This window comes from Macrobrachium rosenbergii, chromosome 44 (assembly GCF_040412425.1).
Source record: "Macrobrachium rosenbergii isolate ZJJX-2024 chromosome 44, ASM4041242v1, whole genome shotgun sequence".
Classification (NCBI taxonomy): Eukaryota; Metazoa; Arthropoda; class Malacostraca; order Decapoda; family Palaemonidae; genus Macrobrachium; species Macrobrachium rosenbergii.
In genome coordinates, this window is record NC_089784.1 from 795,504 (window position 1) to 928,003 (window position 132,500).

The following is a 132,500-nucleotide window of genomic DNA, read 5'->3' on the forward strand; positions in this document are numbered from 1 at the left end:
TAACAGACACAAGGCTTTAATGCATTGAAGAGAAGATTACCGTTGGCATTATATGGTAACGTGGATGGGCATAAAAAATAGCTGGGTGTTGGTTATCGAGTAAAGCAAAGGATCTCAAATAAAGAGGTCTCTTCCACCGAGAAATGAATGAGTTTCCCACCTTCCTATATATATATATATATATATATATATATATATATATATATATATATATATATATATATATATATATATATATATATATATATATAATACATGCGGTTTTTAAAAAAATAGTTATTGATTTAATCTTTCTGCGCATGTGGTCAATTTAATATTTTCCGTATTCTATCTTTCAATGGATTATACTGACCAAATTAATTTTTTATTTGTTAACTTCTAAATTCATTTACCTACGATTCACTGGTAGTTCATTTTTAATGCAATTTAGTTTGGTTTTGCAAGTACCATGCTCAAAGAGTATACACATTCTCGTGTTACAAGTCAAAATCTAAGAACTCGCCCACCAGATTTCTGTGACCTGATCCCTTGCACGATCTTATGAATTAATTCTATTCGACAAGATCTTATTCACCGCGTAATGAGCACCAATCAGCTACTTCACGTGACCTCTTCAAAGTGAACCCATACACTGATTAGCATACGTGATCCCTCTCTCGTCTCATTCGACATTCAGTTTCTCTCTCTCTCTCTCTCTCTCTCTCTGTCTCTCTCTCTCTCTCTCTGTCTGAAATTCCAGGCAAAAGATTCGCCTTATCTTTCGCTTCACCTGACAGCTATGCCTTGCTTCTTTCCTACGTTTTCGTATTCTCTTGTTCGCCCTTTTTCTTTCATCCTTTTTTGTATTTTTGACTTTGTTTCCATTCTGTTTGTTCTTTTTTATGACTTTTTCCTTTTTCCCCTTTCATCGTTTTTTTTTTTTTTTTTTTTTTTTTTAGTTTGTTCGTTTCGGGCTTTTTAAAATTCTCCCTCTCTCCGTATCGTGTTAACCTTCGGTTTTTGATTAATGTAGCTTCACATTCCTGTACACGGAGGTTTTCCCCTCTCTCTCTCTCTCTCTCTCTCTCTCTCTCTCTCTCTCTCTCTCTCTCTCTCTCTCTCTCTCTATAAATCTAGTGGCAAAAGATGTAACGTTTTTACCTTTACTGACTCCTTTCAATTTTTCTTGCTATTTTTCTGAATTTTTTTTTTTTTCGTTTTTCCTCGGCGGATATCCATCACTCCCATTTTGTGTTCACTCGTTTTTTTAAAGAATGGTTACATTTCACGTTCGACCAAATATGTTCTAGTTTTTTTTTTGTATCTACCTATCTATCTATCAATCTATCTATCTATCTATCTATTTATTTATCAGCCTTTCTGTCTAGTGGTATATTCTACTGGTATGTCTTCCTATTTTTGATATTTGTAAGCCAAATTATCCATTCCACTTCTAAAATCGTACAATTTCCACCAATTAAGAATCAATGCCACTTGATATCTGAGCTAATTGAAGCTGAATTTGTGACACTGTCTCCATGAAGAATCTCTCTCTCTCTCTCTCTCTCTCTCTCTCTCTCTCTCTTTGTTTTGTTTGGTCGTCTCTCCCAGTCTACTTCCTAGATCTAATGAATTCTCCATTCTTCAAAATGTTTTAAGTTTGTTTGTTGAGTAATTCTTTAGGGCATTTATTCACCCTAAACTATATACATCACATTCACAAACATACTCTTGATCTGCTGTTATTTCCACGTCCCTAATACATTCATTTATCACGTCTGTTAATCTTACTCTTGCAAATCTACTCACTTTTTTACTTATTCGTCTTGTTCTCAGAGCACAGTTAGTCCTTTTTTGAGTGGTTGCTCTATTTCAGTCATATTTTTCGTTAATTTACCAAAGCATCCCATATGCTCAGTTACTGTACAGTCCTTCTTTAACCCCATGTACAGTATTTACCTAAAGAATACATTGATTACATTTCTACCTGCTTTGTCATTAACATTCTCACTCATCTTCGGGTATCAGTCGTTCTTCTTGATATTTATTCGCGTGTCTGCTTGCTCCTCGTGTCCTCTCTCTCTCTCTCTCTCTCTCTCTCTCTCTCTCTCTCTCTCTCATCTGACTGAGCCCCACTGAAGCTGGGCTTTAATTATCTGGGCATTTTCACTGATTCCTCCCGAACGCTGGACAGCCCCATTCACTCTTTCCCGTGCCTCATGTTTATTCATTTTCTTGCTTGATGAAATGCGAAGAGGAAATTTGAAGAAATTAGATATTGTAACTATTATCTCATCTTTGTCCTTCACGAGATCAGTAGCAATGCTTTAGCCTAACGGCTATAGCGTTTTGATCGGTGAAGTACATAAACATTGGGTCTGGTTCATTTATATATATACAGTATATATATATATATATATATAGCTTAATGATAAATAATATTGCCAAGACCAGGAAGAACATTCTTTATTGTACAAGCTCAGGTATAAAACCTCATCATCAGGCTGAAAAAACCGACAAGGATGAGAATCAATAAAATTACAATAAAATGAATTGTCATAATAAATCTTCAGCAAAAATACTAACGAAATATATAAAATGAACAAGTTTTAACGAAAAATTAAAAACACAAACATAAAAATATGAAAATAAAACTAAAGAAATGTAAACAAACTACCACTCACAAAAGTAAAATATTTAACGACCTAATTGAGTACCTACTATGAATTACACGATAGCTAGTTGAATACCAGACGAGTTGTTGTTCAATTCCAGCTTCATCTTTTAATAGTCATCTGAAATTAAAGGTCAGTCTATTTGAACAAAAGACTGTTCCCGAAAAATCAGGTCAGTGAAAGGATGGTCCTGTGTTAAACTGTGTTCTCTAATGGCAGAAAAGGGTTAGTTCTAATAGAAAGACCTCTGTGTTCCAAAATTCTGTGTCTGAGCCAGCGGGAACTAGATCCCACGGCTATAGACCACACTGCGAACAAGTGAACAAGTAAACGACACAGGAATTAAGGTCCACAGGCAGAGTAGGCTTCTCTCAAAAAGTGATCTTATTGTAAAAGGATTACAGAAAACAAACCGGAAACTGATTTGATGCTTAAGTATTTCTTGTAACTTTTTCGGACCATATATATATGACCAAGGTAAGGCAATTTAATGTACTTTACATCTTTACTAGCAGTACTGTATCTGGGACAAAACTATTTAAAAATTTTTCATATATAATTATATATATATATATATATATATATATATATATATATATATATATATATATATATATATATATATATAATATATATATATATATATATATATATATATATATATATATATATATATATATACATATATATATATATGTATATATATATATATATATATATATATATATATATATATATATATATATATATATATATATATATATATATATATATATATATGTGTGTGTGTGTGTGTGTGTGTGTGTGTGTATATATGAATATGAATAAATATAACTGGACACAGGTACATACCATTCCATTTATCACTTATAAATTCCCCTTCGGTGATAATTCCCCATCGGGGATATTCCCGAGGTAGCGTAAATTTGATATTGAGCGACATTTGTAGCTTCATGACTGTATATATGTAAAGTCTCCGCTGAGCACGTTTTCTATGGTGACATCCCATTTTCTACGCCTCTACAATTCGTCACACCTGGCGTGACGGGTCACGCAAATCCAATCATTTCAACTATGTATATAATTGTTTACCTGTCTCCGATTTGTTTATCATTTATTCTTCTTTCGCAGGCATCAAGATTGTATTCAACTTCAGTTCTGTCCATTTGCATAATTCGAAGTGTATTCGTTCACTGTATTTATTGTTAATTATCATCGACCTCAGGCCACCCTTGTTCTCCCCTATATAAACCGCCTGGGTCACCAATAAATTAGAAGTACTTGTTCCTGCTCGACTTATTTTGCACCTCTTAAATATAAATCAAGGTGTGATAAAAAAATTTCATATATATATATATATATATATATGTATATATATATATATATATATATATATATATATATATATATATATATATATATATATATATATATATATATATATATATATATATATATATATATATATATATATATATATATATAAATTTCATCTTTTCCGCGCCTTAATAATGAAACAGTTGGGGCATGAATAGGTGGTTTAATTTTTTATACATTTCAGCTCTAAAAAAGTTATTTGGCTTCAGAGCCCCTATCAAGTTAGCAACTCAAACACTGTACAAACTCCCACTTGAAATCAAGAAGACTGAAAATACTAAATCTTTTAAGAAAAATGAAAGACTTCAACATATGTATTAAAACAATAAACTTTAAAAGGCAAAGAAAAACGAACGGCAGAAATATCAAATCGATCTCTCGCGAACTTCGTCTCACATTTTGGTTCCAGCGCCTCCGGAGAATCCCCGGGACCCCCAGAGGAATTTCAGAGGAAATTGCCTCAAAATTTACCATATTCCAGACGTCCCTGAATCTCCCGGGAATCCCCAAGAATCCCCGAAGACAGCAGCGGCTTCAGCGAGGACAGAAATGGCTCCAGGATCCAGACGCTCATCCTGTGTCCGATTTAAAAACTAAGGATAAGTCAGAAAGAGTTAATCTGTACTAGACAATCATGTTGTTCAGTATTATTATGCTTGTGCTATCAAAGTGCTTTACAAACGGAGTCCATTTCCCCCGCCTGACTATGTTTCATGTGTCTTTAATGTTGCTTTGTATCGAAGTATTTACGCTTTATAGTTTTGCCAAAGCCATTGTTGAATTCTTTAAGGAATTTATGGCCCTGGACGACATTCAATCGGAGGCGGCTGCAATTCCGGTGGCCGACGATTACGAGGACTTGAATTCTGAAATCGAAGACGAAATGTTTGAAGCAGAAGAAGAAAATTTAGACAGTGAAGAGGAAATGACGTATGAAGAACTGATTACTCAACAGACCGACGAAGAAATTCAGGAAAACAAACATGTTTTAAAACTTGAGAAAGAGAATTTGGAGAAGGCTGAAATTATAGAAACATTGAGAAATAAACTAGATGCCCTGACTGAAGTACGAGACGAGATGGAACGAACTATTAGAGACCTGGAACGGCAGAATGAAGAAAAGGACAGAAAAATCAATTTGATGCCTGCAGAAATGGAAAGACTTAGTAACGAAATAGCGGAGAAGAATAAAGAGACCGAGAACCTGATCAAGGAGAAGGAAGATAGAGAATCGACCCTAATCATTTTGGAAAGTACAGTCTCAGTTCTCGAGATGGAGAGGGAGACCCTAAATTACGATTTGCAGAAAATGGAAAGTGACAGAAACGCAACGAAAGTCCAACTGAAAAAGCTGCATGAGGACCACCAGAGGCTTCGAGAGGAGAACAAAAGGAAACACACTCAATTTGAAAGTCTGCTGAAGGAGAATGAGGATAAGAGCTCAAGGATTAACTGCTTAGAACACGAATTGGAAGTTCTGACCATTGAGAAACAGAGGGCTGACGATAATTTGCAACAGCTCGAGGAATGCAGAAGAGAAATAGCAGAGAGAACAAAGGAAGTAGAGAAAACGAAAGACCTCAACCTGCAGAAGGATAGAGAGATCCTGCGACTGCAGAATGACTGCTCTCTTAAGCAAAAAGAAGTGATCGGTTTGTTAAAGGAAAGTAAAAGTGTTGTGGCAGACAAGGCACAAGGAAAGCTGACTGAAATGACGAGAAGGAAAGTCCAACTGGAATTTGAACTCGCTGAGATGAAGGAGGAGTTAGAAACGATGGAGTTTGAGAAGATGGAGAAGATAGTGGAACTTGAAAGCCTCCACGAAGAGAACTCAGCAAAGGATCAGAAGATCAGATCCTTAGAAACAGAAGTCAGAATTCTTCGAGAGGAAAACAGGAATAAAACAATGACGGAACTTGGTCTACTATGTAAGGAAAATGAGGTGCTCAAAATAAAGACGAATGTGGCCAAAATGGTGCCTGAAGAACAGCCTCGATCAGAAAAGAAAACTGATTTGGATAGAACTCGATGCTTGAGGAGGCCTCAGATCAATTGCAAAGACCTCTACCAACAACTGGACAGCATCGAGGAAGGAATCAACAGACTACGGGCATCGAAACAGCCTTCAGCTGGCACCAGAAAAGACACAAAAAAAGTGCTCACTAAAACTCCATCTTTGACGAAACCAAATCAGGAGCCAAAAATGAGCAAGAAAGAATTACACCAAAAAATGAGGCTAGAGTCAGCAGCCAGACTACAAAGATTGGAGCAAGAATCTCAAATGGTCAAAAATCTTTACAAGATAAACTCAGTCACTTGAAGACTCAGCGTTTTCAGGAAGACTGATGGTTTGATTGCAAGAGGAAGAAGGCGGGACATTTCAGATGCTGGAAACAGTTGTGAAACATCTCTGCGGATGTAAAGACTACAGCAGCAGGTAGGAATGGCGGCAAGTGCCCTAAGACTGGACTGATGAGCACCTCTCCAAGATTGGACTGATGAGCACCACCTCTCCAAGACTGGACTGTTGTGCACCCGCTCTCCTGCCACATGATGCCCTCGGGAATAGGGTATCAATGCCGAATCACATATGCTTAGTAGGCAACCACTGGCGCGGCGTAAGAACCCGTAAGTTTCATGCCTACTTCATATGTGAATTGGATTATGCATTGCACACTGGATCCCATTCTTGCATATACTCTAGTGGCAACCTCTGGCGTGGAGTAAAACCCCGTAAGTTCAATGCCTTTTATATATGCAAAATATGGGTTATGCAATGCATATTGGATCCCATTCTTGCATATACTCTAGTGGCAACCTCTGGCGCGGCGTAAAAACCCGTAAGTTCAATGCCTTATATATATGCAAAGTCTGGGCTATGCATTGCACATTGGACCCCATTCTTGCATATACTCTAGTGGCAACCTCTGGCGTGGAGTAAAACCCCGTAAGTTCAATGCCTTTTATATATGCAAAATATGGGTTATGCAATGCATATTGGATCCCATTCTTGCATATACTCTAGTGGCAACCTCTGGCGCGGCGTAAAAACCCGTAAGTTCAATGCCTTATATATATGCAAAGTCTGGGCTATGCATTGCACATTGGACCCCATTCTTGCATACACTCTAGTGGCAACCACTGGCGCGGCGTAAAAACCCGTAAGTTTCATGCCTTTTATGTATGCAAAATGTGGGTTAAGCAATGCATATTGGATCAAGTTCTTGCATATACTAAAATGGCAACCACTGGCGCGGCGTAAAAACCCGTAAGTTTCATGCCTTTTATGTATGCAAAATATTTGATCCCAGTGTGGCAGGGGCTCTAAGACACCAAAGGGTGCGAAGTCAGGAGTCTGGAGGTACTCCAGTGACTTGCAGGCGTCACATGATGTAGGGTCATAAGACTGAGGATTCCATCTCTCTTGGCTAGCTGATGGAGCTGAGAATGGGGAAGGGTCCACCCCTGGCAAAAATAAACCCCCATTCAGCGACGCTCCATTGGCAAGGATGCCCCAGGGGTGAGATCGCTTGCGATCGTTAAAGGCCCATATATATATATATATATATATATATATATATATATATATATATATATATATATATATATATATATATATATATATACTATATATATATATATAATATATATATATATATATATATATATATATATATATATATATATATATATATATATATATATATATATATATATATATATATATATATATATATATATATATATATATATATATATATATATATATATATATATTAACTGTTCTGTGCATTAGTAGAATTACTAAAAGGACCTCATTCAAACTGGATGGTATTTAATGGAGTTTTTATTCAAAAGTTACAAGCTTTCTTGGACAAACAGTCCACATTATCAAGTATCCGTGAAAACGATAGTCCGGCTGTATTTATATCTGTGTATTTCCTATAATCGCATCTTCATCAGTGTTCATCCCTGGTTCCAGATGTCCGTTTTTCCTGTTCTCTTGCGTTTTTTCTTCGTTTCCTTGCTACTGTGGAGTATATGATTTTTCTATTTGTCTTCATCATGTTCCCTGCCATTGTTGTTGGCAAGTTATGAAGGCGTTCTCTACAACCAGTCTAGATGTTTTGTTGGTGTTCCTGTATAATTTTCCCAGTCTAATCTGTGATCATTTTCCCAACAGTGTTTGGCAAACGTCTGATTATAATGCCTTATGTTCAATTGGGTCATTGCTGAGTTTCGCCATAGTACCGTTGGGAGAACGAAAAACGGACATCTGGAACCAGGGATCAGAGAAAGACCAAGGTCAAGGTGGAGGTGGAAGAGCTAGGCGATTATAGGATTAAAAGTACCAGCACACAGATAAAATTCAGCTTGACTATGGTTTGCAGTAATGTGGACTGTTTGTCAAGAAAGTTCCAAAAAAACTTAAATACCATCCAGTTTGAATGAGGTCCTTTTATATATATATATATATATATATATATATATATATATATATATATATATATATATATAAAGGGTGAAAAGAAAAGACGCTATGTATTTTTACATCTCATCAGTGTTCAGGTACACCTGTGTGTTGATTATTTCTATCATATTCACTCCAGAAGGGATACTTCCAATGAAATGCTGTCATTGCTGAGTCGGGAAGTTGGGGAAAACACGCTGGTATGGATTATAATTCCTTGGGTGCAGTTGCGCTAAACTATATATATATATATATATATATATATATATATATATATATATATATATATATATATATATATATATATATATATATATATATATATATACTGTATATATATATTATATATATAATATATATATATATATATATATATATATATATATATATATATATATATATATATATATATATATATATATATATATATATATATATATATATATATATATATACCATGAGTACCTCTGGAAAGCACGATCAAAATTTGTTCTACTATTAAGAATGTATAATAGAAATGTCAGATTTATCACTTAATCTCCCTCTGCAAATGAAAAAGGAATTATAAGATATTCCATCGATATATGCATATGACAGATTTTACTTATACTCTGCCGCAGCAAAGCTTCACAGATATTCGAGAGCCACATATCATCTCAAGAGAGGCTCTCTCTCTCTCTCTCTCTCTCTCATTTCTTTTTTAAGCCGCATAAATCATGAGCCTGAAGTCAAAAGCTCCTCAGAGCTAATCCTTTATACCTGACAATGCACAGCCTTACAAATTATCCTCCGTCAGATTTTTCTTTCCGGCTAATGAATTTATTGATTAACCGGGGCCATTCATTCTCCACTTTTTCCTCACACCACAAAAGATTATTACTTATGAATGTCTTTTAGCAGCATTGCTCGTTAAAGGGGAAGAAAGGGGATTATACATGGCGGTGGTAAACCGTTACCCTTACGTCCCTGTTAATAAATAATTCATTAGTTATTTTACCACGCTCTGTTAATAAATAATTCATTGGTTATTTTACTGCACCGCTTCGTTGCGCCTTTCCTCTCGTTTCAGTTATTTCGTTATTGCGTTGTCAATAACGAATCAGCGAAAGGTTAAAATGCTTGTTATGGAATTATGTATCAGGCTATAATTATTAGTTTCTTTCAATATTTATGTTTTATATGATTATTAAATTTTTGGTGCAGTGAGTCGACAAAATTGATGAATGACTACTGATATGCAGGAATTCATTTATGAATTTTTGTTGGGATTAAAATGTTTAGTGGGTATTATTATTATTATTATTATTATTATTATTATTATTATTATTATTATTATTATTATTATTATTATTATTATTATTACTCCTGCATCAGTTATCATAGTTTCGTATTTAGTTCCTCTAAATAAAGGGGTTATATCTCGAAGTCAGGAATTTTTAAATCAAAAAGGCAAATTCTATATTATCATCATGAAGGTGGAGTATTTTTGAAAGTGTCAAAGGCTTCTTCAACATTTCTAAAATATGCAGGTCTTCAGGTATATATATATATATATATATATATATATATATATATATATATATATATATATATATATATATATATATATATATATATATATATAAATATATATATATATATATATATATATATATGTATAAAACTGCCAGATTATCGACTATACCCTCATTAGCTTAAAACAGTCCAAGTTTCCAATATCTCATGCGCGTTGACATATGCGGTAATGAATGACAAATAACTCACAGGGCAATAAACAAGAGGGCTTATCATAACAGTCCACATGATATGCGCCGTAAATTATGTTCCGCAAATGTGAACGTGACCAACGTATGATCATGTACCGGATATTAGCGGCAAATTTATTTTCTGCTTGTAATGACAAGCACGTGAGAAATTGGTCTCATTTCTCATGCAATGCGCCTATAATTGATATGCGAAAAAATATCATTTTTCTTTTTCACTGTTGAACGTGCAATTATTTCACCTCACTAGCTCTTTTTTTTATTTCTGATGTTTCCGGAATAATGTGAGCTAATTTTTTTCTTTTTATTTGGCGCTCTCTCTCTCTCTCTCTCTCTCTCTCTCTCTCTCTCTCTCTCTCTCTCTCTCTCTCTCTACACAGAGGGCGTTAGACTTTGGGTTCTCAGAAAGACTTTTAAGATGAGGTAGCAACTCTACCCTGGTTGCAACCCGCCACGGTTGACTAACTACCAGTTATAGACTTCACTAATGCACAGTTTATATCAGCAGAGGTTCGATGCCCAAATCTTTCAGTCTCACCAAGGAACCGAACACGAGCCTTGTCTCTGGTGAAAAAAAATTCTTATCCTTCCGTGATCACCTCCGTCTTGGAAGACTGAACCAGTCTTAATTCTTCACAAAAATAAAGTTATTCTTGCTTTCGTGTTTTGCTATTTTTCTCGTCGATATTATCGACAGATATTAATTGCTGTGTTTACAACGAGTTCTTATACGGAAGAAGAAACTTTGTTGATGATAGTTTTTTTTTTTTTTTTTTAGATGTTACCGGCTGAATTCTTAGTTAGCGTTACAGGGAAGACACGCCTTTTATAAATGAGAATGCTATTCGAACTAAATGGTGTTGGATCTGTGCACAGTGAGCTGTCATAAATCGATCATTTTTCCGATACGTAACTCCAAAAGAAATTTCAGATATCAACTTTCTGAAGAAATACAAATTCTTTCCTTCCCTCTTTTTTCCTTTATCCTGTTGCAAACCTCTTCTTCTCTTTCTTTCTCTTCTTTTTATACTTCTTCTTTGCTATAAACTTTAGGTTTTTCTTATTTCAGCTCTTATTCTTCCTTCTGCTTATTAATCTTTCTTTCCTGCCTCTTATCCAAACCCTGCTTCTTTTTCTCCTCTTCTGGGTCGATAGATGGAAACTTCTGTCCTTATCCTTAACTTCTTTATCTCTCTCATCTCATTATTTATCTAATTTTTATATTATTTCTCAACTTTTTCATCGTTATCTTCCCGAGAGGCAAAGATGGCTTTGACATACGACTTCTGCGTCTTCCAACTCTTCTCCCTCTTCCTCCCGTTATCTCTCTTCTTCTTCTTCCTCTTCTCCCCATTCATCTCCTTCTCGCCCCCTCCCCCCTCCTCCCACAGACAGAGATGGCTCTGATGTACGGCGCGGTACACCTCTTGGCGAAGGCTCTGGGAGATCTGGACAGATCCCGCCCGATTGACGTGGCGAGACTCGACTGTGAGAAGGAGACGATTCCTGGACTTATGGAAACTCGCTCCTTAATTACGTGAAATGGGTGAGTGACGCAATCTCCTCACAAGGGATGGCTCGCTGACGAGAAATTGTCAGCTTCTCTCTTTTTTCAGACAGAAGAGAAATCTTGGTATGTGTGTTTAACCTGTTTCAATCCATTCTTCCATTCTATTATTCTCATCTTCAGTGAAGGCCCTCTAGCAGGACCTTAGCTTAAAAGGTTACATATTTTCATGTCAAAACTTCAGTATCCTGTAACTTTCATTATGACTGTTATTACTGCCTCTTTTATCATAAGATCTTGACTATTTTAAACAGAATGTGGTCCCTGTCAAACCTATGATACAGTATAGAGCAGATGAGTCTAGTCAACTTTAGTAAAATGAGTCTAGAGTTGGTAGACGTGTATATGCATAAGCTGAGCTGGACTCATATCTGCATCAGCACAGTGTGTGTCAAAGCATTCTCGTTGGCACCTCTCTGGGTGAGCACGATATTGTCACGAAAGGCGAAAGTTTCATTGTTCATTTCCGGGCCGGATATGGGCTAGCGGTGATGAAAAGTGCGTGGAAGTCGAGAAATTTGTCCTACTGGAAATATGCAGATATCTGGTAAAAGTTACCCGTGTCTCTCTCTCTCTCAAATATTTGTGTATATGAATATGTATGTATACACAAACACACATGCGCGCACACACACACATATATATATATGCATGTGTGTGTGTGCATGTGCAATGAATACCAATTTCCAGATCTGTTCCAGAGTTTTAAGGATTGTGAGCATCTAGAATCAGCGTAGGAATAACAGCAGCCGAGTTCGTTTAGGAATTCCTATCTCATTCAATTTACCACCAATCCAAGCACAAAATGTACAATAATATATGAAACGAGAATCCAAATCAATAACACTAGCTGGTAAGGCCTTCATCAGAATTCAGAATGTGTTACAGTTGTACCGAAAGAGAACTCACGAGTCTTTTTTCACTTCTGTCATTAATTATTTAGTGAATGAAATTATAATTTCTTAAAGGAGACTATACCCGTTATATACAGCATGATGAGTTCTAAAAGGCTGCCGTAATATAAAATCGGGCGACACACAGCGACACGCAGCGAAAATTTCAGGTTCCAATCTCTATAATATTCACAGTTGCTTTCAGACAGGCCATACACTAAGATGTATGATGATTATTAATAGCCCTGCATCTGAGAAAAATTATAGATTGTTAAGCTCTCATAATGGGACACGAGAACCTACAATATATTGAACAGTTATTTTAACAGAAAATGCAATTCCCCGCTTAGTTTTATTTCACAAAAGCATAAATTGCCAAGGAAGAGTAATAAGGAATAGATTCTATAAGGCAGTATTTACCATTTACAACTAAACCGTAAAAAACAAGGGACTCGCATCGATATAAATCTCAAAACAAAAAATGATTATTAAAAACGAAGGGTCAGCGAAAGAAAAATCTTATGAATTGATTATCTAAATGTAAACATTATTACATTAAATTCAACCTGCTCCCGGGTGGCAACGTAACGGAGCTGTAATTATTTCATGTCCCCGACCAAGTCTCTGACCTAACCCCAATTTCAGTGAAGTCTGTTACACATAACTTTCAAAGTCATTTCTGTCAATGGTTCCATTTTAAACGACCACTTCCCATTTTAAATGCTTGTTTAACAGGAGCACATCTTCCCCAATTAATGACGGGTCCATTGAAACATTCCTGGCAAAGAACGGAACCATCTCTATTAGACCCCAGTTTATAAACACACCAAAACACATGAGATGAATGTTAAATAATGTCGAAAAGAACAATCACTAGATAATCACTTACGAAAAAGGTTAGTAATTTCTCTAAGTTTCTACTTTTTCTCAAGCGAATGGGAATCTCGATTCCCAGCATCTCCAAGACGTCTTCTTCGTTTGGGTTAACACCAGGGAGTAAGTAATCTATCAAAAGCCCCTTCTCACCTAGCGATTTTGTAACAAACGTATGCACGTATATTTCCGTTTTACACACCCACGAATCCGATTATAACGAACCAAAAAGTTCCGTGGAATAATGATGGAAATTTCCATCACTGACAAGTGACGCTGTATCTGAGCGCCCTGTTGAACAATGCTCAGGTCATCGATCGATCAATTCCTGAATTAACTTCGGTTCCTTGTGGACGGAATCTCCCCCGTGGTTTCAAGCGCCTCCGGAAAGATTGACGCAGCTAAATCTCAAAAGTGACTGAACTCTCGGTGCTGAATAAACGCTTGAGAAATTTGCATAATCGCTGAACGCAGCAAATGTTCGTATGTTACAAAATATCTCCATATATATATATATATATATATATATATATATATATATATATATATATATATATATATAATATATATATATATATATATATAATAATATACTGTATATATATGAAATATAGGTTACAATGTTCTGAAACCATGATGGGTTTCATATGCACTGTGAATGTGACTCATGTTTGATTTTATAAGCAGCTGTTATTTCATCAGATAATTAGCCTAATGAAAATATGTTATCACTGCCTTTCAACAGAGGTAATGGAAAACAGTAGATCAATCGCAGAAATTTCGTATTTACTATTCTGTTATTGAAAAGACAGAGTGTTCAATAACGTGTCGAATTTATACCTGCATGCTAAGTGACATACTTTTATTACAGAGTGTTTTAAATTACTGAATATATATATATTTTTTATTTAAATTATTCTATCAATGATTTCGAAGTTCAACTCACTTTTTATTTGCTAATGTGTTCTAACCATTAAAATACTACCAAGTATTTTGAAAAAATATACATTGGAAATAGTTACTAATTAAAATACGGATGTCCACAATATATTAAAACATAGGGATTATATTTAGTACAAAATATTGTCATTCTATTTGCGTTTTCTATTCTTTGTATTTCTTTGTTCCATACACACACACACACACACCCACACACATGTATATACATATATATATACTGTATATATATACATATATATACTGTATATATATACATATATATACTGTATATATATACATATATAATATATATATATATATATATATATATATACATATACATATACAAATGTCAAATTTTGGAATCTCAATTTCCAGTTATTCCAATATTCTTCCATAAGTTTTTTTATTCTGAAACCCTTGGAAACCGAGTGGAAGAGAAATGGGAATGTTGTCCTAAAAAGGAAAACTTCGAGTTTAACGTTCACCTGCTAAATTATACTCAAAATTAAATATTTTCACCAAAACCCTCATCGTAAATAGTCTTATGCCAATATCAAACATTTTTTGTTTATTCCTACTCATAAACAGACTACTCATAACTCTGAAAAAAAAATCGAAGTGCAATTAAATTGTTCATGTGTATGAGACAATGCAATAAAATTGTTTATATTTGTAAGAATGCAAATAATTTGTTCATGTGGATAAAGAAACGCAATTAAATTGTTCATGTGGATAAGAAAACGCAATTAAATTGTTCATGTTTGAAAGCCGATGCAACTAAATTACTCTTGCTTTAATACAATGCTATTAAATTGTTCATGTGTACGAGACAACTCTGACGACCTAATTAGGCTACTACTCTCGGCTTCAACCCACTCACTGATTCCCTAAAGTGCTGAAATCAATTTTGAAATTAATTTTCCTCGTGTCAGACTCCCGTACAACGCAATAACTCATGTTTGATCAAAGCATTTACTGCTCGCTTACCTCCCCCAATTTCCTTTGAAAGTTTACTCTGTCGTTAATAATGCTAGGAGCAGGGACTTTGAAGTTGTGTGCATTTCCTTCACAATATTAAGTACAGCTGAGAACTGGTTTAAAGCAACTGTTTTGTAAAAAAAAGAAATAGAAAAAAAACACAGACCTTGAGAGTTTGGTGAGAAATGGCAACTAACTAATTACACTGCAGGGCTGGTCTCTAGATCAGAGAGGTTCGGTAACGCTGGGTTTCGTCAGTGCCTGGGCGGGTCCCCACTCATGAATGCCACCTGGCAGTTTCCTCAGCACGCTACTGATGCGTATGAGCTTGGATGGGGTACCGCCAATGAATGTCTCACACAGTTGACACCAAGGTCCTAAAGAAAGGTCTTTGGGTCTTTGCACCTTGGTTGGCACTTAAGTTCCCCAGACCATAACTGAAAACTGCAGCAGACCATATCCGCGTCTGATGACGACTGCAGTGGGTCACAAAGACCAGCATTGGGTCACAAAGAACAGCAGTGGGTCACAAAGACCAGCAGCTGAACTCAGCAGAGTGAGCGAAGTCAGCAGGGATGCATAACAGCCATCGTTGACAGGACAACGAAAAGGCTAAATAAAATCTGAAGCAAAGTCAGGTTATACAAATTCCATCTTCGTCCGCCATAAACTGAACGGTTCGCCATTGTCAGCTTTTATGTCAGACTACCAATCGTACGACCAGGAGAGAGAGAGAGGGACCATGGGTGGGAGGGTGATGGCTGAGAATGATTCGATGAATCTTCAGAGAGTTAATGGATTTTCTCTCCGCGGATATAAGGTACCTGTCATTCTCCGTGGAAATCGTCTAGGTTTGCGCGAAGAGGAATCAGTGTGATAGTTGTTATTTAGGAACATCGTGAGCAGTAACTGCAATATCATGAGTAGTAGTAATAAGAGCATGAAAGGTTCCTCATTCCACTCACTGTGACATGGACCTCATAACTTTAAAAGAGGTTGCAGTATTACTTTAAAGACCCATGCTCTTCTTACTTATTTTGGTTTTACGTACGAACTTTTTCGCATTTTTTACAATTTTTGTTTATTCATTCTCTTTGATCTGCGCCTCAGGATTTTTCCTTCTTTTATTTGGCAGATATTACTGCAAACTGCTTTAGGTTGGATTGTTTCATAACAATATTTACGTTGCATATTTTGAATAATGATAATGATAGTAAAAATAATAACGCATAAATATATGGTTAAGAGATTCTTTCACTATTTCATGGAAGCCTAATTTTAAAACTAGACCTAAAATTTGCAACTGATATCTCGATTGGAAATATTACTCAATTAGACTAAGTGCGATATATTTAACACACTAGTGGGAACTTGCGTTTCTCATAGCAGAGCCAAACGAAAGCCTTTCGTTCCACGGGGGATATACCGAAACGACACGCAAGCTTCCCAGCAGACATTATCCAACGGAAGGTTTTTCGAAAAGAATTTTTAGTGTGTTCTTTTATCTACACTCTCTTATAATCTACTTTGCAACCGGACTTGTCATTCCAGCTTGGCTTTTTTTCGTTCCGAACGGGGAGTGAAAATAACGTTATAATTCAATATCACTAAAGAAAATGCAATTTTTTGAGTCGACGCGGCTGGACGTGCCTTTTTCATTTCTAACTTTTGCAGGGAGCAGAATAATAACAAGAGTTTTATACTGTTGCATATCTGTTTAGTCATTACCTTACATGATGACCTCTTTTTAATTACATTTTCTATTAGAAAATAGGGAAATTTCTGTTTTTTTTGTCACTGTAAGTTGATCAATCTCGATAATTATAACTGGTGCTGAAATTGTTTTTGTTTTGTTATTTTCTATTAGTTATGAATCTTTAATTGTTTTTGTGTTACTTCTCTTTTTAATTTCATTCTTCTTCGTTTTTTCCTCTGAGAAATTTGCGTGAGTGTCCACGTCAAACTTCAAATGATTTAAATCTGTAGTAGAGATAATTCGCAACAAGAATTACCGTATCTTATGTAGATACAAAGGTATCCCTAACTACTGAATTAATCAGTGGGCTAAATTGTTGTTTCGACATATCCTCGGTGGAACGAAAGGCCTTTGTTTGACCCTGCTACGAGAAACGCAAGTTCTCACTTCTGACCAGTGTGTTAAATATACCGCACTTAGTATAATGAAGTAATATTTCCAATCGAGATACCAAATGCAAATTTTACATCTACTTTTAAAATTAGCCTTCCACGAAACAGCCTAAGACATCCCAGGAAGGTCATGTACCTTGAAAAGATCTTCATTTTTCTAAAACATCGAAAGAACTTCCTAAGGAATGACACCGAACGCACGCAGTCTCTCAGGTACAAGAGATTAATGCGTTCATTAAAAAAGTTAAATATATTCTGAACCTTACAATTACTCGGAGGAGAAATACGGCGACACTTGCTCGTTATTTTACCATTAGTGCTGATTAAAGAAATGCAATTAACTCAATTATACAGTGTCAAGTCGAGAGAGAGAGAGAGACTTGGCAGAAGGAAGTTGATGACATGCTCAAGAAATTTCAGGTCAGGGAAATTTTACATTTTAGTTCCCGGAGATTTGACCTGAAAATATATCTATAGATACTGAATTGGTGATTGGAAACAAATGAAGGAAGAAAGAAAGAAAGAGAGAAAAAAGAAAGAAAAAATAAAGAGAGGAAAAGAATTTATAGGTAGGAAAAGGAAGGCATTAGTGAGTTTACCTTCCGTGGTACAGTGGTTAACGTCACACTTTCCGATTGACACTTACCAAGAATACGCGCTAAAAGTTGTCAAAACACGATAAAAGTTGCCGGAAAGTGTTCTCAGTTTTTGAAAAACATTCTAAAAGTTGTCAGAATGCATGTTGAAATTTGTCAAAGCATGATAAAAATTAGAACTGTCCTTGAAGTTATCAAAGCATGAGAAAGAGTTGTCAGAAAGTGCTGAAATTTTATTATTATTGACCTAAGCAGCGGATTAGCAGGCAGAGCGACTGTGTCTACAAACAACGCCGGATAAGGCCATGAAGCCAGCAGACTCATCCCAAAAGTTTTTTTGAGAAAGGGAAAGTTAACTTATCTGATGCCACATTCTCGGGATGGAAAAAGAAATCAGTTTTAAAGAAATAGAACAAAGATATTAACAATTCCCGGAACTCGTAACTGATAAGTCAAACTCCAGCAAAGTATTTCCTATCGTTCTGGAATGATATTCAATTTCCCCGACGTTCAACAAAAAATGATAATTGGCATTTCATCCCGAAATGAAATTAACATCGCCAATGAACATCAGACATGATATCTCGCGCGGGTGGGGTGGGTGGGGTGGGGTGGGGTGGGGGGAGGGGAAGACGCATCTCGTCGGACAGATATAAAAATATCACCTCCCCGAACAGCATAAACATAGAAACGAGAACGCGATGAAATGCTGAAACATAAACAAATGCAGTTCTGTCTCGAAAACATCGTTAATTGTATACATCGTTATTTTCAGCTTTTAAGCCCGACGGAAATCAGACGACGAGGTAATATGCAAAGGAGTAATAAGAGAAGATGGATTTCAATTAAATGATGGGAGAAAGGAAGAACCCTGAGGATTTAATCATTCCCCGGAGCTTATAGGAATGATAATTTATGCTATGTAGATATCCTATGACAAAATTCCCTCTAAAACAAAGGCTGGGAACAGGTATCCTACTGCTCGAAGCTTGAAACCTAAAGGTGTTCGATAACAGATTTGTTTTGTTCTATTAATTTTGACAATACGACTCCAAGAGAATTTACTGTATTGTACGACCCCAAAACTATTTATCTACACTTATTTCCTACATTACGGCAGCAAGAACAATTTATTAGTACACATAACACAAAGGGAAAATATTAAATTCTATTTCTTCGTTACAACGCCAAAATAACACAGCCACGTTGATTCCAATATTACGAAAAAACAAGAGGCTTTTACAAACGAAATTATAATTTATTCTGGCGTATATGATGAGCAGAGCGCCGATGAGTTAAGCATTACAGCCAAAGTCATTATCACACACCAGCGAAATAAACAGGCTCACAGACGCAGGAAATTTGTCAGGCTTGCTGGTGACGATCAACAGTCATATTCAAGTCCAGAAACCTACTGAGTTTTTTCGCAAATTTTCCAGGTAACAAACGGAGGAGAAACATATTTCTTGGCAGAAAACGAAATATGTATATTATAGGGAAACATATTTCCAGTTTAGGAACAGAAGGAAAATACGCTTTTAAGGAGGAAATAGAAGAGAAATATTGAATTTTTTTTTGCAAATTTTCCAGGTAATAACAAAGAGAAGAGGAACATATTTCTTAGCAGAAAAACGATATATATAAATATATATATATATATATATATATATATATATAACGATATATATATATATATATATATATATATATATATATATATATATATATATATATATATATATATATATATATATATATATATATATATATATATATATATATATATATATATATATATATATATATATATATATATATATATATATATATATATATATATATATATATATATATATTCCAGTTTAGGAACAGAAGGAAAATACACTTTTAAGGAGGAAACAGAAGAGAAATACGCTTTAAGTGAAAAGTATAGGGAAAATACATTCTCAAAAAGAAACAAAAAGTGAAATCATTTTCAAAGTTTAAAAAAAATACGACAAACATTTCTTAGCAGAGAAGTAAGAGGAGAAATATATCTATGCTTGAAACAGGCGTATTTTTATGTGCTACATGTATTTGTATGTGAGGCACAGAAGGAAATATTCCCAAGTAAAAAGCAGATTTGCGGAAAATAAGTATAGAAAGGGCCTAGTACTATTCGTTGCCTAACCACCATTTAATTTAAGCATACTGCGTCCCCTGATTGTTAAACTGAGTTGCTATTTTAGTGTAAATAAATTTCGTTAATTGTCCCTCCTATCTGCTTGGCAACTATTAATTTTCCTCACTTGCTTATGAACGGGGTCATTGTATTCCAGGGCTTATATATAATCTATTTGCTTAAATGTTAAGTACTGCCTCCCACGACCCCCGTTTCATAACGATACACACTCACACATATATATATATATCAACACCACAATGGCTCCCTGGCATATAAATATACACAAGCGCTCGCAGGAAAGGCGAAAGGAAGATTTGGTAGACTGTGAGCTTTCGTCTATTTTTCAAGACATGATCACAGTGAAAGGATCTTGTCTTGAAAAATAGACAAAAACTTTCTGTCTCAGAATTTTCCTTTCAGCTTTCCTGCGGGCGCTTGTATATAAAAATGTGTATATATTTATATATACATACATATATATATGTATATATATAAATGGATGTATGGGGGGGAGGTAAGACTCCACTAGCACCAAAGGGGTGGGGAGTGGGAAGGGCTTCCCTGAAATAGGGCTGGTTCTGCCCACAGACTTAGTATCGAAATACACTCTACGAAGTTATCATATCTCATTTCGGTATACATATGACTTACTATCTGAAAAAGAATACTGTTGGGGTAAGACATCACTGGCACCAAAGGGGTGGGGGTGGGAAGGGGTGGCATGTAAAAATAACCGGAAAAAACAGATGTTAGTGTCTAATACGTATTTTTGAGGTCGCTGAGATGAATGGTGTCACTATCTGGAGAGAGAGAGAGAGAGAGAGAGAGAGAGAGAGAGAGAGAGAGAGAGCATTTATCTCTCTCAGAGTTTTCCCAGGCAGCTCTTAGTCAGCTAATATATATATATACATATATATATATATATAATATATATTTATATATATATATATATATATATATATATATATATATATATATATATAATATATATATATATATATATATATATATATATATATACTAGGTGAAAACTCCAGCTCTGCCTCTCTCTAAAAACTCTGAATGACAACCGATAAATGCTCTCTCTCCCTCTCTCTCTCTCTCCTTTCTCACGTGAAAGGAGAAGCTAAAGTTTTCAGATAACGACATAACGAAAAAAGACAGACTGCTCCCCATTATGGAGGCAACGGTTTTTTTCAAGTTCCTAATTATTTATTATTCATCCCCCACATAAAATACCACGATTATATTCGTTTGAAAGCTAAAGTCCTTCTCTAATGAGGAAGCAAAAACTTACTAGGGTTTACTGTAACTAGCTGCATAAGGATTACCTTCTAACTTTTGGTATAACTTAATCTCTTCATGGGGGGTCAGGTCAGAGAGGGTTGGGATGTATGACAAGAGAGATTAAGGTGTGACGAAGAGTTATATAAAACGACAAAAATTATGCACACACCCTGAACGCTCATGCTCGATGAAACCATAAATAGATAGACAGACAGATAGAGAGATATATAGCTCGTGCCCACGCCCACAGAAGATTCAGTGCGTCAGGCATTTTGTAACGCGTGAAATTCCGTCATCTAAAACGCCCGCTGCATTCTTTCCCACCTTGGCCCAGAAGTGAAATTCTAATCTTTGCACGGGACACTTTCAATAAGAGGGGGATAGGATACAACTTTGTAATTGGATATTGTTGGAGGAAATTAATATCTAAGCGTCGAAAACAGCTGTGAGCGTCTTATCCCGAGTCATTTTTCGTCAAGCCGGTGTTGCAAGCTTTGCATAATTTCCTCACTTGCAGTTGGGCATGTTTTCCTTTTCCAGTTAGACCAATAGATTGTTGATTATCATTATTGGTGAAAATTGGGAAATAACACTTTGAAGCAAGCCACAAAAATAAGTGATTCATGACAGAGGCTACTTAGAACAGAATGCCACCTATGAAAAACGAAAGAGAAAGGCAAATAATAATAATAATAATAATAATAATAATAATAATAATAATAATAATAACTGAATGAACTTCATTAGAAAAGGTAGGTAATCTCCTGACATTATTATGCATGCCAAAAGTACGCTTAGTACTCCGAAGAATTTGGGAGTTAGTGCAAAATAATCTCGCCTTTAAAAAGAGAGTTCAGTTGATTTGATTTGTGTGTGTGTGTGTGTGTGTGTGTGTGTGTATATATATATATATATATATATATATATATATATATATATATATATATATATATATATATATCAAATCATATATATATATATATATATATATATATATATATATATCAAATCACTAACTCTTTATATATATAGGAGAGCAAAGACAGATTTCGTTCCATTTTGAATGTCATATAAATTTACTTTAGCAAAAAATTTTTAAAAAGTAAGTATTAGCAAAAGTATCAGTAAAAGTTTTACTTTCTTCCATGAGGTGAGTATATAGGGAACTGAGATGTATATAACTCTGATTATTATTATTAATAATAATAATTATTATTATTATTAAACATAGGCAGACATCCATATCGAATATGCCTGAAGGATCAATATTTTTCAAGACAAGCTTCCACTGAACAGGATGAATATGTAAAATGAAAGTAGAAATTAAGATAGTGAGAATCAAAATGAGATCAACACATCCTCGCGTGAACAGGAATATAAATAAGATAACTCTGGAAATGTCGCATTCCAAGTAAAATTACACCTTTCTTGAATGTAACGGAGGAGAAGTAGACTAAATGTACTTTACCAAATCCAGCAATTGAAATACTATGGAAATAGAACTGTAACTCTGATTCTTAATATCTAAGCGATTCTCTGCGACTTGTGGGATTTCACAGGTAGTGTATAGTTTCTGAGGTCGAGACATGGACTGTTATATATGTTACCTTAATGTGAGTTAAGATATTGGGAAGCCTGGGTTCTCTCGGCAAAAGGATTACGTTCACCCTCCTTTTCGTTTTGAATCCCAACGGCCTTCGAGGTGGACAGTCAAATACTTTCTTTCTCAAGTCAAAATAAAACTGACGATAATGGGACGGGAAAACTTCCAGGGGAAACCGCCCAACAATACCTTTTATGATACAAAGGCTTTCGGAAGGGAAAGCCGAATGCCTCTATCTCATCCAGGACGGATTGAGGCAGGAAAAAGAAGGTTGGGGGAAAACGACTGGGATTTGTGAAACGGGAAACATTTCTCTGTCATTAATATAATAGCACATTCTACATCACAGAGCGTATGTGTCACACACAGCGTGGTCTTTTGGCAAAACTTTAATAGAGTGGAATTATTTTGGTGAAGGCAGTTAACGATGATGGAAGTTTGGCAAGTGCAATTTTAAACAATTTAAAGTTGAACAAGCCTTAGCATTTTTCCCGTTTTCCAGGCTCAGCCAACACATTTCTTTTTGATTTTATTTGACTCTTTCGAGTGAAGCCAACAAATAGCTATAAATTAGACTTAAAATTAGATGGAAAATTGACAGATTTACTATCGTAACCTTACGTTGCGCTAACAATGTTTAAAAAAAAAAATAACGAAAATATTATTATTGACCTTGTCTGAGAGAGATTGACAGAGAACGATAACAAATAAGCCAGAATGAAGAACCCGGAAATACCTGAACGAGACAAATTATCATTATTAATGTTATCAACGCTGCAATATGCCAACAGTGGCATGTTGCTTGATCTTTGCAAAACGTTTCAATGCCCGGGTCCTGCGTCAGCCTCACATTCTCACCAAAAATGTTACCTACCGATATATACTAGAAACTGTACATGACCACCGAAAAATTAGTTTAATTCTATGCTGAGTTCCTACTGGTATATAATTTTTTATTCCTTCCTTCAAACTGAAAAAAAAAATCTTTATTCTCCATGCAAAAGCCTATATACCTTAATTTTATTTGTGACTTTGGAAGCAAATAGATGTCTATCACTTACTCTAGGCCCTAGGATCAGGGTCGTGGGTCTTTCAAATCTAGTGACTTTTCTCTCTCTCTCTCTCTCTCTCTCTCTCTCTCTCTCTCTCTCTCTCTCTTGTTCCACTGTTCGACTCTCACAGAAGCAAGAGGCAATGGGTTTTAATGAGGTCCGAGAGCCGGTAGAATATGAAAAAAAAAAACAAAAATAGAGAATGTCACTAGATTTAAAAGTGGCGCTACCACAGGACCTAGATTAAGCGACGGACATCTATTTTCCTTAAAGGATGACACAAAACTCAACTTACTGAAACTCTGGGTAAAAACAAAAACTACTTGGACCATAAGAACTCTTGAATCATATTAAACTCGGAGTGAAAATTTCAATACCATATAAAGACTCACAGAAAAGTATCACTTCACAAGCAGTCTTCACCTTACACTAACCCCTATTTTATCAGAGCTTGGTATCGGCGTATAGGTGTACAGAAACTCACGTGAGCGACTGGAAATCCAGTCGCCGACTTGTCGAAAAGAATTCAATTCGCGGACAACCTCGCCTCAATGTGCCTTACATCCTCTCAGATTAATTGTGCGCTACGAAATCAACGAGAACGCGAAGACCCCGGGTATATATTTTGTTAACAAAGTCTTTCAGGCGTGATGGTGGAGAGTCTCATATTCCCTTCCACTTCAGATCGGATCCTCTTCTCTTGTATTGCAAACAGGATCAAAGACTTAAAGGGACAGGATCCACTCCTTCGACGCACGCTATTCAGCATGGCTGCCCAAGTCCCCACACCCCCCCTAGTTTAAAATGATTTTGAAATATTCCGCTGCGGACTCCGTTCCCGTGTACATGGGAATGTACAGGTGCATAGTACTTACACGTTATAGAGTTGTCTGCGTTACATTCTTATAAGAGCAACATTTTATCGTTTTCAGTTTTATGTCAGATGTTTTAAATGGAGTAGAGATCAAGCAATTCTGCATAGCTGAGATAACCTTTTCAGTATTCCCTGAGGTTTCTCAGAAGTTAATCTTCCAGCCTTCAACAAAATGCCGTGACTGAAGACACTTGCTCCCTGGTAATCAGTATATTAAAGGAATTAGTTATAATCTTTTTATGCCCCTTTAAACCCAATTGGTCAAAACCTGGGTATTCTTGTCGTGGAGAATGAGTCCAGACTTGTCCAAATTAATGTCAGTACAACTCAGCGTTGGAAAACGATAAATTTCTTAATTATAAAGTAAGTGCCGATATTAGATGCTATTATTAACGAAGGTTTTCATGAACCCAGACGTATGATGCTTGCTGTTCCTCATTTATCCGGGTGTATGTGCATTTGAGGTCATGTTAATATCTAGATCAGGAACTACTTCAAAAGCAATATACTACATTCCATCTACTTGGGGAATGCATAGAGTGGTTTCTGGTCTTTTCAGTGATTAAGATTTGATAGATCTGATTGCTAGATGGAACAGTCAGTGGGGCAAGAGGCTGAATTCATTACACCCGTGCTTCGTCACCATGGCTACCAGTCAATACAAAACACCAACGTTATTCTACATTTGATACCATAAATGGCGAACTTATTTTTCTGGTAACACTTGACAGACTTGTACATGATAATGTTCGGAAGCATTGTACTGTTCGAACGGCCTCATATACTTACTCAGCTGACTGCAATGATACCACATATTTTATATGTTCTGTTCTGGTATGTTGGTATGTTGTTTCGCCGCATGGTGAGTTTTTTCTAGTAATGGTGCTTATGATCTAATTCCACGCCAAAATGAATCCCACTTCATCTTCCTCTAGTTTATTTCAAAAGGAGTTTCTGATGTATCCTTTAGTATTGTGCTTCGAGAGTTAGCGCGTGCTACTTATCTCAGTAAACATCACCATCCATTTCCTGATGATGTGCTATCATGCCCTCTGCCCAACATCAGAAATCATTCGTTCCCTTTACTGCAAAAATTTAAGAATCTCTCTAGCTGTGGTGTAGAGGTTAATGTAACAACCGTCATTTCAAGAATGGCTCTAATCCTTCTCTACAGAGCCACGATACTTTACATTTATTCTTTATTCTAAACTTTTGCTTATAACTCTTACATATGTCAGTAGTTCTTTGTTCATTTTTTTCAATACTTTTCCACTAATTTACGTTCTCTTTGCAATTTCATGACTTTTTTGGCATCTTGTACCATCTCCTCCATGCCTTTCCCGTGCTTTCACTTCCGTAAATCTCCACTCACCTCTAGACTCACAGGTCTCATCCAGGTCTTCTGTGTCTTCTTCGTCATTATCTCAGCAACACGGAATTCCTCACTGGACGGGTGGGTATCGTTCTTAGCTAGCACTCTGCTGGTCCCGCGTTCGATTCTCCGACCGGCCAACGAAGAATTAGAGGAATTGATTTCGGGTGACAGGAATTCATTTCTCGTTATAATGTGGTTCGGGATTCCACAATAAGCTGTAGGTCCCGTTGCTAGGTAACCAACTGGTTCTTGGCCACGTAAAATAAATCTAATCGTTCGAGCCAGCCCTCTCTAGGAGAGCTGTTAATCAGCTCCCCAGTGGTTTGGTTAAACTAAGGTAATACTTTCACTCAGCAACACGGAAATTCTCTCATTCCCTTTAATCAACTTCCTTAAGAGTTTTATTTTCAAATTGACAAAACCTTCAAGCTATAGTTAAACGTCCGAATGAATAACAACAACGATACTGGTGGTAATTAGAGCAAAGTCGAAATTCCATTTCCACTCACACCGCAAGGCGAACTCTTGGCACAAACACGGGCAAAGCGTTTTGGGTAGAACTCGGGGCCAAATCAAACAGATGCTCAAAGTTGTTGGCCGATCGGGATTTCAATCTGGTTAGAGAGAGGGGGAAAAGTTTTACATATTTCCTTTGCACTCTGCTCAACCACCTCATTCCTTTCTGAAACGCCACTTCCCCCCCCCCCCCCCCCCCGAGCCTTGACTCTTGTGACGCAAGTTCGCTGAAGAACTTTCGCGGGACTTGAAATTGACTGCGGCAGACGAGAGAGAGAGAGAGAGAGAGAGAGAGAGAGAGAGAGAGAGAGAGATGAAAATTCAACTGAGTTTGAATCGCTTGCAGTCTTTTCCTCATTTCATTCGGTATCACTGCAGAGAGAGAGAGAGAGAGAGAGAGAGAGAGAGAGAGAGAGAGAGAGAGAGAGAGAGAGAGACTGAATCCCCATCAAAACTTAACTGAGATGGAGTCGCTTAGAATCCTTTCCATTTCTCTGTGTCAGTAGCTCAATCTTTTATTTATCTACGTATTTACTTATTTATATTTATTTACTGTTGTTGTTGTTTAAACAGACAATAACTCCAACTACATTAATGCAGTTGTAACGACGATCTCTTTCAATGTTACAGCATTTATAATTATCCTTATTACTCATCAAACTGTCCAATATCCGAATGCACACCTGATGATTAGGAGAATAGAACTGAGGGAAATTTATTGTAATGTCATCAAAATAACGCATAAATCGATGTAGCCTAAACAACTCCCCAAAAAAGTTTAGAAAAATAAAGTGTAAATATAAATTCTGACAATAAAGTCAGACCTCGATGTCAAATATAGACATCGTTCTTCGCTGATTACAATTACATATTCGTTTTATGAATCTGGTAGATGAAGAAAGGTCTTTAAGTGACTTTAAGTGTTCTCTGATGATTCGTTGAAAATATTCCTTTAGGTGTATATCTTTCACAAGAGATATATTCAGCAAATCATTAAATAACACTAGGATACACTGAAAGACCTTCCTTCATCTATCAAAGTTCATAAAACGAATATCATTACAATCAGCAATAAATGACGGGTGTATTTTACATCGATGTCTGACTTTTTGTCAGAATTTATATTTGCTTGTGGAACTATTAACATCTCATTTTCTTTGACTGTTACGGCATTTCAGTTACACTTCCAAAAACCTCTATATTCAATATTATCTCAATTACTATTTACTACACAACCAAAGATAGTAATATCGTCAAAATGTCAAATACTGTGTTCTTTCATACCGCACTTATAAAAAAAGATTATTTTTTGTAGATCAAAACAAAATTCAAAGGCAGCAACATAGGTATGTCCCTCGTTAAGCGAGATGCTTCACGTGGTTCGAAAAGCGGTTTTATTTCATTCAGGCGGAATTAGCTGACATTCTCCCTAGCAGTGGATTTTTCCGTTGCTTTTCAAAAAGAATAAAATCTGTTGGACAGAAGTCGCTTTTGAAATCTAACTAGCATACTCGCTTGTTAAGTTTCCGGAATCCTTTCATTTGACGGATGAAATTGCGCAAACCTTTGTCCTTGATTCTTCTGATAATGATGCGTCTCATGTACTCACCGTGGAGTGAAATGATTTCTTTTTAACGAAAAGTTCACTGATGGACTTTGGGAATGATTTATTTTAATGATAAACTTGAGATATTCGACATCCCTCCAAAGAAACGAACTTGTGGAATCAATATCAACAAAAATTGCAGGTCGTTTGCTTTGAGCTTTTCAAATAGCTCCCATTTCAAGGATAAACTTTTATGCCACACCGTCATGGACAAGATCTGCATTGAGTTCCTCCCGGGACTCTCAAAATGCTTCCTTTTTAGGGATAGAATCACACGCTTCGTTCAACGTGAAATAAAAATCGCATCATTTTTTCAACGTGAGCTTTTCAAAATGCAACCCTATACCGTCCCAGAATCAACTGCGCAGAGATTGCTCAGCTTGAAGTGGAGCCTCAGTGTTCATCTCCTCTGGAGATTTCACTTGGTCTGCAAAGTCGTTCGACCGCAAAGATTTAAGCGGCATATTCTCTTCCAATTCGGATCGGATCCTCCACGTCCCTACATTGTAAATAGGATCAAGGGCTTAAGCATTGGGAATCCAGTATTACTGGGAACATAACTCGCCGATGCTTTTTTCCGCAAATGCGTCAAGGGTTTCGCGTTAGGATTCCGAACATTCACCCATTTTTAATAAACTATAGATTACACCGTGAATTTCCTTATATATATAGTGTTTTGCTTGACAGCTTATAACAACCCTTATTCAGTTTCACGTGATATTCTTTCGAACAGCAAGAATTAAAATGGATTTAGTGAATAACGAATTCTGATTGGTTCCATTTCTATATTGTTTTGAATAGAAAAGTTAGCCTGGTAATTTCAGTGTTGCGTTAAGATAAATACATATTAATAGGATGCATGAAATGATATTCTAATTAGAATGCTTGCAGGATTCCATTTTTAGAGGCGTACTAGAACACACACACACATTATATATATATATATATATATATATATATATATATATATATATATATATATATATATATATAGAAATCATCAACACACAATCACGTGTGGAACAGAAATAAATTTCTGACTCACGTCGGGATCATCTCTCATGGAAAGCAAGGGCGTTACCCACTGGGCCATACAAGTCTAAAAGATTGGAACCTGAGAGCAACTGCACCCAAGGAATTACCTGGGCAAGCTAACTGCTTGCATACCAGCGAGTTTTCCCCAACTTTCCACCTGAGAGACCTGGGTTCGATCCCGACGTGAGTCAGAAATTTATTTCTGTTCCACACGTGATTGTGTGTTGATGATTTCTATCTTATTCACTCAGAAGGGATAATTCGAATGAAATGTTGTCTATTGGGTCATTGCTGAGTCGGGAAGTTGGGGAAAAACTCGCTGGTATGCAAGCAGTTAGAAATTCCTTGGGTGCAGTTGCTCTAAGACTTGTATGGCCCAGTGGGTAACGCCCTTGCTTTCCACCTGAGAGACCTGGGTTATCCCGACGTGAGTCAGAAATTTATTTCTGTTCCACACGTGATTGTGTGTTGATGATTTCTATCTTATTCACTCAGAAGGGATAATTCGAATGAAATGTTGTCTATTGGGTCATTGCTGAGTCGGGAAGTTGGGGAAAACTCGCTGGTATGCAAGCAGTTAGCTTGCCCAGGTAATTCCTTGGGTGCAGTTGCTCTCAGGTTCCAACTTCTTTTAGACTTGTATGGCCCAGTGGGTAACGCCCTTGCTTTCCACCTGAGAGACCTGGGTTCGATACCGACGTGAGTCAGAAATTTATATATATATATATTACTAAGTCCATGTCGGAATGTGAGCGGAAACCGGGATTTTGAACAAATGTAGAATAAACTACGAAAGTACTTGCTCAAAGTCCTGGTTTTCACTCACCACCTTCCGACGTGGAACTTAATTCTCAAACACGCGTTCCTTCGTGCTGTACAGATATATATATATATATATATATATATATATATATATATATATATATATATATATATATATATATATATATATATATATATATATATATATATATATATATATATATATATATATATATATATATATATATATATATATATATATATATATGTTTCAATATCTATATTTATTCGCATCTCTGCTAATTGTGAGGAGAATCGCAACTGCAAAATCATTTGACTGGTAAAGCATAAATTGCATGCCCAGGGTTCAGCTGATGATATATATCAGTCTTTCATACTGTAAAAGATCCGATTCTCTCTCTCTCTCTCTCTCTGCTTATTTGCATATTAGCACATCTCATATCTGTGGTATAAGACGACTGCTAAATTGCAAAACCATCTATGTAAAGGCTAGCATTTGCAACAACAGGTATCTCATGAAATATCGAAGATCATGTTATTAGAAATAATATTTTACTTACTGTATCCTTAGAAATTCAAAATTCCATATATACTCGCGTATCATGCGACTTTTGAAGACCTAATTTTGAAGCTGAATTTCAAGGGGTCGCATCATACACGAAATATAAAATTAGCGTACGTCATATTCACATATTAGTATCGTATTATAAAATACAAACATAACGAATATACATCTTTTCAATGGATCTTTTAACAAGTTATGCTTTACTTCATCGTATCCAGTAATATTGTATGTATTCGCCTATTACTAAATGTATTATAAAATACAAACATAACGATCATGCGCCATTTGCAATTGTTTAGGTTTTCCCGAACGTGGAGATTTTTGTTTCGGCATCAATTTCAGTTTAAAGATAACCGTGGGGGAAGGTTTTTTTAAAACAACTGTAAAATGTGTTCTTTCTTGCCCAGTAGTTCTGATTAAAATACTTTTCCCTCCAATATCGTTTACGGTCGAGTTTGATGGCATATTTAAGTTTAACGGTTTCATCCATGTTGCCGATGCACGATAATTTAGTCATTAGCGCTTGAACATTGTTTGTTTTCTCAGCTTCAGGTACAAATTGCAGCTTAAATTTAGCAATATATTTCCTTGCAATCTTCTCTCCATAACTAAAAAGGGTATAATGTAAAATATATATCAGTCCTGTTCTACTTAACGTCATTTGTAACATAATTACTGTACAGTAATTGTATACTATCGTACGATGGTTGAAATGCAAGCAAAACAGCCGTTGTTATCCGATTCGGTCGTTCATAGCCACGGCCTAGGCCGTGTTCATAGCAAACCAGTTGTTTCTCGTTCGGTTGTTTATGGCTGTGCTCGTTTACTCAACGAGTATAACGTAACTAACGATACTTTTACCATTCGCTTTTACTTTTTTAAACCAGAAGCTGGGACAAAGAGATGGAGTAAAGAGGTTAGTCCATAGTAATCTAGTCTCTCAAATAAGGAACTCGCATGATACACGAGACATGATAAAATCATTTTTTATGGGTGAAAATTTGGAAATTTGGGGGACGCACGATGCGCGAGATCGCGCGTTAACGAGTATAAACGGTAAAAGAAATTATAAAGTCGATTCTAAATATGTTTTCCCTAGACACTTCGCCTTTATCACCGCCAATCATAAGCAAACCCCTAACAACAATACGATAAAGTATGATAATTATCGTACATCATTATCGTTCGTATGACTGAGTTGTTCTAAACAGTTACAAACAGCCTGATTTTTAAATAAAAAATTAATATGTTATATCCTAAACGTTATTGCTGCCGTAATTACACTTACGTTGCTGTGAGCGCAACCATATCTCGATGTTTATATACATTTTGTCAGCTGGCTGGCCTCGCATAGATAAGAGTAGATTTCACTGATATGGAATTATTCCTTAAATAGGCTATTTATTATGAAGATATGCCGATAATATGTAAGGTAAAAATGGTTTTATTGCCTTTATTATCGCCTTATTTCATAATGCGAATCTTTTCATGTATGTCGGTGGCTATCGCACCTATGCCGAGGCTAGCCTACTGATAAACATCACTTAGAATTCAAAGTTTGATTTTTAGAATGGTAGTATAAGACGACTCCCAATTTTTAGGGGTGAATTTTATGATTTAAAGGTCGTCTTATACGCGAAAATAAACCGTGCATATATATATATATATATATATATATATATATATATATATATATATATATATATATATATATATATATATATATATATATATATATATATATATATATATATATATATATATATATATATATATATATATATATATCATACATTAAGATAAAAATAAGAAACGGGTGTAGGTCCTGGCCCATTTCCAAGATTGAACTGACTATTATATACTACAAGAACAGTTGCAACATACACAACCGTTAGAGGCTCCATCTTTCAGGCCGGTGTCGAGGTAGGAGTGGCCTTTAAAACTCATTTGGCTAAAAATCACAATAGACTCTCAGGGGACATTGCTGATAAACAGACCATATCCCACCAGATCCACACCTGACAGGTGTCATGGAGGCGGAGTTTGGAAACTCATTAACATTACTACCCTCGTACTGTGTTTACAAATATGATAATCCTATTTTCATACATCTCTACTGCCTATTAAAGTTTAAACAATTTACAAATTTCTTTTGATATTAAAGGATCAAGTTTATACATCCCTTGACTGATATTCATATTATGGTTGTAACTTTCTTTTATGAAGCTGGATTCAATGATGTTCCTTTCCAGTGCATTATTAACCTAACCTAACCTAACCTAACCTAACCTAACCTAACCTAACCTAACCTAACCTAACCTAACCTAACCTAACCTAACCATTGAATCCAGCTTCATAAAAGAAAGTTACAACCATAATATGAATATCAGTCAAGGGATGTATAAACTTGATCCTTTAATATCAAAAGAAATTTGTAAATTGTTTAAACTTTATATATATAAATATATTATCATATTTGTAAACACAGTATAGTAATGTTAATGAGTTTCCAAACTATGACACCTGTCAGGTGTGGATATGGGAATGGTTTTTATCAGCAATTACCTCTATTGATTTTTATGAAAACTCCTATGAGTGGGGAGATGGAGCCTCTAACGGTTGTGTATGTTTCATTAATATATTTGTGACTTCGCACACTCTGTATCAGTCCTTCGTCAATGGCTTGGAAATAAAGTAAAACCGTCAGACCTACACCCCGCTTTTATTTTTCACCTGTGGTAATGTGTGATAAATGAATCACGTTATAATAATCAAATATATATATATATATATATATAAATGCCCTAACCATATATTTCGAGCACTGTGGCCATGTTCACTGGTAAAATATGGACACATGATGTGTTACAAGAGTATATATACAACAAGGGCACAGAAGGAAGTGCTCATATGGTAATAGTGTTTTGTGGGCCTCTTCATATTAAACTATAGTATTACAGTAAAGAGAATATATATATATATATATATATATATATATATATATATATATATATATATATATATATATTTGCTATCAATATAATGTTTTCTCCATTACCTATAAAAAATATTATATGCTACCTATTAAAAATAGTAGGCTATATGCTATCAGTGAAAATTTTTTTCCATAATAATGAATTATAAAAATAAATGCCCTAATGAGGTTAGGCCAGGACATGGTATTCTAGGAAAGGTTTGTTTCCATCGTTTTACATTCACCCTAAAGTTTTTTTCATAACTTCTAAAAGGTAGAACTACGTAGTAGCTCCGTGGCGGCGATTTCTGCTAACTTTACTTTTTCAATAGTTTTTTGTTTGCTAATTATGGATTTACCTTCAATTTTTGTCGCACAATTGTAACTAACCTGTAATTAACCACATAACTTCATCCAACAAGCTAGGGCACCTGATGGGACAGCGGGGTTATGGGTGGGGTATACCGTTATTATCCTACAATTTATGGGACCCCTACAGAAAGTGGGGTTATGGGTGGGGTAGACCAGGGGGTTGAGAAGACAGTCAAATTTTACTGTATACAGCACTACAGAGATGAAAAACCCTTACACAAATGTAGAAGGAACAAAACAACCAGGGGAGCCATTACAAAGACAAACCCTTCCATTACTACTACTGTTTCAAATGTTGTCGCGCACGCGCACTCTAATAGGGGAGCTATTTATTGTAATTACCAAAAGTTTTCGTTTCCTACAAACGGGGATCCAGGGGGGCAAAGTCCCCCATCCAGGGAACTCGGCCAACTAGGTTAGATTAGGTTAGGTCAGGTTGGTTTAGTTGATGTAGTGACAAACAGTTTATGTACCCTACAAAGGGGGGTTCGCCCCTGGCCAGGGAACTCGGCCAACTGTTTTAGGTTAGGTTAGGTTGGTTCAGTTACTGTAGCGTACAAACAGGCGGGCAAACTCCCCCCCCCCCCAGATAGGGAATGCAGCCAGCTGTTTTAGGTTAGATTAGGTTGCCTTAGTTACTGTAGTGTATCAACACCCACATTTCATTAACACTGCCTGCTGTTTTAGGTTGGTTACATTACTGTCATAGTCCCCGCAAAACTTTTTCTTTAAACTGCTGTAATGTTTAGCAACGCTTACAACTTTCTGACTGTTCAGGCATTAAAGCCTCCCTGCGCATTACCTCCAGGAAACTTTCCTACTTTCCTACGAAGTTCCTCACACAAACCCCTTTCCCCCCCTACCCACTGACATCATTACCCCCCAACAAACCCCCTTCTCTCACCCCACTGCAAGCCTCATCTGCGACCTAGGCCTGCGTCTTAAAAAATTCAGTTTTGTCCGAGAAGTAATAGTGAATTGGTGCATACAGCAAAAAAGGAGGATTAGTGGCCCCAGCACAACTGTGGAAACAGATGAAGCCAAATTCGGCAAAAGAAAGTATAATGTAGGGAGGGTAACTGAAGGGCAGTGGGCATTTGGGGGTATTTGTAGGGAGACGCGGGACTTTTCGTTGTGCCCGTGGAAGACGGGACTGCCGGCACTTTGGTAACTTTAATTAAAGAAATACAGCCCAGTACGACTGTCATTTCAGACTGTTGGAAGGCCTACGACTGCCTGGAAAACGAAGGCTACAGGCACTTAAAGAGTCAACCACTCCCTGAACTTCGACCCAGAAACCGGGGCACACACCAACACCACTGAAAGGAGGTGGCAGGAAATGAGGGACAGTACCCCCAGATATGGCAGGAGGAAGTATAATTTTGTGGGCTACCGACACACTTTCAAGACCCGAACACCAGGTTCCACGCTTTTTTGGGGGCAGCGGCTGATCTGTACCCACCGAGTCCCTAAGGTAAGGCCTTTTCTCCTGTTCTGCTTCTCCCTGGCCCAACTTAAGCCGGTCCTCACCTTCCCCCGCTGTTGGGATACGTGAGGAACTTTCTCCCTGTCTTAAAGCGGCCCCCATATCCCCAGCTGACGCGGCTCGCTTCGTTGGCCACCCCACCTATACCATAATATAAGTTCTAAACCTTTGCCCACCCAAAAAAATATCTGAAATTACGCCACTGAGTTACTCACTGCAGTAAAATGAAGCTTTGTGGTGTTATATAATTATCATATTATGAAAAATAGTAATCACTAATTAGAATACCACTAATTTGGATATCACTAATACAGGAAAACAAATCACTTACATATGGGCGTTCTGGTGTTGTTGCTATCACAGGCAAGACAATTTCTCTTTTCTTCGTCCCTCTCTTGTAACGAACTTACGAGACCCAATCGTTCAAATTTCTTCCTCACAAGGGTGGAACTTCTCTTGTTTGTGGCAATGGAATTGCGTGAATGCACTACACGGTAAGAAAATCCGAAAAGGAAATGCGTCACAAAGCATTAGCATACTGCCTGAAGACACAAATCGAGATTGTTTACTAGTGAAACCCGACGCTCTGTTTGGAACTGTTACCTACTTATATAATTTCATATTTCCGAAAATACGCAGTAAAAATATGCCAAGAAGCATAAAATATTATATCTATACTAGTTGGCATGGTAAATCTGTGATGACGAGTTCAAAATATCGAGATACTTAGATATATATTTAGTTTTTTATATTTTTTTAGAGAACGAACAAGCTCTTATTGTAGAAAATGGGTAGTTTTAGTAGGACACTGAAGTAAATTTCTCACTTTCCACTCTCCAGAATTGGCAAGTCATACGGACATTGTACGACAATTTGTCGCTCAATGTCGCTCACAGGGCGATATCGAGATACATAGATACATATTTACTCTGATATTAAATTTTTTGAGAGAGAGAGAGAGAGATTCAGTTTTTATCGTAGATAATGTGTATTTTAGTAGGAAAGTAAAGTATATTTCACATTTCCACCTAAAAAGTCATAAAGAAATTTTGCGACAAATTTTCGCTCAATTGCGCTCAAATGCCGGTAAATGCGGTGAAAAAAAATGTAAAAAAACCAACTTAAAAATTTTTTTTAGCAACAATACTTCAGGGCATGTTTATTTAGACATATACCAGTGAAAAACTGTAAAATACTAAAAATACTAAAAATCGACAATTCCTCGAAAAAAACGCAGTCTAATCATACCATCCCTTTGTTCCGTATTTTCACAGCAACTAATTTGATTAACAGCTGACGGGAATTTTTCTCTTACCTTGTGATTAATTAGTTTAACTTTGCCATCTGACATTTTCCCATGTATCCCATTACATAAAGAGTGGCGTATTATCTTTTGTTATTTGGTCGTGCAAATGAACACCTTTGTATACATATACATACATACATAATATATACATATATTATATATATATATATATATATATATATATATATATATATATATATATATATATATATATACAGTATATATATATACATGTGTGTGTTTGTGAATATGTGTATGTGCGCCTACGTATGCGCGAGTGTTTTTGTATATTCATATACCTGTTTCTAATATTCCCTCATATCATAATTCTTCCACATAACAAGATCAGTACGAAGCGTAATAATTTCCTTCTTCTTTTCTTTGTCTTCCAGAAAGCAGATCTTGCTACCGGTGATCTAAACCGTCACTCACGAAAGGAATCAAGGTTTTGACTTCGCCGCTCCTTGGATGAACTCAGGCAAGTATCCAGGATTGATGGTATTGCCTAAAGTTGAATATGCAGGGTAAGCAAGCAACGAAATCTCTGAAATTGGTTCTTAAAAAACTTTCAAAAGACCTCAGGAGTGAGATGTTGGAGGCAATGGGTGGCAGTGGCGTTAGAGAAAAGAACGGAAAGAAAGTTTGTAGGTTATGCATCTTCGATTGAAGCTCAGAAATTTTATCGAGAAAATTACTAACATTTTACACGTCTCTCTACAATATAATATATCTATATGTGTGTGTGTTTGTAGTGTTTACGCATGTTTTTCCCATGTGTCTTTTTCCGCTCTGAAGAGAGTGTCGTCAGAAGGGCACAGCCTTGCAGTTTCTGGGTAAATTTTTAGGTTTCTGGTTGCCGGTAGGCTGAGAATTAGCCACACCTCCTACGAGACATGAATCGAAGGCTGTATATACACAATTGCTTGGTCTCAGTTCTGTATTCCTTCGTTAATTCATTTCTGCTTTCCATTCCTTCCCAGGCGTCAACATTCTGTACAGGAAATCGTCCAAAACGACGTCAGTCTTCTATGTTCTTGTCACCCATCTCAGCTGACGTCTGGCTCTCTGTAGCCTCGGCCTACGTGGTCGTCTCAGTAATACTCTTCACCATTGCAAGGTGTCATTGTATCATTGTTTGCTTTTACATCTATATTTTCTCCTTTCCTCAATCACTCTTTCCATCCTTTTATATATATCTGTTGTTTTTCTCTCTCTCTCTCTCTCTCTCTCTCTCTCTCTCTCTTTATAAATCCTCTATACCGCTCTGTAAAAGACCAAGTTAATATAAAAAATTGTTTGAAAGACTTGAATATGTAGTTATTAAACATAAATCCTTAAATGTAGGACTCTCCACCATCCTTAACTAAGGTTCCTTTCTCAAGGGACAAAATCCTTCAAGAGAAACTGTTAGAGTAGTTCTATTCACTTTCGAGACAGGCCACGTACTGGAAAATAAAATGATTAAAGCACTGATCAGAGAGGAACTAGGTGGGATAACTTCAGACAGAAGAATCCACATGTGTGTTTTGTGTGTGTGTGTGTGTCTATGGGTACACTTCTTATAAGGTCAGAGTTTAATTTCTCTGGAATCGTATACTGATAGGCGTTGCTGGAAACTCATAGGTATACCGTCACACAAGAAGTTTTCAGTGAACATTTCACCAGAAATCGTTACGTCATAACAACATCGTGAATGGAAATCAAATCCTTAATTTCTCCCAAGTATTTCCACACCACGAGAGTTAAGGCTGTTAAGACATGCTAAATGTAAGGTCGCATTTATGTACCATATAATTAGTTATTGTTTCATAACATACTGATGAAATTCTTTATATATCTGGAGCTATATTTACTAAACATGAAGACCTCTCATATAATATTATAAATACTCGTATAAAGACGAAATGAAAGTCTCAGAGTCCTTTATCATGGTATATAACTCCTCATACTTTAGAAAATTGTCTTGGATAAAAAAAAAAGTTCAACTAAAATAAGGATAAAACCATATTTTTTATAAAATCAATGAATAGTAATTTAAAAGAAATTACCATTTCAGTCAGTATACATTTGACTCGGTTTGAGAAAAAACTAAAAAATAAAACACTTCTAGACCTCGATACACTCGGTAAAAAAAAAAAAAATCTGGAAATGAATTCTATTCATTTTGAGTAAAGATTATTCCCAGTTGAAAAGAAAGTTTCCTTCAATTGAAGAACTAAGAAATAACTAAAAATATTAATGAATAATTTTTGTAAAATGTGCATACGCTAAAGAAATGAGAATGTTTTGAAAGCAGTTTGATAAATTCGGGGGAAAGAAGAGCAATTTCAGAGCTCAATATTCGCCGGGCCACTCAGCGTAACCTTTCAACCCCGGTGAAAGAAATCGCGTCTGATCGCTGTGGCTTTTCATCTCCCCAAAAAAGCAAATCAGCGCCATGCTTGGCTGATCCTGGAAAATGAGATTGACAAAATACGGCGGCCTCGGATGGCAACAGTGCGCTTGTTCAAAATTCAAGCGGAGGTACGGCTGATCTTGCATCCATCCGAGTAAACGACAGACACGTCTGAGATTTTAGGTTTTTTAGATGCAGAGGCTAATGTAATGTAGTGGCTTTATCTGACCTATATCTTAAATGTATTATCATGATACTGTCACGATACTAAATGATTTTCATGCTGTCTACAAGGGCGAATCGTTTCTGTCGTAAACGGGCGTTTTTCTCTTAATTCAAGAGCCTAACCTGTTCGCATTTGGGAGTGTAACACAAATCATTTCTGTAGTTTTCCGTAGAAATGGCCACTGCTCGGCAGCTCACTTCCACCAAACGAAAATTTCGTTCTTAGGATTTCATATGCAATTATGTAAAGTTAATCACAGAAGGATGATATCATTTGCATTGCTGTGTTAGTTTGGGGACGGTATTGGAAAACCTTTTCCCTTCATTTTTCAAGCCGAAATGAGGCTGCCGATCTTTGAGTGCAAGAATGACGAAAAGTACGAATTCAGTTTTTTTTTCCGCCAATGCTTTTTCCTTTGCCCGAAAATCCGAAGACAAGATGTCAAAAGATGCCAGATGGTGTGCCCATTTGACAGCACCTCCAGAAAATGAGAGAAAAAGAGTGGAGGGGGAGAAAGTTGCGCTTGAGGCCTAATGTAAGCGACAGACCTCCTCTCATGAGGTTTGGAGGACAGGCTGAAGAATCTTGAAAATGGAACCAGAGAGAGATTCAGTTGGCTACTGGCGGACATTTCCTTTTTTTTCTTTTTTTTTTTATAACTGGATATTATTGTATGTTCACGCATTACATTTTACTAAATCTGAATAATGGTTAAAAAGGGGTATGCTATTAAGAAACTGATAAACAAAATAGTTGGGCTTCAAATTCTATAAAAGTGTCGTAATGACATCATAGGCCTTAGTAGCAGTAACTGTATTTTATTTGAAAGTGTCCATTAGTTTATATGTAATGAAAGTGGTGTAAATTACGGCTGGAAATTTGTTGTCCTCAAGATTACGTGTTTTAAGAAAAGTATATAGCCTACATTAACAAAAATACTAATCATATACATTTCATTTTGAAGAAGGGACGTTTTACACAAATTGTTTCAGAAATGGGTACGTCTGAATGATTTTTTAAAAATTTTTCTTATATAGGTTTCAACCTTATTGTTAGATTTAAAATCTAGGTATGGTAGGAAAGTACAACATTTTTATATTTCATTCAGTGAGTTTTTATGTGCATTATTCTTCATTATAAAAGGGCAAAACACGGTAACTATAATTGGAGTCCGTTTTTCATTCAAATATCCTCACTAAGAGTGGACCGAAACATCAGTTTTGGCTACCTCGTCCAACAAGGAGGAAATACATTGCCTTAGTAAGAAGTTAGTCCACGGTATCACTGTAAAGCTAGTCTCAGTTATACGCTTTTCTATACCAACACAAAAACATATAGACCCCTTCCCATACTCTAAGATAGAGAGAGAGGTACACAGGAAGACTATAACATACTTCTGGTCAAGTGGTCCACTGAACTGGTCCGTTATTTAATCACAGTTCAAGTTTAAGAATTTGCATGTTCATTCACATAACGTTATTGAAAACTCACCCACTGTTAGCACTTGCACCCTTAGGGCTGCCCCTTAGAGCAAGAGGTCCTGCTGGTGAAACGCTAGCAAAAACCCTGGCAGCAAAAAAACTTTTGTACCAAATATTCTCTTACGATGGCAGAGCCAATTATCGACATTAATATCGAATAAAAACATATAAGGCAGTCTCCGGAGTTTCCGTTATTAAACTACTTATATCTCTTTCACTGTCCTATAAAACTGCTGCATCTTAGGATAGTTAAACTATTTTGCTTGTATGACAACTGCAATCTTTGAACGTGAAAGTTAAGTTTTCAAATAATTGTTTTGCTTATCAACCTTTGATCATTCTCATCTTGAAACTGTACAATGAAACCGGTTCTGCAAACGAATCTCGTTGACTCCGAAGCGAAATAATTATATTTGAAATCAAGAGGTTTCCCCCAGTTAAATTCCCCAGCAAACTGTCATATACAATTTGCTGTTTCACACGTTTCAATTCAATATTCATCAACAAAGCTTGTCCAAAACATATGGCAGGCATGTTAGTTTGGGCCGTAATTAATGTCACATCATTCTCACAAACTATGCACGATTCTAAACTCACACAGGAATCTATTTCGACCTGGAAACAACTTGTCGTCCATATCAACCACAAAATCAAATCGATGTTTTTAACAACACTTCCAGCAAATCTGCGGTTCCCTTCCGTTGGATTTGCCGCCTTATTTCGCAAACGCCCGTGGCGTAACGACATCCCTTTGCAGTCACAAAGGATAACTGAACGCAGCTAACAAAACTCGTGTCATTGCCCTTTGATTTACCGCCAAAACGCGCACTCAAAAGGAACCCCTCAGTAACTCCTGTGGTTCCTTAAAGCTCTCCTTTTCTCTCCTCTTTCTTAAATCCCTTTAATTATCCATTCAGAGGAATGTCACAAGCTCGGTTGTGGGTTTTGATTTTGCATTTGCTCTTTATATCATCTGCTTCGCGTGAATGGAAGACTTTTTGGTTGCTTGGCTGTGCTCCAGAATGAGTCCCCTCATTGGTACTCGTTCTCTAAGATCAATCGTATGATTCATGCTTATTGGATTTTTGGTCTCTTCAGTTGTATGTTAAAGGTACAATTAATTTCATTCTGCATTATTTGTACTTGATATTTGTACTTGATATTATTATTATTATTATTATTATTATTATTATTATTATTATTATTATTATTATTATTATTATTTATGGCACAACATACGCTTTTGGGGATAGTCCAAGTTCACACTGCTTACATTAATGTTTAGTATGAGATATGACAAATGTGTCCTGAAACTTGCTTTTAATCTTTAGGGAATTCTTCTTGCTTACCACGTTAGATAATTGAAGACCTATAGTGTTTTCTCTCATATAGTTTTTCCATAGTTTTCCCATAAATCGAATATATATATATATATATATATATATATATATATATATATATATATGTATATATATATATATATATATATATATATATATATATATATAAAAAAAAACTGTAAAATATGTCAATATGCAACCATCTGATGTGCAGTATATACTAAACAACAGGAAAACTGTTCCATGCTGAATTTTAATCGCATACTGTGGGGGTTACTATGATGAATGCACATGCATTAACTTCCTGCAGTGTTTGCTTAAATATTTGCAGATAAAATGAGAAGCTGTGGGATTCATTTCACTCCTGCTTCTCCATTTCTAACACAACATCTAAACCCTCTGTGCTGACAACTCGGCATTCGAGCCACCCTTTTGCTTAGCAATTTCGTTTTCCAACTGGATAAAGTTATTGGTTTGCCTGTTCCAGCACCTCTGCATCTTAACAATTAGTAATCCGTATTTACTCATTTTTGCAGGACGTCCAAACCGGCCATATACCAGAAGATGTTCAATTTCACGGAGTCCCAGACCCCTACGGTATACTCCACCTGTTGCGAAGGAGTGAGCAAGCATCGAGTATGTGACCGAGAGGCACTGCGACCTCATTCAAGTCGGAGGACTTCTGAATTCGAGGAGTTTCGGCAGTACCTTGCCTCCAGGTAAGATTGGCAGAGTATGACATCGCTTTTTATTTCTGTGAATAAAGGCTCATCCAGTGTAGATTCTCCTTAGGATTCTGATAATCTTGAGTGACTGAATTTTTTAGGTTTTCACAGAACACTGATGTAACCTTTTAAAGACTAATTTAACCTACCGTTAGCATCATTCCCGGGTTGGGAGTTTTACCCCAGAGAGTGCTCTTGCTGTTTAAATTCTCCTTAGAATTCTACACGTTTTGAGCAACTGATTTTTTTGAATTTCACTAAATACTGATATAACCTGTTATAGACTGAATTAACGTTATGTTAGCACCTTCCTGACTCCGGGGTTTCACCACCGAATCACCACGCACTAACGGAAGGTTTTGCGCCCGCAACCCCCATCAGATGGTAACCTCCAAAGTGGAGTCAGTCTACACATTCTCTCTCTCTAACGGAACGGAATATTTTTCTAGATATAATCATAAATCAAAGACTCATCAGATGGGATTGTAAGTCTTGCCACCGGCTGTCAGTTGTCAAGGAAAAAAGTTGGGTCGTGTGAGGATTAAGAGGTTTAGGTACGATTCTCATTGTTATATGAAGTTAAAATGTTGAAGAAAAGGTAATTAAGAAAATTTGCCAGCCAATAATATATATATATATATATATATATATATATATATATATATATATATATATATATATATATATATATATAAATTTTTGACTCAGGATCGAACCCAGGTCTTTCAATTGAAAGGCAAGGGCGCTGCCCACTAGGGTTCGATCTTGATGTGAGTCAGAAATTTATTTCTGTTCCAAGCGTGATTGTGTTATTGATTATTTCTATATATATATATATATATATATATATATATATATATATATATATATATATATATATATATATATATATATATATATATATATATATATATTATATATACATATATATATATATAAATATATATATATATATATATATATCATAAAGAAAAATCAAAATTTTGCCCCTACCATTAAAATCTTTTCCAAGGAACTAAGAGAAAATTAAATTATCTCTCTCTCTCTCTCTCTCTCTCTCTCTCTCTCTCTCTCTCTGCAGGCTCGCCTTACCGAACCCTTATTAACTCGGCCCTTCTGAAGTTACAAGAGACAGGAAGACTTCGCGACCTAAAACATAAGTGGCAGAAGGTGGAGAGAGGCGGTGGTGCTTGCCAGGTAAGTTTGCAAATAAATTCAACAGGTTGCCTGGAGAAAATCCACACCTTTTACGAATCAAATTTCTCTATATTTTTAGTAAATTTGGTACCTTAAAAACCAACATATTTTTCATGATTTGATATTATTTAAATAAGTTCAGCAACTTGAGCCTATTTTTAACTTTCCCGATCTGATATATTAAATTTATTTCATACATACAATGAATATCTTGATTTAATTTCAGTTTCAACCTAGAGTCTTAATTTCTTGGTCCTAAATCGTTTAAAAGATTAACTTTCATAAAGGTTTAATAGCTTTAGAGATTATAAAGGAGCTTTTGTCCATAAGAGGATTATAGTAAAATATTTGGTTGATTCTCCCGACGATCGTACTGGTATATTTCAATTCAAATTCCACTCTTACTTTTTTTTTTTTTTGTCTGCTTCGGATTTTGCTCATATAATCGCTCTAAAGTCTTTATATTTAGTCTAATAGGTTTCCAGTTCTAAAGCAATCAACGCTTTGAAAAACCTTCTGTTAAAATACTTACTGTTCTACTTTCCAAGGGTTTAGTGTCTAAATCTTCATCACTTTTTATCTTTTATCTTTATCTTTCTATCTTTAACTCTCACTTTCCTAAAATAATTTGTTCTGAGAAAAATTAATTTAAATTTTCGTTTCTTTTTCGCAGTAAAATTTGAATATTTCCCTAGAAGATACATCTTTAACCTCTTTAAATATTTCTGAATTAAGTCAAGTTTTCCAGACAGGCATACACTCACACATACATACACACCCACATACACACATATATACATATATTTATATTATATATATATATATATATATATATATATATATATATATATATATATATATATATATATATATATATATATATATATATATATTTATATATATATTTATATATATATATATACAGTATATATATATATATATATATATATATATATATATATATATATATATATATGTATGTATGTATGTATATATGTATGTATGTATGTATGTATGTATGTATGTATGTATGTATGTATGTATTTGATACCACGCGATGCTACTGTCCATTTCTTATCAAAATATATTTAACTTCTTCCGTACAGAGATTCTTAATCATTAATGTGAACACTGCCTCGTCACTTCTTTTCCACTCTCCGTTTATTCCTGGAATAGTTTGTTTTAAAAACCGCACGAAATTTCATATCTCCAGGAATTCGGAAATAACATAATTTTATTAAAAATTGTGGACATATATAATAATAATAATTATTCTCTACCCAGCACCACACAATTCTACTTTTCTGAATACTTTACAACTTGCAGTCACGCTGAAATTACGTTACGGACATAAATTAACATAATTAAACGTGTGTATAAATCAACTCGGTGAATACGTCTGATTTCATCCTTCCATGTGATTTAGCTTTGATCATATTCCATCTTCGCCTCTTTGCCTCTTACTCTTTAATCCTCTTATGATTTATGTTTGGGAGAACACATAATTCCGTTCCCCCTTCTCCGCTTAATTAGTTTCCAGTCGTTCCCCCTAACAGCTCTAAGGGAACTCTTCAGATCTCATATACCCGAAGTAATCGACGCTGTGAACGACAGTATATGCTGTGTATAAATTAACAGCACGACCGATAAGGGTCGTAAGTTCATCAAATATTCATGTTTCGTCCTTCATTTAAAATAGGTTCTGGATATTACCGCAAACATTTCCAGAGACAGGATATATATATATATATATATATATATATATATATATATATATATATATATATATATATATATATATATATATATATATATATATACAGTAAGATGGGTCCTCAGTTTTGCTGAAGTGAGTAAAGAGTTTTTCGTAAGATTGTTATTTTTATTTTACAGGTCCGAGTGAAATTGTGTTTCATATTTCTACCTGATTTTACGTTTTTCGTGCTCATTTATTTTTATGTGATTCCTTTCATTATCACTTTACTCATGTCATTTCAATCAACTTTTCTGGTTATTTATGGGATGCTTCTGACTTCGCAGTGACGAATCTGTGTGAACTCACGTCAATGGGCACAATGCCCTGGGTTGAAGGGCATGAGAGAATGGAGTGGTGACATGGTGTGGGAAGATTTGAACTAACGATTTTAGTTTAGTCCCCGTAAGGTAAGTGAAGATCCCGTTTTCTGTATTCGGGTTTGGATTTTGGAAGTCAGTGTGACTTATTCATTTAACCAATTAGTGCTTTGTAAGATTTTCAAAATAAGGTGTATTTTCGTAACTCGAGATTTAATTCAGTGGCCTTTAGTTGTTTATGAGTTATGACAGAGAGAGGGAGAGACAGAATATAAAGTATATATATATATATATATATATATATATATATATATATATATATATATATATATATATATATATATATATATATATTTATATATATGTATATATATATATATATATATATATAATGTATATATGTGTGTGTGCATGTAATGAAAAAAAGCGAGAAAGTGTAATGAAACTGGATAAAATAAAAATGAAAATTACTGTGAACCATCACGACTATAATTCGTTTCACTTCAAATAAAAATTCATGTACAGGCTCTAAAAACAAGCACAGGCCTTGCTTTCTTTCCTTCTTGAGCAGTTATCGTCACTTCCTCATCCTGTATTGAACTGAAATAAAAATCTTTCCCAAGCCGAAGCTATTATTGGTGCACTGTTTATGTCCGAACTGTTACAACGGTAGTTTGCACGAGGGGTAACTATCATTGCTTCCCAGTTAGAAATGACAAATTGCTGTTTATCACAGCCACGGCAGTAAACAAAAGGTGTCATTTTTGTGTGGTTCAGTTCAGTATGGCCAAGTGAAGGGTAAACTATTAAAAATTTCGTGTAAGTGTTTACAAAAGGACACAAAATAGTTCGTGTAAGTGAATTTCCAGAAGGACTTTTTAGTATATCAACATATTACAGTTTTGACGCCAGATAACCCACAGTTAATCAATCAACCAACATATTACAAAGGTAAGAAAATTGTTATTATACAGTATATTTGTGTGTATGCGTATGATGACAATTTTATATTTAAACACTTAAGTTACTTAGGGTGTGATTAATTATGTACATTATATTTACATATTGTAATTACGTCGTGTAACTACGTTATTACGTTAGTTTTAAATTCTGTTTCTTGTTCTTACGGGTCCCAATAAATTTATTGATTTCCTCTGAAGTATTTGGTTGGGGATTGTTTTGGCAGTGACCCTGACCTTGTGTCCTTTCCCCCGGGCGGTATGTGGGGAATCCTTGCCCCAGGGAGGTCAGATTTGGATGCCTTGTCCTAATCCTTCCGTCAGGACGTTCAGCGTCGGCTTCGTTGTTATACACACAGCCTCTGTTATTGTTAGAACCCGACGTGTGTAGCACTTGTGTTTTATTCTGGTATTGTCTGTCAGTCCTTGTAATGCTGGTTTCTTGTTTATCAGACTTCTTCATATTTTCTCACTTCTACATTCAGCCTTTTTAAAAAAAATTCTCGATAAAGAAAAACAATCTGGGCGTGATCATAATCCACATTGGTATTCATCTTCTTGTGGGTAGGTCCACCAGCTGTTAGCTTTCACCTCCCAGGGCATAAACCTCATTGGTATTAAATATGCAATAGTAAAATAGTAAAGAATTTATGGTGATTACGAGATCCATATATATATATATATATATATATATATATATATATATATATATATATATATATATATATATATATATATATATATAAATATAATTAGAATTAGAATATGAGCTTTCCCATATTTTCAAACATACTTCTTCAGATATACTATGAAATATTAAAATAGTCGAGATTAATTAAGCAGAAGCGAAAAGTCAATCTTAAAATGAACATTCAGTAGTTATAGGGTAATTCAAAGGTTGATTCTCTATGGACAGTTGTCTAACAAGTATAAATTTTGTGACGATCGATTCCACATCCTCAACGATCTCCGGTCAGTATAATTTGTATCGTCGTGATGATCTTGTTCAGTAGTTAGGAGAAGTCCTCTACTCGGTCAGCATCGGCGCGCTTCAAAAAAAAAAAAATAGTAGTCACATGAATATTTGTAGCTTTTATCAAAATTGACAAAAAAATATGAACTATAACTAATATCAAATCGTCTTCATCACATGCACATATGCAATTTCTCTTTTAAAATCATAGCAAATAAACAAGACATATTGTTCTGTTTTCAACAATGAATTTGTTAAAAGAAGACAGAATACTTAACTTTATCACGGAAGCTTCACTCGACGATGCACTGTCTTCATTATATATATATATATATATATATATATATATATATATATATATATATATATATATATATATATATATATATATATATATATATATATATATATATATATATATGTATATATATATATATATATATATATATATATATATAATATATATATATATATATATATATATATCACAAAAGTTCAACATAACGTTCCACTCTCGGCAACACAATTTTCAAATGAAGGCAGAATACTTACCTTAATCATAAGAGCTTCGTTCCTCACGCTGCAACGTCTGTTGCACGTGGGATAACTACCATTGCTTCAGCAACAAGTGATGCATGAATGAGAGTTGTAAACGAATGGGATACGGAGCATACAAGCGAATCTTCCTACTATTGTTGTTGTTACATCCGGCGAATGAGGTTATGTTTTTGTACCAGTGTGTTTGTTTATTTATTATCACAATTACGCAAAAAATGATTTGTGAGTTTTTGGGGACAGCCAAATTTGATTAAATTTTGAGAGACTTACAAATGTAAATTTTGGGGAGAAGAAACTTGTAGTTTGCTCATCGTTGGGAGAGACTGATTGTCTCTGAACGCCGATATTATTATTATATTATTTAGAAACGAAACCATTGTTTCGATGACTCTTCTTTATTGCTCTTACTTATCTTTATAACTTTCGGAATACGTCAGTTCCAGTGTGAAAGTGGCTACGTTTCATGCTCCGGAGAAGTCTGCTTCTCATTCATGAAGTGAACATTAATCTCCCTTTCCACAAGGCTAACGCCAAATGACTTTGGATCAAACGGTCATTTAAATGATTTATACTTCTGGACAATGCTTTCTAATTCTGCATCTTTAATGGCAATATGTTTTATTTACATGTAACTTGGGAACATATTTAAAAATTTTTTCCTTTTTTATAAAAATAAAAAAAATGGTACCTCCCGGCAAGGAACCTTCGACTAATTTCAGTTTTTGATGTCGCTACATTTGTACGTGGTATTCGGAAAGACCATTTAATGATATTCCCGCCGGCAACGTTCAACAACTAAGCCCCTCTTGTCATTTTGATGAACGGCCCTTCTGTTATCCCCTGTTCCCGTTCCCAAATCCTCGACCATTTTCCCGACATGGTAACTATTGCAGCTTTTGCAGAGCATAATGCGTTCTCCGGGAGCGAGTTTTTGATCCGTAGAGAAAGGTTACGTTTTATACGCGCAATGCTTTCTCCTATAAGTATCATTACGAACAACAACAGGCTTATGGCGACATCGGTTGTATTTTTGCAGATTTTATCCAGCTTTGCGGAATAAGGGAGATTGATATTTAAGCTTCCTTTTCGTCATCATAGATTAGAAATCTGAGTATGGTAATTTCTTAAAACGTCAGTGATTTAAAACCCCTTTTTACAACCAGCCTTGATGCGGCCCCTACCACAAAAATAAAAAAAAATAGGATAAACGGAATGATTTTTAAATACAAAGACCCTGTAAAATGCTGTCGTATACTTTTTCATTTGTTTGGCAAAACATATCGGACAGTTTATTTTCACTGGAGATAGGGATGAGAGTTCACAAACAGTTGTTAAATTGTGGGTCGAGCTTTCTCCCGTCATGAGAAATTACCGGTACACTTTAACAAATGCTGACTTTTTAACAAATGCTTATAAATTATGATTTTATTATATATATGAATTATAAATTAAAGTTGAGCATTGATGCTTATATATATATATATATATATATATATATATATATATATATATATATATATATATATATATATATATATATATATATATATATATAAGAGTGAGAGAGAGAGGTTATAATTTTGTAGGGATATATTCTAGATGCATGAATTCAATAGATGGGGTGAGGGAGTTTTGAATATTGAAAGTCTAACATATAATTGAAAGAAGCAATACTTATTTCGTTGGCTCTCGAATAATACTCTGCCCCATTGCTGCAAGTTCGACGCAAGCTTTCATTATCGGTCTCGGGTTTTATATGAAAGGTTCGTATTTTTTATTTTTTTTATTTTGATACTGTCCTATGGATTGCAATATTCAGTGTAAGCGTTGCTGCTAGAACTATACTCCTTAGATTTTGATGAAATTTTTTCCAAGTCATAACGCTATGACTACCTTTGCTTTTTTTTTTCTTGCGTCGCATTTTGATAGTTGCCGCTCGCACAGTACTCCTGAGGTCCTTTGCCGATTTTAATCCTTTGCTAAGTAACCAAATGGTTCTTAGCCACGTAAAATAAGTCTAATCCTTCGGGCGCCAGCCCTAGGAGAGCTGTTAATCAGCTCAGTGGTCTGGTAAAAACTAAGGTATACTTAACTTTTTAATGGTTGATTTTTTCCTTCAAGGGCGGAGTGCTGCTATACGCCCATACGCCTGCATAACTTCCAACCCCTCTTCATTTCATCCATGAAAACAAAATTGGTCACAGGTCCTTTTTATATGAACAAAAAAGGCGGGGACTTAACGAGAAAGCTCCGTGAAACATATTTTGCATCGCTCAGTCCCACCAGTCCCTACCTTTCATTTTCTCTGTTCTTTTTGATACGTGAATTTGTTTGATCAGAACTTGCAAGCCGCTTTCTTTCTTTTGTTCTCCACTTTCCCGTCAGCTGTGAGATGTGACCCTGTTTTCGTACTGCAGGTGGCAGGTGGTGAAATGGGAAATTCAAAAGTGTGAAGGGCGTGAAATATGCAGAAACACGTTGCCGCATTGGTCATGAAAAATGATGCCATTTTCTGACCTACTAAAACTACCTATCTAGCGCTATTAAATATTTCATGATGTTTCGCACGAAGTTCTAGGAGATACATCATAACTGTCTCAGTGTCGCTTTATATTTGATTCTCATTTTTTTCTAACCATATGTGCCACTTCCAGTCCGGATAAAAGAGGAGAGTATTTTGACACTTGGTACACACCTGGGAGAATTGGCGCTACTTAATCTTGCAACAGTAATAGTCCGTAGCGGTTGGCGAAGACTTATTGCCGTCACCTGACAAGAGGGCATCGTATTTTCCGTTTTTAGACCCTGTGCGGACCGAATTAGGAAGAGACTTTACTATCTAGTTGGAATTATGCATGAACAATAAAATGTTGATGTATAATGACGCTATACGTGGCGATATTCATTATAGGAATGAGTTAACTAACGGTCTTGTGTATAATGTACGTGCAGCATCCGAGTGCAGACATATATATATACATATACATTGCATGTGTGTTTATACATACATGCATTATCTCTCTCTCTCTCTCTCTCTCTCTCTCTCTCTCTCTCTTTTAAGCAAGAAATTCTACTTATTTAGATAAGATCAGTAATTTTTTATACAGTATATACTATATATATATATATATGAATATATATACACATATATATATATATATATATATATATATATATATATATATATATATATATATATATATATATATATTCATGTAGTGTATATATAAAAATTACTGATCTTATCTAAATAAGTAGAATTTCTTGCTTAAAGAGAGAGAGAGAGAGAGAGAGAGAGAGAGAGAGAGAGAGAAGAGAGAGAGAGAAACTGCAAGGCGAGAAAATTCCTTAATCTTTTGTCACATAACTTGAAATCTAATTCAGGCCAGTTAATGTGGAGATAAAACACTGGCAAATCAACACAAAGTTTTCTTGGTTTCGGGGGAGTTTTGTCTCTATCTGAAGACAAAAAGACTTTGGAGTTTTTTCACGCGTTTAAATCCTTCTACAACAATGCCAAACAAGGTAGAACAAAGAAGCTCTCTGGTTCTTCCATTAATATGGGGGTACACACACACACACACACACACACACACACACATATATATATATATATATATATATATATATATATATATATATATATATATATATATATATATATATATATATATATATGCAGTAATCTCTCAATTATGTGGATTCACCTTATCCAGACCTCGACATTTCCAGACAAAATCTAACTGGGGACCAAAGATACATAAAATTAAAAAAGTTAAAAAAATTTTTCTAAAAACTGCTTTCCGATGTCTGGCAACGTTGTGCTGCTTCAGGAAATGGTAATACTGCTTACACTCCCAAACAGGCTGAGAAAGGGTTTTTGGGGCGGTGGATGGGGGCTGTGGAAAAGTTTCCAAGCCACGGAGATGCGGTCAAATGGCTGGGAGCAACGGTTAGAGGCTGTTTACAAGAAGTCTTATCCAGAGAAAGGGCCGTTCTGGAAGATAGGTGGAGTGGGGAAGGAGTCCGCTTGGCTGGGAAGTAGTTGAGATTGCAGTGGAGTTGGATTGGTGTACAGGCGCTCGACTTCGTTAGAGCCTACTTTGTTCTACGTTTTTCATGGTTTATGCTTTTTTCAAATTTTGTAATCTGTGTACAGTACTGTTGTGTAACTTGTCACGAAATATATCCGGCATAAAGTATTAATGAAGAAGAAATTTTGTAATCTGTGTAGAAGTTGTGTAAGTCACGAATCGGGCATAAAATATTAATGAAGAAGAGAGAGAGAGAGAGAGAGAGAGAGAGAGAGAGAGAGAGAGAGAAACATCAACAACTCGGATATCGCATACGTTAAAGCCTATAACTCACACTTCTTCCCCTTTTGTTTTATTTTATGCTATTCACATTTTTATTTTTACTGCATTTTCTTATTTTTTATTTTATGTGTTGTCATAATTTTCATTGCATAAAAGTTGAAAAATCAATAAAATTTGCAATCTAAAAGAGACAAGCGTGTGCCTGTATAAAACATTCCACCCTTTTTTAAATTTTTGTTTCACACTGTTCTCATTTTTATTTCTACTGTATTTTTCTCTTTTTTTATTTTCATGTTTTTTTTTATAATTTTCATTGCATATAAGATGAAAAAAATAAAACTTACCACCCAAAAGAAATAAATGCACTCAGTATACCCTAGCATTTGCATATACACACACAATATATATTATATATATAAAATATGTATATATATATATATATATATATATATATATATGTATGTATATATATATATATATATATATATTGTATATATATATATATATATATATATATATATATATATATATATATATATATATATATTGTTGATTGTTGATGGGAGAGACAAGTTATAAATAGCTCAATGTGTTGCCAACATCTGCAAATTCGTATTCTAAACATTTTCAATTAGAGATGAAATATCCATAGTGATAAAATGTTCTCCTGTACACTGTCATATGTGCGATAATCATACAGCACTTAGAGTGAACTAAAATTGTATTGAATTACTGTACAGCAAATCGAGAAAATCGTAAAAAAAGGAAACGAGTTATATTGCGCTAAGAAACAAACGCAAGCACAAAATGAAAGAGTTATGCAGTGAGATTGTTATTGGCTTAAAACATGGTGTCACTTAAGAAGTCACGAAATGTCACTTTGTTCATCGAATTTCATTGACTGATACAGATACATCATCAGTTTAATATCATATGGTAGAAGGTGTGTGACCATTCTCTTGTTTGAACTGTTCGTGAATAGATTGCTTTTATTATGCTGTATTCTGAGCACATGGCTTTCACTGCAGTGCCTGCAGCACTGCAGGTCATGCTGGTGTTGTGTACGGTGCTGTGTATTTATTGACCCTTCAACAGAAACTAAAAATTGTAGGGAGAACCAAGACAGGATGGTCTAGGTCACATATCATGGAGGGGTATGGAATTGCCCAGTCAACCATACATAACATTAAGACTTCACAGGCCAACCTGAGGAAGTATGCTATGGACTCCAGGAAGGAGACGTGTAGGAGCCAGGCCTGTAAGGTCATTGCAGAAGGCCGTTATGAGGACATGGAGGAGTCGACGTTGATGTGGTTTCATCGACAAAGGGCTGCTGGTGTGAATGTACTTAGTGCTGAAGTGAAGGCTGCAGGTACGAAGTTTGCAGGTCTGCATAAGGTTGCGGACTTTAAGGTATCTGAAGGTTGGCTGTTTTGGTTCAGAATTTGATGTGTGATCACTAGCAAGAAGACTCATGGCAAAGCGTTGGATGTTTCCAAGGAGGGAATACTGGAATTTTGCCAGACGTTGTAAGGCTTGATGAGAAAAGAAGGGACTTTAGGATAAATGAACAATGCTGACAAAACTAGTTTATTCTCTTGCTCCTTGCTTTCCGAGCAGCATGTTTCTACTTTATGTACAAACGCTACTGGTGGCCATCATTGCAGACCAGTAGTAATTGGGTATGCAAAGCAACCATAAGTCCTGCATGGGTTGATGGGATAGGGTCCCAGTGATTTGGTATCATTTGGCGAAGGCTTGGTGCACCGAGAAAATTGCAACCTTTTGGTTCCATAACCACTTTCTTAAGGAGGTTATATATCTTCAGACAAAGGACCTTGGCATTGCCTGTCACCAGATGAGACTTTGCTTCTCGTGGTGAAGAAGGTCGTATTAGGGTCATGTATTTCCCTCCTAATACGACTGCACTCATTCAGCCAAAGGACCAAGGTGTTGTTTTTGCAACAAAATGGCTATATTGGAGGAAGTTCCTGGAGGTGATGGTAGTATTGGTTGACGAGGAGGAGGAGAAGGATTAAGGCTTGGATACACGGTGGGAAAGGACACTGGAAAATCTTCGAAAGTACTCATAGAACCTTGCATTCCACAAATTCACAGATGCTCGGGGAGACATCGCTGTAGCAAAGTTAAGTATACTGTAGTTTAACCAGACCAATGAGCTGATTAACAGTTCTCCTAGGGCTGGCCCGAAGGATTAGATTTATTTTACGTTCCTAAGAACCAACTGGTTACCTAGCAACGGGACCTACAACTTATTGTGGAATCCGAACCACATTAGAACGAGAAATGAATTTCTATCACCAGAAATAAATTCCTATTATTCTTGAACGCGGCGTCAGCAGAGTGCTAGCTGAGAACGGAACCCACCTGCCCAGTGAGGAATAACACTCAACCATGCCGGCAACGTATGCTGAGTGGAGAAAAGGGCTTGACGAATGGGTTTGAAGTTGATGACTTCCTTGCCTGGAGGTGACGACGTTCCCGAGGATGATGTACTGAAATGGATGGACGACGACGGAGGTGACCTTGGCTACCAACTTCTCTGCAACAATGAGATAATTGCTGCACTTGCTGGTCGTGACGAGGAAGCACCTCGTACAAGCAAAGTGCACATGGCACGTCGATACTGTTATCAAGGTGGTGTAGCTGAGCGTCAATTTTATTTTTTCATTTCTTTTTTAGAAATGTGGTATGGTTCACATAGGTTGTACTTATAAATAAGGTAAATAGGAGAGCAAATACTGCATTCGTATATTCTTTTATTAACAATTGTCCGTATAAAAAGTACAATAAATCTTATGAAATGTTCTCCCCCAAAATTACGTTTGTAAACGTATGCATTTTACTTCACATCTGACTCCATACCATTAGCAGAAGGTACTTTATAACGGCATTGAGCGTCGTGGTTATTCGCCAACGTCCTCGGATCAGTCTCTTTCTCATGAAGATTTAAGATCTGATTTTCTGTTTAGTGAAATCCTTCACCCGCAGATGAATCAACTTGTATATAAAAAAATGAAGAGCAGTTGATGATGTTTGAGAATTTATTGGCACCAGCTGAGTCTAATTCACTGGCCCACATGAATGAATTGCATTACACCGTTGGGGTAGATGAAGCTTGCCCTATGCCAGTAGGGACCCTTGCCCAAAGATGGCCCGGTAGTGTGGACTCTAGACGCTCGCTGCAACTAACCGACACCTACAACGGCGAGCCAAAACCTGAACGATCTGAAAGTGAGAAAATGACGAATCAAAATCAAGAATTATGGTGTGAATTCATTGCAATTATTATATTATTAGTATTGTGGTATCTCCTTTGATGTAACATTTTAGAAGTAAAGCAACAGCACTGAAGAGCTTTTGGAATTCACTGGAGACGTGAGATAAGCCGAAAAAAATTATGGAACAAAAAATCTTTTTGGGCTAAATACTCACCTTCAATGACTTTCCTCTCCAGAATTGGCAGCAAAGACCCTCGTTTTCTATAAGGCCTCGGGACGCGAATTTAGCTTAACGGACGATCATCATAGGTAGGACAAAGTAATGGTGCTTGACCAGTTTCTTAGACACCTGAAAAGAAATGTTAAGAAGTACGTTTTTATTTCATTTTTCATTAATTCGTTGTTTAAATGTGGGTACGAGTGGCTCCTCCAAATATGAAGGGGGTTGCGGTGGGTTGGAAAGAAAAATATAGGGGTTGAGCTCTAAAGAAAACGATATGTAATTCAGTTTTACCAATATTTTCCTCTTTTCTGTATTATTCTCTTTTCGTTTTCACTATATTTCGATATTCTCTGTGGAAACTTCCTGCTCAAGCCCTTTGGCCTTTCACACCTGTCCAAAAAATATTATCACTACTACTAATGATGATCATAACAATTATATTTGGTAATAATTTTATGGAATGAGATAAAGTGGAAATCAGTTTTTTTAAACAGACAAAAGATATCTCCCAACAACAACGCAAAAGGTTAAAAAAAAAAAGAATCAAAACGTGAATAATATAAATGTGTCAAGTCGAAAGTTATAAATTTTTAGCGTACGATAATCCTAAGAATTCAAACGACGCGAAATCCACTGCTAATGATGATCATAACAATTATATTTGGTAATAATTTTACGGAATGAGATAAAGTGGAAATCAGTTTTTTAAACAGACAATAGATATCTCCCAACAACAGTGCGAAAGGTTAAAAAAAAAAGAATCAAAACGTGAATAATATAAACGTGTCAAGTCGAAAGTTATAAATTTTTAGCGTATAATAATCCTAAGAATTCAAACGACGCGAAATCCACTGTTGTTTTCCATTTAAGAATCAGCTATGGTGCTTCAAACCACACCCCTTCTTCCTACACTTTTCGGCTTTCTAGTTCTAGTTTGGCCGAGATTCAAAGAGGGCAGAGACTGAACGTCTAATCGGGATTTGTTCTCGAAAAACACATTAAAATTTTTCCCCTCGGCTTTCTGTCTTCATTAAACTTTGTGACAGTGACAGAATCTTTTCCTTTTCCCTTCTGTCTCTCTTCGTTAATTTTTGTCAGGGAGATGACATCCAGTAAGAAGGGAAAGGATGATAAATTCACCGTCAGTAGACAGGAGGTGTGGGCGGCCTGAGTCTCATAATTGTTTGTGTTATGGGAAAACATAGATGGCATGTTGATGATGGATATTATATGCATTTTGTGAAATGCATTTGTCCAATATCTACCTATGTTTACTTTGTGCATGAACTCATATTCATACACATATATACAGTAAATATATATATATATATATATATATATATATATATATATATATATATATATATATATATATATATATATATATATATATATATATATTTCCTTCCTCCTACTCACCAGTTTTTGTCACGACAAAAGCTCCTTCTGCCTGAAGGAACAGGTTGTGGTGTAGGTCGAGCCGTAGGTCGTCTTGGTCAGAGCAGACACCTTCCGCCCCTCGGCGGACACTTTCCCGTCGGTTGTCGTGGAGGAAGTGCAGGAGAGGGTCAGGCCCAAATCTTTGCTCACGTCATTCCACCTGGAATCCTTCGGTTGACGGGAAGAAGAAGAAGAATAAGAAGGGGAAGCGAGTTTAGGACATTCTGAGAATTTCTGATGGCTACGTATCCAGACTTCTAATGAATTTCATAAATGGAAGCGAGTTCTGGTTTTGGCAGAGTTATAAAAGGTTTTTTCGTTCGTAATAATAATAATAATAATAATAATAATAATAATAATAATAATAATAATAATAATAAGATTTAGAATTGGAAAAGGATTTTGAGACTTCTTGACAATTTCACTTTATGGAGGACTGGCCGTGCTTGTCTTGTAGCCGAGAACCCGAGATAGGCCTTCATATGCCAATAATGATTGTCAGTGACTGGCTAAGACCCATTTCGTCTTTGACTGTTACAGCCAAGGTCTAGACTCTAGAGAGTATAGTCTCTAGACTTTGGTTACAGCATTGCCATCTCTGAGACACAGTGTTGGATGGCTAAAAACTGCTGTAATTTTGCAATGCCTGAGGAGTCCAATTAATCTTAAGGTATCTCCTCTGGCTTGCTAACGGGATCATAACCCAACCGTTCTTGGGTACTCATTGTGATTTGTTCACGAAACTTGAGCAATTGAAATTATTATAAAAATACCTCAATTGAACTTAACTGACGGCGTCACAAAACCTATGATCTCTGTATCGTCGCCCAACTACCATTAGTAACTGCATGGGAAATTTTAATTTCAGCCGTATTTATATCAATAAAATTTATCTAACTGTTTGGGGGATTGGAAAATTTATTTCGATGTGTGCTCGTGTTAGTTCAGTGAGGCTTTCGGTATCCTCATATGTATATATATATATATATATATATATATATATATATATATATATATATATATATATATATATATATATATATATATATATATATATATATATATATATATAAATGTATATACATATATATACACATATATATACATGTATATATATATATTAATTTGAGCATCTACTTTGTCTTTTATTACATTTCACCTCTCTGAATATTTTACTCGATAATTTAAAGTTTTATTTTGTTGATATGTGCATCCCTTTCTCCCTCTCTTTTCTCTCACGCCCCAAACTTTTTTTTTGAAGTGAGCATCTTGGAAGTGTTAAAACTACGTATAAGTCAAACCTTGGAACCCACAGCACAACGCTTGTGCATCTATGAACCTTGGAAAGTATCTGCAAGGCAGTTACCAGACGAACGCTTATGGAAAATTCAAGATTTTTGGATTTTTCCTTCTTTTCTCAAATCTCGATCGCGCTGTTCGGCTTACCGTTGTCTACGAGTCTTCGTTTTCTATGAGTCTTTTACAGACACGCCCCAGGAAGGTACAATTTTCATCACGACCCCACATTAATCATCAATCGCAATTTGAAGGGGACACGGTCGTAAGTTATGAGTAGGCGATATTTGGGGAAGGGAGCTGGGACTTGGCTTATCGGGAAATGGCTCATAAAAAACGCCTATTCCGTTAACAGAGAACCTAAGATCCAATTTGATAAACTCGTTCATAACTTAGGAAACTGAATCTAATGATGGCCCATTCGTTGATTGATCCGCTTACGTGATTTATCGCCGTGACGATTGTGGCCACCGGAATAACTCATCAGTAACGGATCCTTGCGATGGGATTTCAAAAATATTACTTGGAAAATCTAATCAAAGTTATGAGGAATAATGATTAAGTTCCATGAAAAATATGAATTTCAAGGAATGTTTTGAAATGAAAATTAAAAGTGTAACTTTAGAACTGAAGAAACTGCTGCGTGAATTGTTTGTTCTGCCAGTGTTGTTAACTCCTTAACTTCATTGGTAGTAGTACTAGCAATGAAAGCACAAATAGCATTAGTTATAGTCAGTTAGTATTAAAGCAATTTAACCAGACCACTGAGAGCATTAGTTATAACAATAGCATTAGTGGTATTACTGATAACGGTGATGATAATGTGAAAAACAGACTGTTATATTGATTATAGTCATTAAAGTCATAACAATCATGAAGATGATGATGATGACAATTTTGTTGGTGAAAATGACAGACGATGAAGACGAAGATGCAACAAAGCCAACTGGAGAAACAAAAGACTGCTCTTTGGAGATAGAGAGATAGAGAAAGAGAGAGAGAGAGAGAGAGAGAGAGAGCTCTTTCGTAGGCTGGAAAACTCACGCGCTCTTTGGCGGAGGAGGAGAGCCTTCTCGCCTTCCAAGCGAACTCGCAGACTGCGGTGATGGAAGCCAGACCCATTCCAGCGAGGAGCACTACGAAGACCCCTCCCACGCTGTTGAGGCCCAACTCCTTGGCCCTGGAAGCGGCCCCTGAGTCCCCCGAGCTCTGCATCAATGGAATATTTGGTGGAGAGTAGAGGCATATTGCTTAGATTGTTCTTGGTGTCACTTTCTCTCAAAGTACAGATTGTTTGGGGTTGGCGAATTTTATCGGTTAGGTTATATGTATGTATGTATGTATGTATGTATGTATGTATGTATGTATGTATGTATGTATGTATGTATGTATGTATGTATGTATGTATATTTATATATATAATATATATATATATATAATATATATATAATGTATATATATGGGTATGAGAGTGTGTCTGCATCAACACAAACGTTCACTCAAAACACAGGTCACATCAGATACCTGAAACACCATAGAACAGCTTGTTGGAATACCCAGAACCTAATTGAAATGAAGAACAAAACATGAACATTTGAATGAACTTGTGACACTCATCGGTTGTGTTGTTAATTTATACACAGCATATACTGTCGTTCAGAGCATCGATTCCTTCAGGTATATCAGATCTGAAGAGTTTCCTTAGAACTGTTAGGGGGAACGACTGGAAACTAATTAAGTGAAGAAGGGGGAACGGAATTGTGTCTTTCTCTAAACAGAAATTATATAAGGAGTGAAGGACAAAAGGCGAAGAGGCGAAGATGGACTGTGATCAGAGTCAAATTACATGGAAATGCGAAATTGGAAATACTCGCCGAGTTACGTAATACACTTTTAATCATGTTGATTTATGTTCATAACGTAATTTCAGAGTGACTGCAAGTTGTAGAGTGGTAAGGAGAGTAGAATATTTGTGATACTGATTAGAGAATCATTAGTATTTTATATATATCCATAATTTTTAATAAAATTATATTACGATTATTTCTGGATTGCTGGAGAAATGAAATATCATGCGGTCTTTAAAACAAACTGATCTAGGTATAAAGGGAGAGTGGAATAGAAATTAAGAGGCAGTTTTCACATGCATGATAAAGAATCTCTGTACGGAAGAAGGTTAAATATATTTTAATAAGAAATGGACAGTATGCTCACGGGGTATCATATACATACATGCATACATACATACATACATACAAACACACATATATAATACAGTATATATATGTATATGAGACTATATATATATATATATATATATATATATATATTATAATTATATATACATGTATATGAGACCATATATATATATATATATATATATATATATATATATATATATATATATATATATATATATATATATATATATATATATATGAGAATGTGTTTGTGTATGTATGTGTGTATAAATCTATCTGCAGATCTGAATTAATTCAGAAATATTTAAAGAGATTAAAAACGCATCTTCTGGGGAAACATTTAGAATATACTGCGGAAGAAGTGAAAAATCAATTCATTTTCTTTTTCAGAAAAATTACTGGAGAAACTGAGAGTGAGAGTTAGAGTTAAAAAGATACGGATAACAGATTTAAAGTGACAAAGAGCCTTGAAAAGAAAAAAGGGCAAAATTGAATTAAAAGGAGACTAAAAAAGCAAGTAGAACAGTAAGTAATTGAATAGGCGTTTTTTCAAACCGTTGATTGTTTTGGAATTGGAAACCTAATTAGATTAAATGTAAAGACTCTAGAGTAATTATCTGAGCAAAATCCGAAGTGGACAAAATGAAAAATAATAGTAGTCATTAAATTGAAATATACCTGTACGATAGTCAAGAGAATCAGCTTTATATTTTACCACATAATCCTCTTATGGACAAAAGTCCCCTTAATCTTTGAAGTAAATCAGCGGATAAATTAAAACGACAATCGTTTGGAAGTCTTAGACTACTTAGATTAATAAAAACTATTCCTCCCAACCCTCCCCCCCCCAAAAAAAACACAAAAAATGTCTATCTGTCTGTTGGCAAGAAATCTCAAGAATGGAGGACTACAATTACTTCCGAGGTCTTCTCAAGAAGATTCACATTTGGATAAAGTAATTTGTAAACTAGGATCCAGAAAATTAAATAAATACATTGATAAAATAAAAAAAAACCGTTGTTAAAGAATTTGCTTAATTTATTACAGAAATATGTCAACATCAACTTACTAAAAATATAGAAAAATTTTGTTCGTGAAAGGTATGAATTTTCTCGAGGCAATCTGTTGAATTTATTTGCAAACTTACCTGGCAAGCACCACCGCCTCTCTCCACCTTCCACCACTTGTGTTTTAGGTCGCGAAGCTTTCCTGTCTCTTGTAACTTCAGCAGGGCCGAGTTAATAAGGGTTCGGTAAGGCGAGCCTGCAGGGAGAGAGAGAGAGAGAGAGAGAGAGAGAGAGAGAGAGAGAGAGATTAAATTTTCTCTTAGTTTTTATGGAAAAGATTTTAATGGTGAGCACAAAATTTTGATTTCTGGAAACTAATTGTGTTTTATATATATTATATATATATATATATATATATATATATATATATATATATATATATATATATATATATATATATATATTATCATATATTATATATTGTCATGAATCTTGTGCATAATAAGAAACTGAAATATTTCAGTCTTTAAAGAACTAAATAACTTTGAGGAGTCAGAGGGAACTTTTAGGGGCTCAGGGTCAGAGTTCATCGCCTCCCCTTTCTTAATATCTCCCCAGAGAGAACACCTGGCTGTACCCTTCCCAAATTCTAGCTTTCTGCTGCCTTCTGCTGGTGACTTCTCTTTGTGGTCTGGGCTGTGCGAGGCGAGATATTGCCACAGGGCATCCTGTTGGTGAGAAGGAAACTGCTGTCTGGAGACAAGAAAGTCAGTTAGTCAGTACCCAGAGAGCCACCGTCGAAGGAAGACTCTCTTCCAAAGAATGTAACAGGGCTCCCCAACGGTGGTTCAATCTCTCCAGTGGCTGCCGAAGATTAAGCAACCACTGTTTCAGGCTACAGTAATTTGTGAAGTCCTAAAGAATTCACTCATTCCAAATGAGTAAAACTCTATGAGGAGAGTTCATACTGGATGAGCATTTATTTAAAGTACGCTGTCTTATTCTGCCAATCTTACCTGGAGGCAAGGCAATGCTGTAACTCCTCGAATTCAGAAGTCCTCCGACTTGAATGAGGTCGCAGTGCCTCTCGGTCACGTACTCGATGCTTGGAGACTCCATGATGTAGGCATACTTGCCATCTCCTTTCAGCACTTTGCTCACTCCTTCTTCGTTAGAGGTGGAGTATACCGTAGGGGTCTGGGACTCCATGAAATTGAACATCTTCTGGTATATGGCCAGTTTGGACGTCCTGCAAAAATTGGGAGAAAATGGATTTCTAGTTGTTGACATGCAGAAGGTACTGGAACAGGCTAAGCTATGACTTTATCCAGCCAGGCAACTAAAAAACAGGAAAACATAATTCCTAAGCAAAAGGATGAGATTAAAATGCTGGGTTGTCAGCACAGCTGGTTTAGATGTTGTGTTAGAAATGAAGATAATGTAAATGAGTGAAATTATGAATCCCACAACTTCTATTTTTTATGCAAACAGTTAAGCACACACACTACAGGAAATTAATACATGTGCAGTCAACATACTAACCCCACAGTATGCGATTCTGGAGCACAACCAAAAAGTCTTTCATTCACGTAACGCAAATGATATAAAGAGCAAATGTAAAATAAAAACCCACAACTGGACCTGTGGCTTTCCTCTGAATGGAAAATCAAAGAGATATAAGAAAGAGAGAGGAGAGAAAGAGAGACCTTTATGGGATTAAGAAATAACAGGAGTTACTGAGGGTTCCTTTTGAGTGAGCGTTTTGGCAGTAAATCAAAGGTTAATGACGTGAAATTCGTCAGCAAGGTCTGTCATTACATCAAGGGCATTTGCGAAATAAGTCAGCAAATCCATCGGAAGGCACAGGCGGATTTGCGGGAAACAGCGTGAAAAACATCGACTTAATTTTGTGGTTGATATGGACGAATGAGTGTAATAAATTCGGGAAACAAGTTGTTTTCCAGATAGAACCAGGTTACTGTCTGACTTTAGAATCGTACACAGTTAATCTGTGAGAATGAAATGACATTAATTACGGCCAAGCTAACATGACTGCCATATGTTTTGGACGAGCTTTGTAGATGTATATTGAAATGAAACGTGTGAAATAACAAAGTGTGTATGATTTCTTGCCTGGAAGTTCAGCAATAGAGTAAATGCTGTTAATTTCTCAATAATGACATCTAAATACTACATAAAATACTATGAAAACTTCTTAATTTCAAATATAACTCTTTCGCTTGGGAGTCAAAGAATTTCTAGATGAGGCTGATCAAAACTTTATAAGCAAAAAAGATTATTTGAAAAGTAAACTGACATGGTAATTATGTTCAAAAGATTGCAGCTGTCAAACAAGCAAAACACTTTAGCTGTCCTGAGATGCATCAATTTATAGATCAGGAAAAGAGATATAAGTGGTTTAGTAATGGAAACTCTGGGGACTATACTTTATATTTCATAACTTATTTATGACCATCAACTTACAGTATCCCTAGAATGCAAACCAAATATAGCCCTATTCTGGTAATAAATACGTCTTTTCCCCGTCTACGCCGATGGTGCCAGGTATTATAAAGTATTGCAGACATTCAGTAGAAGAATCTATGAATATATTCGCAGATCCTCAAAATTATGGGTTTCTTTAGCGTCATTTTTCTTGGGAGTTTGGCAAAGTCATGGAAAGCTTCGAGTGCAAGCTTAGGGAACTGTTTATCAATATCCTGTCAGCGCCTCAAATTTATGGATGAATCACATCGCAATACTACCCTGAAAATTTTGAAAGTAAGCTGATGATGTGAGCCAGAAGGGAAATTCTTCCAAAGGTCTTTCTCTTTCCTTACCTGAAGAAGTTCCAAGTAGACCCTCCGTTCAAGGTGCCATATTGGATTTGGCTCTTGGCTAAATCGTCCACTGATTCCACTAATGTTTCCAGGCGTTCAGCCATCAAGAAGGCAGTTAAGTTTGCCGTGTAAGAGGAGATCATGATGAGGGTGAAGAACCACCAGACACCCGCGATGATCCTCGTAGATATGGCCCTAAGAAATTGAGGGAAAATACAAGCTGAACTGGCTTTCTTTATTAAGCGTTATACTTGATAAACTCTTTGATGTGGATATAAGAATTCCCATGGCAGATGAACTCAAAATATGGCATTTCTGAATGTTAAATGGGCTAGTCTAAGGTGATAACAGTATCTAGGAATTAATTAAAATGTTTTGCAAGCCTCCTGGCTACATTTGACAAAGTCAAGATTTTTACAGAAAATTTTTCTGGCTTAATGAATGATACATTTTTGGTATTTTTGCACTATGGAAGGGATTCAAAAGGACTACTTCATATTATACAAAAGTATATGTATATGTGTATCAAATAAATTTTATCACAATTGTGAGCATGAGCTGCAAGTTACTGTCACTAGCACTTGAAGAGGTTGGGAGGGAAACACTTATTTTCCTCCAGGGGAAATATTTCTTTATTATACTGGGGATGTTTAAGATAGATAAAAAAAATTACTGTTTTCACAATACTGATTTCTCACTGGTCCCACATCTCATTTATAATCTGGTTGTAAGTTTGACGAGGTTAGCACTTCTTAAATATCTAAGGAGCAGCCTCATGCTAGCGTCAGGGCTACATATATGGGCGAGATAAAGGGGATGGAGTCTTAGAGGTAGGCTTGGCTTTGGGTACTCATCGCACATCTTTTGTTTTTTGGGCAGATGTCGTGTTCAGTGTTCTTGTGGAGGTTAGAGAAAAAATAGCATTTTTCATTATTAGGAAATTGAGGTACTCTCACAACTTTAGCAGTCTGGAGGCATTGGGAATTGTATTACTTGTGAATAAAGTCTGTGTCTTCTTTAGTAACTCTGGTATGGTCTGACAGATGGCATCTACTTAATGCTGAAAAGTAGTTTTGAGATTACAATGATCCTTTGCGCACCACCTCTGTGTCTTAGTGACATGTACAGTGTGGTAGCTGTTGAGGGCTTGACATATTTTTTGGAACATCTTAATTCACATGTGACATTGGTAAATCTCTGGCATCTCTGTGAGATGTACTGTTTTCTTCATCACAAAAGCACTGACCAGTTATTAATTGTGACATTTGGGTGGGCATGCGGATTCTTAAACTTGAATTGTGATTAGTTGACAGACCGGCTCAGTGAACCGCTTGACCAGAAGTGTCTTTGGGTCAGTGCACCGCTTGACCATAAGTGTCCTTGGCTCAGTGAACCGATTGACCAGAAGTGCCTTAGGCTCAGTGAACTGCTTGACCAGAAGTGTCTTCGGCTCAGCGAACCGCTTGACCAGAAGTGTCTTCAGCTCAGTTGAACCGCCTGACCAGAAGTGTCTTCTGCTCAGTGAACCGCTTGACCAGAAGTGTCTTCGGCTCAGTGAACCGCCTGACCAGAAGTGTCTTCAGCTCAGTGAACCGCCTGACCAGAAGTGTCTTCGGCTCAGTGCACCGGCTGACCAGAAGTGTCTTTGGCTCAGTGAACTGCTTGACCAGAAGTGTCTTCAGCTTAGTGAACCGCTTGACCAGAAGTGTCTTCGGCTCAGTGAACCGCTTGACCAGAAGTGTCTTCGGCTCAGTGAACCGCTTGACCAGAAGTGTCTTCCTCCTCCTTCGTCTCTCTCAATATCCTGGAGTGTGGGAAAGGACCTGTGTGTTGTTTGTGTTAGTATACAAAAGTGTAGTACTGAGACTAGCTCTACAGTGATACCGTGGGACAGCTTCTTACCTAGGCAATGCATTTCCTCCTTGTTGGACGAGGGAACCGAAACAAAACCAAAAAGAGCCAAGCAGCGAGAACTCATTTATTCTTCCCTCGCTCGTATCACACTGATGCGTATCGGTCCACTCGTAGGGAGAAAATCTGAATAGAAAGTTAATTCCAGTTATAGTTGCAGCGTTTTTGTCATCATGTAGCATGGAAAACGTAAGTAAAAGTCACTGAATGATATATAAAAAAGAAATGATTTCTTATAATACTTAGATTTTAAATCTAGCAATAAGGCTGAAACCTGAGGGCACTAAGATTCCCATCACACCAGTCGCTGCATCTGAAAAAGCAAATCAAATCTCAGACATGTCTGTCGTTTACTCGGATGGATGCAAGTTCAGCTGCACCTCCGCTTGAATTTTGAACAAGCGCACACTGTTGCCATCCGAGGCCGCCGTATTTTGTCAATCTCATTTTCCAGGATCAGCCATGCATGGCGCTGATTTGCTTTTTTGGGGAGATGAAAAGCCACAGCGATCAAACGCGATTTCTTTCACGGCGTTGAAAGGTTACGCTGAGTGGCCCGGCGAATATTGAGCTCTGAAATTGCTCTTCTTTTCCCCGAATTTATCAAACTGCTCTCAAAACATTCCCATTTCTTTAGCATATGCACATTTTACAAAATGATTCATTAATATTTTTAGTTATCTCTTAATTCTTCACCTGGGAATATTCTTTACTTAAAATGTATAGAATTAATATCCGCGAGACTACTTTCTTTTTTCGTTGGCAATTGAATCTTTCACAATATAATTCTTCGATAATTAAAATGTTAGTTACATATTATTTCTAGGATTTTTTTTTTTACCGAGAGTATCGACATCTGAAAGTGTTTTATTTGTTTATTTTTCTTTTTAGTCAATTTTATACCGACAGAAATGATCATATTCTTTGAGATTACTATTCTTAGATTTTGTAAAAATATGATTTTCGTCTTTATTCTAGTGGGACTTTTTTTTATCCAAGAATTTTCTAAAATAAGAGGAGGTACTACGTGATTAATGGACAGACTTTCAACTCGCCTATCTAAGTATTTCGATGGATATATAAGGGGTCTTCATATTTAGTATAGCTTCGAATGTATAAAGAATGTCACTTACAATCATGAAACAATGGAACAATAATGAATTATATGGTATATCAAAAAAACTTACATTTCACATGCCGTAACATTCTTAGCTCACATGGGCTGGGAATAACTGGGAGAAATAAAGAATTTGATTTCCATACGTGACATTACGTAGCATATCTATGAGTTCCCAGTAAAGCCAATAAACAATTCTTCCAGAGAAATCAAACTGTGACCTTATAAGCAATATGTCTGGGAGACTGTAATAGGAGACTCAAAAGTGAATAGCACTACACTAACAGTCTCACTTGAATTATTTTTTGTCCTTAGAGAAAGGAACCTGATTTAAAGGTGGTGAATGGTCTTATATATGTCAGCAAGAATTTGAAGGTTTATGTTACTATAGTTGAGATTCAGTCTCAAACTTTGTTTTCATATTATTTTTTGGCATAAAGGAATCTTAGATAGATAGGCAGAGAGAGGAAAGTGTCCTAGATGAGAAAGGAATAGGATTAAACTGGATTTAAAGCAGACAAATATACAGAGAGAGAGAGAGAGAGAGAGAGAGAGAGAGAGAGAGAGAGAGAGAGAGAGAGAGAGAGAGAGAGAGCCAGCAAGTATGACAGAGCACTTACCTTGCAATGGTGAAGAGCATTACCGAGACGACCAAATAGGCCGAGGCTACAGAGAGCCAGACGTCAGCTGAGATGGGTGACAAGAACCTGTAGAAGACTGACGTCTTTTTGGACGATTTCCTGTACAGAATGCTGACGCCTGGGAAGGAATGGAAAGGAGAAATGAATTAACGAAGGAATACAGAACTGAGACCGAGCAATTGTGTGTATTCAGCCTTCGATTCATGTCTCGTAGATCTGTGGCTTATTCTCAACCTACCGATAACCAGTCCACCCTGGTCGGTAGGCCTAGGCCTCACACCTAAAGATTTGCTGAGAAACTGCAAGGCTGTACCCTTCTGACGACATTCTCTTCAAAGCGGAAAAAGACACATGGGAAAAATATGCGGAAACATCACAAACATACATGTATATATATACGTATATATAATACTAAAGAGATGTGTAAAATATTAGTAATTTTCTCGTTGAAATTTCTGAGCTTCAATCAAAGTTGCATGACCAACAAACTTTCTTTCCGTTGATTTATCGCAACCACTGTCACCCATTGCCCCCAATATCTCACTTCTGAGGTCTTTTTAAAGTTTTTGAAGAACCAGTGTTTGAGATTTCGTTGCTTGCTTACTCTGCATATTCAACTTTAGACAATATCATCAATCCTAAATACTTGCCTAAGTTCATCCAAGGAACGGTGAAGTCTACAACTTGCTTTCTTTCGTTAGTGATGGTTAGATCACCGATGGCGAGGTCTGCTTTCTGGAAAGCAAAGAGAAAAAGAAAGAAAATATTGCGCTTCATACTGCTCTTACTACATGGAAAAATTATATATGAGGTAATATTAGAAAGAAGTATATGAATATACAAAAACACTCGCGCATATATAGGCACACATGCACATCTACAAACACACACATATATAGGCCTATATGTTTGTGCGTGTGTGTGTTTATGGATGTATGTGTCCACACACACACACACACACACACACACACACACACACACACACACACACACATATATATATATATATATATATATATATATATATAAAGTACAAACTTTCCAGCAAGCATATTCCTATGCAGTAAAGTGACCTGACTTCAACTGACCTAACCTCACCTGTTCCAGCAACTCGCCAATCATTCCGTTCCATCTTCCGGAGTCAGCGTCGAACCTTCCATAGGTGCCGTCGTCTGCCAATTCCACGGTGTAATTGAAGACGAGTATCTGCGATATCTCCCTTATGAGGTCAATGCAGAAGCCCTCGAGGCGTTGGCTGCCCTTTTCTCCATCGGGGGTTTCTGGTAGCATGACATAGGGCGGTTCCTTGGGCCAAAAAAAAAAAAGTAAGAGTTTTTAGCAGTCTCATCCGCGAGGATATTCAAATACATTCATATTCCTTGCTGCGTGTTGCTGTCAACCGTTTCATCACTTGCCAAGTGTCGTTAACTTGTTCGGAAAGTCAATTACTCCAAGGGAGAGAACGAGAACACCGCCAGTGTTGCTGCTGCAAATATTCGAGTCACAGGATTCGTGATCTGCATAGTAATACAGTAAAGTACGCTGTTTCGGTTACAACAGCAATTTCGTATACTTGGGCATCAAGTGGCTGCAGATTGCATTTTGAACATAAATACAAATTTTCCGTGGTATATATATACTTATACATAGAGAGAGATAGAGAGAGAGAGAGAGAGAGAGAGATTTAATCATATGCTTTGATGATTAGAATTTTAGACAACCAGGAGCGCGTTCGAAATTAATACTCTACAATTCGTGCACTTGTACAGCCGCTCTGGAGAGATCTGGCGAACTTTTCAGTGAATTTCGTTCACCAAAAGATGTTTTTTTCCTTTTTAAAATCACATAGAAACCAAACTTTACAGTAAAACAATATTAATTTGCATACAAACAATGTATATATAATATATAAAATTGGCGGGAAATAACATAAATTAACAAAAGTTAATGAAACATTTTGAAAACCAAAACTATCGTTCGGTGAAATTAGAGAACTGAAGTACAGATCGCGCTGATCTTCAAATTCTCAATAACTGTGAGCATTTACTTCTACTGTTACATTCTAATATTTCATGTATAAGATTCAAGTAATTAAATGAATGTCATCTAGAAATATTCGTTCCAATCTGAAAAAGAAGAAATTATCATTTCCTTCATATGTGAGTGACACTGTTCGTTAAGACATCGCTTATGTGGGCCGGAAAACAAGCCATTTAACATAAATCAGTGAACTGTCAACTTTATGGCGACGAACCTTCACAAGAAAACAGATAAGTTTTAATGTTATTCGTAAGAATGAAGGCTTTATTGTTATAACGTCTGTCATAAGAATTGGGCATTTATGATATAGGTCAGTTATAAAGATTAGGCCTCTATACTTCTCTTTGTAGGCCTATTATAAAAATGGTACTATATCATTATAGGTCTATAATTAGGATTTGATCTTTATATCACTGTAGACCTATCGTATGAGTTGGATAGTAAATATTACAATAAACACTGACAAATTTAGAAATTACTAGTGTCATTTCTTTTAGAATTAGTATGGAGCTCACAGTTTAGAGCCTAAAAAACTAGGAACAATATATACGAGTATATGCATATATATGTATATGTATAAATACAATATATATAATGTAATTTTCTATGTCTAGACAAAGGTGTTCATTTGCACGACCAAATAACAAAAGATAATACACCACTCTTCATGCAGTGGGATACATGAGAAATGTCAGATGGCAACAATGTTAAACAAATTAATCACGCGGTAAGAGAAAAAATTCCCGTCAGCTGTTAATCAAATTAGTCTCTGTGAAAATACGGAACAAAGGGATGGCATGATTAGATTGTGTTTTTTTCAAGTCTCTTACATAGTGCTATTATTAGTTATATGTTATTAGGAACTACACGACTGTGCTTTAATTCCTTTTAATCGTATCACTGGAGAATCATATCCACGAGCAATTCAAATGCCAGATTTTAAAGGGTACATTGGAAATTTCGAAAGCGCGCTTAGCTACCCTCTCCAACAAGGAGTCTGTGATGTGTAAAGGTATTACTTTGAACGGTTGTTGAAGTTTGTTGATAGATGAAGGATGAAAAGGGACACGGTAATTGGTCATGAATGGTACGTATGTCTGGTGACTAAGGAAGACTCTTGAATATTATATTTACATTTTCCTTTGGGGTTACAAGTTTCAGAGAATTTTTATTTAGGTAAAACTGATCCAGTGTGGCGGTGGGCGTTCTGATGATAATCGATGGGGATCTTTTACGTATGACTAGAGATATCCACAAAGGTTCCTAGATTATCTTTGCGTTAAGTAAATATAAACTACAGTTCTTTAACGGGTCTTTGACAATAACATGAAACTAAAAATCATGTTTACAGATTACAGTGCTGAGTGCCGTACTATGTCTTATATGGTTAGAGTTTGAAGAATATGGCAAAGATAAACACACTTCTTTCATTAAGAACATAAAACGACACTGTCTTAGATTTAAAAAATTCAAAGTTCCTTCACATAACAAGGACGAATAATGATTTCTACTGAATAGTTATGCAAAATCTGCAGCTGTTCATGCTATCTAACCTAATTTCGTAATATATGATAGGCCATAATGAATGAAAGTTGACAGGTATTGGATTTAAACACCAAATAGATAAACTCAAGAAATTCGTTCCAAAAATAGTGAAAGTCCTCTTTTTAACAACAATACCCGAGAAATGGTTAAGCGTGAAATGTGATTTGGGAACCTATGTTGGAACTCCAGTTGTCTGTTGAAGGCTCGCATTGATTAACATCGGGCTGCCAATCATTTGGCCGGATGAGTCTCATCTTCTCGAGTTTTCTCGGTCTAAACATGACTCTAGATTTGACTCGATTCTCCCTCGGTCTAAATATGACTCTAGATTTGACTCGAGTCTTCCTCGGTCTAAATATGACTCTAGATTTGGCTCGAGTCTCCCTCGGTCTAAATATGACTCTAGATTTGACTCGAGTGTCCCTCGGTCTAAATATGACTCTAGATTTGACTCGAGTCTCCCTCGGTCTAAATATGGCTCTAGATTTAACTCGAGTCTCCCTCGGTCTGAATATGACTCTAGATTTGACTAGAGTCTGCCTCGGTCTAAATATGACTCTAGATTTGACTCGAGTGTCCCTCGGTCTAAATATGACTCTAGATTTGACTCGAGTCTCCCTCGGTCTAAATATGGCTCTAGATTTAACTCGAGTCTCCCTCGGTCTAAATATGACTCTAGATTTGACTCGAGTCTCCCTCGGTCTAAACATGACTCTAGATTTGACTCGAGTCTCCTCGGTCTAAACATGACTCTAGATTTGACTCGAGTCTCCTCGGTCTAAACATGACTCTAGATTTGACTCGAGTCTCGTTACACATCTACCACAACTATTAAAAATCATGATCATTATTGCTATTTCATGGGGATAAAACGAAGTATATTATAGCAGTAATTACCTAGAGGAAACATCTTGAATAAAGACTCACCAACACAGACGAAATAACTAAGTTCTTTCTCCGCAAATCCTCTACAATGCCCTGCTCCACCTCTCGGTAGGATTTGGTGTAGTTGGCGCCGCTTGTCCGGCTCCACCTGAACCACAGAAGTAGAAGTTATAATTGCTAATATGCAAATAAGCACAGAGAGAGAGAGAGAGAGAGAGAGAGAGAGAGAGAGAGAGAGAGAGAGAGAGAGAGAGAGAGAGAGAGAGAGAGAGAGAGAGAGAGAGAGTGTGGAAAGTTCAGATGAAAAACTAATTTTCGTCATGCATTGATAATTCATGGCCTGTTCATAAACTTGTCTGTTGGCAAAAATTATTACATTATAGATATTATTAATGGTATTGCAAATAATTGGATGGCTGTGAACATGGTAAAAATTGCTCATGATTACAAGGGAAAATAATGCTGGGGGAGAGAGAGAGAGAGAGAGAGAGAGAGAGAGAGAGAGAGAGAGAGAGAGAGAGAGAGAGAGAGAGAGAATTTTTACATTATGAAATCCTATGTATTTAAATTAGCTGAAACCTGGTTAAGTCATTTCTGCCTTGTCAAGAAAAAATTCTCCTCACAGGCAGCAAAAATGTAAATAGATATAGATATAGATTTTTAATATATATATATATATATATATATATATATATATATATATATATATATATATATATTTGATGTAATCATGTATCATTGTAAATATGGAATCCTGTAAACATTCTAATTAGAATATTATAATATGTCATGCATCCTCTTAATATGCATTTATTTAGATTCAATACTGAACTTAACATTTTCTACTCTAAACAATATAAAATTGGAACCAACCAGAACGGGTTATTCATTAAAGCTTTTATTAATTCTTTCTGTTGTAAGAAATGTATAAGTACTAGTAAATCTATAGTTATAATCAAATAAAAATGTCACGTGAAACTGAATAAGGACTGTTATAAGCTGTCAAGCAAACACAATATATAAGGAAATTTACGATGTAATCTACAGTTTATTAAAAATGGGTGAATGTTCGGAATCCCAACGCGAAACCCTTGACGCATTTGCGGAAAAAAGCATCGGCGAGTTATGTTCCCAGTAATACTGGATTCCCAATGCTTAAGCCTTTGATCCTATTTACAATATAGGGACGGGGATCCGATCCGAATTGGAAGAGAATATGCCGCTTAAATCTTTGCGGTCGAACGACTTTGCAGACCAAGTGAAATCTCTGGAGAAGATGAACACTGAGGCTCCACTTCAAGCTGAGCAATCTCTGTGCAGGTGATTCTGGGACGATATAGGGTTGCATTTTGAAAAGCTCACGTTGAAAAAATGATGCCACTTTTATTTCACGTTGAACGAAGCGTGTAATTCTATCCTTAAAAAGGAAGCATTTTGAGAGTCCCGAGAGAAACTCAATGCAGATCTTGTCCATGACGGTGTGGCATGTAAGTTTATCCTTAAAATGGGAGCTATTTGAAAAGCTCAAGGGAAACGACATGCAATTCTTGTTTATATTGATTGCACAAGTTCGTTTCTTTGGAGGGATGTCGAATATCTGAAGTTTATCATTGAAATAAATCATTCCCAAAGCCCTTCAGTGAATTTTAAAAAGAATGCATTTCACTCAACGGTGAGTAGGCCTACATGAGACGCAGCATTTAAGAATCAAGGACAAAGGTTTGCGCAATTTAATCCGTAAAATGAAAGGATTCCGGATCCTTAAAAAGCGAGTATGCTAGTTAGATTTCAAAAGCAACTTCTGTCCAACAGAGTTTATTCTTTTTGAAAAGCAACGGAAAAATCCACTGGTAGGGAGAATGTCAGCTAATTCCGCCTGAATGAAATAAAACCGCTTTTCGAACCACGTGAAGCATCTCGCTTAACGAGGGACATACCTATGTTTCTGCCTTTGAATTTTGTTTTGATCTACAAAAAATAATCCTTTTTATAAGTGCGCTATGAAAGAACACATGTTACTATCTTTAATCTTACAGTAAATAATAATAAAGATGATAATGAATATGGATGTTTTTGGAGGTGTAACAGGAATGCTGTAACAGTCAAAGACCCACAAGCAAATATAAATTCTGACAAAAAGTCAGAAATCGAATTTCGAAGAATTATCGATTTTTAGTTTTTTTTTTTTTTTTTTTTACAGTTTTAGACTGGTATATGTCTAAATAAGCATGTCCTGAAATATTACTAAAAACAATTTTAATTGTTTTTTTTTTTACATTTTATATACACCGCATGTACCGGCATTTGAGCGTCATTGAGTGAAAAATTGTCGCAAAACTTCAGTATGACTTTTGAGGTGGAAGTGAGAAATATACTTTAGCTTTCCTACTAAAATACACATTACCTACGATAAAAACTGGCTCTCTCTCTCTCAAAAAATATAATATCAGAGTAAATATGTATCTATGTATCTCGATATCAACCTGCGATATCGTCCTGTGAGCCACATTGAATGACAAATTGCCGTACAATGTTTGTATGACTTGCCAATTCTGAATAGAAGAAAGCGAGAAATTTACTTCAGTATCCTACTAAAACTACCCATTTTCTAAGATAGGAGCTTGTTCGTTCTCTACAAAAATATTAAACAAAATGTAAAAAAAATAAATATATATCTATGTATCTCGATATTTTGAACTCGTTATCACAGATATACTATACCAACTAGTACACATATAATATTTTATACTTATTGGCATACTTTTACTGCGTATTTTCGGAAATATGAAATTATATAAGTAGGTAACAGTTCCAAACAGAGCGTCGGGTTTTATGTAAACAATCTCGATTTGTGTGTTAAGCAATATACCAGTTCTCTGTGACGCATTTCCTTTTCGGATTTTCGTACCGTGTAGTGTATTCACGCAATTCCATTGCCATAAGCAAGAGAAGTACCATCCTGGTGAGGAGAAATTTGAACGATTGGATGTCGTAAGTTTGTTACGAGAGAGGGTCGAAGCAAACGGGAATTGTCTCGCCTGGGATAGCAACACCTCCAGAACGCCCATATCAAAGTAAGGGATTTGTTTTCCTGTATTAGTGATATTCAAGTTAGTGATTACTATTTTTCACAATATTATAATATTTATATAACACCACAAAGCTTTATTTTACAGCAGTGTGTAACGTTGTTGTCTGAATCGTGACTTGTGTAGGCTTGGTTGTTCAGCGTTTGTTTACTTTATCCTCGCAGTTGTTTGTTTATTTGCCTCTCCAATATCCGAACGGAAAACATGTACAGGGGTAGCGTATATAGGTTATTTATTAAATTTATATTGATAGCATACACTTTTATAGGTTATGAAGAAAACTTTAGGGTGAGTGTAAACGATGGGAACATACCTTTCCTGGAATACCATGTCGTGGCCTAACCTCATTAGGGCATTTATTTTTATAATTTATTATTACGAAAAAAAAATCGCACTGGTAGCATATAGCCTACTAGTTTTTATAGAGAGCATATACTATTTTTTATAGGTTATGGAGAAAACATTATATTGATAGCATATATTAATGAATTTTTGTTAAAAAATATATTTATGTATATTTATATAAATATGGTACTTCTAAGTATTTGCTCCGCACCTGTTTTTACCTTGGAAATTGGTTATTCCTACACTTTTAGGGCTGCTTAGCGGGGCTTCCCCCCCCTCCCCCCTGGACCCCCCTTTGTAGGGTACATAAACTATTTGTCACTAAACCAACTAAACCAACCTGACCTAACCTAACGTAGTTGACCGCGTTCCCTGGCTGGGAGGGCTTCGCCCCCCTGGACACCCCTTTGTAGGAAACGAAAACTTTTGGTTATTACAATAACTAAACCAACCTAACCTAACCTAGTTGGCTGCATTACCTGGCTGGGGGCTTTGCCCCCCTCCCCCCTGACCCCCCACTTTAGAGGCAACCTAAATTAAAGAGGTGCAGTTAAAGCGCATTAACAAACTGTTGCAGTTGTCGGATGGGTTATGAACCGTTCCAGGGCAAACAGACAGATCCAAGGGTTGGAAAGGGGAAGGTGTAACTTGTGATGATCGTGTATGGAAACCCCACACCCCCAGCGCCGGGAGAATCTTCTCCATCCCCTCTCTGAAACCCCCTTTCCTCTAACTTCGTGTAGGGTGCAGCCCAATTTTCGGGGCCTATTTTCAACTGTAAAGCCGTGTTATAACGTTTATATGGGTAAACTCCATATGCAGGGAGTGCGTTAACATACATGAGCATTAACAATTGTGAGTTAGGAACTCAAAATCAAGGTGAGCAGAAAGGAAAGCGGGTTATGAAAAAAGTAAACAGAAAGGAATGTTGGCAACTCTGAGTGTGAAACCCCCCAGTGTTCCCCATGTGCAACCATCTGTTCAGTCTGCAGTACAAAGAATTAGGAGGTTTTTCCTCAACACAGAGGTAACGGCGTAATGCGATTGGTTGGGTAAGTATCAGACCCCCCGGGCCCTGTTTCCTGAGCAAGGAGCCGGGCTGTGAACCAAAAGCTCCCCTATGAGAGTGCAGGTGCGTGAAAACGTTCGTAACAGTAGTAGTAATGGAAGGGTTTGTCTTTGTAACAGCTCCCCTGGTCATCTTGTTCCTTCTGTGTTTGTGTGAGGGTTTGTCATCTCTGTAGTGCCGTATGCAGTAAAATTTGACCGTCTTCTCACCCCCCGTGGTCTACCCCACCCATAACCCCACTTTCCCTAGGGGTCCCCTAAATTTTAGGATAATAACAAAGGGGGGAGCAAATCACCCTGTCCTGGCGGTATACCCCACCCATAACCCCACTTTCCCATTGGGTCCCCTAGCTTGTTGGATGAAGTTCTGTGGTTAATTACAGGTTAATTACAATCGTGCGACAAAAATTAAAGGTAAATCCATACTTAGCAACCCAAACACTGTAGAAAAAGTTAAGTTAGAAGGAAATCACTGCTGCAGAGCTAATACTTTGTTCTACCATATATATATATATATATATATATATATATATATATATATATATATATATATATATATATATTATATCTATATTATATATATTATAAGCTATATATTTATATATTTATTGTATATAATATATATATAGGCTATATATTTATATATATATATATATATAATATATATATATATATATATGATATATACAGTATATACATACAAAAATGCTCGAGGGGAAGGTGAAAGGAAAATTCTGCGACACCGAGCCTTCGTCAATTTTTCAAGAAAAGATCCTTTCATTGTGATCAAGTCTTGAAAAATTGACAAAAGCTCAGTGTCTCAGAATTTTCCTCCCACCATTCCCGTGAGCTCTTGTATATATTTATATGCCAGAGAGCCATTGTGGTGTTGGATATATGTATATAGATATGATGTGTGTATGTATGTGTGTGTATATGTTTGAAATCATTTGGGAGTATGATGTACGTTTAATGAGGTACTACCGGGAAAATTAAACACTGAGTATAAATCCTGTTTCTTCTTTGGTTTTCTAAGATATATTCAAGGGGACTAATGCATAGTGGTAGCAAGTTACAAAAGGAAGTGATAATACAAACGAACACACCTACGCGTGTGGAAAATTATTCATACTTAATATATACTGCAAATTTTTACCACCATGTGTAAGTACTTTTGAAAATGCCATGGAAAACTAAATACGAAACTGGTCAGGATTTATGCCCACTGTTTAATTTTTTTTATGTGTTACATTTGTGTATATATATATATATATATATATATATATATATATATATATATATATATATATATATATATATATATATACATATATACATATATACATATATTTATTCTTCGGAGATCTGTTTTCTACTTGTGTTCCTCACATCAAGAAATATGCATCATCTGCTTTCAACTTGGGAATATTCCTCCTGTTAGTTCTCTGTGAAGAAATGCACTATATCATATCTTTTTAAAACGGGAAAATCATTTCAATCTTCTGTTTCGTTTTGGAGAATGTTTTTCTCCTGATGCTTTTCCCGTAAAGTATATTTCTTTTCTGTTTCCCACATAAAAATTTATTTTTCTTTTTTTCCCAAACTGGAAAGATGTTTCCCTATATATATTTTGCTCCTCTCTAGGAAATATATTTGTTATCTGTTTATTGCTGAGAAATCTGTAAAAAAAAATTCATTAGGTTTCTAGATTTAGGCCTAAGATAAACTTTTAACACTCATCAGCGTAGATTAAGAAAAACAAGTTTCATCAATTCCTCAGTTACTTTTTAAAATTTTCTGGTGAATATGAACCGATGCATTTCGATGACGTGTGATAATGACTGGCTATAATGTGCAACTCATTGTCCCTCCGCTCATCATACGCCAGAATGAATTATAATTTCTTTTGTAAAAGCCTCTTGCTTTGTGTAAAAACGAAACAAACGTGGCTGTGTTATTCTGGTGTTGTAACGAAGGAATAAACTTGAATATATTCCCTTTGCGTTATAAATATTATTAAATTGTCTTGGTGCCGTAATGTAGGAAATAAGCTCAGATAAGAAGTCTTGGTGTCGTAAAATATAAAATGTTCATGTGTAAATTCTTTTGGAGTCGCAATGCAAGAAATAAACACAGCTAAACAAAGCCATTATCGAACACCTTTAGTTTCCAGGAATCGATCGCTATGATACCTGTTCTCAGTATTTGGTATAGAAGGGATTTTGTCATAGGATATTGACATGTAGATTATCATTCCTATAAGCTCCGGGGAATAATAAAATGCTCAGGTTTCTTAATTTTTTCCCTTCGTTATTTGAAATCCATCTTCTCTTATTACCCCTTTGCATATTACTTCGTCGTCTGATTTCCGTTGGCAATAAAAGCTGAAAATAACGATTTATACAATTAACGATGTTTTCGAGATAGAACTGAACCTGTTTATATTTCAGCGTTTCATCGAGTTCCCGTTTATCTGTTTGTGCTATTCAGAGAGGTGGTATTTTTATATCTGTTCCGACGAGATTAGTCCATCCTCCCCCGCGCGAGATGTCATGTCTGATAGGCACTGGCGATGTTAATTTCATTTCGGGATGAAATGCGAATTTATCATTTTTTATTGAACGTCGGGGAAACTGAACAGTTTTCCAGAGAGATAGGAAACACTTCGCCGACGCTCAGCTTATTAACTGACGAGTTAAGGGAATTGTTTTAACTTGATTCTGTTTCCTTAAAGTTACGTACTTTTTCCCCTGCGAGAATGTGGCTTCAGAAGAGGGTAACTTTCCTGTTATCAAAAATGATTTTGGGGGTGCTGCTGCTGGCCTCATGCCCTTTCTAGCTTTGCTTGTAGACACAGTCGCTCTGCCTGCTAATCCACTACTTAGACCAACAACAACAACAATAATAATAATAATAATAATAATAATAATAATAATAATAATAATAATAATAATAATAATAATAATAATAATAATAATAATAATTATTATTATTATTATTATTATTATTATTATTATTATTATTATTATTATTATTATTATTATTATTATTATTATTATTATTACTACTTCTTGAGGACAGTATTGTCTCTAGAATTCCACTAAATGAGTAAATTTATTAACTTTCCCAGGCTTAATTTATTTCATCAAGTATCACCAAGACAGACAGGTATATATATGCATGTACAATCTCCATTCTGTCTATCGTGTCTGTCAGTCGAATAAGTGGATAAATGAGAAGAGAACGGGCTACCTAAAATAAATCTTTAATAATTAGAAAATTTTTAAAAATAAAAGAATTTTGTAAAAATGCGATTGCGTGTGTCCCAACTCTTCACTATCCCCAATAACTTCCTTTCGTTGGGCGAATGATCAAGAACGTCAAAGAACAGCTAAACAAACTTACCTAGAGACATTTTGATACTGCCCTCATTTATAATCTATACTTTAGAAATACAAAGAATAGAAAAATGCAGATGGAAAGACAATATTTTGTAGTAAATATATTCCCTTTGTTTTGATATATTGTGGGGATCAGTGTCATAGTTAGTAACTTTCTCTGGTGCATATTTTTTCAAACTTTGCGTTACGGTATTTTAATGGCCAGCACACATTAGCAAATAAACAGCGAGGTGAACTTTGAAACAATTCATAAAATAATTTCAATAAAAAAAATATTATATATATTGAGTAATATAAAACACCCGGTCGTAAAGGTGTATCACTCAGCATGCAGGTATAAATTCGATACGATATTAAATACTCGGTCTTTTTAATGACAAAATGGTAAATACGAGGTTTTTACGACTGATTTACTGTTTTTCCTTCATTTTTACTGAATGGCAATGAAAACGTGTTTTATTAATTATATGACTAAATAATAACTGCTTACAAAATTAAACATAAATCACGTTCACAGTACTTATGAAATCCATCTTGGATTCAGAATGGTGTAGGCTGTATATATTATATATGTATTATATATACATATATATATATATGTATATGTATATGTTTATATATGTATTATATATACATATATATATGTATATGTATATGTTTATATATGTATATGTATATATATATATGTATATGTATATGCATGTGTGTGTGTGTAAGACATATCATTACACATTTACAAAGTAATTTTCCTATTATTTTACCCACGTTCATTTCTTATTTTTGCTTTTAGTGTTACCATGAAACATTATAAATAAGAGTTACATACCAGTCCAATCACATCACTAACGGAAAAAAATTAATAGTAATTTGGTATGAAATGATCGCTTTAATATAATGTTACCCCTCTTGTTTAAAAAAAAAAAACAGCAGTTGCTGTTGACGAATGTTAACTCTGAAGCAAAAGCGAGAGAGTGTCTTGACTTCACTTGGGAGAAGGTTATTCTTAGCGCAAATGTTCGTAATGACCTCGGAGAGGCCGTCGAAACAGAGGCAATTTAGGATGCCACTTTCCTTCTTTTGTTGTGAAAGTAGGAGTATTTACCGAGACGCTCACACCTGCCTTATCTCCCTCACTTGAGACCAGACATTTGCGGCGCAGTTAATTGAAGAAGTTCTCTCCTCATGCACCGGAAAGTCTGTCCCACTACGAAGCCTACCTAATATCTGTTATCTCCTGGGAAAGGGTCAGACCCTCCCGTGGGCTTCTCCGGTAGAAGGCAAGGAAAGTCTTGATAAGATCAGAAACAGTTAGTTCAGTCAAATCGCTCAGATCCAAGACTGCGCCGTCTCCAATAGGGCAGTTCTGTACAACCGTCCCAGTAAGAACGTTCGTAATGCACTGATGACTCTACTGTTTACTTGCCAGCTAGAATTCGCTTGTCATCGTGAATAGTTTGCAGTTTTGTCATGGGGAAAGTGCGCTCCTGTAGGCAGAGGGCAGCCTTAGACCGCCTCGTGTAAGGTCACAGAGGGGAAAGAAATAGATTGTTGTGCTCTCGTTGGGGGAAAGAAATAGGAAAGTCTAGTTTGTGTGCTTGAAATTCACATAATATAATAGATAAAGTCTCTGATGTGTTAAAAGTTTTTATCGGTTAATGTCACAGCCTTGCCTTCCTTGTGTTACTTTGGTCGAGTATAAAAATTGGTCGTGAAATTAACTGATCAATTGTCTGCCATTTCACTTCTCAGTCCTACAATTCTCTTTAGCTTCTCTGTGTCATGAGTTGAAGTTTCTTTGAGCAAGTTAGGTTTTTATTAACCAAACAGAAAGTTTTTATCACTAAAGGGTAGCATATTGATGTAGGTCCTTTGTTTCTTACGGTTTAGTTATAGGTGATAGAGACCGCGTTCTAGTACCTCTTGCTTATTACTTTTCCTTGGACTGTTATGCTTTTGTGTCCTGACAGAACTAAGTGGAGAATTGCATCTCCTATTCAAATAACTTTTCAGTGTAATCAAGGTTTCTCGTGCCCCATTATGAGAGCTTACCAATCTGTAATCTCTGTCAGATGCCAACTCTTGTTAGATGGAATTTTTTAAAGCTGGTGTATACATACACACACACACACACACCACAAAATACGTAAATAGCTAAATAAATGAATAATATATAAGGAAGAGAAAAAATTAAGGATCGACTCACATGAATAATGAAATAGGAAGAAAAAACTCACCTGCCAACTTTGACAAGTCCCGTCTTTGTCAATTCGACGATGTCCAATGTGACATCTCGGCGGAATCCTTTGGCATCGAATTTGATGAGTCCCGTCAGACCCCTGACCTGAACCTGGTGGGGAGAGAGACGGGGGAGGGAGGGAGGGGAGACAAATAAACAAATGAGAATAATGTATATATATATACATATGTATATATACATATGTATATATATATATATATATATATATATATATATATATATATATATATATATATATATATATATATATATATATATATATATATATATATATATATATATATATATGGAGAGAGAGAGAGAGAGAGAGAGAGAGAGAGAGAGAGAGAGAGAGAGAGAGAGAGAGAGAGAGAGAGAGAGAAAGTGTTATTCAGAAAAATTTACTCTTAAAGAAAGAAATAGTCTTTTTTTTTCTTTTCTACTTGACGGTCTTAAATAGTTATAATTTTCTATTTTTGCTTTGGATAATTTATCTGCTCTGGATATTGTTGGTAACTTTTTCGGTTTTGTATCGAGATGTAATTGGATACTTTCTTATTTTTCTCATATTCTTCTTGAAATGTTCCTGTACCTATTAGCATGACCATTATTGATAATATTGTCATAATCTTCATGTAGAAAATGCTTTACAGTGGCTGAAATAAATGGGTAAATAGAGCCTTCAATTGCATAGTTGTATGCAGGACACAGGTCTGAATTACGAATTACACATCCGGCTGCCTGCGAGAACACCATGGCTGTGTAATTGATGTAATTAAGACCTTTATCTTGCATTACAAGGACCCAGTTATAAGCTTCGATAGCATTTGTATCAGCGCTGGAATTGAAATTGTTACAGCTTTTGCTCAATGATTTTTTTCCGATTTGCAAGCGATATTCTATTAATCCTTTATTTAGGAACAAATAAAAATTGAAGGAGGCTTAACCAGATGTTAAATCTTCTGGGTCACCAATTTCCCGAAGTCCACAGTCAACCAAAGACAACCAAACAAGATTGCGGGGAAGGTTCTCTACTTAGAATGAGTCGGAAGCCGATTTATCATTAAAGGTCACTGTCGATTATCCAGACACTCCTCTTGCCAATAATTCGTTGACCATAGTTGCTGTAACGCTAATTTTTCCGTTTAATAAACCATTCCGTCAAGTGATCTATCAACCAATCAGTTATCCATGCAACTGTTCAAGTTGTAATTTATTCAGGATGTCAATATTCAACGTATTTCACGAAATCCAATTATCAGTGGCGCAGAACCAAATCAACATGGCCACGAACTCGCACATAAATCAATGGCTGACTGATATTGAATAAACTGGGCTCAGAGTATAGACAAGCGCTCTGAAGATCGCCCGGAAGACAAAGGCGAAATTCAACGTTGTTGATACGGGATGTCCGCTTCTACGTCACGCTCGCTGTCAGTGCAAGAGAGTGTTGTGGATTCCGATGTCTCGGGTTATTAAAATCTCGGAAGAGGGGTCTCCAATAAGATACAAAAAGTTATACGTTCTTTGGTCTTCAGTTAATTTTGAGCTTGCCAGAAAAAATGATAAGTAGATAATAAATAAATAAATAATAAAAAGAGAAGAAAGTAAAATCTATTAATATTAAAGTAAAAAAAAACTTCGGACTTAATATTGATTTTGAAAATTAAGCCAGGGATCAAATGAGGAGGTTTGTCAGTGGTCATAATCTGTTTAGAATAGTCGAAGATATTTTGATAAAAGAGGCAGTAATAACAATATTGATCAAAGCTAAAGGATACTGAAGTTCTGAGATGAAAATATGTAACATTTTAAGGTCCTGCTAGAAGGCCTCCACCGAAGATGAGAATAATAGAATGGAAGACTGGATTGAAACAGGTTAAACACACATACCAAGATTTCTCTTCTTCTATCAGAAAAAAAGAGAGACCTGACAATTTCTCGTCACCGAGCCATCCCTTGTGAGGAGATTGCGTCACTCACCCATTTCATGTAATTAACGAGAGAATTCCCATAAATCCAGGTCTCGTCTCCCTCGCAGTCGAGTCTCGCCACTTCAATCGGGCGGGATCTGTCCAGATCTCCCAGAGCCTTCGCGAAGAGGTGCACCGCGTCGTACATCAGAGCCATCTCTGTCTGTAGGGGGAGGAGGGGGAGAAGGAGATGAATGATGGGAACGGGAAGAAGAAGAAGAAGAAGAAGAAGATAGCGGGAGGAAGAGGGAGGGGAAGAATGAGAGGAGTTGGAAGATGCAGAAGTCGTATATCAGAGCCATCTTTGCCTCTCGGGAAGATAACGATGAAAAAGTTGAGAAATAAATAAAAAAAAAAACAAATGAGGTGATAAAGAATGAGAAGAGAGAGATGAAGAAGTTAAGTAAGTAGATGAATCTATCTGTCGACCCAGAAGAGGAGAAAAGAAGCAGTTTGGGTTAGAAATAAGAAAGAAAGATTGATAAAGTAGAAGGGAAAAAAAGATGAAGAAAAATAAGAAAAACCAAATATAAAGCAAAGAAGAAGTATAAAAAGGAGAGAAAGAAAGAGAAGAAGTGGTGTTGCAACAGGACAAAGAAAAAAAAGAGGGAAGAACAGAATTTGTATTTATTCTGAAAGTTGATATTTGAAATTTCTTTTCGAGTTGCTTATCGGACAAATGATTGATTTATGAGAGCTCACTGTACACAGACCCAATACCATTTAGCGGGAATACCGTTCTCATTTATGAAAGGCGTGTCTTCCCTGTAACGCTAACGAAAAAATAATTTGTTATTCTGTATTGTTTATCAGTTTTTTTATCTTTCATTTTAGTCTCGGAACTTCGCAGTAAGAATAAAGTGATTTACGTTTCATGCTGACTTCTCCCGTGCCTTCTGATTTTGTACGGCTGAGGAGTAGCCTTACCGTCATGTTGAATTATATATATATATATATATATATATATATATATATATATATATATATATATATATATATATATATATATATATATATATATATATATATATATATATATATATATGTATACATATATATATGTATATATACAGTGTAAATAAATTAACATTTACTTAATCAGAGTATCTCTCTGGCGACCCTCAACCTCCTTATATATTTTGAAAAATGAATTGTAGGTAACAATGTCAATTTTCATCCAAATCATTTACTCACTAACAAGCTTTTCAAGGCTACTGCCGGTCCCTTCCCTCGCTTCCGATTCCTACGGTCGGTTGAGACTTTTTTATATATATTTTTTTGCATGATTTTCCTAACCTGATGTTGTAGAATTCAAGATTAAAACAATGATACTGATTAAATTATAATTATTGCAGATAACCGTACCGGTTATTTTCCTCGGGGGACGAATGAATTAAAATGCAATTTTGTAGTGTTTACTTTGACTCTTCACAGCATAATTTAACATTAATGCGAGTCAACCATTCGGCGAAGTACTCTTATAGCTTTTTATGAAGTTTTGTGAAAAAGTTATTTCAAATTCCATTAAGCTGAGCAGCAACGTTTGAATATTTATGTCGAAACCTTTTAATGTTTTGGAATTGAATTTTTGGGTCTAAATTTCTTTCTTTCGCCTAAAGTAAACAAAGTTGCATCATACTTTAATTTAAAATGATAAGTTTTTCGTATTTAGTCATTACTAAAGTTATTCATTATGGAATTATTTTTCTCCAGCTACAGTATACTCAGTTTTAATTAAAATCTGGTTGTAAAAGTAAAAATATTCTTTATGCTTTAACATTTTCATTTTAGGGATCTTATTCAAAATTCTCAATGATTTTTCACCACATACAATAATTTTTTCCCCTGTCGTGTTCATGGAAGCATTCAAAGGCGAAGAGTAAATATCTTGTTCTTTCCTAAAATTTTGCAAAACTAATTAAGGTATAGACTGTAAGTCTTTCGTATTTGTCATAGATTGTGCGGTTGAAACTCATCTGAGAACAGGACAAATTAAATATACGAAAGAGTTTGAGGTATATTATGAGACTTATCTTCACTTGGATTAAATAAATGAAGGGTGGTTGTGATGTGTGTTATGAATGCAAAAGTAAATTATAGGCATAGCAGTTAAGTCTGATCTGCTTGTTGTGAATAAAAACACAGAATCTTCTGGAGGGTTGTTTTTCTGGGGTACTGGTTGTTAGAAATATTGTTATATAAAGAAAAGTACCCAAGAGTGTACTTGAGAAAGAAAAAAAAAAGACAGGGCGTTAGAAATATATCTGATACTTTGGTGAAAAAACAGTGAGAATGGAAGACTTCTTCGACCCGAAAGTTTTCAGGAACAGGTTTACAAATATTTAATGCAGATAAAAAAAATCAGTATAATTAAAGGTATGGGTGTTGTCGGATGTGATGGGGATTGAGGGAAGTGTTTGTTTATATAGGTAATGGGGAGGAGGAAGAAAAGAAGTGGTAAGGGTAAAATAGTCAATTGACGGATGTAGAGAAGAACAGAAAAAGACGATTTTTAGAGCTACAAGGCAAAAGATAGAGACCCAAGTAACAGAATGAAGAAACAACAATAAAAGTAATTAAGTTGTAAGATACAAGGAATAAGTAGAAATTCACGTATATAAATGGAAAAGAGAGAGAACAGTGAAACATAAAAACAAGTGATGAATGCCCGTAATAAAAAGCTTAGCCAGAAAGAACGTTGTTTCAGAGGCGAGTCAGCACACGCAGAATAGTAATGTTAATGAATGAAAGGGACTCGGAATAAAAGATGCAATCAAAATCTCTTCAGAGGCAAAAAGGTCGAGGAATCGAGTTGGAAAGAATCGCGTCTCATGAAAAGGTGGTGCTGCATTTTCCCACAACACAGCCTTTCGGCAGCGCCGATGATCGCTGCAAATGAACTCGCGTCACGAAATGTGAAGTGCTGTTGAAATGGTTAGACAGATCTTTCGCCTGGGAAGTGTACGCCGACAGAATTTAGCCCAGAAAAATCAGATAAACTCGCGTGGCGTGTTTTTGTGTTTCTCCTTCTCATATTTTGTGCACGGGTAAACACATGCAGATATATAAACACTGAAATTATATATCTTTGCAGAGAAATGTATTGGAATACACGCATCCACTTCTGTTTTTCGTGAAAGCTAAAATATTCCGCAAACCGTTAGTGGTATGATGGAAGGAAGCTAGTGACACGAGTCAAAAACAGAGGGCAGTAAGAGGCTTTGAAATAAATGCACGCCCTAATTGCATCAAAGTGAGTGAATTCTAATTAAGTGCCACTCCTGTGTTGCTAAATGCTCTCATTTCATTTCGGCCAAAAAATACGATTATGAGCGAGTGCTCTAATGCAATGAGTTAGTCGCCAGTATCACAGGCAGAAATTTGTTTGTATCGGTCAAAACGCGGACGCGGGCATATGCGCGCGTACACACACACACGCACACATAATCTATCTATCTATCTATCTATTATACACACACACACACACAAAAATTGTAACTTGTTTCTTCATTATCCTGGATCGAGGCTCAGTGTTGAACGAGAGATACCGCACATTATTTCTATTTTATTTCCAGTTAAGGCTCCAAGGACCTCATTGTGGAAAAATTGTCTAAAAATATAAAGAAGGTTGGACGTTAATAGTTCGCTGTGGTCTTTTTATTTACGTAATTCTGGCAAGCGTTTCCAGTAAATGAAAGTCCAGTAAATACCTACAGAAAGTATCTTAATTATTTATTGTGTTGTGTAATTATCAGACGAATAATAATAATGATTATATATTCGATGCCTTTGTTATTAATTGCGTCTTATCGTATTTTATTCATTGGTTTGCTTTCCATATCAGGTATTTTTTATTTTATTGTCCATTAAACTGTTTGTTGTCTGTGACAGAAACATGGGCGATTTCCCATTAATATCGATATTTTATATTGCATTCCTGAATGAGAGTTACAATGGTTGCGTGTTATCAGAATTAAAGAATAATGAACGGTACATCACTGTATGATGAATGTAACTGAATCCTTATCAGTGAGGGATATGATCGTGCCTACATTTGAACTAAGGGATGCAGCGTCGTCTATAATATCAAATTTGAAATACAATTTTTCACAATAAATGAGGGCTGTAACTATAATAGATTATCATACGAAGGCTACAGCAGTTATTACAGTGGATAATATGAAACGACAGTTCACATGCATAATTAGCTGTCACGAAAATAACTGACCTATTTTGTTGCACAAAAAAGAAAATTAATGTTCACTCTTTACGAATGATACGGCCCACGAATGTTAATAGAAAGTTTGTTAAATCATGATGTTTTATTAATTTTTCAATGCACATTTGAAAGTGTATTTTTCATAAATGGACATTATGTTTCATCTTTAATAAATAAAACCATATTAATTTATTATTATTATTATTATTATTATTATTATTATTATTATTATTATTATTATTATTATTATTATTATTATTATTATTATTAGGTAATAGGGTATACAGAAAGAAAATATCTCTTATTAGAAAAGAAAAAATATAAATGATCAAATTCCGTAAATAAATTGTTAGGAATAAGAATAGATTATAAATATACAAGGTCAATTGTTGTTCTAGGGTAGTAATATATTGCATCTTGGCGAATACCAACATTAAGAAATTACCAAGCAAATATTCTCTTCAACACTTATTTGGCGTATATAAAAAATGCTTTTTTTTCATTTTTGTTGAACATGAAAGTTCCAAAACAAACTTGACAGAACTTGGTGTTCTAAAATGAACTTAACTATTTGATAGGGCTTCAAAAATAATTTCTTATGCTTGAGAAATAAAGACATTATACTTTCGTAATAATGTAATAATAGAAATACCCGAATTACGCTTTGCATATGAGCATTTACCAATGGATAAATATTGCTTACTGTCCTCGTAATACTTACTAAGCAATCTCCTCCCAAAGTTACTGAAGAAAGTATTTACCCACTAAGAACAGTATAATGCTGTGCTTTGGAAAGCTGTTTTTGCTTTTGCTTTTCCAGACCCCTACAAAATCTGAGCTAATAAAAAGCAGGTTTATTGTTTCTGTTTATGGAGTGAAAGCCTCTTTCTTATTGAGTATGGGTTAGAAGAGGTCATTGACCTTATAGAATAGGTCCGTTATGTATGTGCCATTTTAGTCAGCTTGAAAAGTTAGCCTTGATGTTGATAAAATGAGAAAGACAGGGATTCATATTTTCCATGTATTCAAAAGGTAATCTTATGACATCGATTCAGAGGCTATTGCGTTGAATTTTCGTTAGAAATTATGAAAATTAAATATATTGATCATTGGCTCTAATATAAAAACGGAATATGAAATTGGGAAACCGCTGAGAAATTACGATATGACTGCGTATTTACGACTCTCGTAAACCATTGTGATATCTTAAATTGCATTTGAGATTCCGAGGGTAAATTCCATTTGTTTTCTAACATAAAACTGATTTATAACAGGTTTTTATTCTTATAAGAGAATATGCAATTTTTTAGTGACAATGTTAACGGCCAAATTCATTTTTCAACTGAAGGTATTATTTCGAAATGAAATATATATATATATATATATATATATATGTATATATAAATATATATGTATATATGTATGTGGATATATGTACAGTATATATATACTGTATATATGTATATATATTTGTATATGTACAGTATATATATGTATATATTTGTATATGTATACTGTATATATATATACATATGTATATGTATATATTTGTATATGTACAGTATATATATGTATATATTTGTATATGTATATTATATATATATACATATGTACATATATATGTATATGTATATTATATATTTGTATATATATATATATATATGTATATTATATATTTATATATATATATATATATATATATATATATATATATATATATATATTGTCTCATATTCATGTGTTCAAGTGTACTTTGTAGCCTAAGGTAGGGTTAAGAGAGTATATTCTTAATAGCAAATGTTATGTGCATGGAAGGAAAAGCATCAGAGATTTTTCCCCTCAAAATACTCTTAAACGAGTACCATGTATTCGTCATCATTCCGCCCCTTCGACCAAATCTTGTCCCAGCTTTGTCGACCTTTGTACACGTTTTCATTCAACTTGACGGCTGCGTCTGTTTGGGTCAAAACTTGTAACTCAATTTTCGACCTGTTTCCTTCGTCCGATGGACTTGAAATTTTGCATGGTTACTCAGTCTTGATGACATTACAACCTTACATGATCTGTAGGTCAGCAGTAACCTCTAGTGACCCTACAGTGACCTCTCCCAGTATCTCAGGACTTGTATGAAAATCTTTAGATTTTTCATACCTTCTTTAGCTCGACAGGATATCACGTTCAATTTTTTATTTATAGTCATAAATCGGTTACAATTTCTGTCAAAACTGAAAAGTATAAAATAAAAAAAATTAAAACACGCTTTTGTTAAAATGCACTACAAAGTAAAAAAATCATTTTTTGAGACACACCAGGATTTTCGTAGAATTAATCATGTCTGCAAAAATAAAAGCGTGGGCGTCAAACATGTAAGGAAATTCTACAGGAAATAAAAAAAATATATTTTTTGTAGCATTTCCTTCCATGTATGGCGCCCCACGCTTTTATTTTTGTAAACTTGATTAACTGTAAGAAAATCTTGCTGCGTCTCAAAAAAATATTTTTTACTTTTTAGTGCATTTTAATAAAAGCATTTGTATAAATTTTCTATTATATTTTTTGTTCTCCTTCTTCGTAGAGAACACACGCTCCCGTTTTCTGTAGAAGTCGGTGATTTATGCGCGTTTCGTGAATGCGTATCGGCGATTTCATAAACAGGTGATTTATATTCAGTTCGGCGATTGCCGCGTTAAAGTAACCATATAACCCATTTATCGGGACATAAAGGTTCATCAGGGGACGATAAACGACAAAACTACTTGGCAAAGGAGGAGGGGGCTGTGTTTGGGGGGAGGGGTAGATGTGGTTGTGAAGAGATTCATTTAACTATTTATGTCCTCGTTTCCTCTCACACTCAATTTCTCGATTTTGTGTTTTCGGTTTTGGAAATTCCGTTGTGAGCCCCATTCCGGTCTATATTGTGGATGCTTGGGCCACTTCAAAGTGTCGGGAAGAGGTCACACACACACACACACACACACACACACACACACACACACAAATCAGGCGTCTTGCTGTTCTTCTACCTAGTTATGCCTGACACAACGCCTCGCTTAAGCAAGACGATCTGAAGGAGAGGAAAGTTGTTTACTTATTCTAGTGTCATGTCAGTTGCTGCCCTGGTGACTGAATCGACAGTACCTCATTGCTTTTCCAAAGAAAGATACCGCCGCCTCCGCATCCCCGAAATACCATATATCCTTAGGCTGGGGCCGTCTCTTGATGTTACTTCAGAAGGATTTTTATTATCGTATCCATGCTTACGGATGGGTAGTTTACTACGGACCGCACCTACCTGCAATAACAGTTCTGAATCCGACCACGCCTCACAAAAGAACAGCACCCCAAGAATCAAGGCCGCAGAATGCCCAGCCTGCCACCAACAGGTCACTACGGTTGTTGCAGCAAAACCCCGACCTTCTGGTCAACTCGATCGTCAGTTACAAAAGACCCATTAACGCCAAACAGTTAAAACACCTTACCGCCCGCTGACGGCGTATGATATGATTCACATCCTTACGGGTTGCTCCACGAGCAAGATCCCGTGCTGGCATAAAGCCAGGTTAATCATAAACGACAACAGCTCACATCCGTTTTTCAGTCTGGAGTAAGCCTAACTTCCGCTGTCATTATCATAATTCAGTTTATTCGGCATTCTAAGTGTCTCGCTGCGTTTCGTGTAACTAAACATATATTCTCCTTAACAAATGTCAGGAATAAATTACCTGTTCGAACAGAAACAACGGCAATTATACAAGCCGTAATTACTTACGAAAGCCGTAACATTAATCTTTTGATATTGGCCATTTTTTTGGACGTTGACATAATTACCACTTTTTACTTTAAAAACACAGAATGCAGAATGTAAAAACGAACGATCGCAGTCATATCCACGAAAACATAATGAACGACTAAAGACCTGATATCAAGAGGTAATAGAAGAATAAAGAAGGGTATATTCTGCTGAACTCTTTATTAAAATCATACGCCAGGAATGGACGCTAAATGAAGAAGGAATATTAAACTAAACGTTTCTTTCGCGCTCATTCCAGGATTACGGTTTCGGCACGTTCCTGATTCCAAGTGGAATCCAGGATTGAAAATCTGTCACGGTTGTCATTTAGCGCTGAGTCAGGGAGGCGTCGGTGGCATGTTTCGCAAATCACTCTGAATACAAGATTATGTTTTTGTTGCTCGTTCATTCGTTGCAATGTCCAGGATTCGTCTTGATCATCGCGTGTGTTCCTTCTCGGAAGTTATGATTGTCAATATATATATATATATATATATATATATATATATATATATATATATATATATATATATATATATATATATATATATATATATACCAGACCAGACCCAGTTTATGTACTTCACTGATTCAAAACTCTAGCCGTTGGGCTAAAGCATTGCTCTTAATTTCGTGACGGGCAAAGATGAGATAATGGCTATATCATCTCATTTCTTCAAATTTCCACTTCGAATTTCATAAAGCAAGAAAATGAATAAACACGAGGCACGAGAAAGAATGAATGCTGTTGTCCAGCGTTCTGGAGGAATCATTGGAAATGTCCAGATAATTAAAGCCCAGCTTCAGTGGGCCTCAGTCAGACGAGAGAGAGAGAGAGAGAGAGAGAGAGAGAGAGAGAGAGAGAGAGAGAGAGAGAGAGAGAGAGAAGTTTGATCACTCAAAAACCGACGGTTAACACGATGCGGAGAGTAAGAAAACTTTAAAAAGACCGAAACGAACAAACTAAAGAAAAAAAGAAGATGAAAGAGAAAAGAGAAAAAGTCATAAAAAAGGATAAACAAAAGCGAAACAAAATCAAGAACACAAAAAGGATGAAAGAGAATGGGTGAACAAGGGAGCATAAAAAAAAAAAAAGTATAAAAAAAGCCAAGGCATTGCTATCAGCCGTCAGATGAAGCGAAAGATAAGGCGAATCTTTTGCATGGAATTTCAAAGAGAGAGAGAGAGAGAGAGAGAGAGAGAGAGAGAGAGAGAGAGAGAGAGAGAGAGAGAGAGACTGAATATCTAACGAGACGAGAGGAGGATCAAATATGCTAATCAACGTATGGGTTCATCACTTTGAAGAAGTCACGTGAATAATTTTACAGAAATTTGGGTGCCATGTTCATAAATTCTGACTTGCTCCACGAGAATGAATACGCTTTGATAATGGTGATTGCAAAATCAAACTAAATTGTGTAAACAACGAGCTACCAGTAAGTGAATTTAGACGTTATACAAAAAACATATATTTCATCAGCATAATTAAATACTAGACAGAATACGGAAAGTCTTAAATTAATCGCATTCACTGTAAAATTAAATCAAAAACTGAATTTTGTTTTGAAAAATTTATTACGCAATTTTATGATTCTTTTGGTTATTAGTGAAAATCCAAAGCTCAAATCGTGAAAGCATACTTATCAGTAAGTTGAAAAACATATAAAAAGAGTAGAAATATTTTTCCGAAACCTTATTTAGTTAATTTTCAAATTCCCCTCGAAAACCTGTATTTGTATTGTTGAAAGAACGCTTAGTGATAAAGTAATGAAAAAATAACATTATACCATCTTAGCGTTTTGGGAATCTTGACAAAATCGTAAATTTTCTGTTTACATGAAGTTTTAAAATGCCCATCAAATTTGCAAGTTGAAGTAGTGAAAGAGAAATCTAATAAGGAAATAAAAATTCGGAAAAACTGAAAAATAAATGGATAGTCTTGAGTTATAATAAGTTACTTTTACTCAGATTAGATGACTATGAATTAACTACATATGATGGAAGGGATGGAGTCCCTGGAATAAATGAGAAAATAAGTATATTTAGGAAAGAGAAAATGGCGAACAAAGCAATTAGCTAGACTGCGCTTTGGTACAGAGTAGATGGACGTAATGATTAAAATTGGAGTGGATGGAAGTCCATGTGACCATTATCATGTGGCAGCAAAATCTGAGATAAATATCATTTGGAGTTGAACGGATGACATTGTGGCTGTAAGTGTAATCAAGATAAATGAGCTGGATAAGATGGAAGTGAGAATAAAATAAAAGAGTGAGGAAATAACCCGTTAAGTGAAAAGATTACTTGAGGTGGAATTGCATGACAAAAGTGAGTATCACGTGCATGCGTGAAAGAGGACAGGTAAATTAGATAAGAGAGGAAAAGAATGCCAGTAAATTAATGGTATGGAAATGGAGAACAAGAAGTTTTGGGGAGAATTACATTTTCTAAAGGGAAGGGAATTCAGAGGAAGGTTATTGAACAAACGGACACCAGAATGTAAGATGCAAATGGAGCGATGTTGTCTGAAGTGAATGAACTCCTGGACCGGTAGACTGTTGAATACAGCAACTAGGAAAGAGAAACAGTTGAATGACACACCAGTGGAAAGGGTTAGTGTAGGATTGTCAATGCTTCTGGGAGTACTCGTTGAGAAAGGAAATACATCGAGAGCGGGTGGGATTAAAGTAGTGAGATTCTGTGGTGTGGTGGTAAAAGAACGGGTAAGTTGGTGATCGGGGATTTATTTTAAAATAAGGCAACTATTGGCGTATTTCGCAGCTAAAGAAGTTTTATTTTTTTTATAGTCACATTTGCAAAAACTTACCTTTACATCGGCGCGGCTTACCTTTAAGAACGTCATGTTATTTCTCTGAAAAAAAAAGAAATTTCTTATTATAAATAATTACAGTGACATTCGTAATTTATAGATCGTAGTATAATATGGTCTCGGCATGATAAACACACACGCACATATATGTATGTATGCATATATATATGTATAATGGTCTCAGCATGATAAAAACACACATATGTATGTATGCATATATACAGTATATATATATATATATATATATATATATATATATATATATATATATATATATATATAGGCTAGCTATATATATGTAATAAGTATATCTTAGTTTAACCAGACCACTGAGCTGATTAACAGCTCTCCTAGGGCTGGCCCGAAGGATTTGATTTATTTTACGTGGCTAAGAACCAATTGGTTACCTAGCAACGGGACCTACAGCTTATTGTGGAATCCGAACCACATTATAGCGAGAAATGAATTACCATCACCAGAAACAAATTTCTTTTGTTCTTCACTGGCCGGTCGGAGATTCGAACTCGCGACCATGAGCGTGGTAGCTGAGAACGGAACCCGCTCACCCAGCGAAGAACTATATATAAAAATAAAATCTAGTGTAAATGGTATGATGTTTGAAGACCACTCACATATATATATATATATATATATATATATATATATATATATATATATATATATATATATATATATATATATATATATATATATATATATATATATATATATATATATATATATATATATATATATATATATATATATATATATATATATATATATATATATATATATATATATATATATATATATGTGTGTGTGTGTGTGTGTGTGTTTCTCTATCTATATGTGTGTGTAAGCATTCTTCAAACATCATACCATTTACACTAAATTTTATTACACAACATGCAAATCCTTTTCAACTTTCCAGTCTTCCAGGCACTCCGTTAATCTGTTCTTCAAATCTAATTTAAGTTTTCGTGACCAACGTTGGTTTATTTAGTATTAGGTTTCCCCCGTCCATTGACAGATCCCTTACTGTCAGTGGACAGGGAAAATATATATATATATGAGAATGGAGTCTGCCGGATATTCCTTCGGGGAGATTCTCTCCCCGAAGAAAGTTAAACTTTTGTGTGTGTTCTGCAAATAGGTTTCTGACATGCTCTCTCTCTCTCTCTCTCTCTCTCTCTCTCTCTCTCTCTCTCTCTCTCTCTCTCTCTCTCTCTCTGAGTTCTTGTTTCTTTTCTAATTACTTGGTGTCTCAGTGTCCTTTGATGTTACGTTGGCCTAATATTAAGCAGGATGGAATAATTGTATTAAAGGGACAATGCACTGATGATGATACATGCGTTTGCGATTGAATCACATGTTTAGTGAGATTTGTTCCTTTCTTTAATGTCGGTGTTGTATGCATTTTCATAATTAATATATATATACAGTATATATATTATAGTTATATATATACATATATAAATATATATATATATATATATATATATATATATATATATATATATATATATATATATATATATATATATATATATATTTATGTGTATATATGTGTGTATATATACAGTACATATACGCACAGAAATTACCCTTACCTATAGAACTGATAATTGCCTATTCAGTTACCTACTGTTTACTACGGTCTGAAAGAAAAAAAAAAAAACTGAATTCGAAAATTCTAGAAAAAAAACACTCAATTTTAAAGCAGTTCCGGAGTGAGCAGAGACTGTAACAAGCGAAATCTCCCTTGTTTTCATATACCGTTCCTAACGGAACTCCCATCCAGCCTCAAGAGTTCCTATAGATCACATTCTAAAGTATTGTAACGACTCGGCCCAAAAAAACTTTATTTCTTATGATGTCCCCACAGTACAATAGTATTGATGTGGTAGTGGTCCTTAACCCATGAGAAAGAATGAAATGCCACTCATGACTAAAAAAATAAAAAAATTTGAAAGTAGAGAAAAGGAGATGATGATAATGCACCAACCGTCAGGCTGCTCGGTAAGAGTGCATTTGGAATTCATGAAGTGATGAGACTCACAGATAAACCTGCGCTGCTTTTTCCCGTCGCATTTTAATAAGCAAAAGTTACTTCTGCCGTCTGTGGAAAGTTCAGAAAGGTGGAAGACTAATTCGTTTCTGGGTGGCAGATACGAATAGCCAAAGAATACACTGTGCTTAGTTTTTGCTGCTATGGAGTAGGATGATGGTGTAGACGTTGTGATATTGTATGTATGTATGTATGTATATACATGTATATTTAAATATGTATATATTTCTAAGAAATCACAAAAAGGTAGAGCTCTCTTGCTCATTCGTTTTGTGCTCTGCATTACTTTGTGCCCCGAAGATGTATTAAAATATTTTGTAATTAATACAATATGCAGGGCCGCAGCCTGGTTGTGTTGTTGGGGGGTGGAAGGATTTGTTGTCAGTCGCCACAACCCCCTCCCCCCCCCATCAGCTGGAAGGTCCATTATCTGAAAAGGGCAAAAGCGAGATATATCTGAGGTTTTGCTCGATCTTTTTAGACAACTATGAAAAAGTTTTTTTTTTTTTTATTTTTTCTTAATATAATACTGAAGTGCAATTACTATGAGAGACTTTGATGAGTTAATGTTGAGAATAAGCTCTCGATAACTTCCCCCTTTCCTACCACCCCACCCCTCTCCCACTCCCATTCTATAACATGCCTGTGGGCCTCCATGAAGCAGTGGAAATTTAGGCAAGGACCCGCCTGAGAAAACTCGAATTGGAAAGAGTATTGGCGTACAAATGTCCACCCGTTTCTTCAGTACAGATGATGGTGATTTGTTGAACCTCAGTTAATTATTAAGATAAAGGCATCATAATAGTAGTCACTATTATGATCTCGTTTCCTCTCTATCTCATTTTTCCGTTTGGCTATGTTACTGAATGTTGATAAAAACAGATTTACACACTACGAATGATTGTGTTCGTACTTGTTTGGTGTCTTTTTCTCATCCGGGAATTTAAAAGGTTATCAGTTCGAATCAGTTAGTTGCCAGTGTGTAATTATGAGGCCTTCATACTTCTTGGAATCGGCTGTAAGCTAACTATACCCTACATAACATACAACGGAAACACATCGAGCCTCTTTATTCGTTTCTAATCACAAAACTTAATTCTTTTTGCCTGGACCAACATGAAATCACGTATAGAATAAACCTTTTTTTTTTTGATAAGTGACATCTTTGATAAAATTGTAATTAATATAAATCACACACTTAGCAAGAGAGACATGATTAAAAAAAAATTATCACCATTCAGTAACAAAACCTTCCAAAAAACCAATGACATTCAGTAAGGGATGCTCGTTTCAAAAGTCAGTAACATTCAGTAATGGAATCTTGTTTCAAAACCAATAACATGCAGTAACGGAATCTTGTTTCAAAAACCGATAACATTAAGTAACGGAATCTCGTTTCAAAAACAAATAACATTAAGTAATGGAATCTCGCTTCAAAAACCAATAACATTAAGTAACGGAATCTCGTTTCAAAAACCAATAACATTCAGTAATGGAGTCTCATTTCAAAAACCAATAACATTCAGCAATGTAATCTCGTTTCAAAAGCCAATAACATTAAGTAACGGAATCTCGTTTCAAAAGTCAATAACATTCAGTAATGGAATCTCGTTTCAAAAGCCAATAATATTCAGGAATGGAATCTCGTTTCAAAAGCCAATAAATTTCAGTAATGGAATCTCGTTTCAAAAGCCAATAACATTAAGTAACGGAATCTCGTTTCAAAAACCAATATCATTCAGTAATGGAATCTCGTTTCAATAACCAATAACATTAAGTAATGGAATCTCGTTTCAAAAACCAATAACATTAAGTAATGGAATCTCGTTTCAAAAGCCAGTAACATTCAGTAATGGAAGCTTGTTTCAAAAACCAATAACATTCAGTAATGGAATCTTGTTTCAAAAACCAATATCATTCAGTAAGGGATGCTCGTTTCAAAAACCAATAACATTCAGTAATGGAATCTCATTTCAAAAGCCAATAACATTCAGTAATGGAATCTCGTTTCAAAAGTCAAGAACATTCAATAAGGGATGCTTGTTTCAAAAACCAATAACATTCAGTAACGGCTTCTCGTTTCAAAAGCCGATAACATTCAGTAACGGAATCTCGTTTCAAAAACCAATAACATTCAGTAACGGCATCTTGTTTCAAAAGCCAATAACCTCAGTTGACAAACCCCCAAAAGAGACTGTGTAACACTGAGCAAACCTACCTTGGCTTCTCTCACTGCTGGCAGGTGAGCTCTCTCCATAGCGCAGTTCGCCAAAGAACCAATCCCTTATGGCTCGCTGCACCAGCGGGTTTTCGGGGTCTATGATCCTCAGGGATGTCATATTGGCCCCTCGGTGGCGGAAGTCCTCGATGCCGACCGTGTGCAGGTCCTTTGTGGGTCAGAGATAGAGACCTTTTCACGCACAAAAAGTGATATGGGTGTGGATTCAATAAACAAGAGAGAGGTTGTTTTTTTTTTTTTTAGCAACAGAGAGACTTGTTATCGTATTCATGCACTTACACACACACAGACATATTCCTATCTATCTATCTATCTATCTATCTATCTGTCTGTCTGTCTATCTATCTATATGTGTGTCTGTGCGTGATGACAAAATGGGTGAACATGGGAGTCACAGAATAGTGGTAGCAAGTAAGAAAATTGTGTTTGTAAAATATATTGCGAAAAGGTGGTAATATACGAGGCCAGTGTGTAGGCAACCCTCCTTTCTGAAAGTGAAGTGCAATTGTTGATTGTGCATAAGAGAAAATAGGCTGAAGGTGTTGAGATGAATCATCTGCATAGTAAATGTGGTGCACAAAGGATAACAAGAGAGAGAAATGTGTAGATATGTAGACGTGGCATAGAGGTTACCCCACTTAGAAAGATTGATCAGAACGTTTTGAGATGGTCTGGAAATGTATTTCTTCTAAAAAAAGAAATTCTTGACAAATGACTGGGATAAAGATCTGGTGGTCTGCAAAATTTTTGGACTTTTTGAGGAAAAACCAGGAGGGAAAAATACTAAAGTCAAAGAGAGTAAGTGTAAAAGGACCTATATAACCAAATCATGCAAAAGTACGTGACAATATATATTCAAGATAAGAAAATATCTATAATTTATATTTATATTATATATCGGTAAGAAACTTTAATCAGTCAAAGGTCCATTCATTCAGTTCTAGTGTACAAATGGTCTTGATAGAACGAAATCAACCCCAAACCTCCTGATAATATCTTGAGGAATGAGGAGAAAATTTTCTCTTTTCAGTCGTCAACAATAAGTGGGTTATTTTATATCTTCTTCACGAAATTCAGTCGAAAATCAATGAAAAAAACAATATGATTATTAAATCTGGTCTAATGTTATGCAAACTGGTTTCAAAATTTCCTCATGAGACAATAAACAAAAACATATTTAAAAAAAAATAGAACCAGTGAGCCCCAACCATTCTCAAAAGTACCTAGGTTAAGCGTGAATTTATTTGGACATGTAATCAATAAAATCTTATGGTTGTACAATAAAATCTTATGGTTGGATTTGTATTCTGTCATTTCTTCTGAAAAAAAAATAAAAAATGAGACCCGCAGTTCACTTTAATAGGATAGGGTTAATTGTGAATTTATTGGAACTATCTGTAATCTGAGACCAATTAGCCTACTACTGTAGCGTCCTCTAGACCTTGTAATTTTGTATGGCGCGAACGAAAATGAGTCACAGTTATTCTTAAAAGTTACCTCTCTTTTCTTTTCCATTTCTTCTCTGGCCTGGGATGGAAATGGGCATTGAGTGGCCTGTCCTGTTCTTTTGATAACTGACTGTTCGGAGGCCTTTCGATTAATCTCGGTAATTTTTTCTCGTGCATGAAAACGTTCGTCCTCGTTCTCTTTTCATATTATACTGGGTTTCTCTCCTTCACCCTGTTTTTCTTTTATCTTTCTCTTTGTATAGTCAGATCTTTAACAAACTGACTGCTTTATTTGGCTTGGTGCATATGACCGAGTGGTCCTGTTAGATAATATTTTAATGGAAATAAATAACAAATACAGAGGTTCTGATGCTCCTGAGTTTTCTGCTCAGAGTTGTTCAAGTTGATTGAGTTGTCAAGAAATATTTTAGGATTATGTTGAAAGTGTTTCATTACGAACAAGGAAAAGATTGAAACTGTTGACATTAATTGAAGCTTGCGGTAAAAGAATAAACAAATGCAAATTCTCACCTGCTTAAATAAGGCAAAACTAAACCTTCGTTAATCTAAAACCTGTGAATTAATTCATTGGAATCGCCATAAATAAAACCTCTCATGTCAAAAATCAGCAGAAGAACTAATATAAAATGGCAAAAATGAAATTTCTCATGTCAAAGAAAACTACAAATGAATTACCAAAACCAATAAAAAAAAACTAAGACTTCACCTGTAATCACGGGACGCAGGTAACTGCCTCAGCGTGGAGGTGAACGACTGATCTTTGAGTAGTTCCTGGACGCGAATGAGGCCGTAAGTGTCGTCATAAATGACGCAGAACTTCTTCCAGCCGAGTCTTTTCAGGACGTCTATGTAGGCCTGTGGGCAGAGAGAAAGTTGGTGGGAAGTCAGAAGGGTGAGAATACAAAAATGGATGTATATAACTACCTAGAAGGGAAAAATAATGTTGTGATTGCTGAAAGGTGAGAATATAAAAGGACGTAATTACCTCAAATAAAAGTGAGTGTAATTGTTGGGAGGTGAAGAGATGCAAAGGGTTTACTGTCCAGGAGAGGAAGGAAAAGTTACCATGACAGGACTCTGAGAATTTGAAACGAATGTAATTAATTCAGGAGTGGATAAAGGGTTGTAACTAACGGGAGACGATAAAATAAGATAAAAAGGCTGCTAACAACTGTAAATTTTAAGACAGAAAGAGCGAGATTATTCAAAAGGTGAGATCATTAAAAATGGCTACAGCTTCTGGTATGATAAAATATTAACGTATGTTATTGACGAAAGTTCAGAGGACAAGTGACTGTGACTACCTTGTTGTCAAGTATTAAAAAAACCTGCAATTGCTTTTAAACAACGATGCAAAAAGTAATAACGATTCAACTGGAAGTTACATTTGGTCTCTTAAAAAATATGTCCAATCCAGGTGAAAAGCCCGCTAAAGTCATCAGCCATTATTTAACAGCGAGTGCTCGTGGCTTGAATTTAACTGTACTTTGCTCTGTTTCTGAGTACAGTAAATCAATTTTTCTTTATTTGATTTCCACTTCAAATTAATTATTATTATTATTATTATTATTATTATTATTATTATTATTATTATTATTATTATTATTATTATTATTATTACTTTGTTCTGGTTCTGAGTACAGTAAATCAATTTTTCTGTATTTGATTTCCACTTCAAATTAATTATTATTATTATTATTATTATTATTATTATTATTATTATTATTATTATTATTATTATTATTATTATTACTTTGTTCTGGTTCTGAGTACAGTAAATCAGCATTTCTTTATTTGATTTCCCTTTCAAATTAATTATTATTATTATTATTATTATTATTATTATTATTATTATTATTATTATTATTATTATTATTCAAAGTGCCTGCAGAAAATAGCTCTAACTTAGCAGACGAACACAAATATACAACAGTCGGCCTCGTCAAATCCCATGGAAGTAAGGATTTATATCAAAATAATTGCGGAACGTGTGCCCGAATTAAAGCTTTATGTTTAATCCAGCGCTAGCAAATCCCATACGCTCTCAATTTTATATATAAATTCTCATTTTAACTATTACGAATTTTGCGCCGGGGAAAAAAATATATATATGGATTACCGAGGATTACATATTTGAGAGAGGGAACTTGAGGTTTGAGAAACGTCGAGAGGTAAAGCGGCTTTAACTACGAAACCTTATGAAAACGTATGAAACCAATAACCAAAATCTTCTATCCACATTCAGGGTCGAATACATCTCAGAATCGCTTTCCAATCGTTGACGTATTCTCTAGAATCTGCTTCTCTAGTTATTGGCAATATAGGCTTTGTTCCACGGGAATGTTGCTTATTTCAAACCATATTTAAATAAAAACTAACGACAAAATCGGTAATCCAGTGATAAAAACACATCGTGTTTGTCTTAATTAATTAAAACAAAGGCTACTGTAGAAAACCAAGTTTGTGAATGATTATAAAAACAGGAGGTTTCTACCTTCCATAATGATCTCTTCAGATGAAGAATCCCCTAGAGAAGGTGGAAAACTAATGTTTTTTATATTTATTCACGTAAACTTGGCTTTGTACAGTAGCCTCTCTTCTTAACGACAATCGATAACATCTGCATAAGCCTGCAGACAGTGGAATCGTATTGAATAATGCGGGGGCGAAGGACCCACTAAATTTAATTCCGAAAGAAGAAGAACTGTTTCATCAGTCATATTTTCATAATATACTTTTGCATTACGATACGTTCCTTTAACAATCCAAAGAGAGAGAGAGAGAGAGAGAGAGAGAGAGAGAGAGAGAGAGAGAGAGAGAGAGAGAGAGAGAGAGAGCGCAGTTATTATCCAATTTATTTGATTTCCCAAAGTTACAGAAAATTCAGTTCAGGGAGAGGGTTTACGGTGCTCAGCTAAAGGCAGGAAAAAAGTTAAATAGCGATAATTCCTTAGAGCAGCCACCAAAATGGTTGTCTGTGTTTAAGGATATTATTATTATTATTATTATTATTATTATTATTATTATTATTATTATTATTATTATTATATAATGAGTCTCAACGTTGAATAAATGTACGTCATATTCGGCCAAAGTTATGCGATTTGGAAAATATAAAATTCCATTTGCAAGTCTGGATTCTAACTTAGGCCAGTTTGTGATATTACAGTGAAACGTTGTTTAACGCATGGTAAAATCTCTTTCTCCTAACATCATCATGTTGGTTTAGATATAGTTTTACTATTATTTTAACCTAACCTCTTCTCGTAACTCAGAAAAGAAACGAAGGAACCTTAAATTCCTCATGAATTATCAGTATTTTTTTTTCTCCTTGAGATTCTGGGAAGTTGTTGTGACGTTAATCACATGTAACGTTTGTAATACGATTGACATACACAACTAAGCTATCAGGGTATTTTAATATGAAGTCTTCATATTCATATCCCTACAATAACCTAACTTGCATAGCTATCTATTGTAAACTAAAGTATTAGCATAATTACTTTCTGTACATGAAATTAGTAGTTGAACATACATAAACAACTTTATATATATATATATATATATATATATATATATATATATATATATATATATATATATATATATATATATATATATATATATGTAAATTTCTGTTTCTGACTCACATCAGGATCGAACCTTTCAATTGAAAGGCAAGGGCGCTGCCCACGTCATAAAAGAAGTTGGAACCTGAGGGCAACTGCACCCAAGGAATTGCTGAAAGACCTGGGTTCGATCCTGATGTGAGTCAGAAATTTATTTCTGTTCCACACGTGATTGTGTTGATTATTTCTATATATATATATATATATATATATATATATATATATATATATATATATATATATATATGTATAAACACCTGAAATCTCTACTGAAACAGTCAGTTACCGCGGCTTCATCTGCGATTCCCACTACATTGCTACAGCTATCACCAAGTTATCACATTTCATGCTGCGAATTGACGGATGCGTCAAGTGTTCTGTCTTAATCAAAGCGATGACAGCGTTTGGTAACGATGAAGTTTAGGAGTGACTTCCGTAAGCAATTTCATGTTGGAAAATACTTTTGATGTCAAGACGGTCACTCTCGCCTTGTCTCGGGTAGTCTCGCTTATGCATAGATAAACATGGATAATCTTATGTTAGGCGTTTCCGTATAAAATCAGACCGCATACGTATACATACCATTACGATTATCCGTTTTCACATGTATATTCCAAGTATACTGTACGCGTGTGCTTCTTTTCAATTTAGATAATACCGAAGACTTCGCAACCAAATTTAATGGCATAGTTGCCAACTGATATCGTTTTGAATCGTTACGTATTGTGCATCACTGATAAGGACATTCGCCTTCGCGGAGGATAATTGAACGGGCGGAATGGCAATAATGTATTGAGGGATTGAGCAAACACTATAGACGACCCGACTTGGATGCTTCAAGATGCCGTTCCACAAATTAGCAATATTCAGGCGTCAAATAAACCCATCAAGGGGAAAATAGTAGTAACAATATATAATCAAAATATAGCTGTTTCAGTTGCACTGAAATGATTTTGTTTTTTGTTCGTCTTTTACTCGTACTTTTCATGTTGGGGCAAATTAAAAAAAAATACTGTCTAAAATTCATTTCATTTGCAAGATCGTTTCGAATAGTTTATACCTCTCTTCGTCTGATTTGCAAGGTTGTTGCTGACTGAGATGAAGCTGGCCTTATGCCAGCACGGGCTCTTGCTCGGAAAGCAGCGCCGAGGACGGCATAATACTGTAGGCGCAGTTATCATTTGTCACCATTACAACCCAGTGTACCATATCTTAGATTCATGAATGGGAGAATGACAGCAACAGTTATATTCCCATTCCCAGATTTTACACTTACGGGATGTCGGTTGTAAAATCTGTATGCACAGAGCCTCTAAGAGTCGTTGCTGGGGCGGTCGGGAGTGGCATCTAAGACTACGATAGATTTCAGTAATGAAAGGTGGTGGTCCAGGTGTTTTGAGGTTTTTCCCCGCGAGGTTGTTTCCCGATTTCAATGGGCCAGCTTAGCCTAAGGCTGATGTTAGTTGTTTATCTATTTACGTACGTGTTATACGCACACACACACACACACACACACACACACACATATATATATATATATATATATATATATATATATATATATATATATATATATATATGTATGTATATATACACATATATATTTATATATAAATAAATATATATATATTATATACATATATACATAAATATACACGTATGCATGTATGTTTGTATACCATATACGCGTGTTGTTGCTACTCGGCCAACGCTAACCTTTTATTTACCGATATTTATGCGCAGGTGAACAATAATTTAATAAAAAAAAAAACTCTCCAGAACTCGCGTCTGAACACAGCGCATTTTAGCAAACGTTCCAAGCGCTTTGCAGTCTTCTTCTTCTTCTTTCCTCGCTAGTTTTCGCGGAGTCGTCATTCCCTTAATTTTATTTTTCGGGCAAATTTTTATTCAGCCGTCTCTTAGTGCCACGTTCTCTCTTTCTCCCGCGTTTGCCTCCGCGTCCAGTGGGTGTTTTCGTACGGAAGGGGAAATTAAAGGGGAAACGGAATGAACGCATATTTTCAGTCTCTGATTATTTATGGACGTCGTATGGTCTGGGATGTGATATGAAATGCAGACGTATAGAATTTTGGTTTTTTATTCAAATGTATATTCAGAGAAGAGGTATGCATTTATATATATATATGTATATGTATATGTATAATATATATATATTATATGTATATATATACATATAATATATATGTATATATATATATATATATATATATATATATATATATATATATATATATATATATATATATATGTATATATATGTATGTATGTATTTATAAATTTTGGGATTGTATGATAATTATATATACATATATATATACACACATTTGTATATACATAAATAAATATGTATATATAAATAAAAAAAAATATATTTATCATATAATATATGATATAAATGCAGACGTACAAATGTATATATATATATATTTATATATATATATATATATATATATATATATATATATATATATATGTATATTTATATACAGTATATATGTATATATAAATTTTGGATTGTATACATATACACATATCACTTTGTCTAAAAAATAAGTATAATATGCAAGAAATAATACTATATGCGATTCAATCAAGCGGAAAGGTTTTCAAACCTAGCTCAAATGTTTAATGGCCGGAAAATCGCTCGAAGTTTCATCGCACGCAAACAGTGGACTCGTGATTCGTTCTGCCCACGGTAAACAACGGTTGCAGACGTCCGGCATGCGGTTAATTACAGTAAAAAGGGGTTATTGTCGTTTAAAATTTCCAAACAACGGTTGCAGATGCCGGCATGCATAATACCTCTGGTGTTATTGTTTTTTTTATATTGTGACCATCCACAGATAGATAATAATACCTCTTATGTTTTTTTTTTTTTATATTGTGACCATCCACTGAGATACGATTTAAGTTTCAGTAATTTTCACACCGGCGCTTATTTGCCAGACGCGTCTGACAGTCACTTGCGGTCACCCATCCAGTTACTGACCATAGATGGCGTTGTTGCATTTGCATCACCGTACTAGATTTTTCCATTATTTAACTTCTGCAAAATCATCACGGTATTACATTACTGACACCAGACGCATTAGACCTGATTATGATAATTATGCTGGAAATTTTAATTTGGTAGCCAATCGTCATAATTGTCAGTAGGTAAACATTTCTCTCATCTCTGACCAGCTCAGTTAAAAAAAAAAATGTTACTTTTTGTGCGGGGGTGAGGGGGTGGGGGGAGATAATGTTAAGTTTATCATAACGGAGCTTGTAACAAAATACAGGTAAAAATCCATCGTTCTATTGGATTTTGTAAACATACCTCAAAGCCACTTGGAAACTCCATTAATTAAAAACATCTCGATATTTTCATTAGGTATTTAGTTTAGGATTTAGTTTGATGCAAAAGTTCACATTGTTCCATTAGATATAATGTCTACGAGACTCTTATATGTAGAAACAAAACACAGTACCGAGAAAATGAATGATGAAAAAATTACCATGAAATCCAGTTACGTGTCAAACAGATCTGACTGTATGGAGAATAATAATAATAATAATAATAATAATAATAATAATAATAATAATAATAATAATAAGAAGAAGAAGAAGAAGAAGAAGAAGAAGAAGAAGAAGAAGAAGAAGAAGAAGAAGAAGAAGAAGAAGAAGAAGAAGATTTTAGAATCAAGAAGAAGAAGAAGAAGATTTTAGAATCAAGAAGAAGAATATAATATTAGAATCAAGAAGAAGAAGAAGAAGAAAATTTTAGAATTTAGAAGAAGAAGAAGAAGAAGAAGAAGAAGAAGAAGAAGAAGAAGGGTGAAAAATGAGAGAGAAATTACAGTCACCTTCAGCTTTAAACCCCACCAGGGGTTCAGACGAGAATATCAGATGTCTATTAAAAAAAAATAAGAAGGAAATCAAACTCAGTCACAAGAACGGGTACCGGAGACTCCCAGAGGGAACACAGGTGTCAGCCGCTTTCCTACCTTGGCCAAGGTGGATGGATGAGGGTAGAGATTGATGGAGTAGGAGTCCCCAGACAAGCGGAAATCCCACAGGTTCTCGATGTGTGGGATTTGGAGGGCATCGCACATCGACTGCACATGCGCAGAGGTCTGGTCGGACTGGGGACCCAAGATGGCTGCTACGCCGGATCTCACGAGCGAACAGACTAAGACGGATGAAATTCGTTTTAGTCATACGTCTTTTATGTCTACACTCACACAAACACACAACACATATATATAATATATATATGTCTGTGCGTGCATATATGTGTATTTATTCAAACATCAACCCATTTCCATAAACAAGGGGTAACTACAGAGAAACAAACAAACAACACAACAGTTACTGACACATATATATACAGTTGAATCGTGGATGAGCCCCTTGTGCAGTAGAACCTCTTCAAGTTTACATACCTAGACGGAAGGCCCACCAACAGCCCATCGAACACTCATCGCATCATTCATCCACATCTTGAATGCATGCTAACTCTTGTTGTATATTGAGACACTCTTTTTACGATATATTTTTCACACCATCTATCCAAACCCTTTTTAGTTTTCTCTCCTCCTCCATTTTGAAACTTCTGAGATGTCGGTTTTTTTTTTTTACCAACCTATCTTTGTCATTTTCTCCATTTGACCGAACCATCTGAGAACACCACGATCCATCCTTTTTCACATTCTAAACTTTGTACCACCTCTTCATATCTCAATATTTCTCACCCTGTCAGTTTTTCCACTGAAAATATAGCACAAACATTTCATCTAAATGGTTTTAACTTTTTTCAGTCACATTTATCATCCATATTTCACTTCTCATAAAGGAGAGCAGACTCAATAACCCCTTCATACATTTCTAAATTGGCTTCCATAAAGAATTCAAATCTATTCCATATTTTCCACACACGCACGACTGCCTCTCTTGTTTTGCTTCCTGTCCACCTTCCCCGTCTCTCATTCTACCATCACCCGTTACATTTAACTTTTATTACCCCGTTTTCCTGGTTTCCACTTACCCCTCATACATTTGTTCCCGCTCACGCTGACTCTCAACTTTCTCTTCCTGCAAACACTATCAAACTCGTCTAATAACTTTTGCAGATTCTTTTTGCTCTCCCTGATTACCTTCCCATCGTCAGCAAACATCAGTAATTATTTCACACCTTGTTAACGGCTTGTTTCTTATACTACAACGTAGCACCTATTCCTACTGCCTTTTTTTTGCCCTCTCTTTAAATATAGGCCTCTTCAATAGTCACAGAGGCAAAACACATTCTTGTCTCAGACCAACTTGTATGCCAAACCAGCCACTCTTCTGTGTCCATATTCAATTACAAGCTTCAGTTCCATCATAAAAGCATATAACTGTGCAGTCAATAAATTCTGTACCTTATATACTCATCATAGTCCAGACTGTCTCTTTACTGATTCTGTTCAACGTAATGCCGTCAGTGCACCTCGCGCTGTGCACAGTAGGCATTATTAGTGTTTGTGGCATCCCTTGGACTCAAAACTACACCAGTTTTTTTACTTTTTCATTATGCTCCTAGTTAGAGGTTGAGGTCCGACTTTAGATCTTAGTACCCATCTCTTCTATTTTGTGGCTCTGTTTATCTTGCTGTACAATGCCTTCCTTTCTGTTATGTTTCTTTTTATACTTTTATGTAGAATTTCTTTTTTCTCATTTTTAAAATCTGGGGCTACTTTTAATACTGTTGTCTTTTTAATTTATAGCTTTGACAATGGGACACATTGTCCTGAAACGTCAGGATGATAAAGCACATTGAAAGGAAATACAAGGAACTCTTCTCCCCTAACTCGATATAATATATATATATATATATATATATATATATATATATTGTTCAACAAGATAAGGATATATATATATATATATATATATATATATATATATATTGTATATATTTATATATAATATATATATATATATATATATATATATATATATATATATATATATATATATATATATATATATATATATATTGTTCATATATATATATATATATAAAATAAATTACTATATATAAATTACTCAGTAAATACTTTTTTTCTAGCGCCGCGGAAAGAGTCTCCGAAGGGGACGTTGCTGACCAGGGCAGCTAACCGAACGTGGCCCAGCACAGTGCGGTCGCTGTTCACGGAATTGACTGCGTACTTGAACGCAGCCTCTTGTCCGTCGTCTGCTAAGTCGAACAGGCCACCTATAAAAGGAAATAGTTTTTTTAGGTTATTTTTCGGCGTGAAGACTTGCACCTAGTAAGAACATGTAAATGCAAATATAAATAAAAATAATAGTTTTCTAAATTTGTAGTCTATCTTGAAAGTAAGAAAGAATATAAATAAAAAAATATAATATAAATAAGTAAATATATAATATAAATAAATAAAAAATGTATATATTATGAAAGTAAGAAAGATGATAATACGCACACCTGCCGTGATGTAAGAATAAACTAAAATACCGATGTATTTTGGAAACATTAAAAACTCTGAAATTCAACACAGTTTCAAGACCAAGCATCCCATTTACCAGAATATTCAACACTTTCCAACCCTCCCCAGTACTTCCTCATTTGCAGCGACGTTCCTAGGAACTGTCAATGCTATGGATTGTCCGAGTTTCCACACAGCTGGAACGAAACTCGTGTGATGGCGACACCTGCGGTCTGATGAAGTCTGGTCCTTTCCTCGTGGTTCTTCAGGAGCCGTGACTTCGGGATTCATGTTCGCTTAGATTTATATTCTCTCTTTAGTGTCTGTGGTTTTTAGTTTTCTGTAGAAGTAAACTATTGTGCAGGCTTTGTGTGTCCTTCCGCATTATATTCTGTACACAGTTTTTCTGACCTCATTTTTTCTGTCCCCACTTTTTCTGTTCCCACTTTTTCTGACCCCATTTTTTCTGTTCCCACTTTTTCTGACCCCATTTTTTCTGACCCCACTTTTTCTGACCCCATTTTTTCTGTTCCCACTTTTTCTGACCCCATTTTTTCTGACCACACTTTTTCTGTCCCCACTTTTTCTGTCCCCACTTTTTCTGACCCCACTTTTTCTGACCCCACTTTTTCTGTCCCCACTTTATCTGTCCCCACTTTTTCTGACCCCACTTTTTCTGACCCCATTTTTTCTGTCCCCACTTTTTCTGACCCCATTTTTTCTGTCCCCACTTTTTCTGACCCATTTTTTCTGACCCAGTTTTTTCTGACCCCACTTTTTGTCCCCACTTTTTGTCCCCACTTTTTCTGACCCCACTTGTTCTGTCCCCACTTTTTCTGTCCCCACTTTTTCTGTCCCCACTTTTGCTGTCCGCCCTCAGATCTTAAAAACTACTGAGGCTACAGGGCTGCAAATTGGAATGTTGATCATCCACCCTCCAATCATCGAACATACCAAATTGCAGCCCTCTGACCTCAGTAGTTGGCCATATTCTTGCTTCTGGCAACGTTATAGGATAGGCTACCACCGGGTCTTGGTTAAAGTTTCATGGGCCGCGGCTCATACAACATTATACCGAGACCACCGAAAGATAGATTTATTTCCGGTGGCCTTGATTATACGCTGTAGCGGCTGTACAGAAAACTCGATTGCGCCGAAGAAAATTCGGCGCATTTTTTGCTTGTCCTTTCGTGTAATAGTATCTCTCTCTCTCTCTCTCTCTCTCTCTCTCTCTCTCTCTCTCGTGCATATGATACCAAATGTTTCCTGACGCGGCATTGAAAAAATCCCTCTTGAAAAGAGGCAGGTTTAACCGCAATGAGAATTTTGAGGTTCCTTGTTGGCCTTCCCATATTCACGCATTGCACAGAGGAAATTAGAACTCCATTTTTACGAGAATGTTTGCTTTCCCTACGCCTTTAACAGACACAGACACTCATTATATATATATATATACAGTATACACATATATGTTTATATATTTATACATATATATATATATATATATATATATATATATATATATATATATATATATATATATATATATATATATATATATATATTTTAGTTCCTCATTGGACGGGTCGATATCGTTCTCGGATAGCACTGTGCTGGGCCCATGTTCGATTCACCGGTCGGCCAATGAAGAATTAGAGAAATTTATTTCTGGTGATAGAAATTCATTTCTCGTTGTAATGTGGTTCGGATTCCACAATACGCTGTAGGTCCCGTTGCTAGGTAGCCAGTTGGTTCTTGGCCACGTAAAACAAATCTAATCCTTCGGGCCAGCCCTAGGAGAGCTGTTAATCAGCTCCTCAGTGGTCTGGTTAAACTAAGGTATACTTAAGGACGTCCAAATGTTAATGAATGAGAACTGAACGTTGATGGGAGGACGCAATTCTGAAATGCTTTTAGGTTTCACAGCTTATCTCTACCTGCTACAAATTTTACACGAAATGCGGAAGGGCGGTGCATTAGTGCTTTCCATTTTTTAAATGCGTTTAAAAGCATCAAGAATAACATACCGCACATTTTTTAGTTTTCTGTAAAATGAGTTAAGTATACCTTAGTTTAACCAGACCACTGAGCTGATTAACAGCTCTCCTAGGGCTGGCCCGAAGGATTGGATTTATTTTACGTGGCTAAGAACCAACTGGTTACCTAGCAACGGGACCTACAGCTTATTGTGGAATCCGAAGAAAACTATTGAGATGGTTATTTGTCTGTTCGCCCGCTGATCTTAAAAACTACTGAGGCTAGAGGGCTGCAAATTGGTATGTTGATCATCCACCCTCCAATCATCAAACATACCAAATTGCAGCCCTCTATCCTCAGTAGTTTTTATTCTAATTAAGGTTAAATTTAACCATGATCGTGCGTCTGGCACCGCCATTGGTGGCAACAACACAGGCCACCACAGGGCCGTGGCTGAAAGTTTCATGGGCTGCGGCTGAGGGTGTCATGGGCCATGGCTGAGAGTTTCAAACAGTGTTATACGTTGTACAGAAAACTCGATTGTATAAAGTTAAAACAACCATATATCGCAGTGTTCAAAAACTTTTAGAACCAGGAAGAGATAATTATTACTCATATTGGATATAACAAAGTTTAATGGTATTTGAAAACTTTCTTTCCATTTTGACTTTGTATTCTGTCTGTATCAAAACATGCTGCTGAAATTGCTCAAAAGTTCAAAAAAAAAGATTAAAATTCAGGACTTATCACTGTCTGTTCCACAGTCATACAGGTTAAGTAATGGCTTCCCTATCCAGCGTATTTGAAAGTAAAGGGAAAACTGTATGTTAATGGATGGCCGATTGAAAATAAATAAAACTTTATGTTGATTAACACCCGAAAACGTACAAGTCTTGTAGCTATGGAACGTGTAAGACATGAACATACGGACACACAGACCTGCTGGAGAGAGAGAGAGAGAGAGAGAGAGAGAGAGAGAGAGAGAGAGAGCACGCCACCATGCTTTGATGGCTCTATGCAACGGTATCAGGTGCAAAATGTGACGCTCTCAACTTTGGCGAAAACGGATTTGGCTCAACTTCCGAATAGCTAAACAAGGATTTCCAGCTGCCGCCACCAGATATTAAGTTGCCCAGGAAAGATAATCTTGCTCGCGTGCTCCGAACTTCAGTGCTTGGCGCCCAGGAAAGATAATCTTGCTCGCGTGCTCCGAACTTCAGTGCTTGGCGACTGCAGGACCGAAGCCTTCCATCTGGGATGCAAATACCGGCTGCGTTTGTCTCAATTATCATCTGGACGGCTTCATTCCTTGAGCCACACCCATCTCAGAAGCTAAGTGGGGTGACACTCTTTGCTTGCTTGCTTTACTGACTTCGGGACCTCCTCTGACCCTTTCCCGCTTGCACCAGACTGCTCAAGTTTGATGAAAATTTATTCTTACTCTGTTCATTGAGGAGCTTCGCTTCAATTCATCGTGCTGGCACCAGATTACTCAAAGTGTTTTAGAGGCACTTCCTGCTTCTTTGACCTTCCTACCACGTGATGGGATATTGTCGCTTGCACCAGACTGTTAACGTCTGTTGCTGTTTGCAGAAATACTTCCCATTTTTCAGAGCAGGGAGCTGGTACTATCTCTGTATGTTTGTCCCACTTTGAACAAGACAGTTCAGACGGTTACTGATGAATTTTGGTATTTGTTCTTGAACAGATCAACAGAAATGGAATAGCTGATTAGTTCTTAGAAGTATGCGGATCTGAATTTGGATATTCTTTTTTTTCAGTATACATTTTTAACATTTTCAAATTTAAATCTCATACGCCTGGCCAGTAGAGATCTCTGCATTTTAGTTTTTTTACATAATTCTTTTCTGTGGAAGAATTCACCCTGTGTAGTCAGCATTGAATATAATAATCATCATCATCATCAAAATCGTGGAAAAACGAGTATCAACTGACGGATGGACTATACGTTGAGGCATGCTGAAAGAATTGGCAAGTAATCGGGCCTTTTGCCTGTTAAGAAACTGAACATTTTCAGTTTCAAAGAAACAAATCGAATTTTAGAGAAAAGTGGTACATTCAGGGGGTGGTAAGTCGAGCCCAAGTTCCCCCCCTGTACTTAATTAGTCCCCGGAGGGAACACCTGCAGAAGCCCTTCTCTCTCTCTCTCTCTCTCTCTCTCTCTGCCAGAGAAATCCATGAAGTGGGTTTAGAGGAACCCGAGCACAGAATTTGTTTGGTATTGTTTCTCGTTTTGTAGGACAGGGCGGAGCAGTAACATAGATGGTGCTTTGGGACTTTCATTTCCCATTATGATCATGTCGAAGTTAGACAGTACTAAAATTTTTTTAGAAGAATAAGAATAATATATGAACAGTATAAACACGCTTATTGATATAAAGCATTGATAACTGTTGAAATCCATCGAGACGATTTTCTTTTCCGAAAATCTGACATAACAAATTTTTGGGAACAAGAAAAAATTACTTCATTTCAGTTTTCGCTTTCTCTGGCTATCATTTTCCTCTCTCTCTCTCTCTCTCTCTCTCTCTCTCTCTCTCTCTCTCTCTCTCTCTCTCTCTCTCTCTCTCTCTCTCTCTCTTCCCCTCCTTACGCTGACATTTAGCTTCACTGATTCCCGGTCATTAATCACCTTACGAGAGAAAATGCGATCATAAGAATTAAGGGGACTTACTGTATAATTACCCTATTCGTTATAAAGCTAATGTTAATTAAACTCCGTAGCCGGGCTTGATAAGCAGAGAGGATAAAGTGTGTATGAATTTTATAAATCGTCCGGGATAATGCTGACCACCCACTAAAGGAGAGGTCTTTCCTTTGGAAGAATACTGCCTCATCTACAAGAGAATGAAAACTCGCTCGTGTGGTCGCTAAAAGTATTGAAATTATTTAGTATTCATCAATTTACTACTCCCAGTACTCCTAACACTACCACAACAACAACAACAATAATAATAATAATAATAATAATAATAATAATAATAATAATAATAATAATAATAATAATAATAATAATTTTTTGTCACAGTCATCCTATTCGACTGGGTGGTTTTTACAGTGTGGGGTTCCAGGTTGCATCCTGCCTCCTTAGGAGGCCATCACTTTTCTCACTATGTACTGTTTCTAGTAGCACACTCTTCTGCATGAGTCCTGGAGCTACTTGGGCTTCTAGTTTTTCCAGGTTCCTTTTCAGGGATCTTGGGATCGTGCCTAGCGTTCCTATGATTATTGGTACAATTTCCACTGGCATATTCCATATCATTCTTATTTCTACTCTGGTGTCCCATGGTACTGCGACATCAGTGAGTGGTACTTTCTTCTTGATTTTGTCAATCAGCGTCACGTCTGGTCTAGTGACACGTATCACTCTATCTGTTCTGATACCATAGTCCCAGAAGATCTTTGCCTGATCGTTTTCTATCACTCCCTCAGGTTGGTGTTCGTACCACTTATTACTGCAAGCTAGCTGGTGTTTCTTGCACAGGCTCCAGTGGAGGGCTTTTGCCACTGAATCATGCCTCTTTTTGTACTGGCTCTGTGCAAGCGCCGGACATTCGCTTGCTATGTGGTTTATGGTCTCGTCTTTCATATTGCACTTCCTGCATGTGGGTGAGATGTTATTTCCATCTATTGTTCTTTGGACATATCTGGTTCTTAGGGCCTGATCTTGTGCCGCTGTTAACATTCCTTCTGTTTCCTTCTTGAGTTCTCCCCTCTGTAGCTATTGCCATGTTTCATTGCTGGCCAGTTCTTTAGTTTTCTGTACATCGTATAATCAAGGCCATCGAAAATAGATCTGTCTTTCGGGGGTCACGGTATAATGCTGTATGAGCCGCGGCCCATGAAACTTTAATCACTGCTCGGTGGTGGCCTGGCCTATATCGTTGCCAGACGCACGATTATGAAACCTGAAATAAAATAAAAACTACTAAGGCTAGAAGGCTGCAATTTGGTATGCTTGATTATCAGAGGGTGGATGATCGACATACCGATTTGCAGCCCTCTAGCCTCAGTAGTTTTTAAGATCTGAGGGCGGACAGGAAACTAAAAGAAAGAATAGACGCAAAGGCTTATTTAGAACTTTTCTCACTTTGCAGGAAGGCTTCAAAAATCCATCGGGGTGTACGATGCCACGATTAGTTTTGGTGTAAAAGTTTGCTCACTCCCTCGAATGGCGTTATCAATCTCTCACGCAATGGATTGAAAAAGTATAGTTTTAATGCTTCCTGTAACTCCTGAGGAACTTCAGGCCGTGCTTTGTGGAACTTTGGTTTCGGAGGGGGATTTGAGATTTTACCGTCATTTTAGGAAATTTTGCTGGTTTTTCCCGATATATTAAATGGAAAATATTTGTTCACTCTTTTGTGCCCCTCGAAAAAACTAAATCATTCTTTTGTGCCCCGCCAAAAAACTCATTTAGTACGGTATGTTAAAGATTTAATCACTGCTGTTTTTCATGTTATTGAACTTATTATTCTTATTTCTCTTAGTCTCATTTGACCAACGAACAATTCCAACAGGAAGGAAAGCCTCCCCCCCCCCACCAGAAAAAAAACAAGAGAACAGCCACATAGAAGTATTATCCTTTACTGAATCTTGGAGGAACCACTTGGACTGGAATCTTCCATGTTGTCAACTTCTTAATTCACCAACACATCAGCAACATGTTGACGTGTGTATGTGGGTGTTGAGAATCTTGACAAGACTGGTCCCTCCTAATCATTTCAGGTCACACTTTTTTTTAAAACAATTTTGGTAATGCTCAAGACATGAGTAAGGAATGACAGACACTGAAGTCTTTCAGTGGAGATGCTAAAATGCACTGTCGAAGCCTTTGCTGGGATTCTCTGTAATCAGCGAGGGCCATTTTGGGCAAAATATGAACGGGAGATCTGTCAAAGACTATTGTTAATTGCAACAATGTTGTGAGACGATCGATGGCCATCATAAGGATCAAAGCTTTCTTATAGTGCACATACCAATTAGCTGTACTGAAAACATTTCTTTCTTTTTTATGTATATAAATATGGATGATTATAAACGTGTCAAAATGCATTTCATTTTAGTTCAAACCTGAATATCTTCAGTGATACTTTCATGTTCTTATGGGTCATATCACCGTCGTATTTTTGTAAATTTTAATTATGGGTACATATTTTCGACAGTTATTCTTATTTGCAAACAACATAAGAGAAATGAATTGTGCTGTTATTAATATTATTAGTATTACTATTTTACTCTGTTTTATATTAGTTTTGTATACGGAAACCACACAAAAAACGGTGAATAATGAAATGAGAAATGTAACAGATTCTGACTGGTGACTGCGATTGAATTCTTGAAAACTGTTGTAATGGACATTGAAGGAGAGATCAGAACGCGAGAAAGAGATTGATTTAATTTCATTGACATTGGAAAGATTCAGATATAATTAAGCATTTTTGACATTAATTTTTTCCCTGATAACGAAGTTTTACCGAGGCTATTTATTCATCTTCGCTGTTTGACTGTCCGTCTATTTTACTGATTTATTTGTATTTTGAGCTATTTATTTATTAATATAATAATTTATCTTTCTTTTGTCAGATAACTGATCTCTTCTTTTTGTGTTTAATATTAACTTTTGTAACTTCTTTCAAATGAACACCATATCTTATGGATGCTCGAATTTTAATTCAAATCATTGGCTCCGATATGCTTGTTCCACACGAATAGGGTTTATCGTCTGAGTAATAATAATAATAATAATAATAATAATAATAATAATAATAATAATAATAATAATAATAATTCGTAAAATGAGGAACAAAGTGAAAATCAAGAATAAGATGCTGAACCATAGTGTACCTTCCGACATTAGATCAGTCTGACATTTCACGAAATAAAAACTATATTTGGCGAGAATAACTGCATTTTTTAAAAATAATTTTCCGAAGTTTTACATATTTCATCTCGCGTCTCTTTTCGTGGATGAAATGCGATTAGAATGGAGTAGTTTTTAATTAATTTAAACAGAAATATAGGTCAGATTTGTTCAAAATGAATTTATATTGTAGGAAGCAATTCTGGGTACTTGTATCAAGTCATGGTTAGGTGGAGAAACAGTGTACTTTCTGAGGCTGTAACTACAGAACATTGAATACAGTCTTAGTGTAAAATCTGAAAGCTGTAATATTGTAGCACTATAATACTGAATTAACTTGCAATGCCATAAGCTGCAATGCCGTAATATGGAAAAGCTGCAGTACAGTAAAGATGAATGCATTAATACAGTAACATTAAATGCTATGATCTCGCAATATAATGTGTGCGGTGAGATTGCAACGCTGACTGAAGTAATACTGTGTTTGTGAAGTTGTATCTCCGTAACAATGAGGCCAGTAAAATTGCGATTCTCAAGCCGAGATGTTATAATATCAAGTAGAAAGACACTGTCATTCTGAGCTGTAATTACTGCTATACAGAAGGCAGTAATACCGTTGTAATGCTATTACGAAGGGCCTTCTCTCGGTGATGTGTATAAGAAGAGTAATGGTCAAATCATGATGCCTTTGAGAGAGAGAGAGAGAGAGAGAGAGAGAGAGAGAGAGAGAGAGAGAGAGAGAGAGAGAGAGAGAGAGAGAGAGAGAGTTGAAGCAATACATTAATCTAATGGCTGCTGTACAAAAGAAGAATAGACTCAGACAGAGCCACTCAGCTTAATAGCCATCATCTGAGCCTCCCAACAGGTGAGGCATCACAGGTGCGTGTTTCTCCCACGGAGTTTCTGCCTCCTTCCGTTCATTGTTTATCCGAATTCTATTGCTGCGTGGTTGTAAATGTTTGTTTGTTTCATGTTTTATGCTTCGTTTGTTTCCTGTTTGTTCTCATCAGTTTGTGGAGGGCTTTAGTGTGTTTGTTCTGTGTTGCTCCGTTTGTTGATTTACCTTCGTTCAACAGTTGTTTTTTTTTTTTTTATCTTACACGTGAGCGCTTAAAATAATAATAATAATAATAATAATAATAATAATAATAATAATAATAATAATAATAATAGTGACTCCTTTCGTTATTTTTCTATCCGAATTCTACTGCTACGTGTTTGTAATAATAATAATAATAATAATAATAATAATAATAATAGTGACTCCTTTCGTTAATTTTCTAAATAATAATAATAATAATAATAATAATAATAATAATAATAATAATAATAATAATAATAATAATAATAATAATAATAATCATGTTGGCGAAATTATGATGTACAACCTGTTGGCACTGTAAGCGTCCTCCGTGTGAACGGTTAATAATAATAATAATAATAATAATAATAATAATAATAATAATAATAATAATAATAATAATAATAGTAACCTTTATTATTATTATTATTATTATTATTATTATTATTATTATTATTATTATTATATTATTATTATTCAGAATATACAAACGTTCATAGAGGAGGAGAATGCAGTCCCACTATTATCCTTGGAATTCTTCAAAAAAGAAACGATAGAAAAATGAAAAAAAAAAAATACTGAACCATAATGTACTCTTTCCGACATGAGAGCAGTCGAACATTTCATGAAAAAATATTAATATTGGGTGAGAATATTTACATTTTTTAATAATTTTCCGAAGTTTTACATATTTCGTCCCGCGTCTCTTTCCGTGGATGAAACGTGAATATTGAAATGGAGGTCGCCTTTTTTTTTTATTTGAACGGAAACAGAAGGGAAATATGTTCAAAATGAATTTATACTGAAGGAAGCAGTTTGGATTTATCCCGTCGTGCTGGGCGGAGAAAAACGGCGAATTTCTGAAGTTATGCCGATGGAATTCTGAACATACCCTTAGTGTAAAAAATTAAATTTTTAACTTTGTAAAACCAAATTCAGTACTATTATAATTCTATATGCACTTGCAAGACTATCATCTGCAATTCCGTAATTTGGAAAATGTAGTACAGTAATGTTGAATGCGATAACATTGTAACACTAAAGGCTGCAATCTCGTAATAATGCGTGCGGTGATACAGCAGTATTGTGAATAGTAATACTGTATTGCTGAAGCTGTATTTCCCTAACCATGAGGGAAGCCATGCTGTAATCTCAAGCCGAGGTACAGTTGTAGAAGGATGTAATGCTGCAATGCTGAGTGCTGTAATCAAGAACATGTAATGCTGTGATAGTGAGAGCAATAGTAATTTTTTGCTGATAATAATGATAATAATAATAATAATAATAATAATAATAATAATAATAATAATAATAATAATAATAATAATAATAATAATAACTTCAATCACGGAAACTTATGTCTGCAAATATTTGTTATCCTTTTGACGCCACATTTTTATCTCTCTCTCTCTCTCTCTCTCTCTCTCTCTCTCTCTCTCTCTCTCTCTCTCTCTCTCGAGCCTCGCATTTTGTTTAATGGGTAACAGCTTGTTACTACTGCTATAAAAGTCAGCCACACAGCGGTGTTTGAAAAATATTCTGCCGTAGACTAAGTCGTTCTTTTAGTTAGCTATGCTATCTTTCTTATGTAATTTATATATTTATAAATTATATATATATATATATATATATATATATATATATATATATATATATTATTATATATATACATATGTATATATATACGTATATATACACATACACACATATAAATAAATATATATACAGTATATATACATATGTAATTGTAATGGCCACAATGCCCTCTTAATTTCTGGAATTCTTCGCACTTTTTGGGTACGCTTGTCACTACAAAGCCTTCAAATCCAAGTGCAAGAAATATGAGGAAGTTATGATGTCCGGTAGCGGGAAACGAACCCAGGTCCCTTAATTAGAACGAGGTCACATTGCCGATATATAATATATATATATATATATATATATATATATATATATATATATATATATATATATATATATATATATATATATATATATAAGTCGAAAAGTATTTATTTTGCTATTATAAAAAACTAAATTTATTTTTTTTTGGAAAGTCTGGATGCCATTGTGAGAAAAAAAAAAAAAAAAAAATTAAATTAATTTTGGGAGTCATTCAGGAGAACCGAACCTTCCGGCTTCATTCATAAATCCTGTCTCATGAGAAACTTAAGGTAAAACTTGTTCTTCAGACTAAAATGTAAATTTGCTGGCAACCTTAGACGGGATTTTCAACAAATCTACCACATGCCGAAGCGCATTTGACGAAGATAGGGTGTCCCTAAAAAAAAGGGTCAGGTTGAAAAATCAGACGAATCGAAAAATGGAAAAAAAGAAGAAATTCAACATAACGGAGATTTTAAAAAATCGGGGTACCATGTAACCAGTGATCAAAAACTTGTTTTTTCTTAAACTCACTTACTCTGCTCGATATCAAGCATTATTGCGGCTTCTTGATGCTCGAGCCATATCTCTGTATCTCTCTCTCTCTCTCTCTCTCTCTCTCTCTCTCTCTCTCTCTCTCTCAGGTATGCGAGTGCGGTTATTACCGATAAGTGATTAAGCTGGTTTTAATCCAAAAACCTAATTGGTGTCGATGGTTCCCAATTCATATCTGAAATGACTTGTCAATTGGAGCAAGGCAGCGAGAGTGGAATTAACAGATGATTACGATGACGCAGGATATGACATATCAGGAGGGATTAAAGACGGCAGTAATTTATCGTTGTAAATATTCATAGAAAGGATCGCTGTTTGTCCTGAGTTAACTGATCCGCTTGTTTTGCGCGATCCTCACTGCCCATTTGGGTGTTCTATCGAATCTCGTAGCGAAGTGATTATTTAAAATATTAAAAAATATTTAAAAAAGGAATAAAGAGCGAACCCATAATAGAGAAAAAGCGAGCTTCAGTAGATATATAACGAAATATCGCGTGTAATTTCCACACCGTCTGTCAAAGAAGTTTCTCCTAAATAAACTTTTAAGCCTCTGATTGGTTCTTCGTTCATTGCGTCGAGGTATCAACTGTTTTTATTTGCATATGAAATTGATCGCAGTTCGGGGGAAAATATGGGAGCAAATGGAATGGAAGAACGCATTTGAACACTTCTTTTAGCTACCTGGCGCTTAGATCTCTCTCTCTCTCTCTCTCTCTCTCTCTCTCTCTCTCTCTCTCTCTCTCTCTCTCTTTAATTTACAGACATATATATCTATATCTCAATCTATATCTGTCTACCTAACTATTTCTTCATCTTCGTTTTGACGTGCTTTTATTCCCATTTTTATATGGGGTAAGCACGATACCTTCTTATCTATATATATATGTATATATAGATAGATAGATAGATACACACATTATGAATACATATATAATACATTATGATACATATACATATATATATATATATATATATATATATATATATATATATATATATATATATATATATATATATATATATATATATATAATACACACATTACAACAACTTTCACAAGTCAGCATGAAAACATGACATTTGAAAACCTTGAAAAAAAAAAATACACACGAATATCGTAATGTGGCAACTTTTCTCTCAGTCGGAGTCCCTGACGACATAAGTCGTCACCGAAACCTTAAAAGGATTTAAAGAATCCTCGGATTTAACGAAACATCATTTTCCATCTCCCGGACCGTTTTGTGTGGTTTAGTATCTCCGTTCCGTCTGTATTATTCATTTCTATACTATTTCCTTCATAAATTTTATCTGTAAGTTTTTAAATTACATTTTATTATAGTTGTTAGACTAAAAGGGCAGTTCCGTTTCCAAATGGGGCAATTTCTTTTTATAGAGGGGTGATTCTTTTGTACGTGAGGGGTGATTGTTTTATGGAAAAAAAAAAAAAGTTCTTTCCCGGGGAGTAATTGCCTTTACAGAAGGGGCATTTATGGCTGGTTTTACAAGATGTGGTCATTACCTCTCATTGTACAATTTGATTTTCCCAAAGGAAAAAGATTCTGTATTATTTTACAGGATGCCAAACCAGTTTCCAAGCGCAAACTATTAGGTGTAAAAAGGCGCTCATTTTTCTTCTGAGCAGAATGATTTTGACCCAAATTTCCGTCGGAAATGCCCCTCCCCCCCCGTTTCATACTCAAGATCCTGGAAAGTGGAAATAGTGGGTTTTTGGGGGGTGAGGAATCACTGTGGGACAGATTAATTATCAAAATGATGTCAAACTGGAATACGTTTTTATAAGATATGTGACAGGAACCTCTTACGGATTCTACAACGATCTGTCGATTTTTGACGCTTGCATTTTTCATCTCCCGATGTGTGTGTGTGTGTGTGATGATGTAATTACTAATGAATATCAATGAGGTCATTTGCTTATCCAGTAATCATGTCGGCGTTACTGGATGGTCGTTAACGAGCTGTCGATGTGAAAGGAGTAACCTGGTGCAGCTTTTTTTCGCAGATGAACATTCTGGTCCAGAGAAGCTCGCAAAAATGACGTGAATCCGTTTCGGCTTCGTAAAATATGAACTCGTTATAACAACAGCAACAACAGCAGCAACACAACAATAATAATAATAATAAAATAATAGTAATAATAATAATAATAATAATAATAATAATAATAATAATAATAATAATAATAATGATAATAATAATAATAATAAATGTAAAACATATATATTTAATGCCATATTATTTGTTAAATTTATAAAAAGCCTTTGCTTTGGAATCTCGTTTTGCGAAATCTTCTCAGGTAATTTGTAGCGTTGGTGCTTGATTGATAATAATAATAATAATAATAATAATAAATAATAATAATAATAATAATAATAATAATAATAATATAAAATCATATAAGTGTTTGATTTGGAATTTTGTTTTGCGAAACCTTCTCAGGTAATTTTTAGCCTTGATGCTTGATTGATTAATAATAATAATAATAATAATAATAATAATAATAATAATTCAGGTAAACAAAAGAACAAACATCTGTTAAAACAAACATACATTATCAAATGCATGACGCGCCGAATGCCTATCAACTAAAAACAAAGAATTGCTTCAAAGAATTGCTTCAAGAAAACCTAGACTTTCTGGGCAAGATTTCACCAGTGCGCAAGGCATCCAGATTTCCAGGCCATTGGGGGCTGAAAAGACAGCGATACTCACCAACATGTTGCTGCCATGCTTATAAAAGTTCGGGCACAGAAGGGAAAGTGCTTCTGAAGCACGTCTCTTCAAAAATCACTGGAGACGTTCGGTCAGGTTTCTCTCGGGGAACAAAGCGAAGAACGCGACTGGCGTTGGCTGGGAATGTTGCCTCTGTTGAATTCAGTATGTGTTATGTATTCCTCTGCTTGCACTGAGTTTAACAAGCTTTATTATGCATTCTGTTGGGCGTTTTTAATAATCAGTGTATGTTAATATGAGTTCTATTGCTGGCTTTCAATTTAATGTGTTAATGTGTAATCTCTGGTCTGCGTTGCATAACTGGGTGGGTTGTTAAATATGTTATTCTCGGGAAATTTACTAGGTTATATTGTGTATGTGCATGTTTGTGGTGAATGGAGAAGTCGTACTTATATTGCTTGCAACATTTCCTTAAGTGATTTTGTGAATTCTGCTTTTTTTTTCTGTTTACTAGACGGTAATATGGATGATGTTTCGGAGCAACAATGGGTCAATATTTTTGCTTCTTTTTGCTTGAGTCTAATTTTACTCGTCGTGTTTTACATTCTGTTACTTATGTTGAATCCAGTAAGCGGTATACTTAATTCTGTTGTCTATGTGAAAGTCGATGAGTTGTATTTTGTTACTTGATTTGACTTCAGTTGGCGGTATTCTACTGCTTTTGTTAAGTTCAGTAAGACACAGTCTCTGATTAGGTTTGAATTCCGAAGGCGGTATTCTACTGCTTGTGTTAAATTCAAGAAGTTTCTATCTGTTGCTTGATTTGAAAATATTAGGTGGCATTCGGCAGCATGGGTTAAATGCAGTAGGCTGTATACTGGGATTTGTTGGTTATGTTAAATTCATTAGGGGATATCACAGACTCTGTCACTTACGCTAATATCAATAAATTCTGATGACATTGGTGAATGCAGCAGACGCTGTAGGATTCGATAGTAGATCACTCATGGACATCGCGTTGCATTAGAGAATCCACTCATGTTTAGACAAGGGGCAGTTACTGATAAGAGCATTGCTTGTAGACGAACGCAAACAAATCGTTATTAATAATCGTTAGGGACAGTCCCATTGTGCGGTGGAACTGTGCTTGTTCCAACGCGGAAATTACCATCGATAATTTAGTGTTCTCATCCACATGATTATGCGAATGAAGTTTCTCATTGATGATGTTAATGAGTATCTATCTATCCCTGTGCGTATGTATAATATATCAGTCGTTTTTTCACTACTAATCAGCGCAGGGAATTGTAGAAGTGTTGAATGGAAGTTGGAAAGGCCACAGATACATCAGTACTTATATGTGTAGCTTGTGTATATATATATATAATATATATATATATATATATATATATATATATATATATATATATATATATATATATATATATATATATATATATATTTTACTTTCTCTTATGACTTGTGTGGGCCAGTCGGTAGCGCCCTTGCCCTTCATTTGAGAGACCTAGGTTCGATCCCGTTATGTTTTAAAAATTTATTTTATGTGAAACATGCGCTCATGTGTTGATTAGTTCTAAGTGTATACAAGAATATATGCATATATGTATGCATATATATATACTATATATATATGTATGTATGTATATATATATATATATATATATATATATATATATATATATATATATATATATATATATATACATACATAAGGTCGAAAAGTCATTGCTATATTTCAGAGACCAAACTATCTCCGTCTCAGGTTGTGCGTCTATTAATCCGCGAATCCGTGAAATCAGGAACCATGAAAACTGGCCCACGTAAAGAGATGGATCCACTAAAAAAAACAAATGCTATCGATAATTTTTTTTGGCTAAGTTTTGTGTCCTTGTCGCTTGCTGTTGTCCAAACTTTTTTTCTGAAACAGGAAATGTGCTAGATACTGATTTTTTTTTTTTTTTTTTTTTTTTTGTAAAACGACTCCCGACAATTTGGGATTGATTAGGTATTTGCCCTGACAGCTGAACCGAAAATTACTCTGATTCCCACACGCTTTGAAAGGTTTTCAAAACTTCACAAAAATTCATATTTCAAATTTGTTTTAAATCATTTCAAAGGCAAACAGTTGTTTTCAGTAACGTTTATCATGAAAAACCATGTCGTTTCTGATATGGAAAATAACTTTCCCTAAGGAATCCAATATCAAGCCGAACATGCCTTCACGAATAAAAAAAAAATCCGGCACATTTATAGTTAGTTTTCAGCTTGGCTAAGGCCAGTATTCTATACACACACATACTAGCTGACCAACCCGGTGCTGTGAGGGAAAACTCTGAATGACAGTTTATGGGTAGGGGGAGGGAAGAGGAAAGGGGAGGTGAGGGGAAAATGGAGAGGGGAAGGGGGAGGGTAAATACGACTCTTGTATCTGTACTTATGTCACCAGCAATCCTCTTGAGCTTAGCTACTTATGCTTGGATGTAAATGACGGTAATGAATAGTCATCATTTCTTTGCTGGAGCTCAAATAGTAGGATTTCACAGCATATCAGATCCCTTAATTCATATAATATAACGAAGCCTAGTTTGAATTATATCTGACAAAATAAGATTGATCGATTTCTATCGTTTCTAAATCCATAGCAACATCATAGAGATCTAAACTGTTCACTGAAGTGGTATACATTTGTATCTTATATAATTATCAATTTATCTTTTGCCCTGTTAAGCCGGATATTAATCTATTTTTCCAAGAAAAATAACAGAAAAACATTATGCCTTCAACAGTGCTTCATATCTTTTGTACACGATTTTGTACACTTTCACAAGTTCTTTTGAAACAGTTTCATTTGTAACATTTTGACACATTCTCTGTAACAACTTTTCAACATTTTTATAACACTTTGTAACAGTTTTATGTTTTATTGATGAATTTTATCACTTCGTTTCATGTTACTCTTAAACATTGCTTTGTAGTTTATTCCATTGTTGCTTTATAAGATACTTACGAGCATTATAACACATTCTACAGGTAGTTTTGCAATACTCTTAGAAGCTGTTTTCTTACACTTTACACACCATCTTGCAACGCTCACACATTCTTTACCAACACTTTAACTCGTCTTGTCATACTTTCTCACCATATTTAAGAACACCCTTCCATATTTTAAAACCCTTTCACACACTGTTTTTCAACACTCGAACGCAACCTTTAAATAGAGACTCCTAAACTCCACCCGGCCTTCCATATTTTAAAACCCTTTCACGCCATTTTTCAACACACTAACGCAACCTGTGAATAGAGGAGACTCCTAAGCCCCCGGCTCTTCCTGGAAGAGGACTGGTCGATGTTTAGCTTTTAAAACGTCTTGGACGTGACAGGGAAAGAGGGAGGGTCCTGCCCTCGAGGTATCCGATGTCTAGTGTATAAATCTTAATCACTGGGCTCCTGTCTCCCCTCGTTGAGCAAATCGGGTTTTATGGGTAATACTCTGGTTGTATCTTTTTTTTTTTTTTAAAGGTGGCAGATTAATTTGGAATTCATACATTTCATATATATCCGTATTGGAAAATGTTATTTATTGACTTTATTTTCTTATTATTACATATTAGTGCTTCATTTTTGGGCGAAGGAGACTTTCTGGTACCTACCGTCAATGATCGTGGATTTTCTAGAGTTCATTTTTCTTTTTTCTTTTTTTTTTTTTGAAGGAAGTCAATTTTGGCTCTAGTTTTATGGAAGTCTGAAAACTTGTATCCTAGACCTTTTTTTCATTCATACTAATGTGCGCTCTATTTCATTTTGGGGGAGAGGGAACCACTACCAGAATTTTAAGGTGTGTTTGTCGCAGAAGGCATAATTCTGGTTTAAGGTATTATTGTATTTTAATGCTTTTTTTTTTTTTTTTTAAATTGTTCCTCTGTTTCGTCATTAACTGAAGGATAACAGAACCGAAGATAAATACTTTTTTGCACATATATATATATATATATATATATATATATATATATATATATATATATATATATATATATATATATATATATATATATATATATATATTTATATATGTATGTATGTATATTTATATATAATCTCCATAAGGCTTTTCCAGTGAAAATCAACAATACCAATCTATGAAGCCTTCCCGAAGTCGAGATTGAAAATTTACATATTAATGCGGCAACATCAAAGGCCAAGTTCTAAAAAATCTCATGAAATGAGATGAAAAGAAAATATCTGACTCCTGACGAAATCTTAGGAAAGTCAAAAATTGTTTTTTTGGCTTAGGAAATCAGAATTCGCCTTCGCGTTTAGAAATTGTCACGTCTTTAAGCCTTCGAAGAAGAGAGAGAGAGAGAGAGAGAGAGAGAGAGAGAGAGAATGTTTTCATCAACAACGTAACACAGGAGACGTTTTGTATGAGAGGTCCCAACATCTAGACAGTCCAGAATCAAGTGTCCATCGAAGTATCGCGATGACAAGACCGTCCGGTAAAGTTATATAACTTTATTAATTGATTTAACTTTATTTGTTCTTTCATCTTCAGTTGGCTAAACTTTTCTTCTTGGGGCTTTTTTCGCTCTTCTCTGTTCGTGAGAGCTGCCTCTGGAAGTTGAAAACAGTCTTTGTTGGTTGTTCGTAATTAATGGGTAGGCTATAAATTTTGATCAACGCTAGTAGTAATAATAAAAGGTTTTTTAAATTGCCGAAGAATTCTAAAACTGGACGCATATTTCTTGTGAATTAAGTTATTCGTATGAATCTAACTGTCAAACAGGTATTCTCATAATATTAATGATAATAGTGATAATTATTATAAATTGTATCGACATTAATGTTCAGAGTATGTCAGGCAGTTTCCACAAATGGCTGTACCGAGAACAATTAATATAGTGATGTTCAAGGTTTAATCATAAACTCCTCAAGAACGAGAATGCTCCTGCCATTCTCTCTCTCTCTCTCTCTCTCTCTCTCCTTGTCATGTTAATGCAACTGCAAATTGCCAACCAATAGCGATGATTAGCCTCACAAATTAAACCGGTTTAATCTCTTTCCGATAATAGCCTTTCTCGTACCCGATATGAAGAGTTTGCCGCGATGTCTATTTAGGGACATTTTGCTGCAAGTTTTTCGAAAAGGGTAGGAACTGTGAACTCTGTTGCTTCTGCATGTTATGTAATGATTACGTTTTCCTTCGAATGAGACGTTACACTATGAATTTTTTCAACTATGGTGCTTAGAAATCCATTTCCTGCCTCTGATTTTCCCGACTCATGACCATTCCGTCTAAATGACGGTGTCATTCATGTTCACAATGTGCGAGTATTCATGAAGGTGTTATTCAAAATATTCATTAGCTTTCTTCGAAAGCTTCCAGAGAACAGAATCCTTAATCTAACGTAGGAAAAATTGTTATATCATTCACGATATGCGCGTATTCTTGTATGTAGTTATTAAAAATTTAAATTAGCTTACTTGAAAAGCCTCAAAAGAACAGAATCCCAAATATAATGCAGTGAAGATAAGTAATAATAAAAACGAATGAATAAACAAATAACCACGAGTCAAAAAAAAAAAAGCAGTTGAGAAATACATCACTGGAAACAGCACTCATGAAACGACCGCACTCAAGCATTTTTCGTTTTTCATTTTATATTTTTATTCCT

The 132,500-nt window shown here is 35.5% G+C and overlaps 2 protein-coding genes and 1 long non-coding RNA gene across 4 annotated transcripts in view; 1 reads left to right on the forward strand and 2 right to left on the reverse strand.

Moving 5' to 3' along the window:
* The first annotated feature begins 4,827 nt into the window (after window positions 1-4,827).
* LOC136829215 (trichohyalin-like) lies at window positions 4,828-6,351 on the forward strand. The gene has a single exon (XM_067087518.1). The coding sequence runs from the start codon at window positions 4,828-4,830 to the stop codon at window positions 6,349-6,351; it is 1,524 nt and encodes a 507-aa protein (XP_066943619.1).
* A 49,915-nt stretch (window positions 6,352-56,266) lies between these two features.
* Window positions 56,267-101,430, reverse strand: LOC136829249 (glutamate receptor ionotropic, kainate 2-like). Of its 2 annotated transcripts, XM_067087592.1 has the most exons (16): window positions 101,132-101,427; window positions 96,861-96,884; window positions 86,014-86,166; window positions 84,029-84,141; window positions 73,934-74,039; window positions 70,520-70,726; window positions 70,072-70,156; window positions 69,401-69,539; window positions 67,655-67,789; window positions 65,753-65,947; window positions 63,929-64,161; window positions 63,053-63,168; window positions 60,749-60,913; window positions 58,388-58,576; window positions 56,960-57,094; window positions 56,267-56,752 (listed from the first exon to the last, which is right to left on the reverse strand). In XM_067087592.1, the coding sequence occupies exons 1-14, from the start codon at window positions 101,168-101,170 to the stop codon at window positions 58,397-58,399; spliced, it is 1,890 nt and encodes a 629-aa protein (XP_066943693.1). In that variant the 5' UTR covers window positions 101,171-101,427; the 3' UTR covers window positions 56,267-56,752; window positions 56,960-57,094; window positions 58,388-58,396. The 2 variants fall into 2 exon arrangements, with proteins under 2 accessions (XP_066943693.1, XP_066943694.1); XM_067087593.1 differs by lacking the exon at window positions 60,749-60,913 and having other exon boundaries at window positions 101,132-101,430.
* Window positions 101,431-112,356: 10,926 nt separating this feature from the next.
* Window positions 112,357-132,500, reverse strand: part of LOC136829250 (uncharacterized) — a 72,852-nt gene continuing 52,708 nt past the window's right edge. The window contains exon 3 of the long non-coding RNA XR_010850335.1: window positions 112,357-112,506. This is a non-coding gene — a long non-coding RNA (uncharacterized lncRNA). The remainder of the gene's footprint in view (window positions 112,507-132,500) is intronic.

Excerpts from the sequence above, each read along its gene's own strand:
- LOC136829215 (XM_067087518.1), top strand. The coding sequence starts at position 4,828 with ATGGCCCTGGACGACATTCAATCGGAGGCGGCTGCAATTCCGGTGGCC.
- LOC136829249 (XM_067087592.1), bottom strand. The coding sequence starts at position 101,170 with ATGGAGAGAGCTCACCTGCCAGCAGTGAGAGAAGCCAAG. Across the intron at positions 96,885-101,131 it reads CAGCAGTGAGAGAAGCCAAG|AGAAATAACATGACGTTCTT; the intron begins GTAGGTTTGCTC and ends TTTTTTTTTCAG. Across the intron at positions 58,577-60,748 it reads CCTCCTCCGCCAAAGAGCGC|GATTCCAGGTGGAATGACGT; the intron begins GTGAGTTTTCCA and ends CGTCAACCGAAG.